The sequence below is a fragment of the Malus sylvestris genome, chromosome 16 (assembly GCF_916048215.2).
Source record: "Malus sylvestris chromosome 16, drMalSylv7.2, whole genome shotgun sequence".
Taxonomy (NCBI): domain Eukaryota; kingdom Viridiplantae; phylum Streptophyta; class Magnoliopsida; order Rosales; family Rosaceae; genus Malus; species Malus sylvestris.
Window position 1 is genome coordinate 17,206,222 of NC_062275.1, and position 130,704 is coordinate 17,336,925.

The window sequence follows — 130,704 nt, forward strand, 5'->3', positions numbered from 1 at the left end:
AAAAATAATCCACGTATCAACTCCATGATTTTTGAGATTATTTTTTACTTGACGTTATCTTTTCCTCCACTCCTAATCTCATTTTTTCTCCATCACAAAAGATTAGGAGTTTAGCAACCCAGCGGCAGGTCAATGAACAATAGCAGCTGAGCCACCACCAAATTCATCGGCCTACTTTGCTCATACCTAGTAGTTCCCCGCCCCCCCCCTCCCCAACACGGACGCCATTTTTGAAAACTCCCTCTTATTTTCCTAAACCATCAACTGGTCTATCGTTAAAAAGGTTCAACCCCTAGTGGACTGCATTGGCGAACCCATGGCTCCGGCGATGAGCTAAGAAAATGACCTGAAATTCGACTCAAGGTAAGTGTCAAAGAATTAAGGATGTCGCTCCTCCTCCTAATCAAGGTTTTCTCTTACAAATTTTCATAGAGACAAAAAGTTAGTTGGCAACGAAAAGGGCGTTGGGCTCCCTTTATTTATTCCACAGCCTTCAATTACTCATTCTCTAGCTACGAGTCTTTTTAGCTACAATTACAACACTCAGGAACTATTATCTCTCTCTTTCGTTGGAAAAGAATTAAGAGCAATCGTGCATAAGTGCTCGATTATTTCTAATTATTGATATCGTAAATCTTAGTATATCTCATAATTTCGTATACATTTGTGGTCAGTAATCATATAACTTCACTTCATTATTCTTTATTATGAAAAATGGCCTTTAATAATAGTGTTCAACGGGTCCCACTTGTACCCACTGATAGGATTTTTACTACTCATGTGAACGGGCTTAAATCTCCTATTTTACTTGCAAGAATCACAAGGTTATTGTAGTATAAACGGATCTCGCAAGGTCGTCTCCACAAGGATTATTAAATAATTCCAAACAAAACCAAATTTCAATTAATTATTGTAATGTAGAAGTTTAGGTGATTGATTTTATAACCTAATTAAAATAAAAACGAAATTAATGAATTAAAATAAACAATCTGCAATATTAGAGCTAGAGAGAAAATAGAACAGTTTTTGGAGAATCAAATTAAGAAAGCACTAGGGTTCCACCATCACCTAGCAATCCTATGAATTTTTACTAATTACTTATGATCTACACATGACACTTTGAAGGTTAGATTTTCCTAATTCATATTCTACTTGGAACCTCCAACATAGAACGTATATCTCACATGCAACCCGTCCGAACATTCGGATCAAATCTGAACATGAAAGACTCATTATGCTTTATGAAAATTCTTTGAAAAACCATGCAATCCTTAAGACGTGATATTCATCCTAAGTGAAATTACAATTATTAATCACAAGAAACCAACGTCACTTTCAGGGAACTTTCCGACTAAAATTGCATCAAATTACTTTTCTAAAAATCCTAATGGTGATCAGGCATTAAAACAATTAGATAGTTTTTATCCCGGTGATTAACAATTCAAAGTACGCATGCAATCAATCATAAGCAATTAAATAAAAATCACATATTCATGCTAAGGCTTACGGCTTCGCCCTAGCAAAAGAAATTAGTTCCGCATACTCATAATTGAAATCATAGAAAATATATTCAAGAAAATGATTGAAAGCACCTTCAAGTAAAAAGTCTCCAAAACCCTAACAATTCTCTCTGTCTCCAAAATTGCATAAAAGAAAGTGTAAAGAAAAATGGTAGACGGCCAAGCAATATATCTGCTCAGCCTCCACACAAACCCTAGGAAACTAAAATTAATTCCCATCAAATAGGAAACATAACCCTAATTTAAATGGTAAAATTCGCCTAAAATCTGAACAGCCATGTTTTGGACCCATAAGCTGCTCCAAAACTGGCCCAATATAGCTGAATTTAATGTTTTGACTATTCTGAACACTTCTCCAGAAGGCTACGAACCCATCCGAGGTCATCTTGGGCTCCAAAAACGCAATTTAAGCCCAAAAACGTCATTTTCCAGCACTGCGCACTGCTTCTTTATTTTATCGCCAGAAAATAACCGCTTGGTGGAAAAATCCCAAATTTTGATACGATCAAGCTAAGTGACTCACGAACGTCCTCCAACTAGAATTACTCCAAAATTCGTCCATTTGGTCCTGTTTTGCTCCAGATGAAGTTGAAAGTCCTATATTGAAAATACAATTCAAAGTATCAAAATTCTTCCAATATATTAACCAAAATACACTAAGATTAGGGTAAAATATATAATATAAAATCTACTCATCAAATACCCCCAAACTTAGCTTTTTGCTTGTCCTCAAGCAAAACAAGACTCAAACAAAAATTAAAACTTAACAAACTAGACAACTAGCTAAAACTCAACCAAGACAAAACTTCCACCTTCAAGTTGCAATCCATAGCAAATTTTAAAAACTAGAACATCTTTTCAAAAGTTCCAACTAATCCCACCACATAGTCTAAACCATTTAGAATTAATTAGAAAAGAATTCACAAACTTCATTTGGTGTAAAGTGAACCACATAGTTAAGGAAACTCGACTAAAACCCTTACCTCTCGTCCTTCTTTATTTCACACATGCTAACATTAAATATAACTATTTTTCTTTTTCTCTTCAATTTTTTTTCTCTTTTTTTTTCATTTTTTTTTCAGTAACAGTAGTGGTCGTGCAATGTCGGTTCACTTAAGCTTTCGATCCAACCCATGTAGCAAGCTTTAGGTCAATGACTCCGAAACCACTAGGGCTTTAGGGCACTAGGTGTAGAACACCTCTAAGGACTTATTAACCCGAGCTGAAAAGGCTACGAAACCAACTAACCACCATGCCCCATGCCAAAACTCTACCGTTTGACGCGAGAATCACTGCTGATTAGGCAGGACTGGCCCAGTTACTAGGCAAAACCTCAGGTGAGACAATTATTACTTTATTCACAATAATAACTGACCTTACTTAAAACAAAAATTAAAAATAAACTTAGACTAAAAGCAAGTGTTTCAATCTCACTCCCCACAAACCATGTTGGTGTGATGTGCAAAGTTCAAAGTATAATTCATGAATTAGTGTCTAAGCAACGATAAATAGCAAAGACTCTAATGTGGGATTAACCTTCACCATGTCCATTTGTTCTAACGTTTAAAATAATCTATGGATATTAACTTTAAAAAGAATGAAAACTTTTAACTGACACAAAAATTAAAAACCTAAAATGTTATTTTCCCACCCCCAAACTTATTTCACACGTTGTCCGCAAGGTGTGGAAAATAAAAGAAAATAAAAAAAATAAATAAAAAAATGGACACAAAAAACGATAGAGCATAACAACCTGAACTCAACTAAATAAACTAAGCTTATGGAAAAACATGAAAAAGAAAACTAGATGAAAATAAGCTGACAGAAAAACAAAAAACCAAAAAAACAAAAAAAAGAGAAAAGAAAAAGGTAACCTGAAGTGCAGGGCTTTCCCATGCAAGCCTTGTGCAATGTTGATAAAAGAACTGAAGTGGGCCACGAGAAAAGCAAAGAAAATGGCATGGGTTCGCGACATAATGCAGCCCACTTGGCTGCGCACGCAGGCCACACACGTGCCAAACCCGAGCTCGGTTATTTGAAAGCGTTGGATTCCCCAGGAGAACGGCACAGCATGCGTGCACCAAAACCCGAGCACCAGTATGTGAAGACATTGGATTCCCTGCGAACCTCGATTACCTAACCGAACGGCTTTTCTCTTTTCACCTAGGCTAGAGCCAAACGGCTCCATTTCTGAGGCATTTCAAAACCCCCACTCGGCAGATAAGGGAAGCTGTCAGATTTGCACACGTGTCGTGCATCCGGGTGGTGAGGTCCTTAGGATTCTAATTGAAAAGCTCCATTATGTTCCATTTCTCTCAGAAACCAGTTCTCTCTAAAAGGGAAAGACCTCTCATTTTTTTTCTCAACCCACTCTTTCCTTTTTGCTCGTAGACCCCATTTTCTGTAAAATGAAAAATATCTCCCATTCTCACCCTTAGCCAACCACACCCACGGCTCGGCAAAAGAAACCAAAACAATCGACTTTGCCTTGGAAATGATGGTACATTCAAGCTCCACACGCCCCTCAAAGGTAATCATCGCCCCTGTCCTGCTCAATTTATATGTCCAACTAATGATTCTAGATAGAAAAGAAGAACACTAACTCATGTTGATCTGATTCCTTTGCGAGGATGCTCGGGTACACAACGAAAAAGGTCACACTAGGACCAAAAAGGGGCAAATCCAAGGTCGATCGTCCAAAGATCATCCATCTGTAGGTACAACTCAGTCACCGTAGCCCTTGTTTATTTTGTGTTCTTAGTAACTGGTAGAGCACCATTATGTTGTGACTGATGCATGTTGGTGTGTTGTTGATATAGTTGGGATGCAGTGGTCCATGATCGAGAAACTTGACACAGCAAGGAAAAAAAAAGCACCAGCTACTACTTTGCAGATCCAGGTCTTACAAAGGTAATATCTTGTTCTCCGTTGGTGATGAACCCCAATATGTGAAAAAAATTGCTTCATTACTTATGCTTGTAGTCAGACATGTGTTGCTTGTGCAGAACACTCGGATCCATGACAGACCTAAGGGAAGAAAAAAAAAAGTAACCACACAAGCTCAACGGACGAAAACAGCAAAGGCCGCATGACCCAAATATGTGCATCTGGGAGGTAAACTTTGAATCCCTGCAAGTTTAGTTGTTGTAGATCTGGTAATAATAGTTGTACTCAGTTTTGTGGTGTATGGATCTGTGATTTAACTGTGCTTCTCCTCCATGCATCGCAAAACTGAGCTGCAGAAAATTAACTGCTCAAAATTATGTCTCTGTGCTGGATCTGCAACAATCTCCCCCAAACTTGCATCTGTGAATGACTTTTTATGTTGACTGCTTTAAATTTCCAGCATAGTGTAGATGTGGTTGATGTAACGGTAGACTTGTTGCTGGGTGCAGGATTCCAGCATAGGACACGCTTTATTTTCCACGTTCGCAACTTGCAATTAACCAATATGCGTATATTAAAAACAGAGCTAAAATCAACTGCGTGAATAAAGAAAAAAAAATTTGGATTTTTTCACGTTTATTTTTATTTTATTTTATTTTTTTAATAAACTTAGGTATGGAAATGCATCCAGAAAAAAAAATCAAACGAAAAATAAAATAAGGAAAGAGTTTAGAAAAATTGGGTTGCCTCCCAACAAGCGCTTTATTTTAAGTTTGTAGGTAGACGTTGCAAAAATCTGATGGCTAGATCACTGGTTCCTTCAGAGTTGATGACTTGCCTACACCATGTTTCTCTATGCATGGTTTTAGTTGATGTTTGGTAACCTTCAATGAGAAATCTATGCCCTTAGCCTTAATGTCCACATTACCATTTTGAAAAACTTTAGTAACTAGAAAATGACCTTTCCATCGAGACTCTTGTTTCCCTGGAAATGACTTGAAATCTGAACTTAATAACCACACTTTTTTACTAGGCTGTATTTTCTTAAAATTTGGGCTGCTTGGCAAATTTTCATGCTTTTTCATAGTGTTAATTGGCTGGTCATCATGTAGCACCATTTGCTGCTGTGGTTTAGAACTTGTACAATCACGAGTTACATTCGGGGGCTTTATGGACAGATGGTCAGTTGATGATCTGTTCATAAACTTGGCACTTAGTAAACCATCAAATGCATCAACACACATGCATTCTTGCTTGTCACCTGAATGTAAGCTTGCTTCAAACAACTTGAAAACAACAGTTTGATCTTCAAACCGGAATGTTAATGTTCCGGCTTCAACGTCAATAAGAGTCCGGGCTGTTGCCAGAAATGGGCGGCCCAAAATGATGGGTGTTGTCAAATCCTCATCCATGTCCAACACCATAAAATCCACCGGTAAATATAAATTGTCAACCTTCACAATAACATCTTCAATGACTCCTCTAGGGTAGGTAATTGAACGGTCAGCCAATTGAATAATACTGGAGGTTGGCTTCAGCTCACCTTCACCTAAACGTTTGAAAACAAAATAAGGCATTAAGTTTACACTAGCACCTAAATCAATTAAAGCACTTTTAAAATCAGAATTGCCAATAGTACAAGAGATAGTAAAACTCCCTGGATCTTTTTTCTTTGGAGGCAATTTATGCAATAAGACCACACTGCATTGTTCTGTTAGAATTACTTTTTCAAAATCAACGAGCTTCTTTTTCTTTGTGCAAACATCCTTCAAACATTTGGCATAAGATGGAATGTTCTTGATTGCATCAATTAACGGTAGATTAATTTGAAGTTTTGACAAAGTCTTCATAAAATCTGTTAATTGTTGATCTTTAGTTTTAGGTCTCAACCTTTCTGGATAAGGCATAGGTGGCTCATAAACACGTTCTGCAGTTTTTGTGGTAGCTTCTGCAGTATTTTCGGATCTGTCTTGGGACTGCCCAAAATCTGCAGAAATTTCAGAATCTGCAAAAATTGCAGATTTAGTTTGGGGTAGTTCTGCTGCCTGCGAATTTCCAACAGAATTTTCATGTCTGTTGTTGTAACTTTTGCCAGACCGTAGAGTCCGTATAGCATTGCATTCTTCTCGTCCTCTTGGATTAGGTACTATTTGACTAGGAAATGTACCCGGAGCTCTTTCTGAAACCTGTAAAGCAATCTGCCCAATTTGTTTTTCCATGTTTTTCATTGATGCATGCAGATTTTGGATTTCTTGATTGGTAGTATTTGCTAATTTTTCAATTGCAACCTCCTAAGCAGCCTTAGGTGCAGCAGGTTGCTGTACCTGCTGTTGAAATTGAGGTCTTGAGTGCTGATCTTTGTCCCACTTTAGATTAGGATGATCTCTCCAACCTGGGTTGTAGAAATTCGAATACGGGTCATATGTGGGACGTTGGAAATTGTTAAAAGAATTAACCTGCTCCGCTATAAACTCTGGATAAACATCTTTATGTGGACAGCTCAAAAAATCATGATTTGTCAAGCTGCAAATGCTGCAGGCAGCTTGTAAAGGCTGCTGTACAGCAACCTGTGAACCCGAAATTCTTTGTAATAACATGTCAAATTTTGCATCAAATCTTTCAAGCTTTTTCTCCATTTTTTCAATTTGTGCCGACACGTATGGTGAACCATTTGACATCTCAAAAACGGATCTAGATTGTGGCTGCTCAACTGCCCATTGTTGTGTATCTGCTGCCATTTTTTCAAATAATAAACAAGCCTCTTGTGCATTTTTATCTTTGTATGAACCTCCGCAAGATGCGTTGACAAGAGTTTTTGTAGTCATATTCAACCATCTGAAAAATATATGCATTTGATCATTAGTGTTAATACCCGAATGTGGACATTTTCTAATCAACTCTTTGAATCGCTCCCACGCCTCATGAAATTCTTCATTTGGCTTTTGGGCAAATGATAAAATCTGAGTTCTCATGTCAAGAGTCTTCGAAGCTGGATAATACTTGTTTAAAAAAATTTCACTGAGTTGGGCCCAAGTTGTAATGCTTCCAGATGGGAGTGTGAGAATCCATCTCCTTGCTTGATCTTTTAGAGTGTATGGAAACAAACGAAGCTTAATAGATTCGGCTGAAATTCCCCTTACCAAAATATTTATGCAACCCATTAAAAATTCTGCAATGTGCATGTTAGGATCATCAGATGATAACCCATGAAACATAGGTAGAATATTCAACATGTGCTGCTTTATTTCAAATGCAGACCCTTCCTTCACTGCCGGATAAGTAATGCAACTTGGTATATTTGTGGTATGGGCTGTCAGTGAATCTCCCAGGGGCAGACCAGCTTCTGGAATTACAAATGCCATTTTTTCTTTGTTGTGCAGGTTTTCAGAATTTAAAGATTGTAGACAAGTTACCTGCAGAGGAGGAACCCTCTGCAAAGTTCGCTCCCTGCGTTTCCTCCTTAAATTCTGCTCAAGTTCTGGATCAAATGAAATCAATTTCTGCACTGTTGAACGGGTGCTGACCATGCACAGATTTCTGAAATCTGCACTATTGTACTGTTGTAATCTGTAAAAATAAAATAAAAACGAAATTTTTTTTTTTTTAAATATGTATAAACAGCAATAACTAATTGAAAATCTGATTCGTAGGGATTATTTTAAATATTCCCTGGCAACGGCGCCATTTTCTTGATAGGATTTTTACTACTCATATGAACGGGCTTAAATCTCCTATTTTACTTGCAAGAATCACAAGGTTATTGTTGTATAAATAGATCTCGCAAGGTCGTCTCCACAGGGATTATTAAATAATTCCAAACAAAACCAAATTTCAATTAATTATTGTAGAGTAGAAGTTTAGGTGATTGATTTTATAACCTAATTAAAATAAAAACGAAATTAATGAATTAAAATAAACAATCTGCAATATTAGAGCTAGAGAGAAAATAGAACAGTTTTGGGAGGATCAAATTAAGAAAGCACTAGGGTTCCACCATCACCTAGCAATCCTATGAATTTTTACCAATTACTTATGATCTACACATGCCACTTTGAAGGTTAGATTTTCCTAATTCATATTCTACTTGGAACCTCCAACATAGAACGTATATCTAACATGTAACCCGTCCGGACGTTCGGATCAAATCTGAACATGAAAGACTCATTATGCTTTATGAAAATCCTTTGAAAAACCATGCAATCCTTAAGACGTGATATTCATCCTAAGTGAAATTACAATTATTAATCACAAGAAACCAACGTCAATTTCAGGGAACCTTCCGACTAAAATTGCATCAAATTACTTTTCTAAAAATCCTAATGGTGATCAGGCATTAAAACAATTAGATAGTTTTTATCCCGGTGATTAACAATTCAAAGTACGCATGCAATCAATCATAAGCAATTAAATAAAAATCACATATTCATGCTAAGGCTTAAGGTTTCGCCCTAGCAAAAAAAATTAGTTCCGCATACTCATAATTAAAATCATAGAAAATATATTCAAGAAAAGGATTGAAAGCACCTTCAAGTAAAAAGTCTCCAAAACCCTAACAATTCTCTCTGTCTCCAAAATTGCATAAAAGAAAGCGTAAAGAAAAATGGTAGACGACCAAGCAATATATCTGCTCAGCCTCCACACAAACCCTAGGAAACTAAAATTAATTCTCATCAAATAGGAAACATAACCCTAATTTAAATGGTAAAATTCGCCTAAAATCTGAACAGCCATATTTTGGACCCATAAGCTGCTCCAAAACTGGCCCAATATAGCTGGATTTAATGTTTGGACTATTCTGAACACTTCTCCAGAAGGCCACGAACCCATCCGAGGTCATCTTGGGCTCCAAAAATGCAATTTAAACCCAAAAGCGTCATTTTCCAACACTGCGAACTGCTTCTTTATTTTATCGCCAGAAAATAACTGCTTGGTGGAAAAATCCCAAATTTTGATACGATCAAGCTAAGTAACTCACGAACGTCCTCCACTGGAATTACTCCAAAATTCGTCCATTTGGTCCTGTTTTGCTCCAGAGGAAGTCGAAAGTCCTATATTGAAAATACAATTCAAAGTATCAAAATTCTTCCAATATATTAACCAAAATACACTAAGATTAGAGTAAAATATATAATATAAAATCTACTCATCACCCACCTCACCTTCCAAAGGAGAACCTTCTGAACTCCCTTTTTTTTTTATTGGTAAAACAGGAGGACCACGAAATCAAATCTCACAAATTAGTTTTTTGTTTTTTTTTAAACATAAATCCCAGAACTTGTTCTCCAACCTTCTAATTTAAAATTGATAAAGTACAATTCAATTATTGTTTTGTGAACTTTTCTTTTATTTAAATGCATGCTTGGTCTCTCAATGTCACTTTCTTTGTCCATTGGTCGTGATAGATGTAATGTGCTAGATGGCTTTCCCAAAAGGGAAATAATATTAGGGTTTGGGACGGATTAAAATATCTTAAATTCTGATTTCCATTTTCCACTTGAAAGTGCTTTAGATTACTTTTTTTTTATCTGAAGTGAAATTCAATGATTAAGAATCCAACTCGATCGGATTCAACTTGAAATTTGATCTCTTACAATTGATTAAGGAGAGGATAGTTAAGTTTGTGTTGTCATAGCTCATTTTTCTGTGTGTCATTGCCAATGTTCTTGTTAAAACTGTGACCAACGTTGGCTGATAGAAACTTTTGACGGCTCTTGGTGCTAACCAAGGCTTATGGGTTTGTGGTGGCGCTACGGCGACCATGGCGGCTCGGGCTGAGAATCCCCTTACCACCCATCCTTTTGTGCGATGTCCTATCTACAATTGGCGTCTCAAGTGCCTTGCCTAGCCACACCTTCTGCCAACTCTGTACCCGCCTCTCTTATGTGGACATGTCATCGACTCTACTTTTATTTTTTAGTTTAGTTTATGCTTTTGTTTATACCACTTAGAGCGGGTTAGGTAGTAGTGTTGTTTTGTGTCGCTATGATGATTTGTGTGAACTTGTTTATTGCGATGGCTTTATGTGACGGTCTAGGCTTGTTGTGTCTATCGTTATTGTGAAAAATCTAAATCGGATCTCTTGATTCTAGTGCTATGTGTGGTGGTCGTGTAAGGGTTTAAAATCATTTATGTTTTATGTGAATTACCTCTAGATCAAGAAATTGGTCACTACAGAAATGTACTTATCTGACACCTCTTTGTAATTGGTTATTCTAGGTATAAAACACTCTATCGATTCTGTACAAACAAAAGGTTTGTGTTGCCACATTATCAATCCCAAATGGTTGGAATTGAGTTTGAGTTAGTAGTCCAAAGTCCTGTTTAAATTCTCCACACAAATCATCAATAACCAACTATATATTACAATGAATCTAAATTATACATTTACACAAAAATACACTTAATAAATGATTATATGTTGTTAGACTATCTGAAAAGACAACATTTTTTATAGTATGTAATAAATATTAGACAAGAGATAATATTTGTCAAACTTACATCTTTTAACTTTTAAGTTAAACCTCACGTGATCAATTTAGACAATCAAGCTTCACGAAACTTTTCAAGCATTGAGCTTGAATGTATTTGGTCTCCAATTAGTTTGAGCTCAAATCAAATCAACTCAACTCAACTCAATACGGTTCAAATATCGTATTAACGTAGGAAGGGAGAATCGAACTTAACTATAAGCTTGATAACGCTCCTTTTTGGATCCGAATCCTTGCCTATTAAACCCGCCTTTACTTGCACCCCTACCCACTATATAACATTAAAGATCATTTCATAAATGAGGAAGAAATTTGGCAAAAGTAAAAATCAGAAGAGGTCTTGTATGACATGTATCATTGTTTCTCAACGAATCCAGCAAATCTTTGCCTAGCCAAAAAGGAAAAAGAAAAAGGGAAGAAATGGGAAAAAAGAAAAAAGGCACTACTAGTACTACCCCCTATTTATAAATTGATGGGTACCCCCCAACTCCCAGCAGCAGCAGCCTATTTCGTAGTTGCCTTTCGTCTTTAAACCAAAAAACCCAGCAGCAGCCTTCTTGTTCCTTAGCAACCATTTCTCTCTTGGGCTTCTTCGTCTCCATAGCAACCAGATATCTTTCTCTTTCTCTTTCACTTTCACAACCATTTCTCTGTAACTTTTCGTAGTTCACCCTATCCCTTTGTTATAATAATATTTCTACCTGCATTTCCAAAACCCATTTGACAAACACTCATTGCTACCAGAAAGTTGACTTTTTTTTTTCAGAAGAAGAAAAGAAGAGCAAAAGACAGCAACCCAGATCAGTGATGATTAGTAGTTAAAGTTTACTACACATACAAAAAATGAATCTTGATCAAGACCCAGTAAGCTTTTCGTCTTCGAGTGCGGCCCCTGATCATCCTCTGCCATTGGAGAGGCTCTATGACCAAGGTCCTCCGGCATTTCTCACCAAAACGTATGACATCGTCGATGACCCATCAACCAACCACATTGTTTCATGGAGCAGAGACAACAACAGCTTTGTTGTTTTGGATCCCAATAGCTTTGCCATGAGTCTTCTCCCCAGATATTTCAAGCACAACAATTTCTCCAGCTTTGTCAGGCAGCTCAACACCTATGTAAGCATCACTCTCTAGCACTCCCCATTTATCTGCATATTATGCAAAGTTTGCAAACCCGAGCGTAGTCTTGTTGGCTAGAGTAGTTTACTCCCCTTTTGCACGAAGTTGGAATCTCACTTCTCGTAGTTAAGATTGGATTAGATTATCGCTCAAAAATGAAATTTGGATATTGAATACATATTGGTGAGGTTCTTTGGATGTGACTAGTTTGTGCATTCATGCTCTTGAAACAGCTATAAATGTGTCACTTTTATTTGTTTAATTGGGTCCTTTTTTTGTTTTTTTTAATGGGGTTACTAAATGTGGACATATTGTTTGTTAAATGGCTTCAAAAGAGAAACTGCAGGAACCAATGTATAAAATATGCACGACTATTACAAAGGGAGCTGCTTTTGCTTCTATTTTAAATCTTGATGAATCGGTTTTTGTTTGTTTGATTTTTTTAATCTCACTTTCCTTTTCCTTGGATGTGTCGGATTTAAAGCTTCATACGGATGATGTGATCATGGAGAAGTTCTTTAATTTGCTTAATGTAGGGATTTAGGAAGGTTGATACAGACAGATGGGAGTTTGCTAATGAAGCGTTTCTCAGAGGGCAAAAGCATCTTTTAAAGAATATCAGGAGGAGGAAGGCATCCCATCTTCCTCAGGCTTCACAGAAAACTTTGGACTCTTGTGTAGAAGTTGGGAGGTTTGGATTGGACATAGAGATCGACCAGTTGAGGCGCGATAAACAAGTACTAATGGGGGAACTAGTGAAGCTTCGACAGCAACAGCAAGCTAATAGAGTTTACCTCCAAGGAATGGAAGATAGACTGAAGAGGACAGAGTTGAAACAACAACATATGTTGAGTTTCTTGGCAAGGGCAATGCAGAATCCTAATTTTGTACAACAATTGTCTCAGCAGAAGGACTTAAGGAAGGAACTGGAGGAAGCAGTTACCAAGAAGAGAAGGCGGACTATTGAGAAAGGGCCTAGTAATGTTGAGGTGGATGAATTTGGCCAAGTTGGAGTAGAGACTTTTGTTAAAGTTGAACCACAAGAATATGGTGACATTTCTGATCAGTTTGAAGTTTCGGAGTTGGACCAATTTGCTATAGACATGCCGGGGGTAAGCGGAAGCCAAAATGTTCATGGTGACCAAGAATGTAAAGAGAGAGACGAAGAACATGAAGGTAGAGGCAAAGACCTGGATAAGGGTTTTTGGCAAGATTTGTTCAATGAGAATATTGATGAAGAAATTGGTTTGCTTGGTGTTCAAGAAGAGGATGAGGAAGATGTCAATGTGTTAATTGAGGAGCTTGGTTTTTTAGCTCCCAGTCCCAAGTAAAGAAGACGATGAGCTTCTTATGCATACTTTCTTCAAGGGTGTGGGTTTGAGACCCTCATCATCAAGATATCATGAAGTTCCTTGCTCGTTTCTAAGTTGGCATTGACGAGTGACGAACACATGAATACTGAGAAGTTACACTGTTCCACTGCAAACAGCTACATGTGGTTAGTTTCCTTTTAGGATCACTTGAATTTCTTGGTTTTCTTATATCTCTGCTTTCCATTCGTTCCTCGTCTAAAATCTGATTGTATTCCAGCCAGTGTTTGAAAATCAAAGGTATGTACTTATCCTGAACAATCATTAATCTTGACATGACTTTAGAAATTCAGTTATTCAGTTATCCAAACAATAATTTGTTGGTTATAAGTCAACAATCTGTGATAATTTATATATGCTAATAAATAATAAATGCAATAGAAACTAACAGAATATAAACTAGAATATGAATTATAAAATAGACAACTTGAAGATCGAGGCTTGCGTACCGCAATGTCCTTGAAACAGAAATTTCGTCCCTACTCTGTGCTTGTAGTTCTACGGACGTCTGCTTCACCAGGATTCAACGATCAAGTTAAAATTCCAGCACCGGAAAATTTAACTTCTGGCGAATTTAGTGTGGTTCTCTCAGTAAGAAGGTTTAGGAATGTAGAAGATGAAGTTGATTATTTTCTGTGTTCTAAATGCTATGCAAATGGATGTATATATAGTAGATGGATGCCTGTTTGCAACAGGTATGAGAATGGGGTGTGACTGTTGGGAGACATTTCTTCAGAGGGTGCTTTGCTCTGTGTTCAGAAAGAACTTTCAGACTTCATCTGAAAGGATGAGTCTTTTCATAAAAAATAATTAATTAATTTAATTCGAATTTAATTAAAAAATAATTAAGTAAATCCGAAAAATAATTAATTAAATAATTTAATTATTAGAGCCCAAGAGGCCCAAGGCCCAAGGCCCATCTTTTGACAATTAAATATATATTAATTATAATTAATTATATATTAATTACCAAATAATTAATACACCCCAAAGCCCAACCCCAAGGGTGAACCCAATTTTAGTCTCCAGGCCTATTACTCCAATCACTTTCTTTAAAGGACAAAGCCTTATAAAGTGATAAAATCTTTTGGGAATGGCCAATGTGGGACAAGGAAATTTCTACTCAAACTACTCAAATTTCCAACAATACCTCACATTTGAGTTGAAATTTCATTCAAACTCCAACAATGACCCCACATTTGAATGCAAATGGAAATGCAAATGTGTGACTAGGCTGCATGACTAGGCTGCCTAAAACTGAGAGAGAATAGTCATGATATGCATCGGGTGAAGTGTCTTTTGAACTTGAACTTACCCTAGTGAAAACATATCGAGTTTACTTGGTGACGCGGTGGATGTGGAAGATCTTGAACTGTTCACCGCAGTAGTAAACCAAGACAATATGCTACACACATATCATGGCTGCCACACGTCAATTCATACGGTTGTGTTCATTTTGGCCCTGAACAGATCTCGGATTTCGTAGGAGCTTTAGAGAATTTAGCCATATCAATTCTCATAAATGTGGCCCCATTTACTCCTATATAGGTGACATTAATTAAGAATAGTCTGCCATATTCCTCTTGATAACAAGATATTAATGTCATTAAATGTATAAAACATAACCCCTCAAACGTCAACAGACAACACACATTTTATCATAAAAATGAGTAAGTTGTGCGTTCAACTTTTGAATCAAACTCAACCAGTTTGCCTATTGAACCTAGACCATGGGATCTCCAATCAGCTAGGTTAGGTTTCCGCCCAGTTCAATTCATTGAATTGGCTTAAGACCCATTCCCCTCGATGTAAATAATATTTGCTCTCTTGGTAGGCCTTTTGTCAAATGATCAGCTATATTTTCCTTTGACTTCACATAATCAATGGATATTATTCCATTGGAGAGCATCTTCTTAAGAGTATTGTGTCGACGTCTGATGTGACGTGACTTCCCATTGTATACATGACTTTTGGCCCTTGATTGAGCGGCCATACTATCACAATGTATACATATAGCCGTTACCGGCTTTGGCCACATTGGAATATCCTCCAGAAAATTTTTGAGCCACTCGGCTTCTTCGCCAGCCAAATCTAAAGCTATAAACTCAGACTCCATGGTGGATCGAGCTATACATTTCTGTTTAGAGGATTTCCAAGATATTGCTACACCTCCCAAGGTAAAAACATATCCACTTGTCGACTTGGATTCTGTAGTGTCAGAAATCCAATTGGCATCACTGAAGCCTTCTACAACAGGTGGATATTTTGTGTAGTGTAATCCGTAGTCAAGTGTATTTTTCAAATACCTTAACACTCTTACTAAAGCATCCCAATGCTCTTGTGCCGGATTACTTGTATATCTACTAAGCCTACTTACTGCATACGCTAAGTCGGGCCTAGTTGAATTCATCAAGTACATTAGACTTCCAATTACTTGAGAATATTCAAGTTGAGATATGGCATCGCTTTTATTTTTCTCCAACTTGCATCCAGCATCAAAAGGAGTTGCAGCAGGTTTGCAGTCAAATTGACCAAACCTTCGTAATATTTTTTCTGCATAATGGGATTGTGTAAGGACATATCCTTCACTATTTCTCTTAATTTGAATTCCTAAAATGACATATGCTTGACCTAAGTCTTTCATGTCAAAACTGGAATTCAACATTTTCTTTGTTTTGTTTATGACATCTTTATTGCTTCCCATTATGAGCATATCATCCACATACAAGCAGACAATAACACAAGTTTTATCATTACTCTTAATGTAGACACATTTATCAGATTCATTTATTTTGAACCCATGTGTCAACAAAGTATGATCAAATTTCTCGTGCCATTGTTTTGGTGCTTGTTTAAGTCCATATAATGACTTAACTAATTTGCACACTTTGCTTTCTTGTCCTTTAAGCACAAACCCTTCAGGTTGTTCCATGTATATTTCTTCATCTAGTTCTCCATTTAAAAATGCTGTTTTTACATCCATTTGATGTATATCAAAGTTGTATACAGCCGCAATCGCTATTAACATCCTAATTGACGTTATGCGAGAAACTGGAGAATAGGTGTCGAAATAATCCAACCCTTCTTTTTGGCGATAACCTTTGGCTACTAAACGTGCCTTGAACTTATCAATGGTTCCATCCGCCTTAAGTTTCTTCTTGAAAATCCATTTATGGCCAATTGGTTTACTACCGGGAGGTAAATCAACCAATTCCCATGTGTTATTTTCCATAATGGATTCCATTTCACTTTTAATTGCTTCCTTCCATAAAGGAGCCTCAGAAGAAGACATTGCTTCTTTAAAAGTTCTAGGTTCATTCTCGGATAAGAAAGCAATGAAATATGGTCCAAAGTTTTTAGAAACTTTGATTCTTTTTCCTTTTCTTCGTTCCACATCATTTCCTTGGACACCAGAAGAAGAGGCTTCATCATGACTATGATCATGAACCCTCTTTGTATTAGAACCAGATTCCTTTTCTTTGTAAGGGAATATATCCTCAAAGAATTCTGCATCCGCTGATTCTAGTATAGTGTTAACATGTATGTCAGAAATCGAAGATTTCACAACAAGGAACCTATAAGCAGCACTATTATTTGCATATCCAATGAATACGCAATCAATAGTTTTAGGTCCTAGTTTCGTTCTTTTTGGTAACGGAACTTGCACCTTTGCTAAGCAACCCCACACTTTGAGGGTTTTATAAGTGGGTTTATGTCCTTTCCATATCTCATAAGGTGACTCGTCAATCTTTTTTAGAGGAACCTTATTCAATATGGTATTTGCAGTAAGTAAAGCTTCACCCCACAAACTGTGTGGAAGCCCAGAACTATTTAACATGGAATTAATCATATCTTTGAATGTTCTATTTTTTCTTTCGGCAACACCATTTTGTTGTGGTGTGTATGGAGCCGTTGTTTGATGTATAATTCCATATTGTGCACAAAAATCTAAAAAGGCAGTAGACTCATACTCTCCTCCTCTATCGGATCTAAGTGCTTTGATTTTTCTCTCAAGTTGATTTTCAACTTCGGCTTTATATGTCTTAAACATATTCAAAGCTTCGTCCTTGCTATGAATCAAATAAACATAGCAATACTTACTGCAATCATCAATGAAAGTGACATAATAATTCTTTCCTCCACGACTTGGTGTGGATTTAAAGTCACAAAGATCACTATGAATTAATCCAAGTAATTCATTTGATCTTTCCAAAATTGACTTTCTCGTTTGCCTAGCAAATTTTGATTCAGTACATGTTTCACACTTATGATTAAAATTAATTTCGAATTTAGGTAATAATTCTAATTTAACCATTCTATGCATAGAACGAAAATTAACATGTCCTAATCTAGCATGCCAAATATTAGAAGACTCAACAATATAAGTAGAAGCATTTATTTTATTAGCATCATCAATGGCAATTACATTGAGTTTCACAAGGCCATCAGCCACATAACCCTTTCCAACAAACATCCCACCCTTGGTAAGTACAAATTTGTTGGATTCCATTACAAGTTTAAAGCCCTTAGCAATTAGAATTGGTCCAGAAACCAAGTTCCTCCTCATTTCAGGAACATGCAGCACATTCAGCAAGGTCAAACTTTTCCCAGATGTGAATTTGAGTACCACCTTGCCATATCCCTCCACCGCAGATGAGGCAGAATTGCCCATATACAGCTTTTCTCCAGGGGCAGCAGGGTGATATTCTGTGAACAGATTTCTGTCAGCGCAGATGTGCTTTGTAGCACCAGTATCCATCAACCATTCACTCACATTGGAGACCATGTTAACCTCGGACACAACAGCAACCAATTCTTCATCGGTGATTGCCATGTTAGCATGGTTGTTGTTGTTTCCGTGACCATGATTTCCATCCTTGCGATGATAACAATCTTGTGCCTTGTGACCAGATTTGCCACACACATAGCAGGCGCCCTTAATCTTCTTCAGATTCTTGCCTTTAGGAGCAAGGGCAGATTGCACAAACTGCTTGGTTTTCGGAGCAGGAGCCTTATTCTTTTTCGGCTTAGCCTTGGAGTTTCCTCCCTCAACATAATTCGCATTGGCTTCAATGGCCGCAAACCCTCCAGAACGGTCTGCCTTTCTATGGTCTTCTTCCACACGTAGCCTCAGAATCAAATCCTCCATATTCATCTCACGGCGCTTGTGCTTGAGATAAATTTTGAAGTCATTCCAGGAAGTTGGCAATTTCTCGATTATCGCCCCAACTTGGAAATGCTCATTGATCTCGCATCCCTCAGAATGCAATTCATAGATCAACTTCTGGATTTCTTCGACCTGAGAAACAACAGATTTGGAATCCACCATTGTATATTTGAGAAACTTACCGATAACAAATTTCTTTGAACCGGCATCATCAATCTTATACTTTTTCTCTAGGGATTCCCACAACTCCTTCGCTGTCTTGCACGGAGAATAAATGTCGTAGAGATTGTCATCCAAACTATTCAGGATATAATTTCTGCAACAAAACTCGAAATGATTCCAAGCTTCAATTGCCATGACAGTCTCTCTCGTCATTGGATTCTCATTAGACTTCGGAGCTTCTTCCTTAACAACATGAGCGAGATTCATCGTTGTCAGGAAGAACAACATCTTCTGTTGCCATCTTTTGAAGTCCAACCCTTTGAACTTCTCAGGCTTTTCTGAGTATTTTGGAACAGTGCCATTCACATTCACAGATTGTTGATCCATAAATTTCTGTTTCAAGATTGTTGGTTATAAGTCAACAATCTGTGATAATTTATATATGCTAATAAATAATAAATGCAATAGAAACTAACAGAATATAAACTAGAATATGAATTATAAAACAGACAACTTGAAGATCGAGGCTTGCGTACCGCAATGTCCTTGAAACAGAAATTTCGTTCCTACTATGTGCTTGTAGTTCTACGGACGTCTGCTTCACCAGGATTCAACGATCAAGTTAAAATTCCAACACCGGAAAATTTAACTTCTGGTGAATTTAGTGTGGTTCTCTCAGTAAGAAGGTTTAGGAATGTAGAAGATGAAGTTGATTATTTTCTGTGTTCTAAATGTTATGCAAATGGATGTATATATAGTAGATGGATGCCTGTTTGCAACAGGTATGAGAATGGGGTGTGACTGTTGGGAGACATTTCTTCAGAGGGTGCTTTGCTCTGTGTTCAGAAAGAACTCTCAGACTTCATCTGAAAGGATGAGTCTTTTCATAAAAAATAATTAATTAATTTAATTCGAATTTAATTAAAAAATAATTAAGTAAATCCGAAAAATAATTAATTAAATAATTTAATTATTAGAGCCCAAGAGGCCCAAGGCCCAAGGCCCATCTTTTGACAATTAAATATATATTAATTATAATTAATTATATATTAATTACCAAATAATTAATACACCCCAAAGCCCAACCCCAAGGGTGAGCCTAATTTTAGTCTCCAGGCCTATTACTCCAATCACTTTCTTTAAAGGACAAAACCTTATAAAGTGATAAAATCTTTTGGGAATGGCCAATGTGGGACAAGGAAATTTCTACTCAAACTACTCAAATTTCCAACATAATTTGTACCAATTCTATGTTTTTTTTCCCCTAAGACTATAATTTATCATTCGATGAAGGCGGATCATACATCAGACATGATGGTCTCACCAAGACGATTAAAAGCTCGAAATCTGAATTGCATCTTGAAGGGGGGCATCAAGAGGGTGGATGCCATGTTTCAGTGTTTCCACACTTCATAAAATGATTGCTGCTTGTGTTAGATCACTTATGGTTTTATAAAACGATATTGCTGTTCTACAAGCTATCAAGTTCCACGATGACATATAAAAGATTAACTGAGGAAATGAATTTAGATTTAGGTGTTAGATGGTGGTGGGTGCAAAACTTTTAATTTGGACTTGTAGATCAAATGGTTAAAAACGTTTACCTCTACATACAAAACGAGGTCATATTTCGACCCCCAAAGCCACTATTAGGGATGGGTAAAATATTCATGGGTTTGGGTAACTGCGGTTATCCACCCATTTAAAGTTCACAGTTACGGTTATGGGTAACCGTTTAAACGAACAAACGGTTATGGGTATAACCGTTTATCCGTGAAATTTAAATGGACGGTTATGGGTATTACCTGCGGTTATACGGATATCCATTTACCCATTTAATTTAATATATGTAAAAAAAAAAATTATGGATTTTGAGGGGTTTTAGAAGCAGGCTCTCTCTCTCCTCTCCTTCCCAGCGACCTGCAACCCCAACCAACATAGCCAAACTTCAATTATATTTCTGCACATCGCCAAGTTCGGATTCAAAGCTTCCCCAACTTCGCTTTTTTACCATAATTGAAATAATAGAATAGGCGTAAACTATTATTTTACAATAATTGAAAGTCGCATTTCTCTCCAAGAAATATGAAATTGGCGTAAACTATTATTTTATATAATTGAAATAATAAAATAGGCGTAAACTATTATTTCAATTATTAGAATTATATGAAGACTTAAATGATTAAAATAGAGAAATGCATGCTAAAATGTACTTATAACGGTGTTTAATTGTCAGAAAACGAAAATTATGACAAATTTTTCTTTTGTAATTTTCAAGCTGTTAAAAAAAACATGTAGACAGATGAAAAAAGGATAAATGGGTAAAAAAATGATAAACGGGCTCAAAAACGGGTAAATGTTTATGGTTATGGTTAAATAGGTAAATGATTATGGTTAAATGAGTACATGGTTATGGGTATAGATAACTGTTTATAAACGGTTATGGCTATGGGTATAACCGTTTATGCAATTACCCAACGGGTAAACGGTTATGCGGGTATGAACATAAACGGTTATGGGTAAATAACCACAATTACCTGCCCGCTATAACAGTTGCCCATCCTAGCCACTATCACTTGTAATGCGTTATATGGTTGTGATCTTTTTTTAAAGTTTAGGGGGCCAACAGCCTAACAAAATAATGAAGCATAGGGGTGGGCGCGGTTCGGTTTGGTGCGGTTTTGAGTGAAACCAAAACCAAAACCGCAAGTTTTTGCGGTTTGGTTTGGTGCGGTTTTGAAGCCAAAACCAAAATGAAACCAAACCGTTTGGTTCGGTTCGGTGCGGTTTCAAACGGTTTCGGTTTGGTTTTTAAGAAAAAATGTACAATTTGCAATTTAACATATTAAAAAGCATTTCCCAATAGTAATAGGAAAATGACATTTGTTATGTAAACAATTAGCATGTTGCATGTAGTTGTGATGTTAAAACATGTTTGTGCAACAAAAAGGTGTCCCTTACAATATTTTTCATAAAACAAGTTGAATAAATTTGAATTCATTAAACGTGAGCGAAATTTTCATACTAGAATATGTGATATCATGCTTCAAATGAGTGGCTTTTAGTAGATCATTGTTCGACTCTTGATAACAAGATTAGTCCACCCTTGTACATATATGTGTGTGTGATGGTATAAAATAACAAAGGTCCTTCAAGTTAATGAACAAAAGAAAGTGATGAATGATGATATTCTAGTGTGGTTGAGTCCATACTAAGTGTATGAATTTTAACAAACGACCAATTAAAACATGAAATCTAATATGGACATTTAATTAAATGTTTATTAATATTTGCGGTGCGGTTCGGTTTCGATGCGGTTTTCAAAATCCAAAACCGAAACCAAACTGTTTTCTATGTTGCGGTTCGGTTTCAAAACCGAAACCGTTTCAAAACCGCAAAACCAAACCGTTCGGTACGGTTCGATTTGGTTCGTGTTTCGGTTTCGGTTTTCGGTTTTAAGTGCCCACCCCTAATGAAGCATACTATACATGTCCAGTTGTTAAAGATACGTGTTGGAAGTATATCACTTTTTCTCTTTCCGGGCCAAAGAGAATAATTTTTCTTTTTTTAGAATATTAGCTTGCTTTATCTGACAGAAAATGTTACGGTGCAACATCTGCACTTAGTTGGAAGACATGGAAAAGCTTGTCTTCTTAAAGCGATAAGGTTGCACATGATGTTCATGACTGGCTGCCATTATCGAGGGAGTAATTTTTCCTGAGTTCGTAACACCGCCACGTAAATTTGTAACATTACGTATAGCTGCCATAACCTAGCAGTTTTTATAGATTAATAACATTTCGTAACAGTGTAGCGGCCATTCTCTCTCCCCTCGGCATCCTCCCCACCAATTTCTGAGATCTCGCCACCATCTTGCTCTTCATCAAATAGTGAACCTCCTTCACTAGAACAACCCAGAAAAAGGGACCAAAGAGATTTTAAATAATCAACTCCACCTAGAAAAGGATTTCAAACAATCAACCCATTTTATTTACAGAAAGAGGTAAAGGATGGTGTGGATGCAGGAGCTTGGATGTAGGGGGCTCGGGTGGTTGCGGGTGGCTAGAGGTAAAGCTTGGTTTAATTTTTTATTTTTAATAATAAAAAGCTAGATCCAATGCTCTACATTAAGCAAAATTTAGAGACTAAAATTAATAGAATTTTAGTTCAAGACGAAGTCTAAACTATAGTGAAAGTTCAAGGACCAAGTTTACTCAATTCACAATTGACGAATTTCCCAAATTTCCTACTTGGGGTCTCTACGCTATTATTTCGCATGTAAAAAAACCTTTCTCCACACGGGATATTTTATTTATTAGAATAAAAAAAAGTACTGTTATTCTTGCTAATTTGTCTTATTTTCTACTCATATATATATATCTCTCTCTCTCTCACAGTGGAAATGTTTATAACAAGTTAACAACTGAATACAATATAAGCGGAAAAATACAACAAGTAAAGTAGGTGTTATAACATACCTTCTAAATAAACACATGAAATTAAAGGGCGAACAAAGAGGCCATGGTCCATGGTGTTAGCACTAGTAGGGGAATGTTCACTTATTAGTACAATATATATACAAACAATGCACCACTTATGTGATTGTTTTCTATTTGAATTTCTTTCAATGAATGTTAATGTAACAATCCGTCCCAGAATTTATGGAACAAATGGGTATTTTTGGTAATTTCACTAAGTTTGGGATATTTATTTTAAAATTTGTTTTTGGGTCTTAATGTGTGTGCCCATGGGGCCCATTTGTTTGGTTTTGTCCCCCGGGGTCCAAGTCTCTCTCTCTCTCTCTCTCTCAGTTCCATTTCTGTCTCTCTCCCTTGTCTTCGCTCTTCTCTCCTCCCCGTGAGCATGAAACCGAGACCACCACTATTATACCCACTCCAACAACCACCACCCACACCACCATTCTTCTTTCCCCGTGAACTCCACGAAATCTAGAGCAAAGGAGAAGCACACAAGCTCTCCATGTCTTGTGGCACCACGAGTGGCCACTGTACACCTCATCCTCCGCGCGAACCCTTGACCATGGTAAGCTCATTGAACCCCGTAGATCATGTTTAGGAGTGTTTTGTAATGTCTCTAAATAGTTTTTGTGGTTTTTGGACGAAGAATACCTCGAAGGAGCTAAACCCAAAATTCAGGCAAATACCCGTGACTTTCAAACCACTTTTCGACCTTCACACGTCGTGAGAGTGGTACGGTTTTCTTCCTCATTCATTGAGCTTCAATTTGGTATATTGCATGACGTGTTTTCGTTGAAGTTCGAGGTTGACCGGAGCTTGGGAAGCTTCGGCTTGCTTTTTCCGTCGAAACCAGGCCGTTTGTGTCACATCCCGGCTTGGGCCCCTACCATATCCCGAGCTCGACTCCACCGTAACACAATATTGTTCGTTTTGGGCCCTGACCACGCCCTCACGGTTTTGTTTCCGGGAACTCACATAAGAACTTCCCAGTGGGTCACCCATCATGAGATTGCTCTTGCTCGATCTCGCTTAACTTCAGAGTTCTGATGGAACCCAAAGCCAATAAGCTCCCAAAAGGCTTCGTGCTAGGTAAAGATGAGAATATACATATAAGGCTTATAGGATCCACTCCCTTGGGCGATGTGGGATGTTACAATCCACCCCCCTTAGGGGCCCGACGTCCTCATCGGTACACATTCGGCCATGGATTGGCTCTGATACCAAATTGTCACATCCCGGTCCAGGCCCCCACCACATCCTAAGCTCAACTCTGCCGTAGCACGATATTGTCCGTTTTGGGCCCCGACCACGCCCTCACGATTTTGTTTCTAGGAACTTACACGAGAATTTCCCAGTGGGTCACCCATCATGGGATTGCTCTAGCGTGAACTCGCTTAACTTCAGAGTTCCGATGGAACCTAAAGCCAGTGAGCTCCCAAAATGCCTCATGCTAGGTAGAGATGGGAATATACATATAAGGCTTATAAAATCTACTCCCATGGGCAATGTGGGATGTTTCAGTTGGGCTGTGCCAACCCAAAACCCTTTTACCCTGAACCGGCCCAGGTCTTTGGGCCATGGACCTCAACCTAGACCTTGGCCCTTTAAGCTAAGCCTCACCCAAGCCTTAGGCCTAGCCTAGTTTCCAAACCCATCCACCCTAGAAACCTGTTAGACCCAAGCCCTTGAGCAGTACAAACTTGGGCCTCTGGCCCGGTAGCCTCAAGCCCAAAACCCAGTTGACCCAGCTCGTTTGACCAGGCTGTTAACCTGACGGAATATTCTCTGGAATATTCTCGTGTTGACTTTTTCGAAATTTACCCGGGACCCTTCTTAAGGTAATTTGATGTCCTGAATCCATTTTGACGTCCGGTTTCCCAAATTCAATAGTTTGATTAGAGTTTTATTAATTGGACCCTTTATCTGCTTAGGGGCAATTGTTTATGGCGCTTCCAACTTCGTTCGTTTGCGTGGTTTTCGATGGCGAAGTATCTGTGAGTGGACCCCTTTTAAAATGCATGTTTTAATAGTAGAAATGCATACATAAAAAGCATGATTTAATGGTTACGTTTTATGAAACGTTTTATGAGTAAATTACATTTACACTTTATGATTTTCATGCTTTACTGAGAATATTTTGGAATAGCGAGAATGACGAGTTTTAAGTTTGGCCGGATTATCGAGGTTTTTTCCAACGGGTTTTCGGGGGTTTCAGGGCTCAACTCAAGTACGGTTTGATTCGTCTTGGTGAGATCTTTAAAATGGTTCAAATTTCATTAAGTTTGGTGTTGAAATGAGGGAGAATTAAGGATTTGAAGTTTTTCTAGAAATTGGCGAACAGTTGCCGACGTCCAGTGACTCGTCAGGGAAGAAGGAGTATATTCCATCAGTTTTGATGGAATATGCTAATGGCGTAAGGTGACGCCGTTAGTTTTTAGACGGAATATTCCATAATTTAACGGAATATTCCTTAACGCCGTTACTGCCATCGTCATTGTGCCAAACACGTGCCCGCGCGTGGGCAGCGCGTCTGGCCATGCCTTGGTCGGCGCGTGGGTGGTCGAATTTTTTTTCTAAAAATATGGGGATGTTCATGGAGTTGTGTAGATCACATTGGTATATTCAAACACCTCATTTGAGCATTGTATGAGAAATTATTAGCAAGTTTTGTCTATGTGCTTTAAATAATGTTTTTATAGTTAATTCGCATATAGGTGAGACTTATTCCAAGGACGAGCGCGTTCAAGGGCGACTCGGGGGCTACGACCCTTCGACATACTAGTGAGTGGGCTTTTGGTTTTCAGTATATATTAATATACTTGATATTTTCCCAGAAAATACATTTTAATAAGATTATGCCTTGAATGCCATGCATATAAGTTTATAATTCGTATATGAATTGGTATATGATGCATAATATATAATTGTGGTGCTGTGGATGCTCAGATAAGCTCAGGTGAGTTATGTTTGGTTATGTGAATTATCGATGATGTGATATGTGATTGAATAACGTTGAGCTCATAAAACTGCACCTAGGGTGATTGTGATTTAGTTAGAGATATGACACATGCCTGTTTATAATGTCACCTCCCGCACCATATGCTCATATTGGATCTAATTTAGGTGCATAGTCTTGTTGTACAGACCTTTACTATGGTTCCGACTCGTAGGTGACTAGCGATTTATTGTCCAGCTATTATGTGAGAGTAGTATTGAGCATAATTATATTACACCCAGTATTGTCATACAGACCTTTTCCTTTGGTTCCGACTCTTGTGCAGTATAGTGTCGTATAGGTCATTGTAGTGACTTCGGCTAGATTAACTTTTGAGCTATGCATTCAGCCATACAGACTACCACAAAGGTTCCGGCTAATATGTCATATTTCTACGAAGTTATTCTCACCTGAGTTACTACTCTGTTATATCTTGGCATAGCATACATATGAATATGATTATGTGAAGCATGATTTGAATTGATATATTTACATATATATTTATGTATATGCTTATATTCTGATTCTGGGAAAAATTATATATGTTTTACAGCAAGGGGTTAGAAATGTTGATAAATGAATTGGTTTTGTAAAACATTTGTTTTTGCCCACTCACATTTTCTATTTTGCACCCCTTCAGGTTTTAGGTAAGCTTTTTGTTGGTGGCCTTGAGGACTTCGGCGGTTCTGACATAATAAAATAAATGTAAGACATCTTATGGTACTGTATAACTAGTACTTGTCCTACTGGACTGCACCTAGACTTGTTATGCTCTGATTATGAGTATTTACTTTTGTATCTTACTCCTAACACTTTCTGTTTACTAGTGCACTCTAGTAGTTTCGGTTTTTAATTATTCATGTATTTCTTATCCTTATTGCTTCCGCACTGTGCACATGGCAACGTCACCCTCACGTGATGGCCAGCATGCCTTGATCTCGGTCAAAGTGTGTTAGGTCAAATGAAGATTTATATATTTGGCCTAGGGGTTGGGTGATGTAGGGGCCTACGGGTCGATTATGATACCACTATTTAGCACACTATATATGACATATGTCTTATGAAAGTTTTATAGCATGCTAGGGTTTTCGGAAAAACCTATCACATATTATGCTATTAGTTTTCATAAAACTTTGGGGGTTAGTACGTTATTGAATAGCTATTTCAGTATTATATATATATCAACTTGGTTCACTCATGTTCGTTTTGCACCCCTTAGGACTTAGTGAACTCAGTTAGGCTAAATCTACTTTGGATTGACAGGGTTTCAAAAGACTTTTTTCATAAAAAATTAAAAAAAAAACTAAGATTTTGAAACGAAGAAATAGAAAATTAAAATTAAAAAAAAAAACAATCTGACAACTATAAGTTCTATAAGCAAAAAATCCTCATCTTTTCACTTGGATAAAATATTCATCGTGGTTTCACTTGTCATGCTCTAAATGATTCTTGTTGTGAAAATTTTAGTGTTACAAAGTACGTTTCTTTTGAAAAAAACAAAGTAAGTTTTTTTCTTTAATTGAAAAAAAAAAGCACAAAATGAGTTGAATTTGAATTTTTATTCTCCAAAATGTAACTTTTATGTGAAAAAGGTCTTTGAAAAAAGTCAAACAAAATTCTAGCACTATCATAGTTATACATATACACATGTACAACTTATCAAAATTTAAAAAATAAATTATATTTATTCACCTGTGTCAAACTGTAACGGACTTATAATATTATATTTTCATTTGTATTATTATACTATTCTAGAAAAAGTTTAAAGATATTATGTGTGCATAAAAAACAAAACCAAAAGCACAAGAAAAATTGAATAAAGATGTCATTGAAATGCTTTGGAAAGCACTAACTTTTTGTTTTGTTTATTTGGTTGGGGTCGAGATTTCATTTTCTGTTGGTGGATATAACAAAGTTTCCCTAAACACCAAAACAAGACCCTATCTTGACATGATAGTAGAAACTAGAAAGCTCGTCCATGGCCACCGACACCCACAACCACATCCTCATCTATCCACTGGAAATGAGGACATTTAAGGCCTGATCAAACTTAATGAGGATATTGATAAATTTTCACGGAATAACTAAAATAATTTTCTCAGAAACTATTTTTGGCTTAAAAATGGACAAAGGTAAGATCCCCAACTAAGCTTCAATTGCCATCAAACCCATGGCCTTGGATCTCCCCAAGTCAATGGTGATTGAAAGCGCGCACGTTAAGTTGGTGGCACGTTGCGCACTCCATCAAAGTTTAGGCTTAATCAAAGTGTGGTTAAGAGACTCGCACGCACAAACCATGTAAAACATTGTGCGGCTAAAACGTGTTGTCATCGGTTGGTACTTGATCAATTAATTCAAATAAGAGTACTTTGGGAAGATTTTTAGTGTATCAAAAATACGGTCCGATGCATTAAATTTTATAATATTATATATTTGTATTATAATATTTGTTGTTGGACATATATAAAAGTCTGCTGATCGACAGAGAAAGACTTTAAATTGAAGTAATGGTTTTCAACAAAATATTGCCTAAAACAAAACCTTCGTAAACGTGGTGCTTTGCCGACGGTGCCAATCACGAAACCTGGAACAAGCAATGTTAGTGAAAAAAAAGTGTTTCTTCCAAGCTATATATAGGATGACTAAAATACCATTGCAGTTGACTGCTCGAATTTTATTTCTAACGCCTATTTCAGAAAATTCAAACAAGACAATACTCTCAATAATCAATTTGGACAATACTACATTTTAATGATATTTTTCTTCATTCGTAAGTGAAGAGTTTTGGGTTCGAATATTAAGAATGACGAGTTTGTACAAATATATTCATCATGAACTTTAATTTTAACCGATTACCTTCACGAACTTTAATTTTAATTGACCGCCCTGAACTTCTATATAGCCAATTTAGCCCTTGACGTTATATTTTAAAAACCGATAAATGCCCCCAAAAGTCGTAGACTCGCAGTAGTACCTCTCTGGAAAGTGCCAAAAACACACCTTCCTTTGCAAGCATCCCTTTCTTTCTTCGTCTTCTCCACCGGTGTGACCAAACGCCTCAAATCTCGATTTCAATCTCCGCCGAAGATCCGAACCCCCAAACCCCAAACACTCTCTGTAATTCCATCGCCATTGACGACCTCCGCCAATTGCACCTCCGAGATCTCCTCGCCGGCCCTCTTATCCTAGTCGTCATCAGTTCAATTTCTTCAGTCGGTGCATTCGAAACGACTTTTCTGCATTTGTTGAAATGGGAGCCGTGCCTTCTACGCCGCGCTGGGGCAGCAGAAGCAGCTTCGCCGCGCGCCCACTTGACACGGCGGAGTACCTTATTACTACCTTCATCGGCGACGAGTCGTTTCCGATATCCTCCGATTTCTGGAATAAACTCCTCGAATTCCCTCTCAATCTCCAGTGGCAGCCTGACCGCGTTCATCAAGCTTGCCAGACTCTCGGTTCGTCAATCTCTCTCTCTCTCGCTATAACAAAACGCTCCCTTTATATTACTGCGCACCAAAAATGCAATAAGGGTTCTGTTATCTGCGGCATTGGCATTATTACTGATGAAATCGAACCATGACTGTGTCGGTTTGTAGTTTTGGATTATGAATGTTCTAATAAGGATTAGGATCAACGTAGGTTAACAGATTTTGATTATTAGAGTGTAAACCGTTGTTAGAGACAGTTAATTGTCCCCCAATGGACCCAAAATTACTTAATCCACTGCACAGAGCACAATAATTAATTAAATAACTAAAAAAAAGCAACTATCTTGGGGCAGAAATTAGTGGAGAAAAACTTGTGCCGTGCGGAATTTGGTTTTATTTATTTTTTTTCTTCATACATTGAATACATTCATGTACAAAATACCTTTTGGTTAGAGATTCGGTCTTTAGAGACTTCCTATGCTTACCTAACTGCTTAATTCTGAGCTTGTGCTAAACCAAGGCCATAGGATCTTTCTACAAGAGGCTTTCTGTTGGACTGGTTGTCAGACTGAGAAAAATACTAAACCATCTGTGGGTAACTGAGATCCCCCAATTGATGTAGGGTAGTATAAATAGATAGGAATCTAGAAGAAGATCCGGACTCACTTTGGCCCTTGGCATCACACCAAAGGTGCATTGGAATCACTCCAGTAGAGAAATTAGAAAATTTTTGGCATCACCCTGAAGGTACCTTGGAATCACTGCAAGGTTTCTGTGGCTCACACATAAGAAAGTAGAAAAACTCTAATTTATTGAATGCTCCTTCATCACCAATGCTCTTCGATATTTAGTTGAATACTGTTGTCAAAAGCTATTGTTCGTTTTATTTAAATTTTTTTCTTTCTGGGAGCATTATTTTCAAAGCATTTAAGCTTTCTATCTATTCCACTCTTCCATAGTAGATACAAATAAGGACTATAAAGTTTTGACCAAAGGAATATCTAGCTCCAGTTCAATAGCATTTAGCAATACAACCAATCACTCCTTCTATCAATTAGTACTAAGCAAAGAAGAGAATTGTCCAAATTTCTGCCCGAGTGTATATAGAAATATTTGGGTAGATTAAATCATAGTATTTATTTTAGAGCAGCCATAGTGCTGCTCACTACCTGAATGTTTTTTGGTCAATTCACCTATGCCATCAAATTAGATTCACATCTCTCCTTATGAAAGTTAAATATCTACAATGGAACCTAAAACTGTTATGGGATGAACTCCTAGAAATATTAGATGTTGGTTAATAAGTTGAGCAGTGACTTAAAACACTTTTTCAGATGACTTTCTAAATAACTGTTTAGGCCCAAAATAGCAGTTTGGGCCGAGGGAGGTATTACTTTCGGCCCGGGAAGACTACGGCGAGAAAGTCATGGGGGCTTCAGCTCATGGGCTTCTAGGCCTAGATCGGTTAAATCAGAGTGCAAGTCGAGTCCTAATACAATAGGGACCCTCGACGAGATCAGTAAAACTAGAAGGCGAATCCGGCTCAGTTAAGGACTAGATTCGTAGTCCTAGCAGAGGTAGGACTGATTGAGGTAACGTTAATCCGGAGAAGGAAACCTAGTTCGAATAGGATTAGAACTCGGGCTCGGTGTTCTGCTTCTATAAATACAAGACATTCAGCAATGGAAAAGCCCCACAAAAATCAATACAAAATTGCCCTGCGCAAACTCTCACAACTTGAGATCTTTTTCTTTTCCTTTTTCGCTGACACATCTTCCGTTGGCACCAACAGCACTGTGGAAGCAACCGGTGATATCTTAAGTCGGCATAGATAGCTCTGTCACCGTAGAGTCGGTCGGTCTCGCAGTATCTTCCGTTGGCATCAACAGCACTGCGGCGAGAACGGTCGATTGCCTATCCAAGTCTCGGTCGAGAAGGGTTTTCGAATCCTTGTTGGTCGAGGTCATCTCATTAGCCTTCTCGGCGAGGTGAGGTGTTACAGTTATTACATTCGGCACATTGTAAGCCGAATTCGGTTCGTGAACTTTGTAAGAAATAGCAGCCTTGTCTTCAGGCTCGAGAACCCAAGAGGCCGAGACGCGTTCCTTTCTCGGCCGCAATCGCAAGACGCAGAAGTCAGTAGCGCGACCCAACGCAGCATCATCAAATTTACTCCTCGGCCGAGCCTCGGCCGACGAGTTGGCACGCCCCGCAATCACCGAAGGACGTAGTTAGCTTAGAATATATTCGGCCTGCGCGCCACGTAGGCTTTGTAATTTCTAGGGTCAACATTTTGGCACGCCCAGTGGGACCCAGTGCTAAACTACGAAGTTCATGCCAATTGAAACACGATCGGTAAAAAAAAAAACAGCTATGGGAAAGTCGACAGCCGATTTACCGAGTCAGAGCATAGGACAGAGTGTGCCACAGGCGCAGAATCCCCTTAGCGTTGGTACACCTGAGTCCACGAGCGCGACTCGCCGAGAGAGAGAACTTAATCTCGGCGGTCAACTCCGTGGTTTAGAGATCCCAAACAGAAACACATGCGTTCTCAATGAAGGGATAATAGAGGAATGTGATGAGGATGGTGGTGAAGGAACAGACCCACCAACGAGGTCGTTCCTCCGAAAGCGACTGGACGAGCAGTCTCGGTCAGTCGAGCAGACGTTCAGTCGAGGCATTGACAAGCTGCAGGACGCGATACTCAGTGCCAATGATCGGCAAACCAAACTGCTCGAAATGCTGGTTAGCCAAGTTGGTGGCAGCAGGCCTTTCGATCTTCGCCAAACTTGCTTACCAGAAAACAACCCGGCACCGATTGTACCGGCCGGGCCTATTCTTGCCCCGCTCAAAACAATTAACTTAGAGAAGGGAGGAGGGTCGAACAGTAGGTCAGACGGGACCGACCAAAGGGTCGAAGCAGCATCTGTTGATATGACCGAAGTTCAGCGGATGATCGACTCCGCTATGAAGAAAGGGCCGAAGTTTCCCAAGTTTATTCATCCATACCCAGCTTACGTTGAGACGTTTGGATACCCGAAGGGCTTCAAGATCCCAGATTTTAGTCTTTTTGCTGGTGAATCGTCCCTGTCTTCGTTGGAGCACGTGGCTCGTTTCACCGCGCAATGTGGAGATGTGAATAGTGATTTCCACAAGTTACGGCTGTTCAATTTTTCATTGACCGGCTCGGCATTTGCCTGGTACATCAATCTCCCGCCTAATTCCGTCCAGAACTGGGAGGAGTTGGTCGAGAAGTTCCACGAGCAATTTTATCGGCCGGGGATGGAGATGTCAGTTTCTTCATTAGCACGGATGGCTCAAGCGTCTGATGAGTCACCAATGGATTATCTTACTAGGTTTAAATCGGCTAGGAATTGGTGCCGAGTGCCCTTACCCGAAGTCGAATTTGTCAGACTTGCTTTGAATGGTCTTGACGTCGAATACAAAAAGAAATTCTTGGGGGCAAATTTTCGGGACATGTACGAATTGGCCCAGCATGTCGAGCAGTACGATTATTTGCTCCGCGAGGAAAAGACTTCGAAGACTCCAACTCGGGGAACGATTTACAAGAACCCTACTGTCAATTATGCATCAACCGAGGATGAATGTGTTAGTGTGGATGCGGCTGAGATAGTAATAGATAAACCATACATTTGCAAGGCATTAACTCAGGTTGATTCTAGAGAAGCCAAAAGTCGCTCGGCCACTGAAGGAACATCGAAACCGTCAAAGGTTTATACTTTTGATATTACCAAGGCTGACGCAATTTTTGACCAACTGTTATCAGCAAGAATCATTAAGCTTCGGCCTGGTCATAACATTCCTAAGGCCGAGGAGCTTAAAGGAAAGGTGTATTGCAAATACCACAATTCGAGCAAACACACGACAAACAATTGCGTCGTATTTCGTGATAACGTCCAAAGCTGGATTGATAATGGCAAACTGAAGTTCCCCGAGAAGAGGATGAGTGTTGATACTGATCCGTTCCCCACGGCAACAGTAAATATGGTCGACGCGTACCTACCCAAGGACAAAGGGAAAGGCAAGGCTGAAGTGGTTGAGACACAACGCCCGCGGAATCAGAATGTTCGGCCACGGTTCATGGCCGATTCGCGTTCAAATAAACTATCTGCGGCCTTAACGGGGCCCGCTATTGTCAAATCTTTGACGGAGTATAGCGCCGATGAAGATAGTGGGACAGCGGTTCTGTGCAGGAAATGTAAAGCGAAGGTCGACAGTGAACCAGAAGAGAAACCTTCTTCGCAACCCGTGGCCGTAACTCGGCAAAAGATAGCCAATGAAGACCAACATCATGGGGTTTTTGGGAGGCTCGGTCCTAAAGTACGGATGGAAGAGACACCCCCGGTCAGGCGGCGCCTCGATTTTGATGCTTCATTTTATGACGATGATTACTATAAGCGTAATTCTAGCAGTTCAGGATCATCACGGAGTCAAAAGACCTTCAAGCCTCCTGAGCCTAGAGATCAACGTTGGTATACGTACCATTCTTCGAAGGGCGTCTATACCGCGTTGTCCAAATCTCAGAAACGCCGGCATCAACGGATGGATTGCATGGCTCGCCGACAAGCAGCCCAAGAAACTTCGGCCCCTAAGTGGCGACCGAAGGATACAGTTGCCACTAATGAAAAGCGACCACCTCCACCAATTATGACAGAGTTGGCTCAGGGAAAACGGCTGGTCGGTCAAGACGTCGAGACCATGTTTGAAGAAGCTGATAAGCGGATCAAACTTCTCATTCGACCAGGGGAAATGAAGGCACGTGTTGAACATTTCAGGCAAAAGGCCGAAAGCAAATTATCCCCGATAGCTATACAAGAGCCTTTGGTCAAAATTCGACGGAATTTGCACCCCCCGTTCCTTGGGGAGTCTTTGGAATATATGCGAGAATTTCATAAGGAACATTCGGCCAACGATTTGTATGGTTTGCCGAAGGCATGTCAGGACACCATTGATCTTGTCTTGGCTTGTCCGGATGCTGAGCGGATCATCCAGAAGACCTCAGATCCAGGATTGAAAGCAAGGTTCCAGCACATACGAGAAGCTCGTGTCTTTGGATTTGAAGTTGACCCGTATACCGATATCGATGTCGCTGACCTTCCTTTCTCGCTAGAGGACCTTCAGTATTTACGGTATCACTTTGAAGTATTTTCAGCAGTTTCTCTCTTCGGCCTTACGACCGATGAAATCGCCCGTATTGCCCGTCTTGATGCTTATCTCGACACTAGGGATGCTCGGCTACACTACCAGGAGCAGGTTCAGGACTTGACCCCAAGCTCATTGTCAATCTCGACCTTACCTGAGGCGGTCACGCGGAGCCAACAAGTGGCCGAAGCAGCTCCGCCGGGTGCCATTGTTGAAGGGACGGAAGAATCTCGTTGTCCGACTCTGACGACAACCAAGTCCGTAGTCGCTAACCAACCGAACGAGGAGGGTCTCGACCTGATGGGCCCGTCCGTCCTGGATAATATGGAAATTAGTATGGTTCATGTATTACCTGCCGATTTTCAATCAAGCACGGCTCAACCAAATTTCCTCGATGGAGATGTGGTTGTCGAGGAACCTGGCCATGTTGATTTTATATCGATTGCTGAAGGCGAGTCAACAGCAAGAGATGATAGCCTAAAGGCCGCTTTGGCCGAATTGTTCCCTCGTTTATCATCGGCCAAGCTTCACCATTTAAAGCCATTGTATGTAACGGCACACATCGAGGGATATCCGGTTTCTAAGGTTTTTGTCGATTGTGGAGCTACTGTTAATATCATGCCCCTGAACATCATGAAGGCCTTACGCCGTTCCAATGACGAACTTATTCCGTCAGGGATCACAATGAGCAGTTTTGTCGGCGACAAGTCCCACACCAAAGGTGTGCTTCCGTTAACTGTGAATATTGCCGGTCGCACCCATATGACCGCCTTTTTTGTGGTTGATTCCAAAACCGAGTATAATGCATTGCTCGGCCGAGATTGGATTCATCAAACCAGCTGTATTCCTTCCTCATTGTACCAAGTGCTTGTCTTTTGGGACGGCAAATCGGTCACTGTTCATCCGGCCGATAGCCAGCCCTTCGAAGCCAACATGATTCAAGCACGGTATTATGACGATCACGTCGGCTATATTACGTTGCAAGGCTTCAATGAAGAAGGACGGCCGACTCGGATTTCCGTTCAGAAAGCTATCGAGGTTGGCGCCGAGACTGTCCAGCAGGATTCGGCGAGACTCGGATTAGCTAACTTTCTCCCCGAATCCGATGTTTGACGCCGATCGGGAAGCACGTAGGGCCGCGGTTTCATCTACTATGGAACGACTGCTGGCCCATTGGTATACGATATCCAAACAACCAAATTCGGGTGTCAACCTCGTCGAGTTCCTTGCTGAGGGAGATAATGGGCCTGTATTATCTTTTGATAAAATTCGAGCCGCCCCGGCCAAGCTCGAAGATTATCGGCCCCTTGTCAAGGACCCTTTGGAAGAGATTAATGTTGGGACGGCCGATGACCCACGACTTTTGTTTATTAGTGCGTTACTTCCTCAACAAATGAAGGACGAGTTGCGGGCTTTGCTTACGGAATTCAAAGATTGTTTTGCTTGGAGTTATCATGAAATGCCCGGCTTAGATCGTGCTTTGGTCGAGCATGAATTACGTATTAAGCCCGGATTCAAGCCTTTCCGTCAGCCACCTCGTCGATTCTCGACCGAAGTACAACTCAGTGTTAAGGACGAATTAGTTCGGCTTTTGAAAGCCGGGTTCATTCGGACAGCTCGATATGTCGAATGGTTGGCGAATATTGTTCCTGTATTAAAGAAAAGTGGTGCACTGCGCATCTGTACCGATTTTCGCAATCTGAATCTGGCAACGCCCAAAGATGAGTATACAATGCCGATTTCAGATCTGTTAATCGATGCCGCGGCGAATCATGCGATCTTATCTTTTCTGGATGGACATGCCGGATATAACCAAATATTTATTGCCGAAGCCGATGTGCACAAAACTGCTTTCCGGTGCCCGGGGGCACTCGGCACTTACGAATGGGTTGTCATGCCATTCGGCCTCAAGAATGCCGGCGCCACGTACCAACGGGCGATGAACACCATCTTCCATGATTTAATTGGCACCATCGTCGAAGTTTATATCGACGATGTTGTCGTCAAATCTAAACGCCGACAGACACATCTGGACGATCTCCGACAGGCTTTTCTCCGTATGCGTCAGCACAACCTCAAGATGAATCCTGCCAAGTGTGCCTTCGGTGTATCGGCCGGGAATTTTCTTGGTTTCCTCGTACATCATCGTGGGATTGAAGTCGATGAGAACAAGGCACGCGCAATCATCACCGCCCCACCCCCAACAACGAAGAAACAATTACAGTCCTTACTCGGCCAGATCAATTTTTTACGCCGATTTATTGCTAATTCGGCAGGTAAAATGAAAGCCTTTTCCACACTTTTGAAGCTCAAGGACTCCGATAAGTTCATGTGGAATGAGGAGCACCAGGCGGCGTTCACACAGATCAAGGTTTCCCTTACAAACCCACCTGTCCTGGTCCCTCCTCAGCGCGGTAAGCCTCTCAAGCTGTACATTTCGGCGGCCGCCGAGTCCATCGGTTGCCTCCTCGCGCAAGACAATGATGCCGGCCGGGAGCAGGCTATCTTCTACCTAAGCCGTAATCTGAGTCCTCCGGAGATCAATTATTCCGCCGTTGAGAAGCTCTGTCTCGCCGTGTTCTTCGCTGCATCCAAGCTTAGGCATTACATGCTCCCGTCGGTCACCCAAGTCATTGCCCAGACCGACGTTATCCGGTACATGCTTACCCGGCCAATTGTGAAGGGCCGAATTGGGAAATGGACGATGGCGTTGTCCGAGTTTAGTTTGCAATACGTGCCGCAAAAAGCTGTGAAGGGACAGGCGTTGGCCGATTTCCTTGCCCAGCACCCTTCGCCTTATGATTTCGGGGGTGCTGATGTTGAGATTGGCATGGTGGTGACCCGCGACAACTATTGGACGATGTATTTCGATGGTTCCAGTACTTCGTCCTCGGCCGGTGCAGGCATCGTCATTCAGTCTCCTCACAACGATCGTTGGTATTTTTCGCTCAAATTGGATTTTGACTGTACCAATAATCAGGCCGAGTACGAGGCTCTGGTCATTGGTCTAGGCCTCCTTCTTGACCTACATGCCACTCGTGTCCTCGTCCGCGGGGATTCTGAACTAGTAATTAACCAAATTAATGGGTCTTTTCGCTGCGTGAGTTGTACTCTGGCGCCTTACCACATGATCGCCAGCTATTTGGCCGAGTCCTTTGACGGCATTACATTCGAGCATATTTCTCGGGTTCATAATACCGACGCAGACGAGTTGGCTCAAATCGCCTCCGGTGCACAACTCCTGGGGGGCAAGCTAGGCCGGGAGATACCAATATTACAACAATTATACCCGGCCTTGGTTGATCAGCAAATCCTCCGTCGAGACAATGTGATACGCACCAGGGTCATGTCCTTGCCTTCGTTGTTGGATCGGCAGGACCAGGACTCTATAGAAATTTGCGCGGCTGAGGCAGTACCAGATGATTGGAGAAAGCCCATTATGCAGTATCTGGACAATCCTAACGGAAAACACAGTCGCAGGACACGGGCTCACGCCACGAACTATGTCACGTACCAGAGCGAGTTGTACCGAAAGGGCGAAGATGGTTTGTTATTGCTATGCCTCGGCCCTCAAGAGAGTGCTCGAGCGATCGCAGAGGTTCATGAAGGGGTATGCGGAGCTCACCAGTCTGGACGAAAAATGCGATGGCTACTCCGACGACACGGTTATTTTTGGCCGAGAATACTGAAAGATTGTATCGAGTTTGCACGAGGATGCGTGCAGTGCCAAATCCATGGGCCTATACAAAGGGTCCCGGCCGAATCGCTACATTCGGTCATTAAGCCGTGGCCGTTTAGAGGATGGGCCATGGACGTAATCGGCAAAATCACGCCGACTTCTGGAGCTGCTAAGCATGCATGGATAATGGTCGCAACTGATTACTTTACTAAGTGGGTCGAAGCAAAATCATATGCCGAATTAACGTCTAAAGAAGTTTGCGATTTCGTGGAGGAACACATTGTGACCCGGTTCGGTGTGCCAGAAACGATCATAACCGACAATGGAACAATCTTCACAGCCGAAAGGTTTAAGGAATACACGGCCAATTTGAAAATTCGGCTGGAACAGTCCACACCGTATTATCCACAGGCGAATGGGCAGGCCGAGGCAAGTAATAAAGTGTTGATTGGCATCCTCGAAAAAATAATAAAAGAGAGGCCTGGCATGTGGCATTTGAAGTTGAACGAGGCATTATGGGCATACCGAACGTCGTCCCGATCGGCGACTGCAACAACCCCGTACGCATTGACTTACGGACACGATGCGGTGCTACCAGTCGAGTTGAGCATAAATTCGTTGCGATTAATTGAACAAAGTAGTTTGTTTAGCGCCGAATATAATCAGTCCATGAGACAGGAACTAGAAGATTTGGAAGAAGCGCGACTTGACGCTTATAACTTACTGGTGGCACAGAAACAGATTGCCGAGCGAGCCTATAACCAAAAGGTACGACAGAAAACGTTCGGCGAGGGTGAATTGGTGTGGCAAACGGTGTTGCCCGTAGGAATAAAAGATCCTAGGTTCGGCAAGTGGTCGCCGAATTGGGAAGGGCCGTTCATTGTGCATAAGGTATACGGTAAAGGGGCGTATCATCTCAAAGACCGGACTGGAGTAGTTCACAAATTACCAATTAATGGGAAGTTCTTGAAGAAATACTATCCGGTCACATGGGAAATGCGTGAATAAAAAGTTTGTTGTAGGAAAAGTCATTCCATTAAAATTGACAGGTATTACAAAAATGAGTAGGTCTAATACATTCAAGGAGACGAGGGAAGAAGAGTGCTGAGCAGAGCTTTCAATTCCAACCACCGCACGTCGGCCATGATGACTTCGGCTTGCCGATTCTTTTTGTCTAGCCTCAGGCGCTCGACCCGCTTTTTGGCCGCCGCATACTCAGTTAGGCGATCCTTCCCGCCTGACTCGAAGTCCCTCGCAAGTTCAGAAGCAATGACCGACCGGCGTTTTGTTAGTTCGGCCATCTGACGGTCGAGCTCGGCTAACGCTTCTCCTTTTGCCCGTAGATCGTCAATCTTCGGACGGAGGGTGTCTTGAACGGCCGTGGCGGCTTGCAGGTCCTGTTCGGCCTTCAGAGCAGTCTGGAAGATGCCAAATGTCTCCCGAACGCGCTCCAAAGCAGACGATGCCCGAACAATGGCATCTCCGCTTAGGCGACCGTCGGCCCCAAGGTCGTTCAGACACACGCCGAGCAGATCAAGACCGTTGCGCTCAAGTACTTGCGATGAAGAGAGCGACAGGACTTCTCGCAACTGGGTTAGGGCGCTTGGATCGGCAGCCTCAGTTGGAGCGGCCGAAGGGCCGGACTCTGCAGTCGTACTGGAGAGGAGAGCTTTGAATTCAACCTCCCATGAAGCCTGCACGAATAAACAAGGTTAAGCTTAAAGGAAGTCATGACAAGAATAGCAAGAAGGTGTCGTTTTTTAACCTGCTGAGAGGAGACCTCGGCCATGTCCCCAGGGTCGTTGCTCGAACCTAAAGAACTCAATGGCCGAGCCCAGTGTCTCAGATTGCTTCTCACTTCACGAGGCCGATGGAAGTTATCTACGTTTGATGGCCACTGAGGCGGCCAGGAAATATAGATAACGCCCTTTGGCGCATAGAATTGACGGTGAAAAGAATGTACAGGCACCTGACATTTAGTTTTTCCTTGTTTAGAATTCTAAAGCAGAAAAGCAATCAGGAGGAAAATTGAAGGTACTTACAAAAGCCGAGGTAACCTCTTGTGGAGGGATGTGGAAGCCTTGGTCTTGAGGATGGATCGGCGATTCCGCCGTGGCCTCGGGTTCCTCGAGCAGGCGTTTGCCACGGTCGGCTGCCGATGGGCCGATTGGCGCAGCTGCTTCAGTGGAGGCAGGGACGTCCTGGTCTTGGGAAGGAACGAGAGGTTCGGCCGCCGGGGTCGGTTCCTCGACCGTGTGCTTGCCACGATTAGCCGAGGAGGGGCCGGGTTGAACCGCCATCTCGGATACTGGAGGAGTTCGTTGACGAGTAGGAGGACGACGCGCCAGCGGGACCTCGTCGCTCCCCTCACTCTCTTCCAGCACGAAGACCGTGGGCTTTGGATTCTTGGGAGAGGTTTCCTCGGTCGTAGGAACCGCCTGGTGTGAGACAGGTGCCTTCTCGACGGAGGGAGGTACGACTGATTCGCCGGCCACAGAAGCAGGCCGCGCTGGGATCGTCTCTATGGCCGAAGCCGGCTGTTTCTTGACACCAGAATGGCCGGCGGCGGGAGAAGGGGAAGCACTGGGAGTCGTCGTGTGGCTGGAAATAACGTGGATCTCCCGTGCACCTTTCTTCGCCAGTTGCTTGACCCGCTTGGCAGGCGGGGAAGGCTTGATAGCCGGCCCGGCCTCTTGGCGAGGCCGTTTGGTCAGCCCGGCCCTACCAGCAGGTTTGTCCTTTTTGGCCACGACCGATTTTTTCCCGGCCATAGCAGCGGCGACTACCTCTGTCTTTCTCAAAGGCCGACTACCTAAAAGGATAAAGACAATTCAGTAAGGCGTACAACAGGCAAGGTTGAAGAAAAAGGGGGAATTGAACAACTACCTTGAGAATGGGGGGCCGGGGCTTTCTTAGGTCGGTTACCGAAGAGCCTGTTTAGTACATCCTCGACCGGCGCACCGAAGAACTCTTGAGTGTAATTTTCCCACCACTCACCGAAGGTGTCAGTGCAATGGGTTTCTGGGGTGGCCGGTCGTAGGCGAAATCTTTGGCAGTACTCTTGAAACTCCTTCGCGGCAGTCCTGCACTCGTTCTCTGAAGAGCGAGGCTCGCGTCCGCGGCTCAATACTGTGCGGGAAGAGAGAAGGGGGACGGGACAGCCCTGAAGATAGCCGAGCTGACGGGCAAGGAAGTTCGGATGGTACACTTCCCACCCCGACCGTTTCCCGTCGCAGCCGAGAGGAAGGTCGCGAGCAAGCACGAACGACCCCCAGGTTCGGCGAAGAGCGGCGTCCTCCTCTGCCGCCCACGTAGAGGTAGGCAGTTTGATGGAGGGGGGGTAATCACGACGACGACAAATCAGGAATTCGTCGCTTGTGAGATCGTCAAGGGCAAAGAGGTACCTAAACACCTCTTCGGCCTGATGAGGAGGCGTTGGTCGGGAGGCTAGCTGAGGACCAAGAGCTTCTGTTGCTGAGAAATCAGCTATAGCCGGCCGAAGGGAGGCGAAGTACACCTGCAACCAGAGCTGGAAGACCCAGAGAGGGCCATTCTGGTGGGGGTCCACCGTGTGGAGAGTCGCCTCGGCCAGGCAACGGAAGAGGTGGGCAAGAATATTAGAACTCAGCGCCAGGACGCGACCACTGGCCAGGGCTTCGGCCACTGGCATATTCTCGACCAAACATTTGTTTGATTTGGTACAACAAATGTATTTATTGTACCAGTAGAAGAGGAAGGCTTCATGCTCTCCTTCTCGCAGGTCCTCTTCCCCTCGACCGGCGAAGTGAAGGTAGAGGGTGTTGTAGTTGAGAAAGTTCTTGTGGAGCTTCTGTATTTCATCCCTCGACGGGATGTGACCGTCACTATTCAGGGTCTCGAAGGCTCGACGGTCGAAGAGCGTCTTCAGATCGATATTCGACGGGTGCCCGGAGAGGGTCGCGTCGATAGGGATCCCGGTGGCCGAGGTCCCCAAAATGGCGGTGATGTCCAGGATGGTGGGACCAATGGGACCAAGGGGAAGGACCATTGTGTTGGTGGCTGAGCACCAGAAGCATAGAGCGGCTAGGAGCAGCTCCTTGTCAGGGACAATGTCCATCGACGAAAGGAGGATGGCGTCGTAGATGCCCAGGATTTTCCATTTTTCGCCGAAGAGCCGTTCCATTCGGACAACCCAGGTCGCCCAGGTGGTGGTCGTCGAGGGCCAGGAGCCTTGGGGCTTTGCCGCCTCCCATCTCGACCATTCAAACCCTTGGAGCAAGGGTGTAAGGCAGTGTTCCTGGAGAAGACCAGTGATGGTCGGCGGGATTGTTGCCTTGAAGAGAGGACCCAGGATTTGGTGGACGGTGCTCATGTCGTTCTCGAACCGTATATTCTTGATCGAGCTCCGATCAAGGATCTTCTGATGCTGGTCGCATTCCCGGGAAAGCTTGGAGATGAAGGAGGCCATTGTAAAAGCACAGCGTAAGGAGGTTTTTTGGGTTGGGGATTTGAGGACGAAAGCTTGGAATGGAGGAATGCACTTGAGAGCAAGAGTAGGGGATTTCAGGAAGTTTGAGAATGTAAAGTACAAATGAGGAAATTTCGGTATTTATAGAGTAATGGGAGGAAGAGCAATCGTTCGAAATTCAAAACAAAGGGCAAAATCGACCGGAGGAATCGTTGATCATGATGAGCATTTGGGGAATGCGGTTGAGAAGACCGACGGTTTTAGGTTTTGGGGGCGCACGATCGCGTGTGACGGCGAAGTTAATGACGAAAGACGGTTCGACGCCTGCACGATGACAGGAGGGCTCACGGACTGATGAAATGGCTCGCGGATTGAGATAGTGGTCATAATGACGAGACGGTTCGGGCAGGCGCACGCTTCAGACGTCATCATCGGGGATTGGCCATGTTAGGGGATGCCACGTGGCGAGTGGTTTAGCAGGATCAAGATCGTGCGATCATGTTCAATAAATACGCCTTGGAACTCGGGTATTGGGATCCTGAGTGGTAGATTCGCTTCTTCAAGGCCGAAACTCGGCCGAAGGTTTCAGGCCGAGGACCTCAAAAGCGAGGGGGCAATGTTTAGGCCCAAAATAGCAGTTTGGGCCGAGGGAGGTATTACTTTCGGCCCGGGAAGACTACGGCGAGAAAGTCATGGGGGCTTCAGCTCATGGGCTTCTAGGCCTAGATCGGTTAAATCAGAGTGCAAGTCGAGTCCTAATACAATAGGGACCCTCGACGAGATCAGTAAAACTAGAAGGCGAATCCGGCTCAGTTAAGGACTAGATTCGTAGTCCTAGCAGAGGTAGGACTGATTGAGGTAACGTTAATCCGGAGAAGGAAACCTAGTTCGAATAGGATTAGAACTCGGGCTCGGTGTTCTGCTTCTATAAATACAAGACATTCAGCAATGGAAAAGCCCCACAAAAATCAATACAAAATTGCCCTGCGCAAACTCTCACAACTTGAGATCTTTTTCTTTTCCTTTTTCGCTGACACATCTTCCGTTGGCACCAACAGCACTGTGGAAGCAACCGGTGATATCTTAAGTCGGCATAGATAGCTCTGTCACCGTAGAGTCGGTCGGTCTCGCAGTATCTTCCGTTGGCATCAACAGCACTGCGGCGAGAACGGTCGATTGCCTATCCAAGTCTCGGTCGAGAAGGGTTTTCGAATCCTTGTTGGTCGAGGTCATCTCATTAGCCTTCTCGGCGAGGTGAGGTGTTACAGTTATTACATTCGGCACATTGTAAGCCGAATTCGGTTCGTGAACTTTGTAAGAAATAGCAGCCTTGTCTTCAGGCTCGAGAACCCAAGAGGCCGAGACGCGTTCCTTTCTCGGCCGCAATCGCAAGACGCAGAAGTCAGTAGCGCGACCCAACGCAGCATCATCAAATTTACTCCTCGGCCGAGCCTCGGCCGACGAGTTGGCACGCCCCGCAATCACCGAAGGACGTAGTTAGCTTAGAATATATTCGGCCTGCGCGCCACGTAGGCTTTGTAATTTCTAGGGTCAACAATAACCCAGCCAAAAGAATGAACTCTGGTGAATACAAACACATAATCCATTTGTGGGAACACAATATTTTTCAGAATTCAAATCCTGTAAGTATTTGCAAACTGGCAAATATATCACAAACTCAGCCATGACTGTTTAAGGCTACCGCAAAATATGAAATTTTTTTATTTGCTTCTGGGTATTGAATGATTTGTTTGCTGAGCTTCCCCTTTTTCCAAAAGGGTTATGTAAAGTTTTGATGATATTATTTGGTCATGCTTCTTGAATCTTGAGATTGGTAACTCTGTTCGTACCAAACATGCACCCATAATTCTTGTAAGTTCTAGAAATGTGCATGAGAATCCATTTTAAACACATTTCCAGTTGACCATCTGTTAGCTTATATGCATGTGCTTATCTGGCTCTGGCTCTGGCTCTTTGTTATATATATATATATATTTATTTATTTATTTATGTTTCTATGTTTCTATATCTCATTTTCCCTCATTTGCAGCACAAAACAACCATCATACCAGGCATCTTGCAAAGATTTTGATCCACATGGCATGGTGTTTGCAAGAATCGATTTCAACTTCTTCTAGTGCACCTTGTCTTGTTTATATGAAGGCTGTAAATGCAATGTACATCTCATCCATCTTTCTAAAGTACTTCATTGAAAATGCAAAGGATGAGAAGATTGAAGAGTTGCATTTATCCCTTGATGAAAGTGAGCCAATGCCAACAGATATTTCAGAAGGTACTTCACTTGTATTCTGTTGACTATAATTAATATCAATCCAAGAATGAGTTTCTGTCAAAGCCCGTTTATGATTTTCTTATGAAATCTTCACGAAATCTGAATGTTCAACTTAAATTCCGTCATAAATTTTTTTATTCAAAATGTCCTGAGACTTGGTAGGTGAAATGGTTGTTTACTCTCCTTCCTAGTCTGATGATAACTGTGGTCTTGTGAATCAAATAGAACCTACTTCTATGCAGATTGGTTAATAGTTGTTAGTATTTTAGACATTTTATGTTGGAAAGTAGAAAAGGGAATAGGTTTACTTGTTCAATTTGGTTTGTATTTTGTATTCTATAAATACCTCCATATGGAGAAGATTTTTGAGGTGTGTGGAATTCTAAAATACTATGTTTAACTTGGCATCAGAGCCGAATTCGGTCCTTGATTGAACCCTATCGTGCTTGCTTCGCTGTGGGTGTGCGAAGCTAAATATCTTCGTGTACCCACAGGCCATACACCTGTAGAAACTTGGATCTAACGGAGGACATGACACAGGACAGAACACAATGGCGTTCTAAGATTCATATAGCCGATCTCACTCAGTGACTTGGATTTTCCAAGTCTCCAACCGAGAAGTTTTCCTCACTCGGGAAATTAAGGGAACACTACCTCAACCTACATGCTCCACTCACAAAGCTTCAACATACAAGCTTCAACAAAAGAAAATTCAAAGATTTTAGCGAAGAAGGCTTTGGTGTATTTAACACAATACGTTGAAATAAAGGAAAGCTTATTTATTGATATCCCCGATAAGTTACAAATATGTACATATACTTGAGTCAAAATAAACAAACAAGAGGGAGCCTTCACAAAGGTTGCTTAGGAGAAGTCTCAGCAGTCGGTAGAGCCCCAGAAAGAGAAGGCACCGGAGGGGGATCATTCGGAGCCTCAGTACGGGACAAAACCCTAGAAGGAGGAGGCATCAGAGGTTGATCATTTGGAGCTTCATTACGCGGTACAGCCCCAGAAGACGAAGGCAATAAATGTCTTTGGAACAAACCCACAAATCTCTGATGATCAAGTAAAACCTGACCATCAGATTCCTTCATCTGGTCAAGCTTCCTCTTCATGTTTGTAGCATAGTCATGTGCGAGCCGGTGCAACTGTTTATTCTCATGCTTGAGCCCTCTAATCTCCTGTTTGAGACTCATCACTTCAGCCGCCAATGATTCAACTTGGCGGGTTCGAGCAAATAGGCGTTGGGCCATATTAGACACAGAACCTGCACACTGAACACTGAGAGCCAGAGAATCCTTAACAGCCAACTCATCAGACCGTTTGGAAAGTAGTCTGTTATCTTTGGGAGTGAGAAGGTTCCTGGCCACTACCGCAGCGGTCATATCATTCTTCATCACGGAATCCCCAACGGTAAGAGGACCAGTAGGGGAGACGAAGGATGGGCGCCATATGTTGTCTGGAGAAGGCGGGGCTGCCTCTTCAACAAGGTTCAAGTCAAAACGACGGTCGAAGGGGCCAGACATTTTCAAAGGTGTTGAAGAGAGAAGAGGTCGGACAAATCAAGATCTTAGAAGTGCAAGAATGGAGCTTCTACTGGGTACCACAGATAACTTTGCCAAAGTTCTCTGACAAAGTTGAGACACGTGAAGCTTGCAGCTCCCGCTACATCGCTCTGACCAAGAAGGGTAAAAGAATTGCAAAGAAACAACACTAACAAAGTTTAGACACATAAATTTTGAAGGTCTAGCTACCATATTATTACCCACAAGGGTAAAGGAACAGTACCACTGCTGGATAATTGGAAAGTCCCGGTGTGTCAACCTCTGTGCTTCGTGGCAAGGTAGACTAGCAAACATGCCCAACCTTTACTCACATTCGAGAAAACACTCCCAATAGGATTGCTTGCTCCGAAATCGAAGAGGCACCGCCCTCCGAATCTCGAGAGCTAGACTCCCAACATGATTACTTTCTCAAAAATCGAAGAGAGGGTAAAGGAACAGTACCACTGCTGGATAATTGGAAAGACCCTGTGTGTCAACCTTTGTGCTTCGTGGCAAGGTAGACTAGCAAACATGCCCAACCTTTACTCACATTCGAGAAAACACTCCCAACAAGATTGCTTGCTCCAAAATCGAAGAGGCACCGCCCTCCGAATCTCGAGAGCCAGACTCCCAACATGATTACTTTCTCAAAAATCGAAGAGAGGGTAAAGGAACAGTACCACTGCTGGATAATTGGAAAGTCCCTGTGTGTCAACCTCTGTGCTTCGTGGCAAGGTAGACTAGCAAACATGCCCAACCTTTACTCACATTCGAGAAAACACTCCCAACAAGATTGCTTGCTCCAAAATCGAAGAGGCACCGCCCTCCGAATCTCGAGAGCCAGACTCCCAACATGATTACTTTCTAAAAAATCGAAGAGACACCGCTCTCCGAATCTCGAGAGCCAGACCCCCAGCAAGATTGCTTTCTCAAAAATCGAAGAGGCATCATTCTCCGAATCTCGAGAGCCAGATCCCCGACAGGATTGCTTGTTCGAAAACCGAAGAGGCACCACTTTCCCAACTTCAAGAGCTGGATCTCCTTGGATAAAGCTTGTCTGTAATCTTCACACGCAACATCAGCTTTCCAGATACCACATACCACTTTTTCAAAGTGCTCTGACAGAGTTAAAACATGTGAAGCTGGCAGCTCCCACTACCGTGCTATGACCAAGCAGGGTAAAGGAATAGCATTATTACTTGATGTTAGGGAGACTCCTATATATGTCGACCTCCATCCCTAACGGACAGGCAGACCTGCAAAAATGCTCAACCCTTTCTCTTATCTGAGAGGGCACTCCCAACGAAGCCTTTCGAAATATTCAGCTTTCTTTCCCCCCGATAATACCTCTGTAAACAAGCTATACTAGAGCAAGAATATCTCATATCATCAGGGTTAAAAGCAAGAGTATCCCATATCATGCTTTTTCCCTGTCTTTTCCTTTGGCCTTGTTCTTACCTGCAAGACAAGGAGAAAGAGAGCAATCAGTCAGCACTTGGAATCAAGCTTCCAGCCAGGAACTGACTGCCTGGAACCCCTTACCTGATTACTTACCTGGCATTGCTCTCGAGTACTCATCTTCAACATCTTATGCTTCCAGGGAAGATACCGCATCTGCCTGAGGAACCGATAGGGCAAGTGAGAAGGATACAAGGAAGCATGTGGAGACAAGCGTAACAGCACACGTGCCGATACATCCACTACTCTGTCAAAAGCAAAAGTATCCCATATCAGCAGGGTCGAACGTACTCTAGATTTGATGGACTTGTTTTGACCTTCAAATTCTTCAGTCGGCCTTATACTCTGGAGGAAACCAGAAAACCCTCCAGCCCGGTTCAAGAATAAGCCTGTGGAAAGTTACTTCTTCAAAAGCAAAAGTATCCCATATCATCTCTTCTCATTTTTCTTCTCTTTATCCTTCATGCTGCCTGCAAGATAGGGAGAATGTGAACAATCAGCCGGAGCTCTGATTGCTTACCTTGTCTGTCACCTTTTTCAGCAGATCCCCTAGCCCGGCGACTCGGGGGACTTCTACTACATGGTTTGTATCGCGCTTGACCAAGCCTGAAACTACAAGTAAGCTTCAAGTGAAATTGATACATTACCTTGTGCATCTCCACCAGTTACAGATACTACCCCTGGATGGAGGAAGAGTACTTCCAGAGAAGATGCCACATCTACCTATGAGACAGGTAAGGCAAGTCAAGACGATACCACACTCCGGTACTTAGAAGTTTCGTGGTTACGAGATCATTCTCCCACAATATTTCCTAATGTCATTTGTACTAAATCATTCACTTGTACTCACTAAAGGAGAGCTTGAACCTATGTACTTGTGTAAACCCTTCACAATTAATGAGAACTCCTCTATTCCGTGGACGTAGCCAATCTGGGTGAACCACGTACATCTTGTGTTTGCTTTCCTATCTCTATCCATTTATATACTTATCCACACTAATGACCGGAGCAATCTAGCGAAGATCACAAAAAGTGACCGTTTTCGCTACCTAGGATCTATCTTGCAAGAGAACGGAGAATTAGATGGAGATCTCAACCATAGAATACAAGCTGGATGGATGAAGTGTAAGAGTGCATCCGGCGTGTTGTGTGACCGTCGTAGGCCACCGAAGCTCAAGGGAAAATTTTATAGGACGGCAATAAGGCCAGCGATGTTGTATGGCACGGAATGTTGGGCGGTGAAGCATCAACACGTACACAAAATGGGTGCAGCGGAGATGAGGATGCTTCGTGGAATGTATGGGCACACGATAAAGGATAAGATTGGGAATGAGGATATCCGAGGTAAAGTAGGAGTAGCCAAAATTGAAGAAAATATGAGAGAAAATCGGTTCCGGTGGTTTGGACATGTGCAAAGAAGGCCTACTGACGCTCCGGTTCGAAAATGTGACTACGGGACAGAGGTTCAGGGCCGAAGGGGTAGAGGAAGACCTAGGAAAACTTTGGAAGAGACCCTAAGAAAAGACTTGAGTACTTGGATCTAACGGAGGACATGACACAAAACCGAGCGCAATGGCGTTCTAGGATTCATATAGCCGACCCCACTTAGTGGGAAAAGGCTTTGTTGTTGTTGTTGTTGTTGGTTATCTTTATTACCTGGGTACTCCACCATCTTTCTGAGTTCAATTATGTTTATGTTCCTTTTTTGTTGGTTTATTTATCTTTATTACCTGGGTTAGGCTTCATTTGATCTTAAAATATGATATACATGACCACAACATAAATCTATAGTTATTTTTGTTTATCAATTTTGCAGATTTAAACATTCAGGAATTTGTTATGCATAGTGTGCTTAGCTTTATTGGGTCAATAGATGTAAGGTACATCCTCAAGCACCCACTTGTTCCTTATCACTGAGATTATGTTGTGTTTTTTCTAATTATGTATCATCTTTGTCACAAGTCCTGATACGTACCTCCTTCATTTGGAGCTGCTTAACTTCATGCTAGTTGCGATGTCAACCCAGCTTCTTTCTGGGCCGTCTCCAGGACCGGAAGATGTGAACCCATTTATTGATGCAGCAATGTCTCAGGTTACTTGATGAAACTCTTGGGTTGTGTTTCATCCAAATATTCCGTTGTTTCAATTATCTTACACCACTTCTGCAATGCTCAGGAAAGTTCTTTGGTTCTCTTGGTTGTCCGTAGACTGCTCCTCAGTTACATTACGGGACCTTCCATATCCCTAAATACTTCATCTTATTCTGTATATTCTGAAGGAAGTCAGCCTGGTGTTTTACAAAGAGTTGGTTCTGCAGCTGGTATGGCAGTATCCTTGATGCATTATTAAAACTTATTGTTTGCTTATAGAAAGATTGTTTACCTGGGCAGTATTGAAGCTTCAATTTCTCTGGGAGTTGTTGACATAAATTTTTGATGTGCAGCAAATTTCATGTTATTGCCATTCAAAATTCTTGTCAGTTCAAGTGGTGAAGGCTCAAGAAGTCTGTTGGCAGACAGCAGTCTCCACGTGCTACTTATTCTCATTCATTATCGTAAATGTGTTGTGGGCAATGAACCAATTACAGATAAAAGTAATGATACAACTGCTTCAGACTCCCTTTTGAAAGGGAGTACACATTTTTCTGACAACCCTTACTGCAAGGTGTTGGAACATGCAACAGATGTTGAATGTGAGATATTTTTTTGTCTGTCTCTTTACGTAATCTTATTTCGAAGGTATATTCACATAACTTGAGTAGATGTGTTCCTTGCTTGCAGTTGATCGAGCAGATACTGAGGGTAATGCACATATTGGTCCAGTTTTGAGGTTACCTTTTGCCTCTCTGTTTGATGCTTTTGGGATGTGAGTGGCTCTCTTTCCTTTTTATTCTTTTATTTTTAGATTAGATTTACTATTTATCAAGTATAGGCTAACTCTTTGTCTGCATGTAGACAATAAGATTGTTGACACCAAATTAGGGTTTAATAAGATCTTAGTGGTGTCGGAGAGGAAAAATGTTTTGTTAGACCATCTCCAAAGGAGATGTCAAAAATGCCACGTAGACATATAACGGTGACTCGTACCATTTACTCCAACCGAGGTAAAATGAATATTGTTTTGTAATTTGGTGTTCATGTGCTTAGCTCTTTTATCGTTTTCTTTTGGTTGCACATAACTTTTATGTCTTTGATTCCTACATAATCGGTGAATTACCTATTTATCAATAGGTTGTTGCCTAGATTCAAATGCCTTTGTGGTTTCATCTTGATTTACATGGGTACAATATGTTATCCTTGTTCAACCTCCAAGTTGCAATTCAAGAGCAAAAATAGAAATCTCTAATTCGTAATTCAAACAGATATAATCTCTGTTCCTTATTTCAACCTTGCTCCAAGTTTGTTTCCCGTTTTTGTTTTTTGAGTATCACCAAAGAGTTTTGTTGTGTTTTCTGCAGGTACTTGGCTGATGAGGCTGCTGCTCTTTTACTTTACTCTTTGTTGCAAGGGAATGCCGCCTTTCTGGAGTATGTCTTGGTGCGGACTGATTTAGATACACTGGTATGGAACAGAGCTTATCCTGTCATGAAAAAATGTTAATAAGATGCATATTGTATTTCTGCCTTATTATGTGCTCGAGTGTTAGTCTTTGGATGTATTTCATAGGTAGTGATATACCAATTTTGTGTTTCATGTTATTTTGGACTAGTCATTTCTGTTTGCTTCTACATTGATATGAAAACTTGATGCTAATATGTTTTATGAAATAAACAGTTGATGCCTATTCTGGAAGCTTTATACAATGCTCCAAAGAGTACACCTAATCAAATTTACATGTTGCTGATTATTCTTCTCATACTTAGTCAGGATTCTTCTTTTAATGCCAGCATTCACAAATTGGTAAGGATCGCCTGTGGTAGCCAGCACAAATTTTTTATACGTAATGCTCCTATTAATGTATTTATCATGTCAACAGATTGTTCCTAGTGTGCCATGGTATAAAGAACGTCTCCTCCATCAGACATCTCTTGGTTCCTTAATGGTCATTACTCTGATACGGACAGTGCAGTATAACCTATCTAAGTTGCGGGTATCCATCTTTTCATTTTCAATCCGAACTTTCATTAATTTTTTTGCGAGTGTTACTGTCAGATTGCTTATATGACTTGATATTTATGTCAATTGGATGTAAAACCTTGAGATTAAGCTTTTAAATACTTTAACAAAGTCATGACAATAGTTTTTGGGTGGTATGTTCATGTGCAGCATTTCTTTGAAGATTTGCAACTTACCTAATTATCATGTCTGGTTTGTTAAATTGTTATAGGATGTTTATCTCCATACAACTTGTCTGGCAACTTTGGTGAACATGGCACCTCACGTCCACCGTTTGAGTGCATATGCATCCCAGAGATTGGTCAGCCTTTTTGATATGCTCTCTCGAAAGTATGCCCTTTTATGTCTATGGTGTTTTCCATGAGCTTTATATTTTAGTTTACAATGTTATTCTTTCATACACTTCTGGCATGAGTTTTTGGTAACATATTTAAAAATATTTCTCTGTGTAACATTTGATTTAGGTATAACAAATTAGCAGAAATGCGAGATAAGCAGATGCGATTAGCCAAAGGCAACCCATTTGAAGGAAATGGTCTTGCAGATGATACAGTAATGACAGCATTCCTTAACTTATCATTGTCACCCTTTCACATTCTTTTGTTGACTCAGCTAGAATTTTTTCCAATTGCAGTCAACGGAGATGCATATATATACCGACTTCTTGAGACTAGTCCTTGAAATATTAAATGCAATTTTGACTTATGCCCTGCCACGAAATCCTGAGGTACTATCATGTACACTAGCAGGGGTCTGTGTGTGTAGTGTTATATTGTTCACACAATTATTAATGCTGTCACATTGTAAAGTTTTATGTTTTCCGTATACCTCACTGTATGCAATGGACAGGTTGTATATGCAATAATGCACAGGCAGGAGGTTTTTCAGCCTTTCAGGAATCATCCACGCTTCAGCGAGCTGCTTGAAAACATCTACACTGTATGTTACAGAACTTGTAGCATATCCTGTTTTTATATAAATGGGCAAGTTTCGGCGAATACTTGGACCATTTTTTCTTAATGTATTTGAATTGTATTGTTTGTTTGGCTTTGTAGGTATTAGATTTTTTCAATAGTCGCATGGATGCCCAGAGAACGGATGGTGAATGGTCAGTAGAGAAAGTACTCCAAGTCATAATAATGAATTGCAGATCATGGCGGGGTGAAGGGATGAAGGTAAAAAAAGAAAAGAAATGAAAAAAATGAATTTTCATTTGGCCTGAGAGCGCAGTTGCTACCTGGAGATTGTTTATAATGTCATGAAAATCTTGTTTTCTCAGATGTTTACTCAGTTGCGGTTCACATATGAACAAGAGAGTCATCCAGAGGAGTTCTTTATTCCGTACCTGTGGCAGCTAGTTCTATCCCGATGGTAAACTGTCTTCTCTCCTTATAGAGGGGAAAAAAAATTTAAAAAGCAACAATGTGCTCATTTTCCCCGCTTCTGTCCTTATTTGAAATAGGTTATATATTAGTCAATTTTGCACAGTGCAGAACTTCCCGTGTTAATATCGAACATGTTGGATGTTCATCGATTCAATTATGAATCTTATTATCCATTTTGCATCCCTTGCTGGTTGAGTGCAGTTGCGATTAGGTGCTATCTTTGGGTCATCTTTATAACTGACATCTGTTTTCTTTCATGTGTTTTCAGCACACTCGGTTTCAATCCTCGATCCATAAATTTGTTTCCAGTTGATCCTCCTTCCGAAGTATGTACATATCTTCATATGCTGGCAAAGGCATATATGCTTGTACTTTTTATGCATGAAATTTGAATTGCATAGTCCCGTCTTTAAGAGGTCGCACTTGGTGCGATGGCAAGTGCCTTCGCCCATGAGCGGTAGGTCTCGGGTTCGAGACTTGGGAGCAGCCTCTCCATAAATGGGGGTAAGGCTAGCCGACATTCACCTCTCCCAGACCCTGCGTAAAGCGGGAGCCTTGTGCACTGGGTACGACCTTTTTATAGTCCCGTCTTTAGTTGATTTTTTTTTTTTTTTAGTTGATTTAGTCTCTTAATATTCTCTCCGTCAGCATGTTTGATTATTGTTCTAGTAACAATTATTTGGTGTTGTGCAGAAACAGAGTGATTATGAACTGGAGTCCAACGATCACGTAAATGGGGAGTCGACCAAGCAAGCAGTCTTTCTTGATCCGTAAATGCAACACTTAAAGATGCCGCAAGACGAGACATTGAGGTTTGTCAGTGGATGTGTAAATACGTGAATAGTAGCAAAGTTGTATTCTTGTCATTCTTTTCTGTTTATATGTTTGCAACGCTACGCGAGGTCTTTTACGAAAATGTATTCCAAAATCCAAATCTCCATTGTAATGATGGTGAATAAGGAGAAGATGCTCATTTTCCATCTTCCATATCTCCACAATATTTTGTTTCGATAAGTTGTCTCTTTTTGTCATATTTGTACCGAGAACATGTTACCGTTAATCTGACCGTTGCTATTTGCAGTTCAATTATTCTGTCTATATAAAGTTGAGGGCCAATCTGACATGCACTATTTTTCTATCTCATCGTAAGCTTCATACTTGCTACAATTTCATCTCTCAATATTACAATGAGCAAGAGCAGGAGCATGGTTATGCAGATGCTACTAGATGATTCGGACGATCAATGCGATGAACAAATAAATGTGGCAGCGGTTGCTGCAGGGACGGCATTGTTGGTGGCCCATGCTAACAAACGCTTGAAACATGGTGGTTCGGTTGCAGGTGGTGATCGTGTCGGACAAGAAGGGCAAGCCATTTCCGCAATGGCCAAGGATGATCGTAAGAAGCTTCCTTCTGCGTCGGGCAAGTTTGGAGAAATAATTGAGAGAGTAGCACCAACGGCTGCCATTTGGGACAGAAACTATGAATTTGAATCATGCTGTTATTTGTTCTTAGTTTCAATGTTTGTTGTAGTCGTTTAGTTTCAATGAAATGACAATAATTTTCCGGAATTAACGGCCCGTTTAGTATCTTTCTTGGATTCAATTTCTTCGTTTTTAAAAACTAATGAGTACTAGTTACATTCATTGTTTTAAAAACTAGAGATAATTTTCAAATCGAATACCAAACAACTCCTAAGCTTCTTTCCAATTACACTGGAGATACTTTTACAAGACCTAATCAAACAAGAGTCCCTCCCTTCACATACTCAGTGAAGGCCAAAGCAACCAAACCTAACATGGCCAACCTTCCGTTCCAGAGCTCGGCATCTGACGTCATGATCCCATTTGATTTGGACTCCACGCTGACTCCTTTGAAAAGAGGAATCACGGATGCGACTGAGAGCAAAATACTAGTTCCAAGGAACAACGAAACTCCGCCGTCGGAGATCTGAGAAAACACATCCTGGCCCTTGGATAGCTCCACTGCCAAAGCTGAAACAAACCCCACCATTGCAAGTCTGCCGTTGATTCTCTCCGGGGCTGGCCCACTGAATGCAAACACGCTTGAGAACTTAGTGCTGACCTTCTTTGGACGAGGAGGAAAAGGAGTAGGTGTAGGAGGCGGTGGTGGGATTTTGGATGCCTCTGGTATTGTAGAAGAAGGTTGCTCCTCCTGACCATTCTGCAAATGAAAGAAGATTAATCAAATTAATTACATGGTTAACTACGATATTGTTCAATATGATTATCATGTTATTCAAATGACCTAACTAGACATGCAAATACGTAGTATTACCTCGGCCGTGGAGCGGACAACCATGTGGCGGTACTTATTAGCAGGAACATGGTGGCTGACTCTCACCGATCTGCTCTTTCCAGCTCCATAAACTACCGAGCTAGCTAGAAGCGATTGCATGGAAGCTGATGCTGCCATTATAATTTGCAGTATACTGTGAAGCTCTTAAGCACTAATGCAAGCAATTCAGATTCAAGAACGAAACTAGTGCTTTGTTGAAGATGCTTGTTCTTGATCGATGTTATCAAAGTTTGCGAGCCTTGTGTAGGGTTTTATAGTGCAGTGGCCAAAAGAATGGGAAACAAAATGGACGGTGGATATTTTGGCAACCGTCTCTCGTTAATTTGCTTACTCAGTAACATTGTGACACGGGTTCTCTTGTCCACACTTGGTGGTCTGAGAGACGTAGCTCAAGCACACACCACAATGTGCTAGGTAGTGATTTATGAGGTCACATTGTTCAAATGTTTCAACTAGAGGGGAGGACATTTATATTGTAATTGCTCATGAGTTATGACTACTCTCTCCGAGTAGAAAGAAATTAATATGTTTTATTGCATCATATTGACACGGGATGTTACTGTAATGATATATCTTTATGAAACAAGTCTATCTCTCTCTCACAGTCATTACTTGCATTTGTTTGATTTGTGGGCATTTGTTGTTGTCTTGTCCACATACATACATGGTGGTTTAAGAGATGTGGCTCCCCAAACACAACACAAAGAACAAGTTATAAATCTTATCACTATAATTTTTCAAGGTTTAACTTCTCTAATATTTTCAGTAATGCAGCTAGATTATTGCATGCCCAACACAAAGAAATTCTAATTAGCACAAAGTTGAGCTTTATGTTGCTGTGTTATGATTGTATGTATATATATATATATATGTGTGTGTGTGTGTGTGTGTGTGTGTATTTTGGCACTTTGTTCTATATATCAGATTAATTAATATGTTTTAAAACATTATGGCAAGTGAAAATCGAAGCATAATTTTCATCAGCTTCTTTGTTATAGGTTTTGTTAGAAGTGGTTTTGATTCGTTGTTCATGTAGCTGTTTAAGGTCCCTCTTGACATATGTATTTTTGTTGTTCTTTTAATAAGTTTACCTTATAGTTTCTTCACATGATAGCAATGCTGAAATGAGATTGATTGTGTGATTTTTTACTAGAACAAATTAAAAATTAAAGCATCAATCATTTATAAATAAGAAAAAGATGTTTTTATTTTATTTTTTAATGATGAGAAGTGGATAGTCCGGAATACATCTTTACAAATGGAGCTTACTAGAAACTTCAACCCGCGCTCTGCTGCGGGATTGAAAATTGTATGGAAGATTATGTTTGAAAGATAAGAGAACAATTCATGAGTTGTGCAATGGAAAACATAGCATTAGAACACTCCAACAGAGGAAAAAAAATTACAACCAACCTTCATTAATTGTCGATGGAATACTAACAACAAAAAATTTCTTTGTTTTGAAATCATTGCCAAAGATTTTCAAACTCACGATCATTAAGCACGAGATCATCTAGAAGAGGAAGGAGCAGTCGTCATTCCTTCTGAGTCTCATAAGTTGTGCCCACTGCATTAGGTGTCCCTGAAGCAGCACATAATTATGTAAGCAAAAAAAAAAATTCATAAAAGACCATTGAAATCAATTTTCAAAATACAAACATTTAAGAAGCTTAAACCTGAATCAAATGTCACTATTCGATAAAAATAAACTCAATATTTACTAAATGAATGTAGAACTTGTATTGCATAATATGCCTACTTCATATAATTGCTAATAAAAGGAAAAATTCCTTATCCATTGCTTTCATTCTCACAATACAAATAAACCAACGAAGGATTAAACTCTTAAGTGAACTAATCAATGTCATTATATATTTACTAATTGCTATAACTCAAAAACACGGAATTGTCTTTAACTTTTTTTCTCAATTCTCTATACAATAAATCATAACATATAACAAAATTGTATATTTATATTTATTTATTATTTCTATACTAAAACCGGGTGTACTGTTGACCATCTATCTTTTCTTCATACAACCCCATTGTTCCTATTTGCCAATATAAAATACACACAAAAAAGGCAAGGAGACCAATACCTACCATCCAAGGATGGAGCTAGGATTTTTTTGTTGAGTGGACTAGTTGAAAATGGTACCATAAAATCATTTTTTTTTTTTTTTGCTTATATAAAATATATAATAATCAATATAAAAGAACAACAATATAATATAAACTATTCTCAAAATCATAACCCTAACCGATAAATTCAAGGACCATATAAATAATTAACCTACTAATTAAATCAAGAATAAGTAAATAAAGAGATTAAGAACGTACCAAATGTGACATCCATTGAAAAAGTGCAACAGAAAGTCAGGAATTGCAGAGATAGGGATTTAATTGTGTATTTAAAGAACTTATTAATCTTTTCTTGAGTAAGAAGTATAGAGGCTAAACTACATAAGGTAAATGGTTTTTTCCTTTAAAGAATAGAATAAAGGGGGACTAGAGATACAACTAATTTATCATTTTTAGAATAAAACTAGGGGTGTGCTATCCACACACCCCATTTAACTTCTCACACACCCCTTGATGATTTATGTCCGTTGATCTTCTTCAATTCATCCGATCCGACGGCCGAAAATTAAAAAGGTGTGTGAGAAGTACAATGGGGTGTGTGGATATCACACCCCGTTAAAACTATTATTTACTACCTCTCCTCTACTAAATATACATTAATAATAATATGTATTGAAATTGAGTAGGCTATAAGCATGAGTTTACAAAAGAATAGATCTATTCACAAACCCATTTTTACTTCCAACACATCTTTATTAATATTTTGTCAGTGATAATTTTCAATTCATTCGATCTGAACAACCGACAATTAAGAGAAGTGTGTAAGAAGTAAAAATAAGTGCATGGATAATACTATCCTTACAGAAAACCTCCTTGGGCTACAGCCCACCTTAACCTTGTGAATGGCTACGCCATTGCTACCATCCCATTTAATAACATCCAAAGTCATTATGTGGGTGCTAACACTATTAATAAGACAAATGTCTATTTGTTAATATTGTTTGATATAAGCCTACCAAGAAAAAACATTTAAATCATACAAAGAGACAAACTTTTCACATTCTCTCACACCCAACAAAAGTCTGATTTAACGGAAGAAAAATCTCACAATGGGACAAATTTTTAAAAGCCAACAAATACTTTAAATAAACAATCAAATCTTTATGTATTGTGAGATGTAATAGTGGTGGTTGTTATCATTACAAAGTAATGAAAAACAGAATGGTCAACGGTACACCCTGTTTTAGTGTAAATAATAAATAAATATAAATATGTATAATAATCTTGATCACAATTGGAAAGCTGCACTTGTTTTTTCTACATGCAGAAAAAGTAGATGATAATAAAAAAAGGAAAACTAATGAAAATGACTTGAAAACTTTGAGTTTTAATGATAAGGACAAAATAAAGGGTAAAGTGAATAGTACCATGATTGACTTTTTAGTGTAAAAATGTGGTTTTTCGTTAAAGTGAACAGTACCGGGAGCTTTTCGTTAAAGTTCCCAATAAAAAAAGCAGGGTGTTTTGTCTACATGCAGAAAAAGTAGATAATAAAAATATGTATAATATAGTTGATTTCATAGGAATTGATGTGAGATGAAAACATGCTTACCTCCAATCCTTGACTGCCTAGTTTAACTAAATGGATTTGAAACTTTTCTTCCATCTTCAACTAATCAGAAATACTTGTGCAATAAAAAGCTAGACAAACTGATGAAATTGCCACGACAATTCACATTTCGAGATCAAAAAGACTTACATAGGCATACTTGGCTATTGAATATACTAATGAAAGATGGAACCCAACCCATAGAGTAACCTCTAGTCAACTCAAACTTATTCAAAATTCGACTCAAACTTGGGTTGAGTTCGACTAAATTCAAGTTAGCCAAACCCAAGTTCGAGTCGTATATGCAGACGACATACAGAATGTTACACAGGCCCAAAACTAACAACCAAAGGCCAATACCACAAAGAAAATCCCGTAGGCCCAATGATACTAAGTTGAACCGGCTGCTTACGTGGCCCGAGTGAGCGACGTGTCAAGGACGTATAGTCAATCGCCACGTATCAATCTCCGTTTCCACCGTCCCTGCTTCTTCTTCTCCGTCGTCTTCCTCTTCTTCAACTTCAAGCTGTCGTCATCGAGTTTGAATCTCTCAGACCCCAAAACTGAAAAGACAAAAAAATGGAGGGAAGCGCGAAGGGTTTGATGCTGATTGGTCTTCTTCTCGTGAGCTTCGTCCGAAAGATCGCATCGCTATCGGTGACAGTGAACGATGTCGAATGCTTGTACGAGTATGTGCTCTACGAAGGCGACACCGTTTCGGGCAACTTCGTGGTCGTCGATCACGATATTTTCTGGGGCGCGGATCATCCTGGCCTCGACTTAATCGTGAGTTCTGTTTTTATCTTTTCACATTTTATCCCCAAACCGCATTTGCATCGAAATTTTGCCAAATTGGGTTTTAGGGTTTATGCAGGGGGCTAATTTTGGGGGGTTTTGTGAGTTGTGGAATGGATCTGCTTATAGATTGTAGATTTTAAATTGTTTGGTATTAAAATTTGTTGGAATTTTTTGAAGATATCGATTTTTGAACTAAAATTGGTAATTGAAGCTGCAATCTTGATGTTGTAAGTCAAAGCCAGTTCTGAAGACTATTTGATATTCTTAGTTTATTGGTTTCGAAATTCAAACCCCCGAATCGAAAATATTGATAACTGATAAGATTATTAAGCAAAGGTCTGCTCTTTTTCAAGTGTTTGTAGCAGCATCAAGGAAGTAGACATAGTTCAAGTAGGTGGGAACCGATGAGAACCCAGGGAAGGTCTTGGAGAAATTGTCAAAAATAGGGCTACATTGGCTGTCTGAATATCCCGCTATAGTCTGTGCTTCAAAAAGAATAGAAGAAGTAGTGGATCGTAATGGTGACGGTCACTAATCCTTACAGGTGTGCTTAGTAGGGAGAACCCGTTTCAGATAGTCACGCCTCTCTCCATCTTGCACAAATTTTTTAAACAACCTTGTCTTTGATTTTAGTAAAACTACTGCTCAAGATTTCCACTTTGTTTCCTTCCTGGATTAATAATATTCTGTGGTAATTCATAAAATTGGTAAGTTAAAATTCAGTTTGGTTGTGTCATTTAAGTTGAAATTTATGTTAAATTTTATTATTCGAACCTTCAAAGTATTGCTAGATTTATTTCAATAATACTACTGCATTAGACATATACTTGAGATGCTTTGCTTATAACTTTAAATTTAGATGTGGAGTATAGGGGTTTGAACCATTGTGATACTGAATGCATGCAGTACTTGTAAAATAGATTATGACAATGTGCATCATTAGGAACCAAAATGTGGTGTTATATGAAAATATCATGTATCCAATTTTATAAGAATTATTAGTTTTCAGCTGCAAATAATTTGGATCTTATTACGTTTCACTGTTGGGTATGTTTATATTCACCCAGTTTTTCCATGGCGGCAATTTAAGTTCTTGCTTAAATAAGGGATTTTGACATTGGATAATTGGACCAAAAAGGGGTGAGGTTCTTGTTCGTAAGAACTAAGAACTCAAAAGAGTCGGTTCATTACATACCTATTCTCTACTTTGTAGCTTGGGCACTATGACTTCTGTTTTCTCTAGCTTGGTATTGGTTGGGACTTGGGTATTGCATAAGAGTGTAGGAAATGGTATCTGGCTAGATTGGAGTTTAGCGAGCAGATTGTTAGTGATTTTTGGTCTTTGGAGGGCAGGTTCGATATTTGTTTCTTAGAGTTGGTGGGTTGAGAGGGATCACCAAGCATTTGAAGGCATGCAACTCTCTTTCTGTAAATGGACCAAGAAGGATTATCTATCTTTCCTTCCTCTTCTAGAGATTTTGTTTTCTTAACATCCTTGATTTTTATTATCGTATGCTTCTTGTCTGCATTGGCTGCACCTATTCTTTCAAATAAACTTTTACTTGATGAAAAAAATTCCTAATGGTTGTATTTTTTGCAGGTGACATCTCCTGGTGGTAATACGGTGCACACTTCGAAGGGAACATCTGGGGATAAGTTTGAGTTTAAAGCCCCAAGAAGTGGGATGTACAAATTTTGTTTCCACAATCCTTACTCAACACCAGAGACTGTTTCCTTTAACATTCATGTTGGGCATATTCCCAACGAGCACAATATTGCGAAAGATGGTTTGTGAAAATCTCTGTCAATATGTTTTCATTGTGTTATTTTCTTTTCAACTTTCGATATGCAATTTGAAGTAATTGTTGTCCTGAATGGCCAAAAGGAAAATACTTTTCCGCTTTAACTGTCAACTACTATGAATTGCTTGCTGAAGTATGTTAGTCTCAGTAACACATATGAGACTAATTTCAGTTTTTTCTCTGCCCCCCTTTGATTTTCTTTAACCTTTAGATGTTTGTTTGTTGCAGAGCATCTAGACCCTATAAATGTTAAAATTGCTGAGCTTAGAGAGGCGTTGGAATCAGTTACATTAGAGCAGAAGTACTTGAAAGCACGTGATGTTCGACATCGTCATAGTAAGTTTTGGTCTCTCTTTACCAAGAAAATTGTCAATGTTGCAGTCATGCTATATCATTATAGTGTACTGCAATTAGATCTATGCCCTATTTGTTAACGAGGACCCTTGCTCCCCACTTTGTGTGAGCGTATGGGAATTTCTTGAATTTTAATCTCTATATGTCCTCATTACCATATGTATCTGTGTTTACAATATCTTCTGTTTGATTTGTTTATTATTCCCTTTGCAATTCTATACTCACATGTTATGATGCTAATAGTAATACTTAGTTATGCTTTGATAAAACTGAAAATATATCTTTGCTGATAACTATCTACTGAATGTGTAGTACTGTACAACCCGCGTTTAGCTAACTTTTCAAATATTATTTCATTAGATCAAAATTTTCGACAGCTTATTTTAGGTATTAACTGAGATGGTAATAAAACGTTGAGTCATGTGCAAGTGTTAAAATGAATGCTGGACCGATGTGGGCTACTTGGTTACTTTTGTGATACTCCAATGTTGTTGATTGTGTGCATAGGTTATGAAGTCAAGAACTCTCATGACAACCATTTTACAGTGGCTACCCACATATCATTAACCTGCTTCTTGTTAGCTCATGCCAGTACTAAGTAACGAAATAATGCGGTAGATAATACATCCACGTTTTAGGACCTGGTAACATCTTATGATTCTGATCACATTCTGTTTTTGTGCCTGCCACAGCAAACGAGAGCACAAGGAGACGGGTTGTGTTGTATACGGTGGCAGAGTATCTTGCGCTGGCTGCAGCGAGTGCTTTACAAGTCGTATACATTCGCAAACTTTTCAGCAAATCGGTTGCATACAATCGGGTTTGAGCTGCTTGGGTCGTGCCATTGTCTATTTTAACAGCAGGATGAGCCTTATAGATTAGTTCAGATACGTCTTTTGTGTAACATGTTATGAAAAGTTCATACGATTTTGGTTGTCTGGCACTTTGAAATGTCATGGAATTAGTTAACTGCAAAATGACAAGAATAGCGTGTTGCTGATTATCCGAAAGGAGCTTCTTATTCTTTTGCCATAAAAAAAAAAGGGAAATGAGCTTCTTAATGCATGCAAGAGAATTTCCCAGAATAGCACTTACGTAAATGTTCCAAAAATAAATAAATATTTGTTATTAGCACTCTAAAAAAATCATTACGTAATTCAAACTTTCTATAATTAGAAAGAGAAATACACTTGTAAGTAAGAAGTGTAGAATGAGATTTTTGGAGTACTAATGACAGTTTACAAAAAAATTAGACCTAAAATCAATACCAAACAGACCCTAAGCTATCACTGCATGTGGTTAGTTTTAAGTTTTAACTAGATACTGAACTTTTTACAAATACGACATAGTTTTATTCATAGATCAGGGAAGCATACAATAAAAACAGGAGAGTGTCCCGAATTGAATCTACAGTCTCCATCGAAACCAGTTCGAACATTTTAATGTATGTTTGTGCTACGCATAACTATGCCAAATAAAATTTGTCTTTAAAATTATAGTAGTGCTCGAAAGGTTATATTTGTATATTGATTGATATCACCAATAATGCATACATGCATACTATTGAAATAAATAAAGTAATAATATAGTTTGTGTTGTAAAATTAATTCTGAGAGCAGGTGATACTTGAGACAGAGAAGAAAGACAAACGGAGAAAGAATGATTCAAGTGTGCGAGAATTGTATGTTCGCACTTTAATTTTATATTTTTATTTGTACTAATCATGATTTCTAAGTAACCAAATCTATGAGAATTTGACTTCCAGATTCTATTGAAATTCTACGTTAAATTCACACGATTATATTTTTAATAAACACACTCATTACACTGGTATGCTTAATATAGATATGTGTGTGTGTGTGTGTGTTACAAATTATAGCTTAATACAAGTAATTATTTGATACGACAAGTAATACAAAAATAGTCAACTCAACTTAAATGCATTGAACCCAAATTCCAAGGTGGTGGATTTGCTTGTGGAGATAAATAAGGTGATATTTTTAGTAGTCTTTTAGAACTTTAAAAGAATATATGACCGTTAATTGTCAACCGTGGTCATTTTTAAAAGAAAACTACAAATTAGTGTTCATGTACATTGATATATGTAGCAACTAAAATATTACAACTCAAAAGAACAAAGAAAGAATATTATTATTACAAAACCTGTCTGCCACTAATTATTGCAGAGAATTTACTCGTAAATGTAATTGTAACCAATTTCCCGGTTTTGGCAAAACCAATTATAGTCAATAGAAAAGATATTTACTGGCAAGATAGGAACAAATAGTTGTAATTTGTACAAAGTAGTAAGGGTAACATTGGAAGACCAAAAGTCCTTTCTAAAAGCTTATAATATTAATCGGTGATTAACCATAGAAGACAAATTATCAATTTTAGATCATACATCCAACTCTCTCTCTCTCTCTCTCTCCCTGCGTTTATCCGCCATTTCTTTGTGTGTGTTTGACTCATCGATAAACTAAGCGATCCAGAAAATGTTGGCAGTGTTCGACAAGTCGGTCGCCAAATGCCCGGAGGCGCTGCAGAGCCCTCAGTCCGGATCAGCCTCCGCCCTGAAAGATGGGTTTCTGGCGCAGCAGTTTGCTTCTGTGCATCCTTCCTCCGTCACTGTTAATCTTGGCGCTTCTGGTCTAATCGCCTACTCTCTCGACAGACAGAACCCTCTTCTTCCAAGGTACAACATCATTGAAGATCATCTCTCTTTTTGGGAAAATTAGTGAAATGGATAATACCCTTTAGAGAAAACAACAAATTAAGACTGCCCATTTCTTTGTTTTTGTAGTTTTTGGTTGATCCGAACTCGATGATTCCTGGGTCGGTTTTTTTTTTTTTTTGGTTAAAATAAACAAAGTGGAAGATACCCTTTAAAGAAAACAAGAAATTATGATTGCCCATTTCTTTGTTTTCGGTCGTTTTTGTAGTTTTTGGTCGATCTTAGCTTTTAGATTCGTGGGTCGTTGGCTTTTTCTGTGTGTGTTTTTTGATCTTAGTTTTGGTACAGATTGATATCAGTTTTTTGACGATCGGAGAACGTTGGTTTGGATTAAATCTGTTCCAGAGTGTTTTCATGTAGTTTGACAAAAAATAAAATAAAAATTATGTTTGATCATATGTATTTAGGCCTTATTTGTAAGAAATCGTGAGTTTGGCCATTCAATTTAATTTGTTTATCTGCTTTTATTATTTTTGAATTTTGTAAAGGGCTTATAAAGCATGATCTGCATAAATTTGGTGATGTAGTTTTACCTCCTGTAAATTCTTTGTTTTTTTGAGAAGGACAAAGAACATATGGTTTGTTTGGTGGAGATTTGGAGCAAAAAGACAGTTTTAACTCTTTGGCAATATCCTCCTAGTAATTTAAGTATAATCTCATATATTAATTGGACTGAGATCATAGCTTTATTGCTTTTCATTCATTTGAATGCCATTTTTTTTAATTGTTTTGTAGTGCAGAAGATTGATTCTTATGATTTTGTTGTGGTTAATGATCACTAGCTTTGGAATTGCATTGAGAAATTAACTCCGACTTTGTTCTCGTATCAATTCTCTCCAAAAAAAAAAAAAAAAAACGAAATTTTCTGTTGCATTTAATGTTTGACATATTCATTCATTGTATGTTGGTTAGGTTGTTTGCGGTTGTGGACGACATTTTCTGCCTGTTCCAAGGCCACATAGAGAATGTTGCTCTTCTTAAGCAACAATATGGATTGAACAAGACAGCCAATGAGGTGATCATTGTTATTGAAGCTTTCAGGACTCTGAGAGACCGAGGTCCTTATCCTGCCGACCAGGTTGTGAGAGATATCCAAGGGAAGTTTGCATTTGTTCTCTTTGACAGTGCTTCCAAAGCCACTTTTATAGCTACTGTGAGTAAACCTCCTTCCGTAGAATGTATCCTCAATCGGCACTTGCCCTTCCTTGTTTACTTTCAAGTTCTTGTGATCTCTTTCTTTCCACTGGTCATTTGGTTTTGTAGTTGAGCCAACCCCTTTTCTTGTGCAGGATCCTGATGGGAATGTTCCATTCTTCTGGGGAACTGATTCTGAAGGCCATCTTGTTCTTTCAGATGATTCAGAAGTTGTGAAGAAGGGCTGCGGGAATTCTTTTGCACCATTTCCTAAAGGTATATAACTATAACCAAATGTATTAGGCCCGATAGAACAAAATGTGTAGCATTTCCACGTTGTATAATGTTTCGGCTATATCTCAATCGTGGAAGAATATGATGCTACAAATGTAGTATGGAATCCATGGTTTTGTGTATCAGAATTTGGAATTGATTCACATGTAAACATGTAATGGATCTCTCATCTTGCTCATTGGGATAATCTAGGTCTTTTGTCTGCTTACCTTTCTTGTTTCACATGGCATTGCTTTCCTTTGAATCCTCGGTATGAGAGGTAGACTGCTAATAACTATGTGGGTATTGTTCCTCTCAGGTTGTTTTTTCACTTCCTCTGGAGGCTTGAGGAGTTATGAGCATCCCCACAATGAGTTGAAGGCGGTGCCACGTGTGGATAGCTCGGGTGAAATGTGCGGAGCAAACTTCAAGGTCGATGCTGATACTAAGAAGGAATCGAGTGGCATCCCAAGAGTTGGGAGTGCTGCCAACTGGTCGTCAAATTACTAAGTTCGTAACTAATTTCACTGAGAAGGCTATTAAGTAGGCCTCGAATTAGTTCTGATCTGACTTTTCTCTATCATTTTTCCGTAATGAGACTCCGTTTGCCTTAATATGGCTACCATAGTTTATATGGTTATTGAAAATTTGAAAGTAAGATACGATTATGTAATTGCTCACTATCAAAGCAAAGCTGTAACGGCCCTTAGAACCTTATGGCATAGAACATCAAATAATACTGCTTGCTAGATGAAATTGTCTCTCGTACTTGGGGGCCGATCTTTTCCCCGAAGATTCTGAGTTGATTCGGGAGAAAGAAACACAAGAGATACATTCAAGAACCGTGTAATGGAAGCATGTTAAAGTGAAGTAGATGATTTGGTATTCGACTAGTAAATTCTAACATATGTTGTAGCTACTGCACCATGTTTATGCTCAGCAAAATTAAGCTATACCTCGGAGCACAGGCAAGAGTGAACATGCTCTCGTGCGCCAACTCTTAGGAAAGTTACTTCGCGTGTCACTAAAGTTTTGAACCAATTTACGATTATATAGATAGCATCTCCATTGCCTCTTGTGTTGACGAAGGCCGTCAACTTCAGTCCTTTGCATCAGCAATGCCTCCTGCGGTTATCTGAAAAATGTGCGTTTCTGTCAAGAATAACAACGAATGAATATAGGCAGTTCCTGCAATTTTTCGTCATCTTGGATTTACGATCATATTCTTGCTATAGATGATGAGGACAATCAGAAAATTCAAAGTGTAGACTCTGTGAAGGATATTGCTTCAGCCTCGGGCAGGTTTGGGGCATCAAACACCTTGCAGACACGCTGTTCGCCTTTGCCTTTCCTGAACATCAGCCTGATTGTTGCAGCATGGGCAAGCACATGTCCTCCTGCTGGTTTCTTTGGGTCTGATATGAACACTCCGCCACCAGGGTCGGCTATCACTGCACAATTATATGATTCACCAGTAAGCCCTGAGCTTTTTTATTGATTTCAAAATGATTTGAGTACAGAAAAATCTTCAAAAGTCGGGCGTTACCTTGGTTGGTCATGTAGACAGCAACGTTGAACTCCTCAGCTATCTTCGTTAGTCGGGAAAGCATCTGAGCTAGTTTTTGCTGCATATAAAAGTTTTCTCATGTCAGAACAACACCAAATCTAAATCTAAGACATTGCAGGGAGTCTTTGGAGCAGACCTGACGGTCTGCAAGCTCTCCTCGTCCTGTAAAGTCAACTCGAAAGAGGGCAATCACCGAATCCACAATCTGAAAAAACATGACGATATGAATCAATATTCCTGGACTGTTGATATTTGTCCGTAAAGAGTTTCGGTTAGTGAAGTCTTACCAGAAGTCTGAATGGCTCTTCAGACATTTTTGCAGCCAGACCAAGAAGCAGGTTATACTGATGCTCATATGTATATGCACGAGCATAAATGATCTTTGCAGCAGAAGAAAATCGGTTAGTTCTGAAATATAATCGCTCGCAGCTTTAACTGCTGTATATGGAGAAAATGAAAGCTTACATTGTCCAGGACAGCTCCTGGATCCAAGCCAAATCTTTCAGCTATTGGCACAATTCGATCAGGTCGGCTGCAGGTGCATATGGTTAAGAAGACAACATACTTGAATTGAACTAAATTGGATTTGTTTAAGCTAATTCTAATTTTGTTCATTTTTTCATCGAAATACGTACATCTTGTGTTTGCTTTCCTATCTCTATCCATTTATATACTTATCCACACTAATGACCGGAGCAATCTAGCGAAGATCACAAAAAGTGACCGTTTTCGCTACCTAGGATCTATCTTGCAAGAGAACGGAGAATTAGATGGAGATCTCAACCATAGAATACAAGCTGGATGGATGAAGTGTAAGAGTGCATCCGGCGTGTTGTGTGACCGTCGTAGGCCACTGAAGCTCAAGGGAAAATTTTATAGGACGGCAATAAGGCCAGCGATGTTGTATGGCACAGAATGTTGGGCGGTGAAGCATCAACGTACACAAAATGGGTGTAGCGGAGATGAGGATGCTTCGTGGGATGTATGGGCACACGAGAAAGGATAAGATTGGGAATTAGGATATCCGAGGTAAAGTAGGAGTAGCCAAAATTGAAGGAAATATGAGAGAAAATCGGTTCCGGTGGTTTGGACATGTGCAAAGAAGGCCTACTGACGCTCCGGTTCGAAAATGTGACTACGGGACAGAGGTTCGGGGCCGAAGGAGTAGAGGAAGACCTAGGAAAACTTTGGAAGAGACCCTAAGAAAAGACTTGAGTACTTGGATCTAACGGAGGACATGACACAAATGAGCGCAATGGCGTTCTAGGATTCATAGGCCGACCCCACTTAGTGGGAAAAGGCTTTGTTGTTGTTGTTGTTGTTGTTTCATCGAAATACGTTGTACGAAATATTAAAAGAGATGGACAAACAGAAAGGATACAAGGTTCCTTCAGTATCAATGTAAGCAACTTTTCCATTCCCTCCCTTCATGTTGGTGGGAAGCTGCAAAGTAATAGACAATCTCAGTCAGCAAGGCTTGATGCGTATCTTCTGATATTCGAGTTAAAACTCATATTCCAATATGTGATATCCTGGCATTACGCCTTAGAATGTTTGGCGTGCAGCAGTTCGAAAACCACAATTATCACTAAACCACACAGCACAGCACGATTATCAACGGATCATATATAACCCTTATAGCAAATCAAAGTCTATCATCTTAGATTCTTAAAACTAATGCAAGAAAAATTGTGAATTGCTGTCAATAGACGCTGACATTTCAAAACTCTACTCAAATCCCAGACTTCTTTTCGAGTTAGTAAAAGAACCTGACAGAGTTCTACCCAATGGCTAAATGATTTCCCTGTATGATATGAAATAACTCAGGAGAGAGAGGAACCTGTGTAGAAACGCAGAGAGTATGAGCAAGCTGTGTTTTCCCACACCTGATATCAACATTTTATATGGCAGTAAAGAAGTTCGTGTCAAAATATTAGAATTGCAATTGCAAATGAAAGCTTCCTAGTTTCGATACAAGCAATGGACGGCAATAATGCATCAAAGAAACAGTGCTATATATGACTAATGTCCTCACCGGAATTCTCCAAACGCTTCCGTGATCGACATAGTTTCAACTCCACCTTCATTTTATTTTCACACAAATTACCTCAAACAAACAAGTAATCACAATAAACCATACCAGATTGAATAACTAACAGCGAAAATTACCGCCTAGAAGTTCATCAAGGGCATGGCTTCCGGTTGTAATCTTAATCACCGACTTTCTCTGTACACAAAAACAAAATTCAACTTCTCAATTTTACATTAGAGCATGACCTCTGCTCTTGATAAATCTGTGCGAGAGAAAGAGGACTTAATCTGACGGCTCAGATCTACTGGATTTGCATAGAGTCAAATCACAACTATAGCAACTGTGAACTTACTTTGATCAGAGCGTCACTTCCAGTAATATATCCAAAGTTCTGAAAAGCAAAAACATAAACGAAAAAAGTACAATATGAAAAACAAAACTAAGGCTAGCAATCGCAGAAATTCAAAGAAAATCACACATGAATGTTTCAAAATATGGAAAATCTTGAGTGCTAAGTGCTAACCACTATCTTTTCAGCAGCTTCGCATATCTTATCAACTTTTGCCTCTGATAATCCTTTGATTCCAGTCAAGTTCTGCCAAACAGAAATCGGAGTAAGGAAAAGGAACTTTAACACGCACAGATTAAGAAATCGGAACTGAAATTCGTTTGTACCTTCTTCGTATGCATCATCAAGCCATTGCAGGTGTAGATCCCTGCATCCTGAAGCTTCTTAATATCTCCGGCATTGATTCCCTGAGCAATCACTGCACAAAACTCGCTTTTGAGGCAAATATCCCTCAAAATTTACGTCTAGTGTGAGAATCATATGAAACTAATTCTATTTCACCAAGAAATTAAACTTAATTACTTAAACGAAGTGATACCCCTAGGATTTGAGGAGTTTTTGAGAGAAATAAAGCAAATCCAACAGAAATTAACAAATGAGAGGCAAAAAGGTGAAATGGAATTCGATAACAGAAACCAATCGAGCTAGAAACAATAAATATTCAAATAAATCGAGAAAATTAGTTTTACGATTTCGATTTTCCTAAAATTAAACGAGAACACTGTTGAAACTGTAGAAATCGAGAATTGAAGTACGTAATCGGAAAGTGAACGGAAGAGAAGGTCGTGAGGAAGCTTACACTTGTCGATCGCTTCGAACAGGTCCTCTTCATCCTCAATGTCCTCGCGCTCGACGAGCTGCAGCTGCTGGCTCTGCTCTTCGGCCCTGAGCATCATCGCAGATAAAGTTAGTCGTCAACTTCAGAGAAGAACACTCGGTGACTCGAGCTGAAAGGAAGAAAATGGAGCTTTCAGATCTGCGATTTACTTGAGAGTGGCGAGCATCTTTGTTGTGGTTGAACGTTTGAGTGAGTGTTTGGCTTCTGGGAAACGAGAGAGAGAGGTTTGGATTTTTTAAATGTGGAGGGATGTGAGGAAGGGGTTCTATTTAAGGGGCGGGAAGAAGGGAAGCGAAGAGGCGTCGGTTTTTTTTTTTTTTTTTTTTAATTTTGGTCTTTATGTTTTGATAACTCCTCAATTTAATCCTTTATAATTCAAACTCGTACTTTTGCCACGTCAATCATAAGTGGGCCATAATTATGCCACTTAAGTAAACTTAACGGTTAACTACACAATACATAAAAACAAGAGAAATTGGAGTAAATAGTGAGTTTCCGGGAATAAGGTGGTGACTTTTAAGCTTTAGGGGCAATTGAGAGCGAAATCGAGTTTCAGGAAATAAAGTGTCTATTTTTGAGTTTCAGATGGCAAAGTTGGATCAAAATCGAATGTCAGGTAGCAAAGTGGCGACTTTTCAGTTTCAGAGGACACAATGAGATCGAAATTGAGTTCTACCTGCAACACTTAGAATTATAACTGCTCAAGTGAAGTTCGACCCGAAAGGTGTGATAGGGCGCTCAAGGGGGCTTCCTCTAGCTAAACAAAAACAAATTACAAATTTTTTAAAAACAAAAGTTTGTTTCCTAAGTAGTCGTTGATAATTATTTCATTTTTTGTTGAAACCCTTTTTTGTTGTTATTTTTTTTTCAATTGAAATTTTGTTTAGTAACTATTTCAATTTTCAATATTCAGAGAAAGAGACTAAAAACTAATTTCTTGATTTTTTTTTTTTAAATTTGACTTTGATATTTCACTATTTTATTTTCAATTTTTTCAATTCTTTTTTTTAAATTGAATGTCACATCTCGGCTCGGGGCGGACCACATCCCGGACCCGCTCCACCACCGTAGCACGATATTGTCCGCTTTGGGCCCCGACTACACCCCCACGGTTTTGTTTCTGGGAACTCACACGAGAACTTCCCAGTGGGTCACCCATCATGGGAGTGTTCTCGTGCGCTACTCACTTAACTTCGAAGTTCCGATGGAATCCGAAGCAAGTGACCCCCTAAAAAGCCTCATGCTAGGTAGAGATGAGAATATACATATAAAGATCACTCCTCTGGATGATGTGGGATCTTACAATCCACCCCCCTTAGGGGCCCGATGTCCTCGTCGGCACACCACGACCAGGGTTAGGCTCTGATACCAAACTGTCACATCCCGGCCCGGGGCGGACCATATCCCGGGCCTGCTCCACCACCGTAGCACGATATTGTCCGCTTTGGGCCCCGACTACACCCTCACGGTTTTGTTTCTGGGAACTCACACAAGAACTTCCCAGTGGGTCACCCATCATGGGAGTGCTCTCGTGCGCTACTCACTTAACTTCGAAGTTCCGATGGAATCCGAAGCAAGTGAGCTCCCAAAAGGCCTCGTGCTAGGTAGAGATGAGAATATACATATAAGGATCACTCCTCTGGGTGATGTGGGATCTTACATTGAAAGTAGTTATATTTTTTTTCCCCAGTTTTCCAAAAAGTGAAAACTGAAAAAAAAACGAAATGGTTATCAAATGGCTAAATCAAATGACTGAAAAAATTTAATTTGTTTAAACAGTTTCCTCCTTGCTCATGTTAATTCTACCACTCATTTGAATTGTTTCATTTTGGCATTCCACAGTAGTTCAACTGCATTTGATTTTTATATATAGAAATCAGACAATCTAAGTTTGATTTCTATAGTACAAATTGATACAATGATGTGAGTTTGATAGATATTTCTCAAAAAGTGAGTAATTTATTTTATCAAACTCAAGAGTTCAATATATTGGATCAATAATTGGAATCACCCTCATAAACTTAAATTTTCTAGTTTATTATGGGAGTTTGATTCATATTGCTGACACACCCCGACCCGGGATGTCTACCAGGACTCCTAATCGAGCTTTGCTGGCCGACACTTGGAGGGTGACGAAACCATAAAGTATGATGATGTGGAAACATGTGAATAAATTTAAACCTAAGAGTGCCTAAATACCAGAATGCGCTGGTGAGCGAGAATGAACCCACTTCACATGTGACGTTAAAGCATAAGCAAGTACAGTAGAGTGAATTAAGAATCGTACTCTCGAAATAATCTCCAATACTAAGAATCGCCATGAATCTTCGACTATAAGAAAGCTCAGCTAATAAAACCTCGAGGGTGAAGCCAAAACAAGGGTGAATGGCCCTGGAAATGAAATTTTAATAAAAACCATATAAAACATTATAACCCCTTGCCACAACACCTGTATAGTTTCCAGAAAAATCATAAATATACCACAACACAACATCTCATCAGCAATATCAATAATCATGTGATTAATAACACATACTAGCACGCAAGTCGGAGTCACCTATGGTGACCTGTACGACTTACTCATATCTCATCACATATGCTAGCTCATCACATATTTCATCACATATGTTAGCTTATCACATATTTCATCACATATGTTAGCTCATCACATATTTCATCTCATATGTTAACTCATCACATATTTCATCGCATATGCTAGCTTTTCACATATTTCATCGCATATGTTAGCTTATCACATATCTCATCACATATGTTAGCTCATCACATATTTCATCACATATGCTAGCTCATCACATATTTAATCACATATACTAGCTCATCACATATTTCATCACATATGCTAGCTTATCACATATTTAATCACACATGCTAGCTTATCACATATCTCATCACATATGCTAGCTCATCACATATTTCATCACATATGCTAGCTTATAACATATCTCATTACATATGCTAGCTCATCACATATTTCATCACATATGCTAACTCATAAGTCAGAGTCACCTCTAGTGACCTGTACGACTTATCCATAGCTCAATAAGTATAACTGCACACGAGTCGGAACCACCTAAAGTGGTATGTACGACAAGACTGGGTGTAAATAAATACGCTTAAGTGCTACGATCACGTGAAGACTGTGCGAATAATCACAGGTCGCCTACGAGTCGGAACCACCTATAGTGGTCTGTACGACAAGACTGTGCACTTACCTTGGATCCAAGGTGAGCGTAAGGTGCGGGAGGTGAACATCACATGAAGGACTGTGCCCTGGCCACGGGCGGGAGCACTAACACCGAGGTGCATGTTTATGAGCTCTAACTGTATCTATTGTAACATATACGATTCATGGGCAACCGGTACGACAGTGTCGAAGTTGCCTATCATTGCAACCTATACGACAAGGTCGAAGTTGCCTAAACATACATGTAGTCATACCAGAACCCCGTTATTTTAGCTAATACCATAAACTCACCTGAACTTACCTGGGTGTCCTGCGTCCACCTTTGCACTTCAAAGCGTTCATAATACTTGTGTGCAGGTAATATACACATGGATATGCCATAATGCAAATCTAAAACTCAACCATATCATAGTATTTTTCCAATACACACACACACACACACACACACACACACACACATATATATATATATATATATATATATATAATGTGGCATAAAATGCACAATCTATAACGCCCTACTCCCAAATTATTTATTTTTGGAAGTAATTATCGAGGATAAGTCCAACTAAACACTAGTTTAATTAATTATTATTACTTACGTTTCCTTATTTCAATTTCTTGATTCCTTCCACATTGATTTATGACCAACATCCAATCACTAAAAACATAAGGTTAAATCTCATACTTTTAACAATTTCCTTCACATTGCTTAATTCCCAAACAAGGTTTTTGTTTCAATTATTGTATGGCTGCATCTAACGTCTCGTTAGACTACCTACGTACCATGAATAGGGATCAAGCCATTTGTAGTTCATATTAGTACTTCAAAGCATTCACAGTAATTATACACAATAAGCAATTTATAAACGTTGTGGAATTATTAATCACATATATATAATATACGATAAAAAGGAAAAGACCTACTTACCTGAGGTCCGCGCTACAACTTCCTAGCACGCATATCAAGGCATCACGAACCATCGTCGCCTATGACCAATTATCAAATTACATCTCAGAGTTCGTACCGATAAAATACACAATTTACATAAAACACATCCCTACATAATTCAATTCGGAAGATCTGCATCATGGATTTCTGATCTGTTGCTTCCAAAGATCCACATTATACTTCTAGAACAACATCCTAAAGTTCCATTACGATCCAACGGTCGGATCTCCGCCAATTGTCAAAACCAAGTGGCGGTTAACCTTTTATTTTATGAACTTACAAATCCAATTTCGGGAAGATCCGTATATCGGAATCCTGATTTGTAAGTTTCTATGGTCCTCCAATAGTACGTACTATAACGTATTAAAGTTTGGTGACAATCCAACGGTCGGATCGTCGATTCATACAACGACCTATTAACGTAACGTAGAGAATTTAGATTCCAACAATCAACCTACGTCATACAACTACCAAAACTGAACTAAAGGCATCTAATTAGCCTAAGAATAACATCGACGCCCCCTGGCCACTTGCCGCCGCACCAGCTGTCGTGGATGGCGGTCGGCCGCCCCGACTTGCCAGAAAATCCAACTATTTCAAAAAATTATCAAAATTTACAAGAATGAAGATCTCAATGAGTAGAGTAAACTTTATACCTGTGGTCAAGTCCAATTTGGCCCGGAAGAGCCCCAATTTTGCTAAAACCCGTCGGAAACCCTAGTTTTAGGTGTCCTTAATTCGGCTCCATTGCAACTCCGACGCCCCTAAACTTGTTTGGGCTTTGTTCCTAAGCTTGAGGGGAGTATTTTGGTGGTGGTAATTTGATGAAATCATTTAAGAATTTGGTGAATCTCGGCCAAGAACTGTCTCACCCACAAGTGCGATTTTTCCTAAAATTACCACCAAATTCCTTCTAATTTTGGATGGAAAAGGAAGAAGGAAGGTTATGGAGTAGGTTGCAGGTAGTGGGAATGTAAGATCCCACATCGCCCAGGGGAATGATCCTTATATGTATATTCTCATCCTTACTTAGCATGAGGCCTTTTGGAAGCTCATTGCTTCGGATTCCATCGGAACTCCAAAGTTAAGCGAGCTTGTGCGAGAGCAATCCCATGATGGGTGACCCATTGGGAAGTTCTCGTGTGAGTTCCTAGAAATAAAATCGTGAGGGCGTAGTCGGGGCCCAAAACGGAGAATATCGTGCTATGGAGGAGTCGAGTTTGGGATGTGGTGGGGGCCCAGGCCAGGATATGACAATTTGGTATGAGAGCCTAACCCTGGCTGTGGTGTGCCGACGAGGTCGTCGGGCCCTTTAAGGGGGGTGGATTGTAAGATCCCACATCGCTTAGGGGAATGATCCTTATATGTATATTCTCATCCATACTTAGCATGAGGCTTTTTGGGAGCTCACTGGCTTCGGGTTCCATCAAAACTCCGAAGTTAAGCGAGTTCGCGCAAGAGCAATCCCGTGATGGGTAACCCATTGGGAAGTTCTCGTGTGAGTTCCCAGAAACAAAATCGTGAGGGCGTAGTCGGGGCCTAAAACGGACAATATCATGCTATAGAGGAGTTGAGCCTGGGATATGGTGAGGGCCCGGACCGGGATGTGATAGGGAAGGTTTGAATCGCCGAAAAAATGGACGAATTTAGCAGTGTGCTTGTCGGGTTGAGCAAGTCAAGGGGGAAACCTGGTTTTTCCCTCCTTCTCACCTTCCCTCATTGCCGTTATTTTTCTTCTCTCTGGTTGGTCAGTCTTCTTTCTTCCTCTCATCCGATTGGGCAGCAGCCCTTCTCTTATGCTCTTTCTCTCGTTCCCCCTTCTTCTTTCTCTTCTTCTTCCACTTTTTAAAATCACTAAATGATAAACAAAATATAATCATTATAAAAATGTATAAAATATATAAATAGTGACTAAACAAAAGTACTTCTCGGGTTTATAGTTCCGTAATGTCGAGTACTTCAAGAAAACGCTAAAGGATTAATTCTTACACCTCGCTATACGTTGGTCAACAGAAGTCAAGACCCTCGCCTCTAAGGGCATTTTCATAAAATCACACTTTTAAAATTTATAAAATGTAAAATTTGGGACGGGATGTCACATTTCTGTGGAGGTAATTCTCCTCATAAGTGTTTTTGTTAAAATTTCTTTCACTATAAACACGTTGAAATTTTACTAAATCCAAGTGATTTAAAAAAAAAAATACTTATGACTACTTCTTAAAAGATAACTAAAAAGTGCTTACATAGAAAGTTTGTTATGACCCATAAACACTTTTACATTTTTTTTCGCAACACTCAATTCGAAGCACAAGTGCTTTTGTGACACACCCTGACCTGAATCAGGGCATGCTAGCCGTCACGTGAGGGTGACGTAGCCATATGCACATTGCAGAAGCAATAATGATAATAGAGAAAACTAATAAATAAAAACCAACTCATAAGAGTACTAGTTAACACAAGTGCTATAATATGTGTGAATACACAATCAGAGCATAAGTAGTCTAAGTTCAGTCCAGAAAATAAGTACTAATTAAACGACACCCAAAGATGCCCTACATTTGTGATAGTCTGTTAGAACCTCCAATCAATCCTCGTGAGCCACCAACGAACAAGCTTATCTAAAACCTGGAAGGGCGCAAAATAGAAAGTATGAGTGGGCAAAAATAAAGTTTTTCAAAACCATTTCATTTATCAAATGCTCTAACCCTTCGCCTTAAAACATGTATAACTTTCCCATAAATGGAATATATACGTAAAACATGTATAACTTTCCCAGAAATGGAATATATATATATTCAAATCATGCTTCACTTATCCATATTCATAAGTATGTCATGCCAAAATATAAAACAAAATAAGTAACTCAAGTGAAAATAAATTCATGGATAAATAACATATTAGCTAGAACCATTGCAGAGATCTGTACGGCTGAATTTATAGCTCATTAGTCAATCTAGCCGGAGTCACCGTAGGTGACCTATACGACACGACACTGCACACGAGTCGGAACCACTATAAAGGTCTGTACAACAAGACTAGGTGTAATATAGTTATGCTCAATACTATGCTCTCATGATAGTTGTGCGATAAATTGCTAGTCACCTACGAGTCGGAACCATCTATGATGGTCTGTACGACAAGACTGTGCACCTAAATTGGATCCAATGTGAGCATATGGTGTAGGAGGTGACATTATAAATAAGCATGTACTATGTCTCTGGCTAAATCACAATCACTCGGGGTGCAGGTTTATGAGCTCTCAATCACGTGTCACATTATCAATATCTCATACAACAAAACAATACTCACCCGGTACTTAGCTGAGTGTCCACGACACCAATTCATATTATGCATCATATACTAATTCATACGCTGAATATAAATTTATATGCATGGCATTTCAAAGCATACTTTCATTTAAACACATTTTCTGGGAAAATATCAAGTATATAAATATATACTGAAAACCAAAAGCCCACACACTAGTATGTCGAAGGGTTGTAACCCCCGAGTCGTCCTTGACTGCGCTCGTCCTCGGGAGAGGTCTCACCTATATGCGAAATAACTAAATAAATGTTATTTAAAGCACATAGACAAAACTAGTTAATAACTTCTCATACATTGCTCAAATGGGATGTTTGAATAACCAACGTGATCTACACAACCTCACGAACATCCCCATATTTTTAGAAAAATTTTCCAACCACCCATGCGCCGGTGGAGGCACGACAACACTCTCGGCCACGTGCAGGGAATCCTAACGGAATCCCTAATTGCCGTTAGGAATATTCCATCAAAATAAAGGAATATTTCATCCAAATTACCTGACGCCATTACCCTCTGTTAGGAATATTCCGTCAATTTTGACGGAATATTCTTCTTTCTTCTCCGATGAACCTCGCCGGTCGCCGCCTTCGCCGGAAAACTAGAAAATGATAAAACCTTAATTTCTCTTCCATTTCTCAACCAAATTTCATGAAATCTTAACCAAAATGAAGCTTAGGACTAGAATAACACAATCTTACCAATTTCAAGCTCTAAAAACCACGGGATCTCGTTGGAGAAAGCACGACGATTCCGGCCAAATTTTAAACTCGCCAAACTCGACTTCCCAACGTCCAAAACACTTCGTTTTTCTTCTCCGAGCTTCGTAAGGACGTTCTAAAGCTTCCTAGAGGCTTAAAATCTTATAAAAACTTCACATTTATGTGTGCATGAATAGTACCTCGAATCTGGGTTCTCGGAAAATCGAGGGTTTCATGTCCAAAGAAAGGTATGGTTGTGATCCTTAGCTTGCCAAGAACTCAAAGACACCAAGTTTAGCCTTAATCCGTGAGTGATCAAGGGGTTTTGAAACTAGTCTGTACGTTGTACAGAAAATGGAAAGAAACCCGAAATGGAGGAGAGAAAGAGTGTGTCAACGGGAGAGAGAGGGAGAATGGGTGTGTGTGTTCACATGGGTCACCTACCAAAACCAACAAAATCTTACTTCCAATTGGGTCCAATTAATTAGGAATTGAACTAATTGGTCCTCAAGCTTAAGTCTAAACCACACTCCACAATGAAACTCAACATCCAAGGTTATATAAGTAATTTCACGTCGTCGAAAATAAATATTTTGGGACGGGCTGTCACATTTTGGTTGTCAGAATCACTCATTCAAAACAGTCTCAAGCATACCCCTTTTTGGCGTACATGTCACATGCTCCTAGACTACTTAAAAATGACTTAAAGGAGTGACTAAAAAAAATTTCTCATTCAACTGCAATTAAGGGAAATTTTTATTCCATGGCCGCTTCGCACTATGTTAAGGACACCACACCATGCTTTGGCTCTTTTTTTTTTTCCAACAATTTGCTTTTGTCACATGTCTAGGGAAAGGTTCGCGTAGAGCATTTGTTTGTGTAAAACTAACAATATGACACACAGACCAAGTACTTAAAAACTAAATATAACTTTTCGTGGCTTGTATGTTGATGCGAGCATGCCAATTCGTCGTCGAGCTCGATCGGGTGAATAACTTCGATGTGGTGGTGGTGTGGATGCACTACTATTAACACCTAAATCAAGCAACTAAGGCTGAGGAAATGACCTATTTGCCTTGAGTTCTACAACCAGTAGGCAAAGTTATGAAAATCATTGTGAAGCTTTAGGTCTTGTAAAAATATAGGTTCTCCAAACTAGTGTCAAACAGTATGGGCAAAGATACTTAAAGAAAATGTCTTAACCATGAATGTGGTTTAGTCGTTTGCATGTCACAGAAATAGTCAAGCATAGAATGCCTCACTCACCAAGAAGACTAATGAAGCGACCTATTTCGACAGAAATATCAAAGATAATTCGTTGTTCAAGAATGAGGTTAAATAGCCAGCCACAAACTCAGAGAGAATCCCTATCTATCCAGTCGATTGAGATTCCTAACACAATTTGACAGCTCCAGCCCAGCCTATCTAGCCGGTCTCCTTCATTGGTTACTTTTGGAAAATTATATATATAGTAATTTATAATTAAATAATATTATTAAATATACAATTCTTATTATTATAGGTTGTTGGATTTGAGATTTAATCTCAACCGTTCATTCATAACTAAAAACTCTCTTCAGTTGCTCTCGAGTTTCGACCTCCCCTTTCGCTCTATCTCTCTTTTTACTCGTCTTCACTCTTCTCCGGCCAAACCCAAAACTCTCTCTCGACTCATCTCCTTCTTAGTCCTCCCACACCACCTAAATCCTTGCCTAAATTGCGACTCCAACACCCACACCAATCACACACTCTAATTTTCTCTCTAAAAAGTCCCAAAATGAACTCAGTCTCGGTCTGAGTCTAGATGTCGTGTTCATGGAGAGGCATCATTTTGAATCGCATCATCAACGATTTCTAAGGTTTGATTTCTACGATTTGAATTATTTTTATGTGGCTGATTTCTAGGGTTTGTGAACATTGGGGTTTCTGCAATTTTGTTTGTTTCTGGAATTGGATTTATGCAATTGGATTTGAATTTGGATTGTTAATTTGAATAACTTGAATTTCTGAGCATGCATGTAAGGGTGGGCAAGGTCTTGTTCACCCCAGTTGAACCCTTACATTGGAACCAGAATAAAAAAGTATCAACGGTTCGGTTCGGTTTGCTTATGTTTAAATTTATTAGTAAAATCAATTGGGTTCCTACTTGTTTACAATTCTAACCAAAATTATATTTATATCTTTTCAAATCTTCTACTTCCTTGTTTTTTGTGCCCCCCAGTACCTAGCTAGACCATGCTATACATACACAAATATGTGCTAGCAAGAAACATAAATCCAAATAATGACTAACAATACTACTTCCTGCAACACTCTTTAATAAAATAAATTCTAATATTGTTAAACCATAACATCAAGCAAAGCACATAGGGAAGAAAACTTATGTTTGGGGTATTATGAGATGGAGGCTACGTGTTGGGATAATGGATGAGGAGAAGAACTGAAGGAAAAAAAAATGAAAAGAGAAGAATTGAAGAAAAATGGGAAAGTGCAGTGGTGCAAAAGAAGAGAGGAAGATATGAGGAAAAAACGATAATGTCAACTTTAAGGGGTTTTGAGAGTTCTGCCAAAATAAAAATAGGAATTGGAACCAATTGGAATGGTTTGGTTCGGCTCTTGAACTTATGTTGACTTTTTTTTGTTAACACGGTTTTACGTTTTATTTTGTCGCGACTCGATTCGGTTTCGTAGTTCCACAATTTTTATGTCACCCCTACATGCATGTCAAATAATCTTGTCGGAGGAGGAAGGAACCAACCTTTTATGTATGGACCTCTCTATGAAAGGAGGAGAACACCCTTGCTTTGTAGTTCATCTATTTCCCGAACAGTATTGAAATACCGAAATTTGTTTGAAATTATGGAATTCGGACATATTGAGGTTCGGTTTCAATTTTCGAAATCATGTCCCATAAAGAATCAATTCGAGATTCAGTATAACGTTTTCAAATAGGATCTCGACCCAAAACACCCCTGGTTCAGAGAGTCAGACAGTTTTATTCCTAAAAATAAGAAAAGGATCGATGACTCCGTGATCATGGTTATTTATCGTATATTGTGCGGTTAGAAATAATTTGAAATTTAAAATTTAAAATTAAATATAAATAGTGTTTGTACCATACTTGACCAATCCTGAAACTACTGAGCACCGGTCAACGTTATACCGTCAAAGACCCAGAAGAGTTTCCCTCCAACCAGGAGGCCAATCATAGCGCGCCACGTGTCGACATCAGAAGCCAATCATAACGCGACACGTGTCAACATCAGAAGCCAATTACAACACGACACGTGTCAATGTCAGAATGGAACTAGAAACTCTCTTCTATAAATAAAGATCATTCTCTCACAATATTTCCTAATGTGATTTGTACTAAATCATTCACTAGTACTCACTAAAGGAGAGCTTGAACCTATGTACTTGTGTAAACCCTTCACAATTAATGAGAACTCCTCTACTCCGTGGACGTAGCCAATCTGGGTGAACTATGTACATCTTGTGTTTGTTTCCCTGTCCCTATCCATTTACTTACTTATCCACACTAGTGACCGGAGTAATCTAGCAAAGGTCACAAACTTAACACTTTTTGTTGTACCAAGGTCCTCGCTGATTTTGTGCATCAACAAATAGTATCTAACAAAAACTGACAGCACGATGTACGATAAACAGCCACGATCATGAAAATGATCTGGTGAGCCCTAAAAGGAATATGTAAATGTCATTTCCTTTTGCCAAGTAGCACAACTTTATTTTTTTTCCCAAAAATTTCATTAATAAAAATCCAATGCGGTTGTCGTTTTAGGCACGTCCTCCAAAAATAGGTTACATATTTAATTCAAGATTTTGCACAACTTGTGAAAGAAAGTCGCGGTGCCACGGCGGAGTGCCCTAAGAGCAAGTCCAGCCTTGCTAATTGCTGGGGGGACGGGCTGCAGGAAAGGGCCCGAGGGCCGATTGGTTCTTCTCCAGCCATGAAGAGCCTGAGTGAGGGTGGGAGCCCGAGGGCCGGGGGGGTGGGCAATTGACAAGCCTGTGGCCCGATGCCCGTGACGTCAGGCCTGGGTCCGGGCATTTTTTTTTATTTTTTTTTGTGTCAGGCGCATGCCCCTCACTCTCGAGTTGGGGCGCATCGCCCGACAGGATTTCAGGCAAGTGGCCCGCGCGCCCAGTTACCGTTGGGAAGCCACGTGGTTTCCCACAGTCCGTTCGATCCCAACGGCTCTTTAATACGAGCCGTCCGATTTGCAACGGTAATAAAAAAAACTGATTTTATATCAACCGTTCGATCTAAGATCAACGGTTGATATTAATCTGCTTTATAAATTAAAAAAAAATGGTTTTAAAATTAAGAAAAGTTACCGTTATGACACGTGGCACAATCTGGAGTATTGGAATTCAAAATTTTTAAAATCCAACGGCAGAGATTAATTATTTGAATAAAAATTTAAAAAGATTGTAAAAAATCTGAAAAAATTGTAAAAAATCTGAAAAAAAATTGTAAAAAATTGTTTTTACTTTTCTATAAATACCACTTCTTCTCCATCTACCTTACACCACAATTTCATATTTTCTCAACTACTTTTAATCAAATTCCTATCTTTCTCTCAAAGTTTCAATCCAATTTTTTTTCCACAAAATGACTACTGATGCATGTACGAATTGGTCGCTTCTTGAAGATGTTGCGTTGTGCACTAGCTGGGTTGAAGTTACTCATAATTCCCTTACGGGTAATGAGATGCAGTTGCAAGAAATGTGGAGTTTAATTCATACCAAATTTCTTGAGCAAATAGGTGGGAAAAGAACCAAAGAATCGATGTCCAGTCGTTGGAAAATCTTTGCCATTCCTTTAGTACGTGGAGAGATGCCTTGACACAAGCTAGTAGTAATGTTCGAAGTGGGGCAAATTATGCAGATGAGGTAAGAATATATTATAATTATTTGTTTGTATTATTTATTTGTTACCTAATAATTTCATTATTATTATTTGTTTGTATTATTTATTTGTTACCTAATAATAATTTCATTATTATTATTTGTTTGTATTATTTATTTGTTACCTAATAATTTCATTATTATTCATTTGTTTGTATTATTTATTTGTTACCTATTCATTTGTTTGTATTATTTATTTGTTACCTAATAATTTCATTATTATTATTTGTTTGTATTATTTATTTGTTACCTAATAATAATTTCATTATTATTATTTGTTTGTATTATTTATTTGTTACCTAGTAATTTCATTATTATTCATTTGTTTGTATTATTTATTTGTTACCTAATAATTTCATTATTATTATTTGTTTGTATTATTTATTTGTTACCTAATAATTTCATTATTATTCATTTGTAGCAACTTCAAGCACAAACATGGTATGCTACCAAAATCAAATCAAGAAACAAATCATTCCACCGGTGGGAATGTTGGAATATTGTTAAAGATTGTCCTAAATTCAAAGTTGTGCCTGTTGTTCCAGAAGTATGCATGAACAGCACCCCTCTACACAACATCTTTGTACACATCACCCCTCCACACTCTACACCCGATCATGGCTCCCATGTTGATGAAGAAGATGGAGAAGAAGTGCCTGAAACGCCCATTCCTGAACAAGCGTCGGGGTCGACCCGTTATCCAATTAGGCCTCTAGGTAAGAAGGCTTCAAAGAGGAAAGGGAGTGCTTCCAAGAATGATTATGGAAAATACATGCAAGAACTTGCTCGTCAAGGTGAATTGGAGTTGGCCCGAGAATTGGCGAAATATGAGGCTGAAAAGGCTAGAGATGAGGCAAAAGTTGCAGCTATTCAATAAGCATTTCAAGCTGAACAGAGAGAAAGAGAGCTACTTAGGCAAGAAATGGAGTTGCTCAGAGAAGAAAGAATTGCACAACGAGATCGTGACATTATGAACACGTGTTTAGAAGGGATGTCTTCAAATTCTAAATATTTTTGGCAGTCGGAGAAAGTGGATGTGGTGCAAAGGAGGCGTGCAAGAGAAGCGAGATCAAGACAAGATGGTCCTAGCATAACAAGACAAGATGATCCTAGCACCACATATTGGTTAAGTGGTGATGAATAGGGTACTTTTGTAATCGGAGCCCATAGTTTTCCAATCACTTTGGGTTGTAATTTATTATTTATGTTGTTTCCATTTTATTGAAGTTAGTACTTTATTTAAAGTGAGAGTACATGTATTTAATTTTGTAATATATTTATCCTAATAATAGAATCTTTATTCATCAAATTGTTCACGTATAATGATGTAATTATAAAACTCACCAATTGGAATTACATAAACACACCAAATAAAATTACATAAACATACGAAATAATAAAAAACTCACTACAAAATACACACCAAATAAAATTACATAAACATACCAAATAATTCACACCAAATAAAATTACATAAACATACGAAATAATAAAAAACTCACTACAAAAAACACAGCAAATAAAATTACATAAACACACCAAATACAAACAAACATACTAAATAAACTTAAGTATCTTCAGCTTGTTTCAATGCCCACTGGTGCTTTATCTAGTCAATTTGCTGATCATTGTGCATAGATGACCTTTGAAGTGCAGTATATCGTTGAATGACCCTTTCATTGTAACGTCCATCCCTTTCTAATGGCTCGTGTTGCACGAGTTCTTTGGTGGCATCATGCGCACAATATATCCGTGTTCTTGAATTGTTCATCGTGTCTGGCTCTGGCTCATATTCATCAACCGCATCATAATCGAACTCATCTTCCACAATCATGTTGTGAAGAATGACGCACGTCATCATGATGGATCGAAGTGACTCTACATCGAACATTCTGGCAGCACCCCTGACGATCGCCCAACGAGCTTGAAGGATACCAAAACAACGCTCCACATCCTTCCTGCACCCCTGTTGATAGCTTGCAAAATGTTTTTCCTTTGCACTTCGCGGATGTGGCACTGTTTTGACAAATGTTTCCCACCGTGGGTAAATGCCGTCAGCTAGGTAGTATGGCCCGTCGTACTTACGTCCGTTGACGACGTACGTGACTTTTGGTGCCTTTCCTTGCAGGACGTCGTTGAACACTGGGGATTGGGCAAGGACGTTGAGATCATTTTGAGCCCCCGGAACCCCGAAAAAGGTGTGCCATATCCATGTATCAAAAAATGCCACTGCCTCCAAAATGATAGATTTTGCTCTTTTTCTGTCCTCATATGCGCCTTGCCATGCACTTGGACAGTTTTTCCACGTCCAGTGCATACAATCGATGCTTCCTATCATCCCAGGAAAACCTCGCATCTCGTCCTTCTTCAGAAGCCTTTACAAGTCCATGCGAGTAGGTTTTCGGAGGTACTCTGCGGTGTACAAATATTCGACTGCTCTGCAAAACCTCATTAGGGCCTCAAGAATGGTTGATTTCCCCATCCTCGTTATCTCATCCACTTGGTCTGCAGATGCTCCATACGCAAGCATCCGCAACGCAGCAGTGATTTTTTGCTCAGGTAAGAGACCCATAACACCACAAGCATCATTCTTTTGCACAAAGTAAGAATCATGGTTGCAAACATCAGTCATGATTCTGTTGAACAAATGTTGTTCCATTCTAAAACGGCGTCTGAAGTACGTATTAGGAAATGCACTGTTATGGACAAAGTAATCGTCCAACAGCTTTTCACCCCGTCGTTGCCTGCTTCTATCAAGGTTTCTTGAACAGTTGGGCCTGCATATCTGAGCAATAGTCTGGATGACTCGACGGGAATGTGAGGCTCTAGCCATTCTTGTTTCGTCATCTCTCCTTCTATGCTCCTCATCCTCTTCCATCTCATTTTCGGCTATCTGAAGGTTGAACATTCCTTCAGATTGGTTAAACAATTCTTCATCTTGCTGATCGATTTCCCACATCATCCTTGATGAAGAAGAAGACATTGTAATGATGGATGGTGAAGAAGAAGCAAAAACTATGAATAATGAGATAGAGATGTTGAGAAAATTGGTGTGAGATTTGTGAGGATGGATGGTGGATTATATGGACGATTTAGAAAAGATTGGATTGTAGATAAGGCCACGTGGTATGCCGTCATTCGTTAAAAATCTGATTGAAATCTATCCTCAAAGATTCTGAAAAGATAATGACACGTGGCACCATCGTATTGGATAAAAATCTTATCGAAATCGATCTCCAATAATTATCTTTTCGGATAATAACATGTGGCGCAATTTTGAACGAGCTAAAATCTGATCGAAATCTATCATAAAAGATTCTCAAAAGATAACGACATGTGGCACGATGACATTGGATAAAAATCTTATCGAAATCCATCGCTAAATAGTTGTTTTTTTTTATAAAATGACACGTGGCGCAATGAGAACGATTTAAAAAATCTTATCCGAAATTACAAATAATTTTATTTTGTATTATTTAAACAAACAAAAAAAAACTAATATTTTATTGCCTATTGCCAAGGGGAGGGCTCCAAGGATGGAGATGCAAATGACAATTACTGTTCATTAATGGCAGTTACTATTCATTAAACGTAGTTACTATTCAAAAGGGTGGATTCAATAGTGGATTGCCAGGGGGGAGGACTCCATGAGTGAAGTTGCTCTAATAAGGTATTCGTTTTAACTCAAATTGAATGCCACTTAGGTTCAATGGTATTTCTTTTCATTCAAAAGTATCAAATTTTAGGTTTAGGTAACGTCAATGATAAATTCGATATCAAATTAAGTTGTTTATTATATCATTTAGCAGCGATGCACTCCATAAAAAAAAAAAAAAAATCAAATTGAAAGTAAAGAAATGAAAGCATCGACCATTTTTCTATGTAACTATATATCAGTGCGACCGATGCAAAGGGCTCCTTTCGCTTCGTGGAAACTAGAGTGAGAAGGATTCATTTCCAAGTTTTCTAGGGTTTTTCTCTCTCTAAATTATTCACCGAAGGAGCGGTCCGTCTACTTCCCCGCTCCTCTTTCGATTTTCCCTCTCATTTCTTTTCCTCCAATGCCATTATTCCTATATTTTCTCGCCTCCCAAACATATCTCTCAGCCTGCCCGCTTCAGAAATTCGGGTTTTTTTTCCCCGGATTCCGGCTCCAATTTTCAATGCAAGTCCCCAATTCTGACGAAGCTGCCCCCGAAGGCACTAAGGTACCTGAGCAATCAGAAGCTGAAGCCTCCAATCCGACTGTGGAAGATGAAGACTGCGGTGCCGCTGCCGACGGCGACGACGACCCTAGGGTTGTCGACATATCCGGCAAAAGCTTGGACTTTTCGATTAGGGAGAATTCTGAGGATGCCGGGGCTTTGTATTTGTACAAAAACGTGTTTAATTTATTGCCCAAGTCGATTGGCTCTCACAAGCGGTTGAGGACGCTGAAGTTCTTTGGGAATGAGATTAATTTATTTTCGCCTTCAGCGGCAATGGAGTTTGAGAGCTTGGAATGCTTGCAAGTGAGGATGTCGTCGCCGGAGTTTGGTGGGTTGCCGTTGGATAAATTGAGTGGCTTGAAGGAGCTTGAGCTTTCCAAAGTGCTGACGAGGCCTTCGGGGTTTCAGATATTGAGCGAGATTGCTCGGCTCAAGTGCCTCACCAAGCTCTCTGTTTGTCACTTCTCCATAAGGTAAAGCTTTTTTTCTGCTCAAATACAACGCTGATTGCTGTGTTTTTCATTTGAGTGCTTTCGATTCGAGTTTTTATGTAGTGAAGTAGACTGCATGGGCAATGAGATTGTTCATATGTTATCAAAGGTTTTCTTTGGAGCTGTTTTGACTAGTAAAAGATGAACCCACATAAAAGAACTCTTAAATGGTTTCAGTATATGTGTGTTTTGGCTAGTGAGTGAGCTTGAATGTGTTCGGAAGGAGTGAAGGTCGAGTTGCAAGGATCATAGGCTAGATGATGTAGTAGGATGACTTCATTAGTTACTTGGGTTTTTACCCCTAGACGTTTCGTGATTCTCTCTCTTAAGAGATAATATAAAGTTTTTAACTTTGTATGTGATCGATGTTTCACCATTCTGATGGTTATACAATTCCGTTTCTGCAAACTCTCTGATATGCAACTGTTAACAAACACTCAGAAAAGTAACATAAAGAAGAGAAATCATAATTAATGGGATTGTAAAGTTAGACCTTTGTATTGGTGAAAGATATAATATTAATATGTATTAGAGGTGTTTCTATGCAAGTTTAATGTACTGGTAACATGATGTCTTCAAGAACATTTTCTTATTCAATAATCGACCTTTCTGATAAAACACTGATGGGAGTTTTGTTTGTCGTCTGGAACTTAAGGATCTGGTAATCTTCTTGTTAATTATCGCTATTTGGTTAGCTATTGAGTGAAATTCGGGTTTTTATTATTGTAATAACCATTAAAATGGTTGGCTATGTTCGTGTATTTTAGGCATCTAGTAAATCATAAAGAATGGTTTTATTTATTTTTTTCGTGGAAAAAATAGTTACCTACTTTAACTTGTCCATTTTATGGTGTGTTTACTGCAGATACCTCCCTCCAGAAATTGGCTGCTTAATCACTTTGGAATATCTAGATCTTTCATTCAACAAGATGAAGAATTTGCCTGCTGAAATCAGTAATTTAAATGCCTTGATATCGTTAAAAGTTGCTAATAATAAATTGGTGGAATTACCTTCGACTTTGTCCTCTTTGCAAAGGTTGGAGATCATGGACCTGTCAAATAATAGGTTGACATCACTAGGGTCTCTTGAACTTGACTTGATGCACAACCTCCAGATTTTAAATCTTCAGGTAGTTACATACTACCACAAACTAGGATTATTATAGTCAAGTATTCCTTTTCAGGGTTTGTATTCTTCTATCTGTTATTTACAGTGATGACATTCCAACACTTAATTCATTGGATCAAGATTTTATTTTATTCCCATACTATCCGTTATAACTTGCTGAAAATCATATTCTGCTGCTACTCTCTTCATGATGGCTGTGTGCTTATTCTTTTTGTGCTGAACCACTTAAAACCTTAACATAAACTTTAAAGTTTTAGGCGATCATGTTTCTTACAACCATGGTGCATATGCTTTTTTAATTCATTTTGTTTCTACTTCTGCAACCAGTGTTTAAGTTCACTTGCAAAGCCATGGTTTATTAATGGGGTTTCTTTTATTTTTGAATTGTATTATGTATGGTCTTAACTTTCTTTTAGAGTAATTGTTATTTAGTTGTTTTTTAATATGATATGTAAACCTAACGTGGTTTGTTTCGTGATCTTCTATGGTTCAGTACAACACGCTTCTCAATTTCTGTCAAATACCCTCATGGATATGTTGCAATTTGGAAGGAAGTGGGAAGGACACACACAGTGATGATGTTACCATTTCCCCTGTTGAAATGGATGTATATGAAACCCCCCTTCAGAAAAATAATGAAAGCCATTTTCGTAGGGGTAAGGCTGTGGAATTACATATGTACTTTATTTAGGTTTCAGTTTTAGGTAGTCAACGCTCTCTCCTTGATTCTCTCTATTATATATATTAGTATGTGATATCATACTGTTAATGTGTTTACAGGCTTTCATCATAACTCAGCAAGTCTAATTTTCACGCATTCATCAACCAGTAGGTGCTGTGCAACTCGGAGGTCAGGTAGGTGGAGGAAGCAAGGGTATAGGTTGCAGCTGAGAACTCGTCAAGAACGCTTAAACAACAGCAGGAAGTTGAAAGGTCTTGATCTTTCCAATCAGTTACACGTGAAGGAAGATGGAGAATGCAAACCAGGCAACCCTGATCTTCTTGCTTCTGAATCTTATCTTGAAGGTGCATCAGACATTATCAATCTGCATGATGATGGTGAGAAAGATTTACAATCTAGGGAAGTGCGAAGTGAAAATGTTGTGTGCTATGATATGAATTCGAAGGAGCATTTTGTAGGAAATTCCTCATCAGTGAGTCCAGACTCTAGTGCAGTAGATGAAAGTGATGAAAAGGATTGTTGTGAGTTTGGTGCATTGTTGGCCCCCAATCAACGGGTTTATGGTGAGGATTATGAAGGTTCATCTTCAGATACATCAAAAAGTATTTGTCAACCCAAAAGGCACCTTGATGGCCACCTTGATAATCCAAGACGGCCCAAACATCCTAGATACAGTCCTAATAGTTCAAACTTGTCTCGGAAATATAATGACATCTCGGTTTGCAGCACTGAGGACCATCTTTCAGATGGCTTTTATGATGCAGGGCGTGACAGGCCATTCATGCCACTAGAACTTTATGATGAAAAGTTCCGTCTTGACTCACGTGAAGTCATTCTTGTGGACAGGTTATTATTTATGCAAGTCGTTTATGTTGACACGTATTTGCTGTCCTCTTGGTTTTCTACTGATAATGGTCGTATCGTTTAATTTATCTCCAGGCAATGGGATAAAGAGTTGGATGTAATTTTACGTTCTGCCCAAGAATTGGTGAATCGTTTAAATACAGATGGAAATAAGGCTGATATGCTGCAGATTGCATCATTGCTTGCTCTGTTTGTATCAGATCACTTTGGGGGGAGTGATAGGAGTGCTCTTGTTGAATGGTCACGAAAAGCTAATCCTCTTTCAGACTACAAAAAGCCTTTTGTTTGCACCTGCCCAACTGGAAACAAGGGCTTTATTAGTTTGCCCACTAAACCAGTTGTAAGGAATGTTGAAGATATCGTTTTTTCTGATGTCTCTGAGAAATCTCTTCATTCTATCAAAGCACGACGAAATTCCATTGTAGTTCCCATTGGAACCTTGCAGTTTGGTGTGTGTCGGCATAGAGCATTGCTATTGAAGGTTATTCTTGTATTAAATTTATCATTTATTATTTGCACCGATGTCTATTATTTGCAATAGGTTTTAATTTGGTATTCTAATCTGATGAAACTTTATTTCTGTAGTATCTTTGTGATTGGGTGGAGCCTCGAGTACCTTGTGAGCTTATTAGGGGTTATTTGGATTTCATGCCACATGCGTGGAATAATGTATTAATCAAGAGAGGTGCCAAAGAGATTCGAATGTTAGTTGATGCATGTCGTCCATGTGATATAAGAGCGGAGACGGATCCTGAATATTATTGCAGGTCAGTATATAGTGTAAATGATCTTGGTAATTCTTCACTATTGAAGATGTTCTGATTACAGTAAAATGTTTTTTTTAGAGCTTATTCATGTTCTGGGTCACTGTATTTGCAATGCCAAACGAATTTTGCCTGCTTGGGTGGTAAACATATGGTGATTTTTTCAAATATAAATTTTATTACATACCAAAAACATGGCATAATATGTTTATTTTTTAGAGGATATTTATTGCCGAGACTTTGTGTGTAATTTCAATTTGTGATGGCAGGTATATTCCTCTCAGTCGGACCAAAGTTTATCTTCCAATTCGAAACAGCCCTGCTCCTACCTCCTTCCCTTCTATGCCCTCTTGTGATGAAACTCTGAAAAACTCTGTTACTTCTCTCGTCCGGCGCAAATATGGATCAAATGAGGCAGCAGGAAAGGTGTGTTTCTTGAACTTTAATCCGTTGCCTGGCTGGAATACTTTGGAGCTATTTTCAGGTCTTAAGTAGTTGGCTGTGCTGGCAATTATTTGATAGGTCTGAAAATTCCTAGGCTTGTTACTACAATTAATGATCTAAATCTTGCTTTTGTTTGCTTATGGATGCTGCAGATGCGTACTTCTGTGGTATATGGAACTCCAACGGATGAAATTAGGAACTTTGACTACAACTGCTTAGGGGAAATAAGGATTTTAGGTGCTTTGAAACACCCTTGCATAGTGGAAATGTATGGACATCAGATATCTTCCGAGTGGGTTCCTCCAGGAGATGGTAGTCGTGAGCATCGTATATTGCAGTCTATAATTTGGATGGAGGACATAAAAGGGGGTTCCTTACAGGTGAATTTAACTGCAGATTGTAAAGTTTCAGGTTTCATTTTTGCTAGGGTCGATTTGTATTTTTTTTAATAATATTTTCATCCCCATCATCTGACAGAATTATATAGAAAAGTTATCAAAAGCTGGTGAGAAGCATCTCCCAGTGGAGTTAGCTTTGCGCATTGCTAAAAATGTTGCATGTGCACTGGTGGAGCTGCATTCAAAGCACATTATTCACCGGGACATAAAAAGTGCAAACATATTGATTGATCTGGATAGAAAGAGAGCTGATGGAACACCTGTTGTGAAGCTCTGTGATTTTGATAGGGCGATTCCCCTTCGATCTTACTTGCATACATGCTGCATTGCCCACGTTGGAATACCTCCTGCTAATGTTTGTGCTGGAACACCTCGCTGGATGGCCCCAGAGGTTTTGCGAGCAGTGCATGAACAAAATATTTATGGATTGGTAAGTTCCTCCTCTGGTCAGTTTGTCACATATCTCTAAAAATTGATTTATTCTCTGATCTATATGTCTTTTACATCTGTTTGGTAGTGAACTATTTGTGTACAAAATGATATAGATATGCATTGAAGTGCTCATTTACCGTGTTCATGAAGTTATAGACAAGTTTTCTTTTGAACTATGTTAGAATAGGATCTAGTTAGTATAATCGAGCATATCTTTTGTTGACAAACAACTGTATTAAAGCTAGGACAACCACAATAGCACTGCATGAAATCAATCTATCTAAAAAAAAAGTTCCCATTGGTGTATGTATGAGATGGTTCGAACTGGTCCAACACCAATATTGTAGCTTTTTTCTATCTTTAATTTGTGTCACTTTGCTTTTTTGTGTTGTTAAGTTTGTTTCCCTTTTGGTAACAGGAAATTGATATCTGGTCATTTGGGTGCTTGCTGTTGGAAATGTTGACTTTGCAAATTCCGTACTTCGGAGTACCTGACTTGGAGATTCATGAACTTCTGACGGTACTACTACTCCTCTTGTTCTATCTTTATTTTATGGACAATTTTGTATGGATTGTTAGAGAATGTGTAATATGAATGAGTAGTGGGATTTATTTGTAAGATTTTGAGGTCTCCATACTTATGTTGATTTGAATTCGTACATGCTGCTGCATACGTGGAATACATCAGTAGTTGTTGTTTGTTGAACCAGATTTCTATTCTTGACAGTGAAGTGAGAAAGTGAATATGTTTTTCTCATATGATATCGCTTGATTATTCCACAGCCAAAGTTGGCTTGGCATTAAGACTCAATCAAGCATGTAGACTGTCGAGAGTGTTAGCTAATTTTTTTAGGTTGCCCCTGTTTATCTTTTAATGAAATTGTACATTGAATGTTTTGTTACCTCTGAAGTAATCTGCTGCTTCTTGTTTGTTGCGCGCAGAAGGGAAAACGACCAAATTTAACAGATGACTTGGAGGCGTTTCGGTCGTTGAATGAGCCAGTAATGACTCAAGCAGGCGCAGAACTTGATGGAACAGAGGCTGACTTCGACACACTGAGATTTCTTGTTGACTTGTTTTACCAATGTACGGAGGAGAATCCGGAGAATCGTCCTACGGCTGACAACCTCCACGAATTGATACTGGAGCACAGCAAAACTCATACAAACTCCGAAACTTAGAAATCCTAGATTGAACTTTTGAGTAATCATAATTTTATGTCCCAATGATGTATTCCTAAGTAATTTTATTTCTTTTGGGCCTGAAGTGTTTGGGAATGCCCTGGAATCATTGTAGTCGGTTGTATGAGTAGGGTTTGTAATTTTCTTGGTAGCTATAACTGCGATTTACGACGAACAGGGACTCAAAAAAGCCTCCAAATTATTATTCTATATATTAGGAGTTTGGTGTTTGGCTGCCCATGTTTACTGGTTAGAAATTTAGTTGTTCAGGGTTATCTGCAACTAGTTAGCAACTTAACACTAGGTTCTCAACATGTACGGTACCAGAGAGCGTTTGTTGGTGCTCCATGTGGTGATTTGGAGCCTGTTTTGGAAAAGGGATGTGATATCCACTCTTTTTTACTTCTCTCGTACCCTTTTAATTTTCGGTCGTCGGATCGGATGAATTGAAGAAAATCAAATGACAAAAATTAACAAAGGGTGTGAGATAAGTAAAATTGGGTGTGTGGATAGCACATTCTTTAGAAAAAGCACTTGTCATTTATGCTCGTGAGAAGTCTACCAAATATTTTATTAGAAATTCATAATTCTTGTTGAAAAAGCACTTTTAAAAGCTCCCTTCAAAATCACTTCTGAGGGGAAGCACTTTTCCAAGAGTGATTGTCAGAGGGTCCTCTTAGAATGATGAATCACACTTAGGGGTGGGCACGGGCCGGGTCGGGCCCAAATTTGGAGGAATGGAACTTGACCCGTTTTAAATTGCAACGGGCCGGGCTAGGCCGAGTAACGGAATTTCTGAAATTGGAACTGAACTTAACCTGGGCCGTTTGAAATGGGCCGGGTCCACGGGTCCAATAACATTTTTTTCAAGAACATATTTGAGTTTACAATTTTTTTATTAGAACAGGCTTGGTCCATTTGAAGACAACAACTTCATTCAATCAGTTTTCCCGTTTTATCATCCAACAACATTTAAAGTGTAAAATATGCAGACAACCATTCCCAATCATCAAATTATAACTGCAAATCATAAAGCGTAGCAATTTAAAGCATATGGAATTTGGTAAGAAAACTAATGAACATGAATAAGTTCAATATTAGTCTATTTCGCCCTACAAGTCCAGCAAGATCCTTTATAGAATGATTTTCCAAAGCAAAACTAAAATCAAAACCCAAGCAAAACCAATTAAATCCATAAAATTTAGAAATTACATCCCCAAATTCAGTAACCCAAAAATTTCAAAAATCCTAATTCAAAAGTCCTAAATCCCTAAATTTAGAAACCCAGATAATTCAAAAATCCTAATTTAGAAATTACCTTAATGTGAGAGAAGATGATATGATATTTTGAATCACAGGATGATGGTGGTGATCTCGACAGTGGTGACAGGTGGTCGTGTTTGGGAGGAGACCATGGTGATGGTGCTGTTCAAGAGAAGACTCGACTCGAGTGGGAAAGGGAGAGTGACAACTATGATCTGGGAGCAGATGGTGTAGGGGAAGCACCGATGTACACCGTCGTGGCTTCAACGAGAGGAATAACGAACAGTGGAGGAGGCGCTGAGGAAGCGGTGGGAGGCGAAGTGATGGCAAAACGGCCTGCGGGGAAAAGAAACCAAGGTTCTAGAGACGACGGAGGTGGTGGAGGAGGAGAAAAATCAAGCCTTAGAATATATGAGGAGGCAACTTGGAAGTTGAGAGAGGATGGCTCCTGGAAAAATATACTTCCAGGCTTCGAGAGAGAAGGCGAGAGTCAGTGACAGAGAGGTGGAAATAAGATATGTGGTAGAAATTAATGGTGGAGATTTAATCTCCATATAATGGATGGTGGAAACAGTCCTACTTAGGTACCTGTTTTTTCAGAAATTTGGACCCACCCCGCCCCGCCAATTACATGGACCCGTCCCGTTTTGAGTTTACAAAACTTGGACCTGCCCCGAATCAGTTATACCCCCTACCTCGCGGGTCTTAGACCTGTTTGTTCACCCCTAATCACACTCCCAAACTGGCCCGAAGCTTTGTGGGAAAGCATCCAAAAGCGTTTTTAGTTTTCAAAACAACAAAGATGCAAGGAAAAGAAGGGGAGACATAAAACCTAACCCCTCTAAAGCCGAACCTAAAGGTCTAAACCTACAAAATAGAACAAGGAACATCACAAGGTTAAGAAAAAAAATAAAACAAGAATGTTAGACAAACATGTATGCCGAGACACACATTAATTTGAGAAGTGGAAACCAAGAAAGCCAACATAGTATGGAAAAAAAGTGGCATGAAGCGCAATCGGAGGGGAATCATGTTATACCAAAGTTGGAGAAGACAAGCCCACGTTAGCAAAATTGTCTGCAACTACATTTCCTTCGCGATATATGTGAGAGGCATAGAAAGTCATCTTTTATGTCCACATTACCACCAATTGCCTTTTTATCCATAAAATTGAACCCTTCTGAAACTAGGCCAATGAAATCAGAAATACGTCAACCCTTAAAAAATGCCAATTGATGCGAAGAAATTATGCGAGTGGCAATAGAGCCATGTCAATCAGCGAGAATCTTGGGAATAATTTTGAATAGAAAGTTAGCAAGAGCAATTGGCCGAAACTGAGCAATGGTGGTAGCCCCTTCTACTTTAGGGATAAGGACTGCAAAGTTGCAATTAGCATTTGGATAAAGTCAGCCTGCTTAAAAAAACTTGTACGAATGCAATAACATCTAAGTCAACAATATCCCAGCATGATTGATAGAAATAACCTAGAAAGCCATAAGGTATCCTATATTGCCAATATAGAGCATGATTTTTTGCTGAGATTATTATGGACTAGTTAGTAGTTGTACCAAAAACCAATTCATGGACATGATTGTCAATTGAACTGACCTCAATCCATATCTAGCTACCACCAATACCACTGGATGAATAAACTTACCAACCAGAAATACATGTTATGACGTCTTGATTATGTACTTGTAACTAGACTTGGCAGTTTTTGACACGACACGAAAACGACACGAAAATAACGGGTTTCGGGTCAACACGATAACTTATCGGGTCACTATCGGGTGACCCGTTAAGAACCCGTTAATAACGGGTTCTTAACAGGTATACACGCGGGTAACACGTGGGTAACCCGTTTCGGCCCGTTAAGAAAAAAAATTATTTTAATAATTTTAAAGTTTAATTACTAAAAGATTTATTATAAAATACAATAGTCATATTAATATATACAATATATTCTATATTAAATATATAGTTTTGTATTATTGTTCTATATAAATTATAAAAAAATAAAAAAAAGTTTTAGTCATTATTTATTTTTATTATGAGAGTTCCTTATTATCATTACTAGGATAAATTTTACATAACATATTCTTGTCCAAAATTAAAATATACTAGTATAGTATTTGTATATGCAAGAACTAAGAAGATATACATACAAGTATGAAAAATGTGAAAGAATATATAAACACTCGTGATTTATCATTATTCCTTCACGAATAGATAATTGTTACACTTATATTATCGTTTAGATTTTTAAAATCCTTCAAACCCTCATGAATAATGTTTTTTATTTGAGAGCAAAATTAATAAAATTAATAATAATTATTGTAGAAGTGTAAAAAATGTAAAAAAATATATATACAATCACTCATATATAAAAAATGTAAATACTTTAAATTAAAGATCAAATTTATTCATTACATTCTTATAGGGTCGAGGAGTGTATATGTACAAAATCATCAAAAGCGGAGCTAAAATAACCGTTAAATTGTGATTTTTCGTTTATAACCGTCGAAAACTTTTGTTCTGTTACGTAATCTCTGAATGTTTGTTTTTTACAATTTTTTACTTTTGCAATCTCGGAATGTGTACAAATAAGTTTGACGGTTGGATCGTTGAAAAAAGTTTCGTAGAATGCATATTGCATCAAAACGGTAGATTAAACAAACACTTAGAGTTAATATTATACTTCTATTAAGTATAAAATAAGTTTTTGTGGTATCCACTAGTGTAAATACTTTAAATTAAAGATCAAATTTATTTATTACATTCTTATAGGGTCGAGGAGTGTATCTGTAAAGAATCATCAAAATCGGAGTCAAAATAACCGTTAAATTGTGATTTTTCGTTTATAACCGTTGATAACTTTTGTTCCGTTACGTAATCTCTGAATGTTTGTTTTTTACGATTTTTTACGTATGCAATCTTGGAATGTGTACAAATAAGTTTGACGGTTGGATCGTTAAAAAAAGTTTCGTAGAATGCATATTGCGTCAAAATAGTAGATTAAACAAACACTTAAAGTTAATATTATACTTCTATTAAGTATAAAAAAAGATTTTGTGGTATCCATTAGTGTAAATACTTTAAATTAAAGATCAAATTTATTCATTACATTCTTATAGGGTCGAGGAGTGAATCTGTAAAAAATCATCAAAATCGGAGCTAAAATAACCGTTAAATTGTGATTTTTCGTTTATAACCGTCGAAAACTTTTATTCCGTTACGTAATCTCTGAATGTTTGTTTTTTACGATTTTTTATGTATGCGATCTCGGAATGTGTACAAATAAGTTTGATGGTTGGATCTTGAAAAAGGTTTCGTAGAATGCATATTGCGTCAAAACAGTAGATTAAACAAACACTTAGAGTTAATATTATACTTCTATTAAGTATAAAATAAGTTTTTGTGGTATCTACTAGTGTAAATACTTTAAATTAAAGATCAAATTTATTCATTACATTCTTATAGGGTCGAGGAGTGTATCTGTTAAAAATCATCAAAATCGAAGCTAAAATAACCGTTAAATTGTGATTTTTCGTTTTATAACCGTCGAAAACTTTTGTTCCGTTACGTAATCTCTGAATGTTTGTTTTTTACGATTTTTTATGTATGCGATCTCGGAATGTGTACAAATAAGTTTGATGGTTGGATCTTGAAAAAGGTTTCGTAGAATGCATATTGCGTCAAAACAGTAGATTAAACAAACACTTAGAGTTAATATTATACTTCTATTAAGTATAAAATAAGTTTTTGTGGTATCTACTAGTGTAAATACTTTAAATTAAAGATCAAATTTATTCATTACATTCTTATAGGGTCGAGGAGTGTATCTGTAAAAAATCATCAAAATCGAAGCTAAAATAACCGTTAAATTGTGATTTTTCGTTTATAACCGTCGAAAACTTTTGTTCCGTTACGTAATCTCTGAATGTTTGTTTTTTACGATTTTTTATGTATGCGATCTCGGAATGTGTACAAATAAGTTTGACGGTTGGATCGTTGAAAAAAGTTTCGTAGAATGCATAATGCGTCAAAACAGTAGATTAAACAAACACTTAGAGTTAATATTATACTTCTATTAAGTATAAAATAAGTTTTTGTGGTATCTACTAGTGTAAATACTTTAAATTAAAGATCAAATTTATTCATTACATTCTTATAGGGTTGAGGAGTGTATCTATAAAAAATCATCAAAATCGGAGCTAAAATAACCGTTAAATTGTGATTTTTCGTTTATAACCGTCGAAAACTTTTGTTCCGTTATGTAATATCTGAATGTTTTTTTTTTACAATTTTTTATGTATGCGATCTCGGAATGTGTACAACTAAGTTTGATGGTTGGATCGTTGAAAAAAGTTTCGTAGAATGCATATTGCGTCAAAACAATAGATTAAACAAACACTTAAAGTTAATATTATGCTTCTATTAAGTATAAAATAAGTTTTTGTGGTATCTACTAGTGTAAATACTTTAAATTAAAGATCAAATTTATTCATTACATTCTTATAGGGTCGAGGAGTGTATCTTTAAAAAAATCATCAAAATCGGAGCTAAAATAACCGTTAAATTGTGATTTTTCGTTTATAACCGTCGATAACTTTTGTTCCGTTACGTAATATTTGAATGTTTGTTTTTTTACAATTTTTTACGTATGCAATCTTGGAATGTGTAAAAATAAGTTTGACGGTTGGATCGTTGAAAAAAGCTTGTCATTACGAGTGTTTATATATTTTTTCTATATTTTTTTACACTTCTACATTAATTAAAAAACTATTAAAGACTTTAGGTAAGCGAAAATATACTTAAAACAAAATTGCGTTTTTATGTTTTGGATGTGATAATATGGAATGTATATACTTATTTAGTATTATGTTTTTCATTTGATTATTTATTGGTTTAAAATATATTTTCCTTAACGAGTAACGGGTCGGGTCATATTACCTGTTAATATTATCGGGTCGATTTCGGGTCGGGTCATTTTACCCGTTTATTTTAACGGGTGTTACACGACACGACCCGTTAAGATATCGGGTATGACACGAAAACGACACGAACACGGAAAACATGACACGAATGCCCGGTCTACTTGTAACGTCTGATGAAGGGCCAGCAGCCTTGAGGTACCACAGATACATCAACTCGAATTTCGCATCGCTTAATGCTTCATGTGGGAGTTATTGCTATGCAATTTCGCATTATGTAGCGGTAGTGCATGGGGCCCAAAGAGATTGAAGGCTTTGATTACGGAACAAAAGGACATTTTTGTAATTTCACTAAGTTTGGGATATTTATTTTTAAAATTATTTTTGGGTCTTAATGTGTGTGCCCGTGAGGCCCACTTGCCTTGGTGTTGTCCCCCATTTGGCCAACTCTCCTCTTCTTCTCTCCCCTTTACCGTGACTCATCTTTCTCTCTCTCAGCTCATTCTTTCTTTCCCTCCACACAACTCTCGGACCTCCCTCTTATCCCTCTTTTCCGAGGCACCAAACCCCCCAACCCAGACACTTGGCGATGACAACACCACTACCACCACCCTCAAGCCCTCCCCATCTCGACCCTGGATCACTAAGACTCATTCTCTACCTTCCCCTCACGGAACAGTGTCACTTGCACTGTTCAAATTGAACTCTGACGAGCTCCAACGTAGTTCATGGTATCTCTGACCATGGCAAGCTCCTAGAACCCCTTTGATCATGTTTAGGAATGAGTTTGAGACATTTCTGAGTAGTTTTGTGGTTTTTGGACGAAGAACACCTCGGGAAGATTTTCCCTAGCTTCCGGGGAGATTGCTGTACCTTGCAGACCGTTTTCTGGCCAACTCTAGCCACCTCTCGACCTCTCATTGGTAAGAATCTTTTCCTTGTTCTTTGGGCTTCATTTTGATATATTGCATGACTTGTTTTAGTTAGGTTTGGGGGTTGAACGGAGCTTGGAAAGCTCTGGCTTCCTTCTCAGTCGAGCTCGACCAACCCGGCCTGAAAACGAGTCAAAACCCGATCCACCATCTTAGACCGGCCCAACAAGTTGGGCCACTGAATTCGGCCTAATTGGTCAGCCCAAATACCTTAGGTCCACCTTTATAACCCAGCCCAGTTATAAGTCTAAACCTAATTGAGAATCAATCCACTAACCCAAGCTCAACCCATTGACCCAGATCCAAACCCAAGTTGAAGCCCGGCCCAACTTTGAGGCCCGATCCCAGAACCCAGGTCTTGGCCTGCGCGTAGAGCAGTGGCGTTGACGACTTTTCCGGTGACCCAAAATGGCGCATGGCGGTGCGTGGGGGTACCCGAGGATCCCCTTTATATTTTTCGACATCCTGAATCCGTTTATGACGTCCGTTTTTTGAAATTCAATCATTATGGTAGAGTTGTATTAATTGTACCCTTTATGTGCTTATGTACGTTTGTTAGTGGTGTTTCCATCCACCCTTGTTTGCATGGCTCTTCACCAACGGTGTAAGGTGAGTGGACCCCTTAAAAATGCATATTTTACTATTAGAAATGCATACATGAAAAACATGATTTATTGGTTACGTTTTATGAAACGTTTATGAGTAAATTGGTTTCATGCTTTATGAATTATCATGCTTTATCGACTTTACATTTCTTGTGGTATATATGATTGATGACTATATAAATACTTGTGAACGTGGTTTTGCGATATGACGTTTTAGCTATTGAACTCCTATATATATATATATATATATATATATATATATTAGAAATATTATGTTAATGCTTTTATGTACTTACGTAGTGACTATTTAAATGATCTACCTAAAGGCGAATGTCCTGCCTATGGGCGAATGTTTTGCCTATGGACGAATGTTTTGCTTACGGGCGAATGATATTGCCTACGTGTGAATGATACTTCTATATATGCCTTCGGGTAGGTGCTGTAAAAGCCTACAGGCGATTGATATTTATATTGGCTACGGTCAGACATTTGGTTGGTGCCTACGGGTGGAAGATATTTATATTGGCTACGGTCGAGCATTGGTTGGTGCCTATGGGCGGAAGATATTTATATTGGCTTTGACCGGGTGTAGGTTGGCGGCTTCGGCCGAAAGATATTTATATTGGCTTCGGCCGGGAGATGTAATGCCCACGGGCGAATGATCTACCTACGAGCGTGTGCTTTAGAACCTTCGAATGAATGAATAAGTGTTCTATATGCCTTTGGGCAAATGAAATATTATATATATGAATATGCCTTACATATATACCACTACTAAGCACACTACATACGATATATGCTTTATGAAAGGTTTTATGGCATGCTAGGGTTTTGGGAAAAACCTATTACATATTATGCTATACAAGTTTTCTAAACTTGGGGGTTAGTACGTTAAAGATTAATTGTTTTGGTAATATTTATATATCAACTTGGTCTACTCATGTTTTGTTTTGTGCCCTCTCAGGACTTAGAATCGAGGCGTACAATCCCGACGTCACGGCACTCTCGCATCGGCATCTTCGAGTCCTCTTAGTGTAGGACCCATATCTTTGTTCATTCAATTATATATTATTCTTCTTTAGTGTCTAGGATTAGTTGTATGCTTTGAACATGTTCCATAATTGCATAATCATTGTATTTAAATTTATAAGTATTGTTTATATTTATTATTTCTCATGCATCCTAATATGGCTTCATCACCTTCGGGTGTCGGCTAGCATGTGCCTACCCTGATGTTTGGAGAATATCAGGTTCAGGCGTGTAAATTTGGTATCAGAGTGTGGTTTGTTCAGAGTATACTTAGGATCATATCATACTCTAGTAATGTGTCGGTCATGACATCATTTAAAAGTCATATTTGTACCATACTTGACTAATCTCGAAACTACTGAGCACCGGTCAACGTTATACCGTCAAGGACCCAGAAGAGTTTCCCTCCAACCAGGAGGCCAATCACAGTGCGACACGTGTCGACATCAGAAGCCAATCATAGCGCGACACGTGTCAACATCAGAAGCCAATCACAACACGACACATGTCAATGTCAGAATGAAACTAGAAACTCTCTTCTATAAATAGAGATCATTTTCTCACAATATTTCCTAATGTCATTTGTACTAAATCATTCACTTGTACTCACTAAAGGGGAGGTTGAACCTATGTACTTGTGTAAACCCTTCACAATTAATGAAAACTCCTCTACTCCGTGGATGTAGCCAATCTGGGTGAACCACGTACATCTTGTGTTTGCTTCCCTATCTCTATCAATTTACATACTTATCCATATTAGTGCCCGGAGCAATCTAGCGAAGGTCACAAACTTAACACTTTCTGTTGTACCAAAGTCCTCACTGATTTTGTGCATCGACATTTGGCGTCGTCTGTGGGAACGACACTTACTCCCATTCTCTTCAACTTTGTTAAGCTGGTTTCTACCATTCGTACACTCTCTTTTGACTAAGCATCCCTCTCCAACATGGGGAGCGAAGGAAGCCACAGCACACAAAATGACACCCCTCTTGAACCTAGTGCGAAACAACGAAAGAAGGAAGGAAAGAGGGTTGCTCTTCAAGCTAAAGTCGATGAGCTAGAATCTCAAAACAACAAGATAGCAATGAAGAATGAGGTCCTCTAGGAGCAGTATGAGAAGCTCTTTGAGATGCTCCATGAAACTAGGCGTACTCAATCACGCAAACTCGTTACCCTTGTGGACATCAACCATCATCTGGATGCCTCCCAACAAGGAGGGTCACATTCCTTCGACATGGGTATCCCTGATGAGGAGCGAGTTAATCATCAAAACATTGGTCAACATGAGACTTCTCTCAACCCAGCTGTTTCGACCCGAAGCAGGAGAAGTGGAGGAAGACACCTCATTGCAGAAAGGTTGGAAGGATCGAAAGCCGTTTATCGTGACTGTCGAGACTTCCTAAAGCAACATCGAGAGAATCCCTTCCACATAATCTCGAAGATCAATGACCCAAGGGTTTCTGAAAGACTCGGTCCCCTTCCACGTCCCAGGCCGGCTACCAATTTGGGGAAGGGGCAACAAGTCTTAGAGAAACACGAAGGTATAAGGGACTCAGAGATGTTTCGACAGACATACCTTGAAAGTCGGTACGGCGAGTCCAGGAAAAAATCACATGCTCTTGATCAAACCTTCCTACTTCCAAGAGGAGATGGAGATTTACGAAAGAAAGCTCCAGTGGTACATGACTCCACTCAGGACCCTCTTGTCTTACAACTTCTTAAGGAAGTAAACAAGTTGAAGGCCGAACGACAAGCTGAGATACCTGATTGGAACCAACCTAGGCCAGACCCTCTAACAAGGAGGATCCTCGACACCCCTTCCAAGAAAAGACAAAGCAGAAGCTTGGCTTGTAACTCTATACTGGAAAGGAGGACCCGATTGAACACCTTAACCTCTTTGAGTCGACCATGGCATACCGGATACACACCGACGAAGAGCGATGTCTTTGCTTCACCTCCACCCTCTCTGGCGGAGCTCTAAACTGGTATTGCCGTCTTCCACCTGAGACGGTAGACTCATTTAAGGAATTGAGGAAACTGTTTGTTTCTCAACACATTTTCTAGACCGATCACTTGCATTCTGCAGATGACTTGTACACTATTCGCCAGAAGTCGAACGAGTAACTACGAGAGTATGCCGGTCGCTTCAGCCATGAGTATTCTCGCTGCGTTGAGGCAGATGACAAGACCGCCCTCAAGGCCTTCACGGCAGGTCTACGTGATTGCTTCTTCAAGTACATGATCAATGCCAACACTTGGAAGACTTACTCTGAGGTGATGGCACAGGCTTACAACCATGCCTCCGCCGAGGCAAGGACATATCAAGGGAAACCCCCTACAGCCACCCCTTATCAGCAAGTAGGGAGTGGAAGCCAGATTCAACCAAATGAGAAGACCTCGACCTTACAAACGGTAGCGGTACCTCCCTTTGCCTTACTTAATACTTTGCCAAGTCAACAGACATATCAATCTTAGGAAAAAATGAAAGATTTCCATCTTCACCAGTCTCATTTTAGTAAAAGAAGTAAGGGACACTACCACGATAACCAAGGGTATCGCCACGATAATCCCCGACCCCAGGCAGTCAACACAGTGGGTCAAACACATGTTAGGACAGCCCCTACCCCAAGGTATGAGGCATACACACCTTTGAACGCCACATGCTTGGCCATTTACCCCAGCATAGCACACCTGATACCGAAGCTAAAGCCGAGGCACCTGGATTACAAGTCCACGAAGAACACTGGCACGTTTTGCTGCTACCACGAGTATAACGGCCATGACGGCAAGAAGTGTATCACCATTCGTGATCATATTGAAGTTTTGGCACGTGAAGGAAAAATTGATCAATTCCTCCTTCACCCTCCAAGGGGTAACCGTAACCAACGCTAGGTGAATGTGATATATTCCATAAGTGGTGGCACACCTATATCTAAATCTTCCAACAGGGCCATGAAAAATAGTGAAGACATCAGGGGAGGCAAGTATCAAAAGCCTAACTGGGATCCAATATGTTTCTACCCTGAGGAAGAAAGAGGTATCATCTACCCTCACAACGACCCACTGATCGTGGAAGCTCACATAGCCAACTGTGAAGTACGACGAATCCTGGTAGACACGGGGGCTTCGGTCAATATCATGTTTGCTGAAGCTTTCAGGGTACTTAATGTAGCTGAACACTTGCTCGATTGCTCGATTTCCCCTCTGATAAGCTTATCCGGTGATATCGTGCAACCTTTGGGGAGCATACACTTACTTTTCACCATTGGTACAGGCCTTTACATAGCTACCATTACCACTAACTTCCAAGTGGTTGATTGCCCAACGACATACAATGTCATCTTCGGACGCACGGGCATCAATGATCTCAAGGCCATGGTATCCACACATATGTTGTTGATGAAATTTCCAACCCCTTATGGCAATGGTTACATCAGAGGAGATCAACTTAGTGCACGATCATGTTACAACACTTCGGTCAAGCAACAACACCTGCCTGTGCCCAATGAAACCCTTTTTATACATGACCAAGTTATAAAGACCAGCCCAGAAGAAGCCAACTTGGATCTTCACGATGGCAACAGTCAACCCGACGATCCTCGAGATGACTTTTTCACCCAGCAAGCACAACCCGCTGAAGAGTTGGAGAAGGTCTCTATCTCAAAAGATTATCCGGATCGCATGGTGAAGATTGGTACCACCTTGTCACGACCTATTCGGTTGGCATTGATCTCTTTTTTGCAAGAGAACACTGAGGTCTTTGCCTGGTCATACGAGGACATGCTAGGCATCTCTCCCGATATAATCTGTCATCGTTTAAGTATTGAGCCCAAGACCAAGCCAGTGAGACAGAAGCGAAGATCTTATGACGCTGAACCGTACTAGGCAATGAAGGCAGAAGTTGAAAAACTCAAAGGCATAGGCTTCGTCCACAAAGTCAATTATCCAATGTGGGTAGCAAATGTTGTCCTTGTTAAGAAGAATCCGACCAAGGAAAGTCTCCTGCTCCAAAAGGTCTTATGGAGAATGTGTGTCGATTACACCGACCTAAACAAAGGATGCCCGAATGATAGCTTTCCTCTTCCTCTCATAGACAGACTTATAGACTCTACTGCAGGGTGTGAACTCCTGAGCTTCATGGATGCTTACTCAAGATACAACCAAATCCTCATGAACCCTCCGGAACAAGAACACACAGCCTTCACTAGTGACAGGGGACTATATTGCTATAAAGTCATGCCCTTCGGCCTAAAGAATGCAGGAACAACTTATCAGAGATTGGTTAATTCAATGTTCGCCGAACAGATTAGGAAGAGCATGGAAGTTTACGTTGATGATATGCTAGTCAAGAGCAAACATATTGACCAACACATCACCAACCTATCTGAGACTTTCACCATTCTGAAGAGGTATCGAATGAGGTTGAACCCCAACAAATGTGCCTTCGGCGTAGGCTCTGGAAAATTCTTAGGTTTCATGATAAGCCAACGAGGCATTGAGGCTAATCCCGAGAAGATCAAAGTAATCCTCGACATGAAGGAACTGGTAACTTCAAAAGACATCCAGAGCCTTACTGGCAAGGTGGCAGCTTGAACTAGGTTCATCTCTAAGGCCACAGATAGATGTGCTCCTTTCTTCAAAGCACTTAAGGGAAGTAAGAAGTACATTACATGGCGTCGAACAATGTGGCGATGGAGTATGCTATTCGTTTCAAATTCAAGGCGTCGAACAATGAGGTCGAATATGAAGCCCTCCTAGCAGGCTTACGTTTGGCCAAACACCTTGGGGTTAAACGAATTGATATCTTCAGTGACTCCCAATTGGTGGTTAACTAAGTCATCAACAACTTTGACGCTAAAGATAGCTCAATGGTAGCATATCTGGCACAAACACAATTGTGGAGACAAGCGTAACAGAACACGTGCCGATTCATCTATTACTTCGTCAACAGCAAAAGTATCCCATATCATCAAGGTCGAATGCACTCTTGATTTGATGGACTTGTTTTGACCCTCAAATTCTTGAGTTAGCCTTATACTATGGAGGAAACCAGAAAACCCTCCAGCCTAGTTCAAGAATAAGCTTGGGGAAAGTTACTTCTTCGAAAGCAAAAGTATCTCATATCATCTCTTCTCCATTTACTTTTCCTTATCCTTATTGTTGTTTACGACACAAGGAGAAGGAGAACAATCAACTGGAAGCCGAAGTCGAACCTTCGATCCAAGTTGCTTGCTTGGAAGTCCGATTGCTTACCTTGTCTGTTACCTCTTTCGACAAAGCTCCTAGCTCGGCGACTTGGGTGACTCCTACTATTGGGTTTTGTATCGCACTTGACCAAGCCTGAAACTACAAGTAAGCTTCAAGTGAAATTGATACATTACCTTGTGCATCTTCATCGGTTAAAGATACCACCCCTGGATGGTGGAAAAGTACTTCCAGAGAAGATGCCACATCTACGTATGAGACAGATAAGGCAACTGAAAATGATACCACACTTCAGTACTTAGAAGTTTCGTGATTACTCAATGGCTTGGATCTTGCAATTCCCCAACCAAGGAGCTTCCCTCACTCGGGAACTTAAGGGAGCACTGTTTGTACCATACTTGACCAATCCCAAAACTATTGAGCACCGGTCAACGTTATACCGTCAAAGACCCAGAAGAGTTTCCTTCCAACCAGGAGGCCAATCACAGCGCAACACGTGTCGACATTAGAAGCCAATCATAGCACGTCACGTGTCAACATCAGAAGCCAATCACAACACGACACGTGTCAATGTCAGAATGAAACTAGAAACTCTCTTCTATAAATAGAGATAATTCTCTCACAATATTTCCTAATGTCATTTGTACTAAAGCATTCACTTGTACTCACTAAAGGAGAGCTTGAACCTATGTATTTGTGTAAACCCTTCAAAATTAATGAGAACTCCTCTACTTCGTGGACGTAGCCAATATGGGTGAACCATGTACATCTTGTATTTGCTTCCTTATCTCTATCAATTTACATACTTATCCATACTAGTGACCGGAGCAATCTAGAGAAGGTCACAAACTTAACACTTTCTGTTGTACCAAAGTCCTCACTGATTTTGTGCATCAACAAGTCACGACTTCCAGATTTGTTCTCATTTGGCACGGTTATGCAACCCTTATTCTGCATGAATAGTCACATCCTACTAAAGAATAAGAAATTTCATGTCGGAATTGTGCCTCATCGGTGACGTGATGGATTGTTAGACAACTTTCAACATCAGACTGATACTCTACAACATGTGTTCCCGAGGAATTACGGGCATAGTTGATTTTACATTGAGGTGACATGAATTTAGAAATCTCAGCAATGGGAAGTCTGGTTAAGACCAGCTGCAAATCCGAAGTGGCGATGTCATTCTGCAACATGCGTTCCTTAGGAATTACGGGCAGAGTCGGATCTACATATGATCGTTTGGAAACGAAAAGATTTTAATGGTATGAGTTGGTTAAGACCAACTGGAGACCTGAAATGGTGACGTGACTCTATGACATATGTTCCCTAGGAATGGTGGGCAGAGTCATACCTTTATGGAAATTATTCGAAACATTCGAAGTGCGTGTTGGTGAAGGCAAGTAAGCAATAGATGTTGCGAAGTTTAATAAGTGTTGGTTTGGTGGGATCAAATCAATGTCCTCTGACTCACTCCCGCGGAGGAAATTGATGTAGATCTTTAGAACAATTCTCGGCTATTGTTCTATCGATAACTTTCTCGCTTACTCCAACCACGAGGTCAGGTTCATTAAACATCGACTGTCAGCTTTACGTCAAATTCTTTGAATGTTGTTTTGTTTAAAGTAGATACTTTTCTTGGGAGTTTCTTTGGTATCTGACATAATTCTTATCAATTTCCAAAAGGGGGTACGACTGTTGGAAATTGAAAACCCTCCCAAGATGTTGTGAAATACGAAATGTCTTTGGTTTTGTCAAATCCTATCAGCAGTTCTTAACTATCCTTTGAGCTTAGCCCTATTTCTTTTTGGCTAAGAAACCAGTCAACCTTATTGATATTCTGATGGTGAATGAAGTTTCTGACAACGAGGTACTGTCTCATTTGATTGTAGTTCTTACACTTTTCAAATTATGCGATGGTGTATTATTAAATGTTTGGTTGCACATTGATGCATTAGGATCGAGTCATGCGTGTGCCTCTAACTATTGGAACTGCATGATGTGAATGATCTTCCTTGCTGTAAAATCTAGTGCCGTGTTCTTTACAGTGAGAAATGTTGCATCTTTTTTTACCAAAGAAATTGTAGTGTGTTTTCACATAGAAATAATTGAGTTGGAGACAGAAGGGGCGGATGGAACTCATTGGTGAGTTGATTGCACCTTTGAGTACCATCATGGTTAGGCAACTGTCGTAGCTGATGCTCTTAGTCAGAAATTCTTATGATTTTCCTTCTTGGGTTGTTGGGGACCCACTAAGGATGTGAATGGAAATGGGTGAATGCCACCATAGATTTCTGGTACAAACCACCTAATACATGTGGAGACTATGATGACGTTTCGGTATTTGTTGTTTAACTCACTTGTCATATTATCTACCAGTCTGCGAGGACTATACTTTCGACCACATGCCACAATTCTTCATTCTAGACTTCGTTAGACCAATGTCTCAATTTACCATCGATTTCGACCTTGATCTCAGTTTCACCTCCTAGTACTAGAAAGCATTTTAGGCAACTTTGGGTTCTTACTTACCCAACGACACTTTGTATCTTTTCTATAGCAGAGAGGCTATTCAAGAGAACCACTCAGATTCGAAAGTTTTAGTCAGAACCACCAGTCATTCAATCACCCATTAACATCCTATTGAGCGAATCATTACCACCGATGATTGAATATCCTTGAGATTATCGTCCCTGAGTTTATCGTTGTAACAAGTTGTTGTGAAGGTTGGAATGGGGAAAAAGTTTGAGTTCCCGTTTATTAGATTACTTTCAACTACCACCGAGTCGAGTCTGCACTCAACCATCTCGACTTACCACCATAGCATCAAGTTAGGTACTTACACGTATTTTTGCATCAAAGCTACGCAATCACTCCGGTTATCTTGTTTCCTAGCTTTGATGGATTTGTTTGACCCTTAAATTCTCGTGTGTTCACTTAGCTTTCTCGGCAGAGCTGTTCGCTAAATTTGAGAGAAATTTTCAATGAATCAGCTTGCTTAGGCGTTGTGAATCACATTGTTCTGGTTCTCTATGTATTGTTATTTTTTGTACCTCATCGTGATGCGCGTTTCACTTTTAGGTTTTGTGAATTTTTCGTGAAGGTCTTGAGACTAAGTTATTTGTCCTATATCGCATTTTTATTTGCAGGCTGTTGGAGAGTCTTTAACGACTATATAGATCTTGAAAGACGTGTTGCGTTCTTTTGATTTGTGGTTTCTGAATGATTAGAGTTTACATCGATCTCGTTTGGAGTAGTTACGATGATAGTTTTATTTTCAGTTTATGTATGGCACTATTTAAGACTAGGTTAGATAGATTCTATTGGCAGCATTGGTTGGACAGTGGAGTTCTACGAATTGGTTTTTAGATGTTTGATTTTATGATTTGATAAACTGTTTACTTGTGTTGTTGTTGACTTAGGATTAGACATTGGTATGTTTGCACCCTTAGGAAGTTACTACTTGCTTATTGAGACAACAATATGTTGTCGATATTACGGACGGCCAACTGTGATATCGATGGTTTATTCGTTGGGTTCGTTAAGCAAGTGGATAGGTAGACCCGTCTTCGATGGTTGGTACTGTTTAGTTATTGTTGGGGCTCAACCCAAAGACACACATCTGTTCTCGGAGTATGTGACGTTTCAAATGCTTGGGCGAGACCCACTTCCATTTTTGGTTTTTGGTTTCAGTATGAGTTTTTTGACTTCTATGTTAATACATATCTATTTTGACATTATCGTATTATACGTACCTAGTTTTGACCATGCGTTACTATACAATTTTTCGACTTTATATCCTTATAAAGTATGTTTCTACTATTATACTGATGAGGGAAGAAAGTAAGAGTTTGGAGGCATGAAAGAGGATCTGGCAAACCGCTCGCGATAGTGTGGCATATTCTCTTTGATGCAACCACTTTGACTTGATTTCTTCTTTGTACATATTTTCTTTCCTATCTTTAAGTATTTATGTATAGTATGTTATTTCAAATTTTGGGACGAAATTTTCTTAATGAGGGTAGATTGTAACAACCTGTCCCGAAATTTAATAAACGAAAATGTATTTTTATAATTTCACTAAGTTTAGGATATTTCTTTTAATTTTTTTTTTTGGGTCTTAATGTGTGCCCATATGGCCCACTTACCTTGGTGTTATCCCCTCCCTGGCCCACTCTCATCTTCTTTTTTCCCCCTTTCCATGACTCATCTCTCTCTCTCAGCTCACACACTCTCTCTCTCCCTCTACACAACTCTCGGACCTCTCTCTTATATCTATTCTCCGAGGCACCAAAACCCTCCAACCCAAACACTTGGCAACGACAACACCACCACCACCACCCTCAAGCCCTCCCCATCTCGACCTTGGACCACCAAGACACCTACTCTACTTTCCCCCTCATGGACCAGTGTCGCTTGCATTGTTCAAATCGAACTCCGACAAGCTTCGACGTAGTTTGTGGTATCTCCGACCATGGTAAGCTCCTAGAATCCCTTTGATCGTGTTTAGGAATGAGTTTGAGACATTTCTGAGTAGTTTTGTGGTTTTTGGATGAAGAACACTTCGGGAAGACTTTCCCCAGCTTCTGGTGAGATTGTCGTACCTTGCAAACCGTTTTCTAGCCAACTCCGGCCACCTCTCGACCTCTCATTGTGATGAATCTCTTCCTTGTTCTTTGGGCTTCATTTTGATATATTGCACGACTTGTTTTAATTAGGTTTGAGGGTTGAACGGAGCTTGGAAAGCTCTAGCTTCCTTCTCCGTTGAGCTCCAGCTTCCCATCCCAGAACCTAGACAATGCGTGGGCGAACGTGAGCGTAGGTCTTGGCCGGCGCGTGAAGCACACACACCTCCACCAGAGGTATTGTGCTCCGCCGTCGTCCATGACGGCACTGGTGACTTTTCCTGTGACCCAAAATGGCGCGTGGCCATCAAGGTCGCTACCCCGTGGCGGTGCGTGGGGGTACCTGAGGTCCCCTTTTATGGTTTTTGATGTCTTGAATCTATTTTCTGAAATTCAATCGTTATGGCAGAGTTTTATTAATTGAACCCTTTATGTGCTTATGTGCGTTTGTTAGTGGCGTTTCCATCCACCCTTGTTTGCACGGCTCTTCGCCAATGATGTAAGGTGGGTGGACCCCTTCAAAAATGCATATTTTAATGTTAGAAATGCATTCATGAAAAACATGATTTATTGGTTACGTTTTATGAAACGTTTATGAGTAAATTAGTTTCACGCTTTATGAATTATCATGCTTTATCGACTTTACGTTCCTTGTGGTATATGTGATTGATGACTGTATGCATACTTGTGAATGTGGTTTTACGATATGACATTTTAGCTATTGAACTCCAATTTAGATATATATATATATTAGAAATATTATGTTAATGTTTTTATGTACTTAGTGGCTATTCAAATGATCTGTCTACGGGTGAATGTCCTGCCTACAAGCGAATGATACTTCTATTTATGCCTTCGGATGGATGTTGTAGGAGCATACTTGTATATGCCTTTGGTGGGTGCTGTAGGAGCCTACGGGCGATTGATATTTATATTGGCTACGACCGGGTGTTTGGTTGGTGCCTACGGGTGGAAGATATTTATATTGGCTTCGACCGGGTGTATGTTGGTGGCTTCAGCCGGAAGATATTTATATTGGCTTCGGTTGGGAGATGTAATGCCTACGAGCGAATGATTTGCCTACGGGCACATGATGTAGAACCTTCGGATGAATGAAGAAGTGTTCTATATGCCTTCGGGCGATTGAAATAATATTATACATGTATATGCCTTACACACACACACACACACACACCACTACTAAGAACACTATATACGATATATGTTTTATGAAATGTTTTATGGCATGCTAGGGTTTTCGGAAAAACCTATTACATTTATGCTATACAAGTTTTCTAAACCTGCGGGTTAGTACGTTAAAGATTAACTGTTTTGGTAATACTTATATATCAACTTGGTCCACTCATTTTTGTTTTGCACCCCTCAAGACTTAGAATCGAGGCGTACAATCTTGGGGTCAAGACTCTCCCGTATTAGCATCTTCAAGTCCTCTCAGTGTAGGATCCATCTCTTTGTTCATTCAATTTTATATTATTCATCTTTAGTGTCTAGGATTAGTTGTATACTTTGAACACGTTCCATAATTGCATAATCATTGTATTTAAATTTATAAGTATTGTTTATATTTATTATTTCTCATGCATCCTAATATAGCTTTGTCACCTTCGACTATCGGCCAGCACATGCATACCCTGGTGTTTGGAGAATATTAGGATCAGGCGTGTCATGCAAACTAGTTGAAGCCTCATCCTTCACACCACTGTAACATGAAGCTTCTATGCGAAGTTCCAAACTTTAAACGGCAGTGTGAAGTTACAGTAGGTGAAGGAATGTGTCTCAAGCTTGCCACGCCTCTAGTTAACAAACAAATTGATGGACAATAAAAATGACCCGTACCCCCACAACATTGCTTTTTCTAGTTTCTATTTCCCTTTCCTTAATATTGATTTAGGGAAAGGAAAATAGCTAGCTACATGCTCCTAGAATTGTTACCAAAAACCTAATAGCTAGCTACTTGCTCCTAGAATTGTTACCAAAAACCTTTGTCTTCGAAATAAAAATAGTGGGAGTAACATGTGCTATTCCAACCGGTGAAAAAGTACTGTTCATTAACAGTGCCGTTCCGGTTTCATCCTCATTTTCTTCATGGTTTTTCGGCTTTAGTGGGATTCATGATACATGCTGCTCGTGCGTGGCTATCGGCTTTTCTAGGGAAGATGCCGGAACATCTTTCATTTCTCTCTTTCCTCTTCTTTTCTTCTCTCTGCTTTTCCGTCTCTCTTTGTGTTACTCTGTGTTTCTGTGTGTGTCTTGCTGTTTTCATAGCGATTCGATCGTTTAGAAGGGTGGTTGGACTTTTTTTTTCCCGCTGTTTTCCGTGGAGGAATTACAACGGTTTGGCTGCTTTGGTTGGTGTGTGCTGTTATTTTGTGTTTGGTTGGTAAGAAAAAATTTCAATTGGTTGTTGTAAAATTCGATTCTTGCTAAGTGTTCTCTTTATTTATTTTTTTGCTGATTTGCATGTGGATCGTTTGTCTGATTTCGTTTTTGGGTGCGGCAAACCTATATGTTCCAATTTTAGGGTTTTGTTGTGGGAGTTTTGCAAACGCTTTCTGGATTAGGTATATAACTTATCTTTAAGCATTATTTTAATAATTATTGCGTTTTAACTAAAATTGAAAGATTGCCGACGAATGGATATGGCTACGGTTATACAATTTATCTTTAACCTTTTTTTAATATTTTTTGTGTTTTAATTAAAATTTAAGAATTGTTGAGGTAGGGATACGGCTGTGGTTTAAGGTTTAGACTAATTAATTTTATTGTTGTTCAGGTTTTTTTTTTTTTGGCAAATTTTTGGTTTTGGTTTTGGTTGTTCTGATTATCTGTGGTTCGATTTTTGTCCGGAATTTAAAAGAAGAAAAATGCCATGATTAGCCTTTGAGTTTTCTTTGTCTGTTCTGCATTTTAAAGTTTGAATTATGGATTTTTTTTTGTATGTCAATCCTTAAATGATCACTGTATGGATTTTTTTTGTGTTTCGCATATGCCCTTATTGGAATTTTGTGATTTGAGAATTGTAAAAGTTAGTAGCGATTCAAAACCCGTTAAATGGGATGAGAATTAGAGTGATTTGAAATCGGCGAGCAAGGAATTGCAGGTGGTAGTTATAATGATAATGGTGAGGATAGTATGATGATAACATACAAATTCACTACTTTGCACATAGTTGTGAAGATTGCTGTTTTTTTGTTTTGTTTTTTTCCTTTCATTTTGATATTTCATTTTTGTATTTTTGAACAGGTGGTGTTCTGGTTTTTCATTCCTTCTCATCACTTCTACAGGAGGTTAGTTTTCTTTTCTGCATTTAAAGAGTGTTTAAAGAAAAGTTGTAGGTAATTGATTTTCTGCTATAATATTTTGAAATTCCCTATTAATATATATAGTTCTATATATTCTTGGTTTGCATTTATTTACTTGATTGTATTAGTGCTTCCTTTTGTTTTCACCCAGCTACCATATTGGGTTTTGTTTGTTTGGTAACATGGATTGCTCAGGTTAGGTAGCAGAGGATGGAGGTGAGAAATACAATTTGGAAAGATATGCTGAGAGGTTTACAAAACACCTTTGAAGCTGTTGGTGAGGATTGTTCTGTTTAAAAGTAGGAATTTTTTTAATTTTTCGTGTAATCGATGTTTTGTTATGACAATTTATAATGGATTGCTTGGACAAGTACAGGGTTTGGGATTGAAAAGTTGGGAGAGGCAACAGATGGGTTCGGAGAGAGTAGCTTGATTAAAGGGTCTGTGTATAAGGGTTTCATTAATGGAGATTTCTATGGCATCAAGAAGATGAAGTGGAATGCGTGTGAGGAGCTCAAGATCTTATAAAAGTTATTTTCACCTTCTTCTTTTTCCTTTTTTTTCCCTCTGTGTTTGTTTTTTAACTTTTGGGTATTTTGTACAGCTTTCATCTTTTGTTTAGTACACCATTTGTGGACTTAATTTTGGCTGTTTGATAATTTCCTTTCCAAAATTCTGATTATGTTTATAGTTCTGTCAGTCATTACATTCTTTATAAGTACACCGAATTCACATTATATTTCAATAAATTTTAAACGCTTTGTCTACACTCTTAAAAGTTTTTACTTACAAATGTGTTGATATTTGTAATTACTGGATCAAATGATCACCATTCCATTTAACAGAAAGAAAAAAATTCCAACATTAACTATGCTTATCATTCACAGATGTTTGTTTCTCAAGCTTTGTTCTATGCAAATTTAAATGTACTTGACACTCACTTCAGGATCATTGGCGTTGATCAAATTCTTATTATTGGTCATTCAATACCTTTTCTCTTTGCTACGTTTTTTTTTTCACCCCTCATAGAACTTATTAACTTTGATATGCGTCAAGTTATTCCTTGCTATAGAACCCACCTCAACTGCTTTCAAAATAATCAGATGCTCTTTTACATCATTATGTGAATTATTGAATTTTCTCAAGAAATTGATTTAATTTTTTTATATTTAGGCAGCCAAGAGAAAAGGGATTGACAAAGCAGAAAGTTTTAGAGAAAGTTAGAAAGCGTCATGTAATAATCGTGAATGTATTTTGGTTATTCTTCTTTTCATAGGCTCATAATGCAGTGCTTATTTTGTGGTTTACAAATTTTTTGAAAGGTATTAAGATAGCTTCTGTTGTCAAATTTTCCTTCCTTTTTGGTTAATGTTGGGAATAATACAGGTAAAAAAAAAAAAACTGCATGTTTCAAGGGAAAAAAATACACTAGCGCACACTTGGAAATAGCTGGAGGTATTGGCAAATCTCACTTTGTATATAAATGCTTCACAATTCATGGAAAACCACATGACTCCTGAAAATGATGGTAGCAAATATGATGTATTGAGACTAATATTTTAATAACATGTTTCTTAGGGTGTAAGAGTTATGCCAGTATGTGTAGTTTACCTTGGGTGTGGATTGATGGTTGTACACACATTACATTTGTGTTACAATACTTAAAAATAACACCTTATTTCGTGGATGAATTTACTTCTACTCTTGGTTTAGGCATTGAACCTGATACAATCTTAACATATATATTGATAGACTCTATCTGTTTCATTTTCTCCACACTTCTGTCTAACTTCTTCTTGAGTGATAGTTTAGTTAATTTCTTATTACTTTCTTGCAGGTTACATACTTATAGCTTATATGAAGTAAGAGTTTCTGGTGATGGGAATTATCAGGTATCTGCAATAATGAGAATGCAAAGTAATAGGTTTGTCATTTTTTATTTATATTAATTTCTTATTGGTTTGTAGATTAATAATTACGCGACTGATTATATTTTATTGTGTTAATGTATAGCAAAATAGAGTGAGAGTGAAGAATGAATAAGGGTAAGATTTTCAAGCTATCCAAGGGCTTTAGTATAATAAACTGTCTCGACAATTTTACCTGTTTTTTTCCTATTTACTTTTAAATTTTTTTAGCCTCTCAAATCCATTTTGTGCATTAGTTTTAAATTTTCGCTTTAATCTCATTAGGTTGATTCTAATTCAATAAATTTATGTAACAAACAGTTTTCTATTAGAAAAATAATTGACCTTTGAATAGAAGCTGTAGTCTTGCTTGATATTACTAGACTAGCAGGTCAAAAGATCAACCATTTCCTATATCTGAATGTTGATTCCTCTCTATTAAACTTAGAGTAATTCCTTTTTATTTTCAAGCCTTGAATTTTATAAACTATTACATTTTTAAAAGTGTAAGTTGATGATTACATCTGTCCAATTCATGAAAAAAAAAATTAAATTATCATTATGAATCCAGCCGAATGTAACCTTCTCATTCCCATTTCCCAACATTTAGAATAATTTTTTTTTTCATGCATATTACCATTCTTCATTCTAGATTTGATTCGCTTAGTATTAAAGCTGATGCAGGGATTAATATCTCATTGTACCACTGCAGCTATTACCACAGTTGTCACAATTGCAGAGATTCTCAAAAACAATAGATTTTCTGTTGAGAAAAGTAAGACATCTACTTTTATTTTCCCCCTTTCAAAATGAAACAATCAAATTATTAAGTTTACTTATATTCAACAACCTGAATACAGAAGTCATAAGATCAATTTTTAACATAAAAGATGACTAGCGAGAGACCAGTCCAAAAGGCCAAGTTATTCCAATGTGATACTCTAATATCAAATAGATATTCATTTATCCTCAATATACAAAATGAGTTCCAACCAATGTTTTAAAAAACTAACCTCGGGGGCGCCTAGGGCGCCTTTGAGGCTGGGCGCGAAGGCTAATGCCTTTGTTTTGCTGGAGTGGGCGGAAGGCATAGTTGGAGCCGCCTAGGCGCGCCTCAGGGGATTTTTTATTTTTTTACTCCCAACCCATTTTGGGTAGGGTTTTAACTGCCTCATAACTCTTTCTTGCACTATCGTCTCTCTGCCTTTTTCTGATTTTTATTTTTTTTATATAATGGATGTGTGTGCTGTCTGCGTGCATTGTTATATATATATATATATATATATAATATAATATAATATAATATAATATATGTGTATATATATTTATAATATATGTGTGTGCTTAGGGTGATTATTTATTAATAATCTTTTTTAATATAATATATGTGTATGCTCAGTGTATATATTAAAACATTTAGGTCCCGTGAGGCTTCGTCTCACGCCTCACGCCTAGGCTGGGCTATCCCTTGGACGCCTCACCCACGCCTCACGTTTTTAATACATTGGTTCCAACTCATTCTAAAATGTCTGTTTACATTTCTTTAAAAAACTAAGTAAGATGTTATTAGTGAAAGGATGTGGTTTAGAGTAGACATCCTTTTCATTCTACCAATACAGTTATCATTTCATGTCTGCGTTTGCATCCTTTATAGTATAAATTTCTTCATATCTAAATTCATTGCATTTTTTTTTATTTTGCCTAAGCTGAGAGAACTTATTGGGAGGAGAAAAAGAAAAGGTAGAGAGTATATTTTTTTTTGTAAAGATTGTTGCCGTTAGAATCTATTATTTCTCTTTCACTCTATTTACAGATTTATTTGAAAACTTGCAGGAAGAAACAATGAGGTTGTTGAAGTGCAGAATGAATGTTTACTCTACTACTAGGCTGGACCACCTGGTGAAATTTTCATTTCGAGATGTATATATGTGTTCGTGACTTTTTTATGCTTCGGACAAAATTTGAGTTTTAACATTACAACTAAATGTCCATAGACATTTACTCTACTACTAGGCTGGATCACCTGGTGAAATTTTCATTTCGAGATGTATACATACGTTCGTGACCTTTTTATACTTTGGACAAAATTTGAGTTTTAGCATTACAACTAATGTCCATAGACACATGATGCAAATTGGGCATGAATGTCACATTTAAATTGGCATGAGTTAAGGTTTAAAATGTAAATTTACAGCGGCTATAGAATTTCTTGGATCTCACCAAAACAAAAAAGTTTGTCCATGCAATCTGAGAATGAAATTTTCAGCTGCGATATAATTTCTTGGATCTTACCAAATAGTTTATGGGATGTGAATATTTTCCATTTTTAGCTTATCTTTGAGTAAGGAATTTTGATGAATTTATAATTACTCCTCTGTTTTTTGGTGTTTTGAGGCGATTGGAGCTAAAGATGGAGAAGTTTTTGAGACTTTTAGACTTATTGGACCTCTCAAGGTTGATGTGGTAAGGAGTTTATGGAGTTACACGTATAGTAGTCAAATTGTTCTCTATGTTCTGTAGAATATAATTTACTGGTAATACTTTATGCTGGTATGAGTTACAACTGTTAATTTTACTCTGAGTAGGAATTTTTGAATGACAAACTGCAAGAAGGTTTTCTTAAATGAATACGATGTACCATGAAACTAGATGAAGTTTATGGTCTTATATTCTTTTTTCACAATATCGTTATAAGTTTCTATAACACTCATTGGTTATTTAAACAGCATCTGATGGCAAGAAATGAAAATGTAATGAGTGTGGAATATCATGTTTATGACGTCTTACTGATTAAGAAAAAACTTTACATGTGCAATTATTAAAAGATATCTAATTGCGTAACAATCAGTTTTTTCGGCTAGGTTTTCAAGTTATTTCACGATTCTCTCTCTCTCTCTCTTCTCTTTATTTTTTTTAATTACATGTAATAGTTTATGGTCAATGTGATTCCATATCTATTTGATTAATTATATTCTTAGATTACGTAGGAAGAGTAGCAAGTAGCAATGATGATGCCTTTTAAGTCAGTTACTCTTCTTATTACAGACAAAATCATTGAGATAATAGCCTTGCATATAACATCCTTTCAGAATCAATCCATATGTCCATATTGGTAAGCATTGTTTGCCTATTTTTCTTTTATTATATATTTTCAAAGTGTAGTATTTTGACCAACAATTTGTTATTACAAGGGAATTAGATTTTTTATACGTAAATAACTTTTTTAAAGTGTTAATTAAAATGGTTAATTGATGGTTATTACTTACCTTGCATATTCTTGCTTATTATTTACTATGCACATGCATATTCATGTTATACTAAGTATAATGTTCACTGTCATTCACTTATTTACCGGATATTTAACAATATTTTTTTCTTTCCATTTTTTTCTCACGCTGAAGTGTTAAGCAACAAGCAATATAAACTTACACAAATTTGGTTTTTTCATTGTTAATCTACTGATGCTAGGGATAATTTGAGCTTTTACATTCTTTTGAACATTTTTCATAGTTAACTTGCAGGATCACTATCATTGTACACTTTTCCGCAACTGTTTGTTATGTCTTTCTCCCTTCCTTTGTGTAATTTTAGTCAATTGAACTACTCTTTTTAACTTAAGATTGAACTGAAGTGCTAAGAACTTAGTTAAATAAAAGTTTACATTGGTTTGATGACATTTAGGTGTTCAGTGTTGAGTGCATGATTATTAGGTCCACAACTATTAGATACATGATCTTTCATATGTTTTAACTATAACATATCATAATCCCGCAACATCACGTAGGTAGCACTTTCTAGTTGATATCTAAAGAAAGGAAAAAAATCACCCTTCCTCTTGCTTGTATTTTGACTTGGTGTGGGACATGCATGCAGCTAGTGCAGTAATAAATAATAATTAACCATTCTTTCCTAAAAGAAAAAAAAAGCCCATTAGGCATTAGCATTGAGCTTGAGGGATAGAGCATAAAAACACAAATATTTGCACTCCAAAAATATGTCAAGTTATCAGAGAGACGAGCTAAAGATTCATTTTCAAAATACTGATATCGTCTCCAACTTGTTAATTATCACCTGCACAGTCTGATAGAAGCAGGATTGTAGCCCAAAAGGCCTCTGTATTAGTTGGAATGGAATTGGGATATTTAAACTCCTATTTCATGTCTCTAGCTGATGTGGGATATTTCAACAAAATAATCAGCAACCACGTGGAGCCAAGGGAACTCATCCAACACACGGGGTCAAGGGACCCACCATCATCACGCAGGACCAAGGGACCCATCCATCACGTGACAGTACGAGCCCGCTTTCTGGTTTTGATACTTTGTTAGATTATCAAAGAGACGAGCCAAAGGTCCACTTCCAACCATACCGATATTGTCCCTGATAACTCATATATTTTATGCATCTATACCATCCATTCCTAGTCTCTTTGTGATATTTTTGAGTTAAACTGGTTGCATTTACCCTGTTTTGTTAATGTGCAGTTAATTGTATTTTAAAGTCTATTTGAGGGCAAATGAGGCAAAATGGTGCTGAAAGTGGAGAATTCAATAAGGATTCTGTTGTAGAAATATTCAAAGTTAACAATTGAATATGGTGATGAATATGGCCCTTTAAGAGACCAATAACATAAAGGAAAAAAAATAAAAAAAAATGTTTGAAATAAAGGCTCAATTACTGAGATGTGTTAAGATTCTGTAACAGCCACTTTTACCTTATAAAATCTAGCTTTCAACCATTTTTACACAAGCCTTATCTTGGGGACGCCCAGAGCTATCTCTTCTCTTTCTTTGGCCTTTCTTCCAGAACAAAACCTTATTTTCCTTCACCATTTGCTGCCATCAAAGAACGTTTGAATAAAGATTCTGCTGTAGAGAGAGATTTAAAGTGAATAGTTGAATATGGTGATGAATATGACCTTTTAAGTAGTGTTCTAAAAAATGCCCTAGGCAGCTGCCTGGGTAGCTCCTAAGCGCTGGACGATGGAGTGCCTCTGGGATTTATGCCAAATCGTTCATAAAATTGGGTACTTAGTCGGCCACCTAGGCATTATTTAGGGGTGGTAAGTAGTTGTCTAGGCGGCGTTGTTGGAGCCTCGGCGGTTCTCCATTTTGTTGCGATATCATGAGAAGAGAGAGAGCGGATTGGAAATCTTTGGAATACATACAAACTCCACTTGATCGTTGAAAGAACCCACCCTAGATTACTTCATAAAATGCTTTTTGACAAGCGGGCCATGCCGATGTTGCTTGATAGTTGGGTATTTTGGAATTCTTTCGGGTTTTTGGGTTGAAGGTTGGGGGGTTTGAAGTAGATTTTGGAGGTGGTGGGAGAGGTCTGATGATGGGAGAGAAGAGAGAAGAAGAAACAACGCCCTTTCTTGAAGACAGAGATGAGGCGATGGAAACGAAGCTGATTACAATAATAGAGAGATATGTTTACCAGAAAGTAGAGAGAGGCGCACAATTTGGTTATTTTAATTAGTTGGTGGAAATGAGGAGTCTTATAATATAAGAAAGAGGTATGATGCGGCAGAAGACATGAGAAAAAGAAAAGAAAGTGTGGGGTGGGGTAGGTTAGGTTAGGCTGGGTTGGGCCATTTTATGTGCTTACAATCTTATTAACATTTAAATTGGTGTGAATAATAACAGCCCATTAAGTATAGCTAGCTTTTGTTATGATAAATTAAATTAACTTAATAAAAATTATAAAATCCGCCTAGTTTGCCTAAGCGCCTAGACGTTAGGCCTCAGACAGCCGCCCTACTAGCGCCTAACATTTTTTAGAACCATGCCTTTAAGAGACCAATAATAGAAGAAAAAAATTGAAATAAAGGCTCAATTACTGAGATGTGTTGACATTCTGTAACAACCACTTTTACCTTATAAAATCTAGCTTTCAACCACTTTTACACAAGCCCCATCTTGGGGGTGCCCAGAGCACTCTCTTCTCTTTCTTTGGCTTTTCTTCAAGAAAGAAAACCCTATTTCCCTTCACCATTTGTTGCCATCAAAGAAACCATGCAGCCACACTGTTCTTGAAGGAGTTCCACATGAAAATTGCTTCAGGAGGTTTCTTCTTGAACTTTAATTTCACTCATATTGTTCTTCATATTTATATATTTTGTAACCATGTTGTATAACTAAGTTTACAGATGAGGATTTAGATGTAGCCTTGCAAAACTACTCTATGTTATTAAGTTGAAGTATTCACTTACCAATATGTTTTCTTGTTTCATTCACTTATTTTATAGTTTAATTTGTTTATTTATCTTAATGTTTGATGACCATTAGGGTTTCCCATAGATTATTTGATGAAGGTTACAATACACATCATGCTTAATCTTGGTGGACATGTGAATGAATGAAGAAATTGCTATGCAAACATCTTGCCATATGATTTCTTTGGTTCTTTGAAGTTTTATTGTTCTTAATGGATTCTTAATTGGTAATCTAAGTTGAACATCACAACTAGGTTGCAGATTAGGAGTACTTAATCACAACCACACATCAAATGGATGATCATAAATAAGTAAAACGAACCCTAGTTGCAGATTGGAGAGCTGAGTACGTTTGACTTAATTTTCATGGAATTGACTTGTAAAGGTGAAATCCGTATCCCTAGTTCCATCAATCTATCATTCATATTTACATTCTCTTGCATTTTAAGTTACTTTACTTTTCAAACAAAAATCCAAACTCAATTTATTAGTTTCATTGTTTAGTTAGGGTTCACATAAAGCTAGTAACTTATAGAGGACTAATCAGTTCTTGTGGTTCGACACCCTTACTTGTGTCATTATATTATCCTTATATTTGAACTTGAAAGGAACACAACAAAATTTTCGCGTTTAGTCTCTTCTAATTGCTTGCTTTATAAACCCTATATGTTTTTGTTTTATTAGTTTAGATTTTTTATTTATTTTCAATTTAGTTTGTTTTGATTTCAGATGGTATAACTAGATGTATGGTGTATGTCTTTTATGTGGTCAAACCAACCATTCTTTTCAACTATGTCCAAGGAGAGATGGATTTCCTACGTTTGTCCGAAAGCACTCACACCTCATGAGTTTCTCTAACCAAGGGCCACTGCAACCATTGTCAAACATATATAGACCTATATGGAGGAACCTTTATCATGACCCTTGGAACAACATGGAAGCTCCAAATCAAGAATTTGCACCTCCATCGCAGCAGGACTCCTTTTACACTTCTTTGGAGGATACTTTTGAAGCTACTTGCTCAAAAACAATTTACAATTTCAACGAGCTACACTATTTTAAACCACTTTATAGCACTAAGTAAGTTGGAAATTCAAGTGGATCAAATTGTCCAAACTTTAAATGAACAACAATCCAGTAGTGATTATCAAGAAGAAAAAGAGGAACAACCAAAGGAAGCTTGTTGTGCATATTTTCATAGTGAGGTTCCTGAGTTTTACAAAGATGAAGAGCCTTACACTCCTTCCAAGCCATATGTTCCACCAGTTCCTTTTCCAAGCAGATTTGTCAAACAAAAGCATGATGAGCCACCCATAGACGTGCTTGGAGAAACTGTGCCAGACATAGTGTTTAAAGCTCTTCCTCAGTCTTTTAATTCAATTGAATGTTTTTCAAATTCTGTGTCAGAATCTCCATGTTGTTTTACATTTTTTAGGTGCCATATTTGGAGTATTTGGGAGATGATTTGCTGCCATATCAAGAGGAAAATGAATTGAAGGTTAGACCCATTCACCATAAGAAAGAAGATTTGGAGCTGGATGATGAGATTGCTGCCTTGAATGAATTTTGTTCATCCTTAGTAGCCAATAACTCATCCATTGAAATCATTGCTCCAACCACATCTTTAACAATTTTTGAGGATATGGTTCTTCACAAGGAAAGATGAAAACGCCATCACAATAGAGTTCTTGTGGAAATTCAACGCACCATATTCAAAGTTCCTAGAAAGAAACCACTTCTTCCGACCAAGGTTTGGAGGTACCTTGATTTCCTGCCACCCTAGGTGTTCATCTATCATGGTACCATGTCTCGCCTAGACATTAAATAAAGCACTTGCTAGGAGGCAACCTAGCTGGGTTTGTGTTCTTTCTTTTATTTGTTTTCTTTTAGTTTTCATTTTACTTTAATTCTTTGCACTCTCTGCCTTGCTGCATTACTGCATTCCATTTGTTTTTTATGCATCGAGGACAATGCTTAGTGTAGGTTTGGCTATGTGGGGTTGGAATTTTCTGTTTGATTTTAGTTTTTAGCTAAAATTTGCTTTTGCTTACTAATGTATACGTATATGAGGGCTATGTTTACAATTAGGACTTTGGTGTTGTCATGAAAATGTTTTGTATCATAATTTTTTTTCTTCACAAGACTAGTACTCTTTGATTTATTATGGTTAAAGTATCATGCTCAAATTTTGGAAGAAGAATAGTGAAGACTACCCTAGTGAGCTATTTTGAGCCTATTTTCTTCTTTGAGAGGGTTTAAAGTGTTTCTTCTCCCATCTCTTTATTTCAGTTTCACTTCAAATGATCTAATTATTTATTTTTGATTGAATGCTAAGAATAATCCTATGTTGCAGATGCCATGTGCTTGTTATCTCACCTATGAATGAAATTGAGACGATGTTAGGCTTTGCATGTTAACCACTACAAGGCCTAATTCCTATCCCTTTGTGTGCTCCATTCACCCTTGTTGCAACCAAATACTTTTAACTTGATTCTTTTATCACCCACACCAAACTCTACCCATCTTAGCCCATTACAGCCATACCTTATAGTTTAGGAAATACCAAGTCATGAAGACAAAGATAAATTGAGCTCTAGATCAAGAATGTGGTGTGTACCAAGGTAACATGTGCTGGAATTGCAAATAAAAAGAAAAAAGAAAAGAAACAAAATCAAAGATGTAATTTCCAAATCCTTTCACTACCACACATGGTTCATGGACACCAATAACAAATAACAAAGACCAATTCAAGTGAAGAGCCTGCTTATTTCACACCAAAGACACTTTGGTATGTCCCAAGCTCTAGTATTTCCTATCCAGTGTTTCATAGCCCCTAGCCTAAGCCTTACATTAAAACCTTGTGAAAGACCTAACTAATCTTTGGGATGTATTCATGGGTGCTTGTAAGTATGTGTGCTATCCATATTCTTAGTATTTGATTCATTTCATGAGACTTGTTCAGAAATCATGCTTTTATTTCATATTTCCTATATGAGCATTTTGATTCACTTTTACATAACTCCACTCACATATGTTTGTTGAGAGACTACACATTAGGATCTGTGTAAAAATTTTGAGTGATATCTGTGAGGACTAGAGTTGAGGCAAATTCTATCTTAGGCATTTGAGTATGGTGTCTTTGAAATCACGAGTCATATATTTTTACACTATACACATGATACGATTAATTGGAGTGGCAGCCTTTTAGTTTAATTGTATGACTAAGCTTTCATTGATTATTATTAGTTTGTTTAAGTACGCTTTAACCAATTTGTATGCAAAGTCTATAAATGTTTGTGGACGTCATCACTGTAAACCCTCAGGAGACACAATTCCTCATACTATGGACACCTAGAGGTTTAAAGGCTTGTTTCACTTGCTCAACACAATCGTTTAACCATCAAACGTGGTCTAGCTAGATTTTTCTTTGTTTTGTTTATTTTTAGTTCTATTTTTCCTCGAGGACTAGCAAAAACCAGGTTTGGGGGTATTTGATAACTCATATATTTCATGCATCTATACCATCCATTCAATAAGGATTCAGCTGTTGAGAAAGATTCAAAGTGAACAATTGAATATGGTGATGAATATGGCCTTTTAAGAGACCAATAACGGAAAACAAAAAAAAAAGATTTGAAATAAAGGCTCAATTATTGAGATGTGTTGGCATTCTGTAACAACCGTTTTTACTTATAAAATCTAGTTTTTTCAGCCACTTTTACACAGGCCCTCTCTTGTGGATGCACAAAGCTCTCTCTCTTTTTTTTTTTGGCCTTTCTTCCAGAAACAAAACCCTATTTCCCTTCACCATCTACTGCCATTAAAGGAACCATGCAGGCACGTTATTCTTAAAGGAGTTCCACATTAGAATTGCTTCAAGGGTTTCTTCTATAAACTTTAATTTCACTCATGTTGTTCTTCATATTTATATATTCTATAATCATGTATGTAATTAAGTTCATAGTTAGGGATTTCAATGTAGCCTTGCAAGACTACTCTATGTTATTAAGTTAAAGCATTCAATTACCAATATGTTCTCTTGTTTCATTAATTGATTTTATAGTTTAATTTGTTTGTTTATCTTAATGTTTGATCCCTATTAGGGTTTTCTATATATTATTTGATCAAGGTTATAGTACACATCATACTTAATCTTGGTGGACATGTGAATGAATGAAGAAACTGTTATGCAAACATTTTGCCACGTGATTTCTTTGGTTTTTTGAAGTTTTATTGTTCTTGTTAGGGGACTTTTAGGTTGACGTGGACTTAGGCTTTGAGAATGTCCTCTTGTCTCCCTTGGTGCGGATTTGTACCAAGTTCTAGAATATCTCGCAAGAGTTAGCTTGTCTTATGAAATACCCTGATAATATCAACGGCTTGAAGATAGCATGATTGATCAAGATAATGACTTGCTTAAGTGAAGCGTGGTGTGGAAGCTAAAAGATTATCAATTTAACATGACAGAGAAGGGATTTGCATGGTTGCATGTCATTCTTAGTTGCATGATTTAGGCTTTTCTAGGGTGATAGTAAGGCTTTTAATGGTTGAGATGTTTGATGGAAAGCTGTGGGAATTACTAAGGTTGCATAAATGGTGATTCTTAAGGCTTGTAGTATACTTCTGGGCTAAATGGAACTCTCTGGGCTTTTTCCTGGGTGATTCTCTCTCACTACGTTATCTCTATCTCTATTTCTGTGTTACTCTGCGAGTTCCTCTCCTCTCCTTTCTATAATGGCTTATCCCTCTTTATGTAAGTGAAGGGTTTTTCTCTAGGCTTCAAGAGAATCTCCTTTTGTGGCTTGGTATTCCCCTCATTTCTCCCTAGCCCTCATATTATTCCCCTTTTGGTGTAAGATAGATGCACTGCTGAAACCTGCAGTTTGCTTCTTCCCGAGATGTGACTTTCCTAGGGCGACTTTCCGCAGACGCTACTTTTGGTAGCGTGCCTCATGGATTTCGTGCATTGGTTGTCTGTGCAGGCTGGGAAGGGAAAGTCGACATTAAATGCCTAACTTACTGGGCTTAACATGCATTTAATGCAAAAATCTATTTTTGTCCTATCTAAGGGAGTTGGCTTGCTAGGGAAAGAGGTAAACTAGGCTAGTTCTTTCTCAATAATGCATGTGTGAAATGAAAAGGGTATGGGCTTGGATCTTTGGGCCCCAAGCAGCCCAAAGTTTTCCATAACCCTAATTCCACGTAGGCCCAATAACCTTCTGTAACCATCCACACCACAATCCACTTGACATGCCTCGAATATGTGACTTAGGCTTAGCATGGCAGTGATTAGCATGAGGATGCACGACATGATGAATAGGCATGAGCATGGAGTGAGTATCAGGCTTAATCACAGTGGCATGGC

General features: G+C 39.1%; 7 protein-coding genes, 2 long non-coding RNA genes and 1 other non-coding gene across 20 annotated transcripts; 7 read left to right on the forward strand and 3 right to left on the reverse strand.

The window, feature by feature from the left end:
• Window positions 1-7,276: 7,276 nt before the first annotated feature.
• On the forward strand, window positions 7,277-7,381 carry LOC126609442 (small nucleolar RNA R71). The gene has a single exon (XR_007618161.1). It is a non-coding gene; the product is annotated as a small nucleolar RNA R71 (small nucleolar RNA).
• A 4,023-nt stretch (window positions 7,382-11,404) lies between these two features.
• LOC126607747 (heat stress transcription factor A-6b-like) lies at window positions 11,405-20,343 on the forward strand. Of its 2 annotated transcripts, XR_007617695.1 has the most exons (3): window positions 11,405-12,013; window positions 12,553-13,514; window positions 20,009-20,343. XR_007617695.1 is itself a non-coding variant. In XM_050275473.1 (2 exons), the coding sequence occupies exons 1-2, from the start codon at window positions 11,738-11,740 to the stop codon at window positions 13,345-13,347; spliced, it is 1,071 nt and encodes a 356-aa protein (XP_050131430.1). In that variant the 5' UTR covers window positions 11,405-11,737; the 3' UTR covers window positions 13,348-13,682. The 2 variants fall into 2 exon arrangements, 1 of the variants encoding a protein (XP_050131430.1); XM_050275473.1 differs by lacking the exon at window positions 20,009-20,343 and having other exon boundaries at window positions 12,553-13,682.
• Window positions 20,344-29,124: 8,781 nt separating this feature from the next.
• LOC126608855 (uncharacterized) lies at window positions 29,125-55,271 on the forward strand. Of its 9 annotated transcripts, none has more exons than XR_007617997.1 (20): window positions 29,125-29,643; window positions 44,956-45,198; window positions 50,017-50,080; window positions 50,163-50,292; window positions 50,376-50,520; window positions 50,644-50,892; window positions 50,981-51,065; window positions 51,658-51,760; window positions 51,974-52,099; window positions 52,176-52,289; window positions 52,527-52,645; window positions 52,780-52,867; window positions 52,950-53,042; window positions 53,165-53,254; window positions 53,371-53,490; window positions 53,595-53,686; window positions 53,969-54,026; window positions 54,394-54,512; window positions 54,782-54,845; window positions 54,918-55,271. XR_007617997.1 is itself a non-coding variant. In XM_050276868.1 (19 exons), exons 1-18 carry the CDS (start codon window positions 29,439-29,441, stop codon window positions 54,472-54,474), a joined length of 2,205 nt encoding a protein of 734 aa, XP_050132825.1. In that variant the 5' UTR covers window positions 29,125-29,438; the 3' UTR covers window positions 54,475-54,512; window positions 54,782-55,271. The 9 variants fall into 9 exon arrangements, 5 of the variants coding, with proteins under 5 accessions (XP_050132825.1, XP_050132824.1, XP_050132826.1 ...); XR_007617996.1 differs by having other exon boundaries at window positions 55,042-55,271; XM_050276868.1 differs by having other exon boundaries at window positions 54,782-55,271.
• LOC126608864 (uncharacterized) lies at window positions 46,885-48,559 on the reverse strand. Its single transcript, XR_007618000.1, has 3 exons — window positions 48,492-48,559; window positions 47,241-48,360; window positions 46,885-47,022 (listed from the first exon to the last, which is right to left on the reverse strand). It is a non-coding gene; the product is annotated as an uncharacterized LOC126608864 (long non-coding RNA).
• On the reverse strand, window positions 55,262-56,256 carry LOC126608862 (early light-induced protein 1, chloroplastic-like). The gene is made up of 2 exons (XM_050276881.1): window positions 55,999-56,256; window positions 55,262-55,884 (listed from the first exon to the last, which is right to left on the reverse strand). The coding sequence occupies exons 1-2, from the start codon at window positions 56,134-56,136 to the stop codon at window positions 55,441-55,443; spliced, it is 582 nt and encodes a 193-aa protein (XP_050132838.1). The 5' UTR covers window positions 56,137-56,256; the 3' UTR covers window positions 55,262-55,440.
• Window positions 56,257-60,166: 3,910 nt separating this feature from the next.
• On the forward strand, window positions 60,167-63,674 carry LOC126608861 (transmembrane emp24 domain-containing protein p24beta3). Its single transcript, XM_050276880.1, has 4 exons — window positions 60,167-60,496; window positions 62,109-62,295; window positions 62,539-62,646; window positions 63,357-63,674. The coding sequence occupies exons 1-4, from the start codon at window positions 60,290-60,292 to the stop codon at window positions 63,488-63,490; spliced, it is 636 nt and encodes a 211-aa protein (XP_050132837.1). The 5' UTR covers window positions 60,167-60,289; the 3' UTR covers window positions 63,491-63,674.
• A 1,359-nt stretch (window positions 63,675-65,033) lies between these two features.
• LOC126608858 (stem-specific protein TSJT1-like) lies at window positions 65,034-67,561 on the forward strand. Its single transcript, XM_050276874.1, has 4 exons — window positions 65,034-65,359; window positions 66,311-66,551; window positions 66,688-66,808; window positions 67,125-67,561. The coding sequence occupies exons 1-4, from the start codon at window positions 65,160-65,162 to the stop codon at window positions 67,313-67,315; spliced, it is 753 nt and encodes a 250-aa protein (XP_050132831.1). The 5' UTR covers window positions 65,034-65,159; the 3' UTR covers window positions 67,316-67,561.
• Window positions 67,562-67,665: 104 nt separating this feature from the next.
• On the reverse strand, window positions 67,666-71,914 carry LOC126608857 (meiotic recombination protein DMC1 homolog). Its single transcript, XM_050276872.1, has 15 exons — window positions 71,741-71,914; window positions 71,553-71,638; window positions 71,080-71,171; window positions 70,928-70,999; window positions 70,757-70,795; window positions 70,542-70,599; window positions 70,408-70,453; window positions 70,213-70,258; window positions 69,754-69,815; window positions 68,838-68,904; window positions 68,660-68,752; window positions 68,509-68,577; window positions 68,352-68,430; window positions 68,088-68,256; window positions 67,666-67,947 (listed from the first exon to the last, which is right to left on the reverse strand). Exons 1-15 carry the CDS (start codon window positions 71,755-71,757, stop codon window positions 67,905-67,907), a joined length of 1,038 nt encoding a protein of 345 aa, XP_050132829.1. The 5' UTR covers window positions 71,758-71,914; the 3' UTR covers window positions 67,666-67,904.
• Window positions 71,915-88,613: 16,699 nt separating this feature from the next.
• Window positions 88,614-95,536, forward strand: LOC126608854 (uncharacterized). Of its 2 annotated transcripts, XM_050276866.1 has the most exons (12): window positions 88,614-89,383; window positions 90,267-90,531; window positions 91,024-91,186; window positions 91,311-91,589; window positions 91,671-92,058; window positions 92,152-92,557; window positions 92,662-92,843; window positions 93,110-93,266; window positions 93,437-93,664; window positions 93,762-94,112; window positions 94,533-94,634; window positions 95,057-95,536. In XM_050276866.1, the coding sequence occupies exons 1-12, from the start codon at window positions 88,764-88,766 to the stop codon at window positions 95,294-95,296; spliced, it is 3,381 nt and encodes a 1,126-aa protein (XP_050132823.1). In that variant the 5' UTR covers window positions 88,614-88,763; the 3' UTR covers window positions 95,297-95,536. The 2 variants fall into 2 exon arrangements, with proteins under 2 accessions (XP_050132823.1, XP_050132822.1); XM_050276865.1 differs by having other exon boundaries at window positions 91,311-92,058.
• Window positions 95,537-117,037: 21,501 nt separating this feature from the next.
• On the forward strand, window positions 117,038-117,738 carry LOC126608865 (uncharacterized). The gene is made up of 3 exons (XR_007618001.1): window positions 117,038-117,245; window positions 117,408-117,489; window positions 117,589-117,738. It is a non-coding gene; the product is annotated as an uncharacterized LOC126608865 (long non-coding RNA).
• Window positions 117,739-130,704: the final 12,966 nt, after the last annotated feature.

What these genes read in the sequence shown, in the direction of transcription:
- LOC126608854 (XM_050276865.1), top strand. Translation starts at nt 88,764, where the DNA reads ATGCCATTATTCCTATATTTTCTCGCCTCCCAAACATATCTCTCAGCC. An exon ending in TGAAAGCCATTTTCGTAGGG is followed by an intron (nt 91,187 to 91,310) that starts GTAAGGCTGTGG and finishes ATGTGTTTACAG; the next exon opens with GCTTTCATCATAACTCAGCA. An exon ending in GATCCTGAATATTATTGCAG is followed by an intron (nt 92,844 to 93,109) that starts GTCAGTATATAG and finishes TTGTGATGGCAG; the next exon opens with GTATATTCCTCTCAGTCGGA.
- LOC126607747 (XM_050275473.1), top strand. Translation starts at nt 11,738, where the DNA reads ATGAATCTTGATCAAGACCCAGTAAGCTTTTCGTCTTCGAGTGCGGCC. An exon ending in TCAGGCAGCTCAACACCTAT is followed by an intron (nt 12,014 to 12,552) that starts GTAAGCATCACT and finishes TGCTTAATGTAG; the next exon opens with GGATTTAGGAAGGTTGATAC.
- LOC126608862 (XM_050276881.1), bottom strand. Translation starts at nt 56,136, where the DNA reads ATGGCAGCATCAGCTTCCATGCAATCGCTTCTAGCTAGCTCGGTAGTT. An exon ending in TTGTCCGCTCCACGGCCGAG is followed by an intron (nt 55,885 to 55,998) that starts GTAATACTACGT and finishes TTTCATTTGCAG; the next exon opens with AATGGTCAGGAGGAGCAACC.
- LOC126608855 (XM_050276868.1), top strand. Translation starts at nt 29,439, where the DNA reads ATGGGAGCCGTGCCTTCTACGCCGCGCTGGGGCAGCAGAAGCAGCTTC. An exon ending in ATTGGGTCAATAGATGTAAG is followed by an intron (nt 50,081 to 50,162) that starts GTACATCCTCAA and finishes CTTTGTCACAAG; the next exon opens with TCCTGATACGTACCTCCTTC. An exon ending in TGCTTGAAAACATCTACACT is followed by an intron (nt 53,255 to 53,370) that starts GTATGTTACAGA and finishes TTGGCTTTGTAG; the next exon opens with GTATTAGATTTTTTCAATAG.
- LOC126608861 (XM_050276880.1), top strand. Translation starts at nt 60,290, where the DNA reads ATGGAGGGAAGCGCGAAGGGTTTGATGCTGATTGGTCTTCTTCTCGTG. An exon ending in ATCCTGGCCTCGACTTAATC is followed by an intron (nt 60,497 to 62,108) that starts GTGAGTTCTGTT and finishes TATTTTTTGCAG; the next exon opens with GTGACATCTCCTGGTGGTAA. An exon ending in GCACAATATTGCGAAAGATG is followed by an intron (nt 62,296 to 62,538) that starts GTTTGTGAAAAT and finishes TGTTTGTTGCAG; the next exon opens with AGCATCTAGACCCTATAAAT.
- LOC126608857 (XM_050276872.1), bottom strand. An exon ending in GAAGTGACGCTCTGATCAAA is followed by an intron (nt 70,600 to 70,756) that starts GTAAGTTCACAG and finishes TTTTGTGTACAG; the next exon opens with AGAAAGTCGGTGATTAAGAT. An exon ending in ATTGATACTGAAGGAACCTT is followed by an intron (nt 68,905 to 69,753) that starts GTATCCTTTCTG and finishes ATGCACCTGCAG; the next exon opens with CCGACCTGATCGAATTGTGC.
- LOC126608858 (XM_050276874.1), top strand. Translation starts at nt 65,160, where the DNA reads ATGTTGGCAGTGTTCGACAAGTCGGTCGCCAAATGCCCGGAGGCGCTG. An exon ending in CAGAACCCTCTTCTTCCAAG is followed by an intron (nt 65,360 to 66,310) that starts GTACAACATCAT and finishes TATGTTGGTTAG; the next exon opens with GTTGTTTGCGGTTGTGGACG. An exon ending in TTTTGCACCATTTCCTAAAG is followed by an intron (nt 66,809 to 67,124) that starts GTATATAACTAT and finishes TGTTCCTCTCAG; the next exon opens with GTTGTTTTTTCACTTCCTCT.